Here is a 144179-nt window from a genome sequence, read left to right as displayed (position 1 = left end):
TATTCTTTAACATATATATTTCTTGAGACTTTGTGGAGATGTTACTCCACCGAGAAGGAGGATCTTTAGCCGGAATTTATTCGGGGTGCGATCTACCGAAGATCAAGGGGTCGTCCACCTTACGGACACGCCGAGGAGTAGGGGCAAGTTATCCCCGAACCTCGTAAATTCGTGTGTTAGTGTGCTTGTTTCCTCTTTGTTTTAGTTTCCTAATTCCGCTGTGCTAACAAGTTTCTTTGTAGAAATTTGTGTTTAAGTTTTTAAGAGGCTATTCACCCCCCCCTCTAGCCATCTAAGATCCTAACACTGCTCGCCAGGTCTATGTCCCGACCTGCTTCTATCTGTTATTATCCATGACTTGTGCGTCCCGACCTGCACGCCAGGTCTATGCCCAGTCCTGCTTGTATACCTGTAATCCTTGGCTTGTACGTTCCGACCTGCTCGCCAGGTCTATGTCCAGACCTGCTTGTATACTCGTAATCCTCGGCTTGTACGTTCCGACCTGCTCGCCAGGTCTGTGTCCCAACCTGCTTATGTTATTATCCATGGCTTGTGCGTCCCGACCGACACGCCAGGTCTATGCCCAGACCTGCCTCTGTCGACTGCTTTCCAGGGCTGGCACTTTCCAACCTGGCCCGTGGGCCCGCTCCTTGACCGCTGTCAGGGCTGGTCCTTGTCCGATTTATGATCCCCTCCTTTGATCACTACGTCAGCTGAGACTTTGACCCTGGCCACATAAGCTTGACTTTTGACCTCCCTGCTATCCACGTCAGCTTGACTGCTGACCGGTCACGGAGGCTTGACTTCTGACCTTCCTGACCTCCAGGTCTGCTTGACTTCTGACCCTCTTATGGTATTGACTTCCGACCCCACAAAACATGCACCGTGTCAACCACATTAAATGAATTACCTTGTCATAAACCTTAATCAATCTCAAATACCAATTAATCAAAATCAATTCATTAATCTGTAATTAATCAATCTATTATTCATTAAACATCATTTCTGTTAATAGTTGGTGTTAATCTTACGCAAATCAAACTCAATTAAGTCGTTACCCTAACGGTGGCTCACGTCCTCTTCTATGGCGGTGGCTCAGAGCGGAAGGTAGCTAGCAGTCGGTAGCACGTGCTGGTGACAGTGGCGCCGGCGACGACAATGGTGCCGGCGACGACAGTAAGGGGACTCAACTAGCATATGCTCGGTTCGGAAATCAGTTGAAGGAGCTCCAGCAGCACGACTTCGGGCGTCCAATTCTCACCATGCAGCTGCGGTCGTGACTGTGCAGATCTTGGCATAGCTCCGCCACAAGATCGAGTGCAATCAAGGTAGGGGCAAGTTAACCCGGTGAGGAAATGACCGCAAGCTGATCGGCAACAAGGATTTCCCCGACGGGGGTTCGAGGTGACACAGGATTGTGGGTAGCTGTGGAGGCCGTACGTGGATAGGGAGAAGAAGAAGGAGGAAGGCCGCCAATGGGGTGGCGACGCTGGTGGAGTTCCGTCGGCCAGCAGCAGCAGGAGATCGGCGTTGACAGAGGTGTGCAGCAGTCTTCATCGTCGCACGTCGCCGCGACATCCCCACATGAAGGGAGGGTGGTGGCCGAAGTTGTGGCCGAAGTTGTGGGCGGAGAGGAGAAAAATAAAACTTAGGGCTTAATTAATTAAAACTTAAGTTTATTTCAATAACTTCTACTTTTAATAGGATATTTCTAAACAAGCTTTATATACCCCTTTATCCCTATAAAAACTGATCCTGTCCGAACCAAGAGTCAGCGAACGCTGGGCACGTGGCGCTCTCTGCTGGATCTTCGAGTGCTCCGACGAACCTGCAACAAACCGGGCCGGGAGAGGTTCCCGGCGACGGTCCTCCGACGCTCAAGTCAGGTAGGCTGTGGAGAAAGTGGCTGCCAAATCTGTATCATGCGTACCTTTGGCGAAGTAATAGCCTCTTTATATAGGACGGAGAAAGAATTGATGCACGCCCATCGAGATGCGTACGTGTCAGCAACCCATACCACGGTATGCACTTGTCAGAGAGCTTACCTGATCCCATACTGCTACAGTGAGAGAATGTTCTTTGATGGGACGGCAGGACCCCCGTTGTCAGGCTAGTCGTATGGCATAGCCATACGACTTGACGGCTGTCAGAAAATGTTCCCATCTTTTACCCACCGCCTGTCTGGGGAGCCCGGCCCACCGGGCGGGCGGTGAAAGTCCGGACGCGGTGAAAGTCGTCCGGACGGCCCTGATTCTTTGCGCCGTCCGGGGGGGTGCTTCCTTCCGCTCGGTCATTGTGCACTGCTTCATTTGAGCGTCGGAACCCTGGTCCCTACCAGGGTGTCTTTTTACTATGGTCGGCTCGCCCCTTTCGGGTGAGCCACTGGACCCTTTGACCTCCCCTCAGCGTTGACTCCTTGTGGGGTTCCGGCTTTTTACCGCCGGATCACTTGCCTTCCTCTCGAGTCTAGTCGAAGGAGGCAAAGTCCGACTGACTGGACTGCCGATCTGCCGAACAATGATTATTGCATTAGGCCGCTCGGCGCGACATACGGCTGCTCATCCATGCGGCGATATCTGTCCGTTCGGCGATACTTTGTCCATGCCTCGTATTTTCTTGGAATCGACGTCCGTTGTTCTCCCACACCTCCCATCACATGCTCTGCGCACGGTAAGGGGAGTTCATTAAATGCGGCTAGTAACCGGCTGACACGTGGCGATCGTGCATTTGTCAGAGTATGGCGGTTGCGTCACTTCCGATGGGACAGCCGCCGTTTGAAACGGACGATCAGATGACAACCTCGATATCGACGACCTGGATCGGACGGTGGAGATCGCTTCCGGGCGGCGATATAAAGCCCTTGACTCCGTTTCCGCCGCCTTTCATCTTCTTCATTTCCAGATTCCTGTCGCTCCTCCTTTCGCCGGCGACCTTGTGCTCAGACTTCCCGACGATCACACGGCAACTTCCGATCATCTCCCTCGCTTGTAAGATCCTTTTTCTCGCTCGAGACGCGTTCTTCTTTCTGTTAATCATCCTCGTCAGTCGGTTTTCTTCCTTTGCTTGAACCATCCTCTTCTATCCCGCATTCTGGCCTTTCGATCATGACCAGTACCTCGCAGTCAACCGGCGGTGCTCCGGGTCTTTGGTACTCGAACATGGAAAGTCGGTTCGACGAGGAAGACGCCATGCGCCTTATTCGAGCATATGACCTACCGACCGATCACGAAATAGTGTTAGCCACGCCTTCCGATCGGCCTAACGATCCTCCGTCCGGCACTGTTGTCTTCTTCCGTGATCAATTCCTGGCCGGCCTACGTTTTCCTCACAAGTTTTTCTTAGAAGTTTGCAACTATTTCCGCATTCCGCTCGGCCAAGTAGTTCCCAATTCTATTAGATTGCTGAGCGGAGTGATAGTTTTGTTCAAACTGAACGGCATTCCCTTAAACCCGAAAATCTTCCACTACTTCTACTATCCCAAGCAAGCCGAGTGGGGTACCTTTGTTTTCCAATCTAGGATAGGCTTCGTCCTTTTCGATAATATGCCGAGCTCCAACAAACACTGGAAGGAGCATTTTTTCTATATTCGTTTTCCCGAGCGGCCTACTTTCCGCACTAAGTGGCAGACAGTTATGCCTGCGCAACCGGAACTCGGCAAGTTTAGAGGTGACGCAGACTATCTCCATGCAGCCGAACGGCTAGTAGGTCAGCGCTATCACATTGACAAGATGCTTCTCCCAGGAGTAATGCATATATTCGGCTTGTCTTCTACACCAGCCGATCTGCCTTGTAGCATGAGTAAGCTTCCCTATCTCCTATCACGGTTTCGGGAACGCGATCGACGTCATGTCGATCAAGCTCGCCGACGGCCACGTGATCACCGTCAAGGGCGGCTGGCGCGGCACGGAGGCCGAGCAGGGCTTCCTGCGCGAGATCTTCCTGGGCGCCTGCCAGAAGCCCCGGACGCCCCTGCCCCTCCTGATGAGGCCACGGGCAATATAGAACATGGAAGTGAAGCTGAAGTGGAGGCCCGTTCGGCCGATGATGCGCCGCTGCGCACTCGGAAACGCCGGCGACCGGAATCCGCACCTGCCTCTACACTTGATGAGCCACAACTTGAGCAGGGTGTAGGTGCGCCGGTGCTGTCCGGAACAGTTTCCGTCGAGAGTACCCCTACCCCTCAGGATTCTCCGAGGGCCAGCTCGGAAGTTCTGCCGTCCAGCCCTTCGAGGACTCGACGACGTCTCAAGCGTTTAGGCGAGCTACCCTCCTCTTCTGCTGGTGGGCCATCTCAGAGCGGGCCGAGCGGCCAGAATCTACCTGCGCCTCCCTTCGGAGGCGTACATGGCTGCCTCCGATCGGCCGGTATTTCCCGAGCAGATGATCACCCTGACGGGTCCTCTCGCACAAGCTTGGATAGATGCTCGGAGTCGTATAGCCAAATTGACTCCCGGGCAGCTCGGCGATAGCAACCTTCAATCAAATGCTCTGTTTCTTTGTTTGCGTATTTGAATTATGTTTTTAACCTATCCACATTTGCTAGCAGAACTGGGTGGAGCAGATCGCCATTAGCGATCGATTGGCGGAACTGGAGGACGAGTTGAAAAAACAAAAAGCTACGGGGGGTACTGGGCAGTCGACGGCCGCTCTGGAGAAGGCCAAAAAATCACTAGAAGCTGAGCGGAAACGAGCTGCTGATCTGGCGAGCAAGGTCGTTCGGCTTGAAACAATGATTAAACAACGAGACAAGGAGATCCAGACGGCGACCACTCGGAAGCAACAGGCCATCAATGATATGGACCACATGAAGGTGGAGATCCGGGGGCTGGAGCAACGCATTAAGGACCTGGATGCTCTGCTGGCCACCGAAAAAGAGAGCCGCTCGGCTGATCTCCAAAGATTCGATGGAGACTTGAAGGATCTCCAAGCCGCTAGCGACGCTGCCCATGCCGCGCTCAAGGAATATCAAGAGGGAGAGTCGGCCCGCTCGGAGGAAGTGAGGAAGGCGTTCCTCCGCTCGGAAGGCTTCGGAGAGAAGTTTACCGACAAGATATCCCTCACGTTCGAGGAGGCAATCAAGGCGGCGGTGGGCTACTTGAAGACCAAAGGTCACCTGTCTGCCGAGCTGACCATCCCCCCCGAGGACTTAGCGAGCGTGATGGATGCCATTCCCGACGCTCTTTTTGATTTTGATGTGTGAAGGGTGTTTTTGTAAGCTTTTTTGAATTCCCGCCGTTCGGCCCGGCTTATGTAATGACTTTTTTGACTTGCATATTAGATAATCTTCTGTTCCTCTCTATTTTAGCTTCTATTTTAGCTAGAAATCCTCGTCTCCAAAGGGTTTTATTGGACTTTCATAAGACCTCCAGCTCGAGGCGTTCATAGACGCGGAGCTCGGCCTTGATTTTATAGCCGGTCGTGGCGGCTCTCGATTTTAACACGGAGCTCGTCGGCGCGTCCGCTCGGATTATTTAAAGCGGGCTCGTCTCTCGATATTTATCGTCGGAGCTCGGCCGGTTTTATAGCCGGTCGGCGCGGCTCTTGATTTTAACAGCGGAGCTCGTCGCGTCCTTCGGATTATTTAAAGCGGCAGCTCGTCTCGCGATATTTATCGTCGGAGCTCGACGGGATTTTATAGCCGGTCGGCGCGGCTCTTGATTTTAACGACGGAGCTCGTCGGTCCTCGGATTTTTAAAAGGCGGCTCGTCTCGCGATATTTATCGTCGGAGCTCGGCGCAGTTTTATAGCCGGTCGTGCGGCTCTTGATTTTAACGGAGCTCGTCGTAGCGTCGCTTCGGATTATTTAAAACGGCTCGTCTCGATATTTATCGTCGGAGCTCGACTCGGTTTTATAGCCGGTCGGCGCGGCTCTTGATTTTTAACGACGCCGCTCGGCGGGTTTATTTAAGCCGGCTCGTCTCTCGATATTTATCGTCGGAGCTCGACGCGGTTTTATAGCCGGTCGGCGCGGCTCTTGATTTTAACGACGGAGCTCGTCGGCGCGTCGATGAGGCGCACACGGCGGAGCAATGCGGCCTTCGTCGTCGGCGCTTGGCATACATAATCATCCACGAGGTAGTCTCGGCTAAAATGTACCTAGCCGAGCGGCTCAGGCCTTCGCTCCAGGCAATAATCTCCCTCTATCATCCCGATCGGTAGCGGTTTTGGTTTCCTTCTGCCACACTAGTATCGGTGAGCGGCATTTCGGGGTCTTGAGTTCGAGCTCCGGTTGGACATAAACCTCCGGCCGATCGGCTCGGGGCCTTGGACACGACGATAATGCCTTATATTCGCTCTTTTGACTTTTCATCTATGCATTTCAAGTATTTAGTCGAAAAATGAAGTACACAGGGTGATTTACAGTGATACACCTTTCACCCCGCTCGGTAAGGCAGGAGGTGATTCGCGCTCCACGGCCTATCTAGCTGCCGTCCGTCCTCATCTTCCAAATAATACGCGCCCGAGCGGAGCTTTTCGATGACTTTGAAGGGGCCTTCAAGCTTGCCGACATCGCCGACCGGCTTCACTTTCTTCCAGACAAGATCGCCGACTTGGAACGATCTGGGAATTACGTGCCGGTTGTAGTTTTGCTTCATCCGCTGACGGTATGCCATCAGCCGAACGGACGCCTTTGCCCTCTCCTCTTCTACCAAGTCCAGCTCCATGTTTCTTCGTTCGGCGTTGTCATCATCGTAGCTCTGGATCCGGGCTGACTCAACGCCGACTTCGACCGGAATGACAGCCTCACCGCCATATACCAAATGGAGCGGTGTGACTCCTGTCCCTTCTTTTGGCGTCGTTCGGATGGCCCACAAGACGCTCGGCTTCATCCGCCAACTTCCTCCCATATGGTCGAGCCGAGCCCGAAGAATACGAAGAATTTCCCAACCGTTGCTCCGAGGATAGGCCACGGACGTGAAATGTTGCTCAATCGTAGCTTTTGCACCAATCCTCTAACATCTTCCCTATGAACTGCTCGTTGTCGGACACTAGTCGGCGAGGAATGCCGAACCGACAAATGATGTCTTGGATGAATTTTTTAACCATTTGTTCGGTGATCTTTGCCAGCGGCTCGGCCTCCACCCACTTGGAGAAATAGTCTGCCACTAGTAAAACTTTCTCTGCCCGTTCGCCATCGGAAATGGACCCACAATATCCATTCCCCATTGATCGAGCGGACATGAGATGGTTGATGCCTTCATCTCCTCTGCCGGTCGGTGGGAGAAGTTGTGATACTTCAGGTAGATACTGTCCGAGCGGCATCTGTTTGTAAAGTTGGCCAAAAGTATCCGGCCAAGAGAATCTTCTTGGCCAACGAGCGTCCGCCCGGATGACCCTCGCATGATCCTTGATGTACTTCCTGGAGGATGTAAGCTGAGTCCTCCGAGCTTACACATTTCAGACGCGAGAAAGCTTTCTTGTAAAGTTGATCTCGATTAGTGTAAACTGGCTCTTCTTCCGAGGAGCCGGGCTGCATATTCATTGGATGGTTGCCGAGCGGAGGAATTCTATAATAGGTGTCCTCCGGTCATTTGAAAACGGAGGCCTTGCATCCGGTCGACATGCGCCACCGGCGTTTTTTCAATTGGTTGTTTGAGCGACCGGCGTTATTGAGCTCGCGAGTTTGGCTAACTCATCGGCCTCCTGGTTCTCCGTTCGGATTTTGAATAAGCACCTCTCGGAAAGCGCTTTGAGTTTTCAAAAGCCTCGGCGTAGAGTTTGAGCCGAATTCTGATTTCAAAGGTCTTGGAAAGTTCTTTGTGCCAACGGCTGTGAATCGAATAGAGTGCCACCCACCGCTCCCACATGCGTCTTGCCTGCAATCCGGCTATGAGGGCCTCATACTCAGCTTCATTGTTAGTAGCTTTGTAGTCTAGCCTGGCGGATAGGTGCATCTTTTCTTCCGAGGTGAGAGTAGTAATATTCGATCCCACTTAGCCGAGTGGAGGATCCATCCACATATTCTCCACATAGCTTCCGGCTCTGGCTTTTGCACTTGGTCACAAAATCAGCCAAAGATTGGGCTTTAATCGCGAGCGGGGCTGATATTGGATGTCAAATTCACTTAATTCTGTCGTCCACTTGATAAGCCGTCCGGACGCTTCTGGATTCAACAGCACTCTTCCGAGTGGACTGTTCGTCCGGACAATGATGGTGTGAGCCAAGAAATACGGTCGAAGGCGCCGAGCGGCTAGAACCAAAGCAAAGGCCAACTTCTCGAGCCCGGTGTAACGAGATTCAGCATCTTTTAAAATGTGGCTTAGAAAATACACCGGCTGCTCTTCGCCGCTTGCCCTCACAAGTGCTGAGCCTACAGCATGCTCAGTTGACGACAGATACATATACAGTGACTCACCCCCGATCGGCTTGGCCAGCACAGGCAGAGAATTTAGATATGTCTTCAATTCTTCAAATGCTCGGTCACACTCTTCATCCCACTGGAACTTAGTAGCCTTGCGCAGGATCTTGAAGAATGGCAGGCTCCGGTCGGCGGTTCTGGAGATGAATCTGGATAAAGCAATTATCCGGTCGGTCAACCTTTGCACTTCTCTTGTATTTCTTGGGGGCGGCATGTCTTGCAGTGCTTTCACCTTGCTGGGATTTGCTTCGATTCCCCGCTCGGTCACTATATACCCCAAGAAACGCCCTCCTTTAGCTCCGAACAGGCACTTCTGGGGATTTAGCTTGACTCCATATTTGCGCAGCGTTCGGAAGGTTTCTTCCATATCCTTGAAAAGATCGGCCGCTCGGACAGATTTGATAAGAATGTCGTCCACATAAACTTCCAGATTCCGCCCGATCTGCTCTCTGAACACTTTGTTCATCAAGCGTTGATAGGTGGCCCCGGCATTCTTCAATCCGAACGGCATCACATTGTAGCAATATGTGCCGTCGGCCGTTACGAAGCTTACTTTTTCTTGATCTTCCCGGGCGAGCGGGACTTGATGATATCCTTGGTAGGCGTCAAGCATGCAAATTAATTCGCAGCCGGCCGTAGAGTCCACCAGCTGATCTATCCGGGGCAGAGGATAAAAATCCTTGGGGCATGCTTTGTTTAAGTCTCGAAAGTCGATGCAGACCCTCCACTTGCCGCCCGGCTTGGAGACCAAGACTACGTTGGCCAGCCAGCTTGGGAACTGCACCTCGCGTATGTGGCCGGCCTTCAGAAGTTTTTCTACTTCTGCCCGGATAATAGTATTCTGCTCGGCGCTGAAATCCCTTTTTCTCTGCTTCACCGGCCGAGCGTCCGGTCGGACATGCAATTCATGCTGCGCCAGGCTCGGCGAAATTCCAGGTAACTCATGTGTCGACCAGACGAAGACATCATAATTTCGTTGGAGGCACTGGATCAGCTTCTCCTTCTGTTCTTTCCCCAGATCAGAGGCGATAAAAGTCGTGGCCTCCGATCGGGTTAGATGGATCTGGACTTCCTCCTTTTCATCATAAATTAAAGCAGGAGGTTTCTCAGTTATGGCGTGTATCTCGATTCGGGGTGCCTTCCGGGCGGAACAGGCCTCCGCTCGGATCATCTCTATATAGCAGCGCCTAGCTGACTTCTCCCACCTCTTTGTCCTCCGGGAACTTTATCTTTTGGTGGAAGGTTGAGACAACCGCTCGGAATTTTGGGCCGGTGACCCAAAATGACGTTGTAGGATGATGGAGAGTCCACCACCACGAAGTTGATTGTCCTGGTCCTCTGACGGCTCTTCTCCAGCGAGGTGGCGGTGGTGCATGGCCGATCGACAACACTTGTTGCCGTGAACCCGTAGAGCGGGGTCGTCATGGGCGCAACTCGCTCGATCAATTTACAGCTGGTCGAACACCTTCTTGAATATAATATTCACCGAGCTCCCTGATCAACAAAGGTTCGGTGAATAGTATAATTAGCGATTATCACTTGGATGATCAGAGCGTCGTCGTGAGGGATCTCCACTCCCTCTAAGTATCGGGGGCCGAAGCTTATTCAGGTCCTTCAGACTTCTCCTTACTGCACCCCACAACGTGGATCTGCATTTGCCGACGCCTGCGATTTTCTCCTCGGTCGGTCCGCGGCAATAACGTTGATCTCGCCGGGAAGTATTGTTCGGTTTCCTCCTCGGCGAGGCCGGTCGTGACCGTTCTGGGCCCGGCGATTCTCACCCGGAGATCGGTGCCGTCGGTGTCTGCGATGTCGCCTCTCGGTGTGGATCCGGCAACTTCATGAGTCCTATGTCTCCTGCCGATGGGAGGAGACCGTCGTTCGACTTTCCTGGGAGCGGGATTGGACAACAAGGGAATGCTTGGCAATCCCTCGTGTTGTGCGTATCCGTCTGGTGGAAGGTGCAGAACATAGGGGTCCACCTCCTCTTTGGCTTGGGCCGAGCGGCACCACCTCTTGTACGTGAGATCGGCATGGGGGTCGGATTGCATCGGCCCTGGCTGCTGAGCGGCGTGCTGTTTCCGCTCGGCGTGAGTATGTGCCCGCTCGGCGGAGCTTCCTTTTTCCGAGCGGCTTGCGCTTCTTCCACATTTATATATTCGTTGGCTCGATGTAGCATGTGATCATAATCTCGGGGCGGCTTTCGGATGAGCGACCGGAAGAAGTCTCCATCCGCTAGGCCTTGCGTGAAGGCGTTCATCATCGTCTCCGAGGTGGCCGTTGGGATGTCCATCGCCACTTGGTTGAACCGCTGAATGTAAGCTCGAAGCGATTCTCTCGGCTCTTGCTTGATGGCGAACAAGCTGACACTTGTCTTTTGATAACGCCGACTACTGGCGAAGTGGTGGAGGAAGGCCGTTCGGAAGTCCTTGAAGCTGGTGACGGATCCGTCCGGCATCCTCCAGAACCACCGTTGAGCCGATCCGGAGAGAGTGGTAAGAAAGACTCGGCACTTCACTCCATCGGTGTATTGATGGAGCGTGGCTGTGTTATCAAACTTACCCAGATGATCATCCGGGTCCGTTGTTCCATTGTACTCGCCGATTGTCGGAGGCACGTAGTGCTTGGGCAGAGGGTCCCGTAGTATAGCCTCCGAGAATTGGCGATTGATCTGCTCGGGGGAGGAGTCCGCTCGGGGAGCTTTCCCCTTCCTGTCATCCCGCCTTGGCATTTCATCTGAGGAAGATCCTTCGGGCTGGCGTGGCTCCAGGGGTGCGAAATAAGGCCCTGTGGAATGCGACGGTGGCTGGAGGTGCTTCCGCTCGGCCCCCTGACGCGGATGTTGCTTGTTGCTCCGCCCGCTCGGCGGATGCTTTTTGTTTTTGCTCCACGAGTTTGGCGGCCCTTATCTCGACCAGAGCGTCGAGTTCCTCCCTTGAAAGCGTCACCGTGTGCTGTCGTCCAGCCTCGTCCATTGTCTCTGCTCGGATGCAGGAGCGTTCCCACAGACGGCGCCAATTTGATCCTGTCCGAACCAAGAGTCAGCGGACGCTGGGCACGTGGCGCTCTCTGCTGGATCCTCGGCGAACCTGCAACAAACCGGGCCGGGAGAGGTTCCCGGCGACGGTCCTCCGACGCTCAAGTCAGGTAGGCTGTGGAGAAAGTGGCTGCCAAATCTGTATCATGCGTACCTTTGGCGAAGTAATAGCCTCTTTATATAGGACGGAGAAAGAATTGATGCACGCCCATCGAGATGCGTACGTGTCAGCAACCCATACCACGGTATGCACTTGTCAGAGAGCTTACCTGATCCCATACTGCTACAGTGAGAGAATGTTCTTTGATGGGACGGCAGGACCCCCGTTGTCAGGCTAGTCGTATGGCATAGCCATACGACTTGACGGCTGTCAGAAAATGTTCCCATCTTTTACCCACCGCCTGTCTGGGGAGCCTGGCCCACCGGGCGGGCGGTGAAAGTCCGGACGCGGTGAAAGTCGTCCGGACGGCCCTGATTCTTTGCGCCGTCCGGGGGGTGCTTCCTTCCGCTCGGTCATTGTGCACTGCTTCATTTGAGCGTCGGAACCCTGGTCCCTACCAGGGTGTCTTTTTACTATCAGATCTCCCTTTTTTCCGAGTCCGGTCGGCTCGCCCCTTTCGGGTGAGCCACTGGACCCTTTGACCTCCCCTCAGCGTTGACTCCTTGTGGGGTTCCGGCTTTTTACCGCCGGATCAAAAACTAAAACGAATCATTGAAAATTTTAAAAAAATCCAGAAATTCCTATTAATTCACATAAACTTATTTACTTGTTAATTATCAATTATTATGTTATTATTTTCCTGGAATAAATTCATTTATATCAAATTTTTAATTGTTTTAAATCATTATCCTAGTTATAATGATATCCTGTGGACTATTCCCCTATGGAACAGTTCGCGATTACTTTTTTTATTTTTGGTCGATCAAAGCGCCTCGACTTTTTTTTTTAATTTTATTTTTATTTTTAAAAATAAAAAATTCCTTAAAACATTTGAAATACATATATTATACTCCATGAATACTTAAAATTATCTACCTTACATACTATAACTCAAGATGGAAGCCTGAAATCTAGAGTAAATTAATTTTATTAGCTTAAACTCATTATAATCCAACCCCTAAATTCTAAAATCTTAAACCCTAAATACTTATAATATAACCCGTGAGTATCTAAAATTTTTAATCTTGAACACTATAACCTAAGAGGGAGACCTGAACTCTAGGAGGAAAATTTTATTGACTCAAAGCTGTTATAATCCAACTCCTAAATCCTAAAATTTTGAATTCTAAATATATATAATATATCCTAAAATAAAATAAAAAAACTATTAAATGACTACAGGCGCTTGGACGGTGTCACCAGTGAGCAACTGGATCAATTCCAAGCGCCCTAAGTCCAGTCCAGACCAGTCCGCAACATATCAAACAAATATATATATATATATATATAATTTTTCTAGAATTAAGATGTCCATCGGGTATGCGGCGTGAGGTGTTCGGGATAACAAAACTCTATATAAGTGTCGATATCACGTGCATCGCACAATTTGAGATTATGCACACGCAACATATTTGCTGTGTTTTTTTTTTATTTTTTATTGTTTTAAAAACTTTGGGATAAAAATTTTTAAAAATTATGCACCCTAAATATTATACCCCAAACCTTAACCCTAAAAGAAATTAGGCACTCTAAATACTATACCCTAAATACTAAATCTTAAACTCTAAACCTAAAACTAAAAAAAATATTAAATTACGCACCCAAAATACTATACCCTAATTCTTAAACTTTAAAAAAAATTACAAACAATTAATGTTAAACTCTAAACCCTATACCCTAAACCTAAAACTAAAAAAATAAAGAAATTAAAGCTACACACCCAAAATACTTTACCCTAAATCTTAAACTTAAAAAAAAATAAAAACTATTAATGTTATATCTTATGCAATAAATCATAAACCCTAAACCCTATAAAAAAATAAAAGAAAAATACTTTTTTAGCTTTAAAAAATAAAAAAAAAACCAGCTCATATGCTACACACTATACGGTTATATATATATATATATATATATATATATATATATATATATATATATATATATTATTGGTGCAATATTCTCTAGGTCAAGGTTGACCTGATTGATTAAGCTTGAGAAGGCTCAAACTTGAGAAACTTGAGTCTTAATGTTTGAGTTTCGATGTTTGACAATACACTGATAATACATGGGGAGATTGTTGGTACAATTTTCCGTTGGTCAAGGTGGCCAATTAGATGTGAAGAAGACTCAAGTAAGTCAAGACTGACTGGAAAGTCCTGGTGAGTGAAGTCAGACAGATAGAAAGCCCTGATGAGTGAAGCCAGGCAGATGAAAAATCCTGGTGAGTGAAGATAGGTAGATAGAAAGTCCTGATGAGTGAAGCCAAGCAGATGGAAAGTCCTGCTGAGTGAAACCAAGCAGATAGAAAGTTCTGGTGAGTGAAGCTAGGCAGAGGAGAAGTCCTGATGAGTGAAGCCAGACAGTTGGAAAATCCTGGTGAGTGAAGTCAGGTGAAAGATCTAGTGAGTAAAGCTAGGCAGTATGAAAACCCTAGTGAGTGAAGCTAGGTGAAAGTCCTAGTGAGTGAAGCTAGACAGAAGGGAAGTCCTGGTGAGTGAACCCAGGCACGCGGAAATCCAAGTGGGTCAAGGTTGACCGGACACTCGGTATTGAGAAGTCCAAGTAGGTCAAAGGTTTGACCGAATACTTGGCACAAGGAGAAAAGTCCAAGTGGGTCAAAGTGATTGACTGGACACTTGGTGTGGAAGTCCTAGCAGGTCAAGGGTGACCAGATGCTAGGCATGATGTACCAACAGGTCATGGTTGACCAGATGTTGGTTTTAGGGGACTTTGGACTTGTTTGATCAAGAAATCATGAGCTGGATCGATCAACCGATCGATTGGATGAGTCCCCGCAAAAATCTCCTTCCCAATCGATCATTGGATCGATTGGGAAGCTGATGATGTCACACAGAAAGCCTCCAATCGATCAATGGATCGATTGGGAGCCTCCAATCGATCGATTGATCGATTGGAGTGCTGCAAAATCGTGGGACATAGTGAATCGATCGGGTCATCGATTCAAGTGAGTTTTAGAGAGCACAGAGACGCTCTGGATCGGTCATCCGATCGATCCAAATTCTCTCCAATCAATTGGGAGCAATCTAATCGATTGGGATCCGACCGTTGGCGCTAGATAAAGCCATTGCAAGCGTTCTTCAGACGACTTACATATACAACGCCCAATTCATCTTCGATCTTCACAGCGATCTCTCCACAGCTCATAGCCAGTTCTTGGAGGCTCTTGGAAACTAGTGTTGGTGCACTTCCAAGGTTCAAGATACAATAACAAGCAAGAAGAAAAGCAAGCTAGGGTTTCTACCGTGTAAATCTTGTAAGGTTTATTGTTTTATCAGCTTATAGTTTGTTCTTCTTGTGTATCTTTGTGTGTGAGTCCTATACATGCTTCTCCGCCTTCGGTAGTTACCATAGAGTAGTGTTTTCATAGTGGAGAGTGTGTGTCGTGTGTGAATCCTTGGATTAGTCACCTCTTCTTGAGGTGGATACCAAGTAAATTTTTTGTGTTAGCGTTGCATTTATGGTTCTTGTATTTTTCGCTGCATATCATCACCAAAAAACAAGTGACGAGAAGACGACGAGCACATGATGAGCTATTCACCCCCCCCCCCTTCCAGCTACATTTCAACCCTATCAAGTGGTATCAGAGCGAGGTCGCTCTTCACCGGAATCATCGTCGGAAGGGGCAACAAGGCTAGAGGGTGAAGAAGTTAGAGCAAAATCCATAAAGTTGAAGACTTTAACAAAAGCTCAACTTCAAATGGAATTTCGAGATGGACTCAGATTTGACACAAGGGTGCCTCCACCATTCACAATAACTAGCTTCGATTCTTGGAAATCAAGAATAAAAAATTTTTTGATGATGGAGATAGAGCAATGGTTTGCTCTAATGGAAGGTTTTCAAGCTCCAACAAATAGTAAAAGCAAAATTCTCAAGAAGAGCAAGTGGAGCCAAGAGCAAGTCCAAAGGTGGGTAATCAAATTATTGGTTAGTTTATTGCCTAACATAATTCTATGCAAAATTAGAGAATTTGAAGATGCAAAAGAATTGTGGAGCAAATTGGCCAAGCTTCATGAAGAACCCTCCACTACACCAAACCAAGAGAAATTAAAAGAGGGCAACTCATTGGAGCAAGACCAAAAGAAGAAGGACACCGAGGTTGAGAGATACTCAACATCGGAAGAAGAAGAAACTTCATCCTCAACGGAGTGCAATGAGAAGGGCAAGGAGGGAGCATATTCCTTGTTTCATGTACAAGAGGATGAAGAAGAAGAAGAAGCCTCCATCTCCGGAACAAGAAGGGATGAAGATGAAGAAGCTTCCACCTCCAAAAGTCAAGTCAAATCTATTAGAGGATCATCATTGTCGGATCAAGAGGAAGTCTCTTGATGTGCGTGGATTATATACACTTTTATGCATGCTTTGACACACATCTACTTATATTTCATTAGCATAATCTATGTTTATTGCACCCTATTTCATTGTAATGTCATACTTCCATTATATTCTTTTTGGAGATCCGCTCTTTGCTTGTTTTGATTGATAGGATGTGATTGAGAGCAAAAATGGAGCTTAAATGAAGTATAGAGCTTCCAGAGTGTCACGGGCATGCAAAAACTAAGTTCTTACAGGTTCTGGCCATGTGGAGACCACATGGCCGTGTGGAGGCCATGTGGGGGGCGTGTTGAGGCCGTGTGAATGTCACACGACCGTGTGAAAGTTGTGTGGAATTTTCAGCACTGCAAACTAAAAGTAAAATGACAATAACTTTGTGCTCGGTTGGATTTTTGGGTTGTTCTTTATACCAATTTGTAGATAACTTCAAGATTTACAACTTTAATGAAGACTTCAACGAGAGAAACCCCCATCTTGATGGTGTAAAAGACGTTGAAATTAAACATAGCCACTTAGAGCTATGCAAGGGCCATGCAAGGGGTGTACAAGGGTCATGCAAGGGTCGTGCAAGGGGTGTGTGAGAACCACATGCCCATGACATGTTAGAGTGTATACTAAAAGCCTAGCTTTTGGTATAAACATTTATCTAGAAATAAGAATCACATTGGTCAAATGTCTATATTTGTGATAAATGTAGTTGTTCAATTAATTTATATTGTAGATAACATGGTGTGTGGTGTCACACACAGAGGATCATGTTATCAGTACCTTATAAATTATAAACAGTAGCTCACGACCAAGATGGAAAGGAACAAACCATTTGAAGGTCGTAGTGTAATTAGGTATTAGTTTATCTTAACTATATAATTACACTAGTACACTTAGAGTGTATTGAGTAGGACCATTAGAGGTCGTTTCTTTTATACTGATTTTATAAAGAAACAAAGACCTCAGTTATTATGGAAGTGTGTGCTCTTAATTCTAATATAATAACAAGCACATATATTTGATATTTATTTCTTTAATTTGTCAATGGGTGAGATTTAGTTCGATGAATCAATAAGCCTGATAAGTTGGGAAATGATATCACTTATAGTGTGTGTTGTTGATTATAGAAGGAAACTGTGTCCTAGACATACTAGGTTGAGAATGTCCCCAAGAGGAGCTCAAAAGGATTGTCATGTTAAACCCTGCAGGTGGACTTAGTCCGACATGACGATGAAGTTGAGTGGTACTACTCTTGGAGCTAGATATTAATTAAGTGAGTTGTCAGTAACTTACTTAATTAGTGGACATTTGTTATCTTAAACACAGGGAGACTAACACACTCATAATAAGAAGGAGCCCAAAAATGTAATTTGGGATTGGTGCGGTAGTTCAATAATAATTCTCTAGTGGAATGAATTATTATTGATAAAATTAAGTTGTGTGTTCGGGGCGAACACGGGATGCTTAATTTTATCGGGAGACCAAAACCAATTCCTCCTCTCGGTCCCTATCGTAGCCTCTTAATTATAGATTACTATACCCACCTTCTTACCCATCCTATAGGGGGCCGGCCAAGCTAGCTTGGAGACCAAGCTAGGGCCGGTCATGTTTTGGTTCATGGGTGAATTCATGTGGCCGGCCCTAGCTTGAACTCAAGCTTAGGTGGCCGACCCTATTAAATTAAAAAGGAATTTTATTTTTAAAATTTTTCTCATGTGGATAACATGATTTAAAAGAGAGTTTAAAAATTTAAATCTTTCCTTTTATAAGATTCTACAAAAGATTAAGAGAAGAGTTAAATCTCTTTCCTTATTTGTAGATTAAAAGGTTGATTTTAATTTTGGTAAAAACTTTCCTTTTAATCATGTTCATGATTTAAAAGAGAGTTTAAAAATTAAATATCTCTTTTATAAAGCTTCTACAAGGATTAAAAAAAGATTAGATATCTTTCCTTATTTGTAGATTGGAAGAGATTTTAATTTTTAAAGATAACTTTCTTTTTATCCACATGTTTAAAAAAAATATTTTAATTTATAAAATTTCCTTTTTATTGACCATCATGAAGGGAAAATTATTAGAGAAATTTTTTATAAAATTTCTGGAAACAAATTAGGAAAGTTTTAATTCTTGATTGAATTAAATTTTCCTTGCTTGGTTTAAAGTGGCCGGCCACATTGTTGATGAGAAAAAAAATTATTTTTAATTAAATAAATTTTCCTTATCAATGGCAAAAGAATTAAGGAAATTTTTATTTAAATTTCCTTATTTGCCAAGGCCAAGGATTATAAAAGAAAGGGTAGAGGTGCCTTCATGGAGAACAACTCTATTATTTTTCCTCTCTCTTTTTCTTCCTTGGTGTGGCCGGCCATCCTCTCCTCTTTTCTTCTCTTTGATGGCCGAACCTCATCCTTCTTGTGGAGACTCATATGGTGGCCGGATCAAGTTTATAGAAGAAGAAGAAGAAGGAGAGAAAGAAAGCTTTGTTTCTAGCATCCCTTGGAGCATGGTGGTGGTGGCCGAACCTCTTCATCCTAGAAGAAGTTTTGATGGCCGAAACTTGCAAGGAAGAAGAAGGTGCTTGGTGGTTCTCATCTCGGAAGATCGTTGCCCACACAACGTCCGAGGTTAGAAGAGGAATACGATAGAAGATCAAGAGGTTTTTCTAAAAGGTATAACTAGTAATTTTTCTTTCCGCATCATACTAGTTATTTTTGGAAATAATACTAAATACAAGAGGCATACGATTCTAGAGTTTCGAATTTGTTTTCGATATAGTGTTCTTTTGTTTTTCTTTTCCTTGTGATTTGATTGTTCTTTTCGGTTAACCTAAAGTTATTTTAGGAAATTAAATATTAGCTTTCCATAAAAGGTTTTGTCTAGTCGGTGGTGGTTGCTCCCATATCCAAGAAGGCCATGTGCCTCGCCACGTCAGTACTGGGAACCAATTATGAAAATTAATATTTAATGGAATTAATAACTTAAGGTGATTTGGGTCGAACGTGTTAAGTTCCGCAGGAGACCCAAGTCAAAACCTAAAAGAACGAATAGATTAAGTTTTGGATCAAACGTGTTAAGTTCCGCAGGAGATCCAAAATTTAATTTAAAAGAACACATGGTAGGTAGGAAAAGGTTCAGACCTTTGTACAAAATTTTTATACAGTGGAACCTCTAGGTTTTCCGAGTAGCAACCAACATGACATGGCCATGTCACATTTGTAGAGCCAAAGCAGTACATGGTTGTATCCCAGACACGACCATGCAAGCCTACCAGAGCCAAAGAAGTACATGCCCGTGTAGATCTACACGACCGTGCAACATTTCCAGAAGCCAAGAAAGCCCTGGCCATGTCCCAGACATGACCGTGCAGGAGTTCCAGAGCCGGAGGCAGAGCAAGCCGTGTAGATCTACACGGGCGTGGAAGGGGGCAGTGGCAGAGCATGCCACGACCGTGTGAGCATTACACGACCGTGCCACCTGGGTAGTAAAGGGAATGGACCAGGCCATGTGAGCTTCACACGGCCGTGTCTTGGGGTCGTGTGACGCCCAAACCCCAGCTCTATATAAGGGTTTATTCCTCATTTGAAGGGGGATTCTCCCTTTTGGGAGAAAACAAGATTTGGGGCGTTCCTCCACCTTCTTGGAGGGATTTTCCGACAATCTAAGGGCAGATCTTCAACGAATCGACTCCGGGGAATGAGGATTGGATCCGAAGATGGTTCTTCATCGTAGATAAGCTTTTCATCCTTTATCTTCTTGGATTTAGGATCAAGATGCTTGTAATTTTTTTGCCTTTGGATTCCTCTTTTTGTTTTATGGATTATATCTCTTTGTTCTAGGATGGAGGGAGTATTTGTAATGTGAATTTGACGTAAACTCTTGTGGATTTGCCAATTTCCTATTTCTATGATTTTGCCCTGTTTGTATCTATTTGATCTTGTGTGGATTGTTGTGATTGAACTTAATTACCATACTTGATTGAATGTTTGGGTATCTTGTGAATCTTGTAAAGGTGATTCCTCACTCGATTATTCGAGGGACGTTCGTGACAGACAAGCTCGTGTAAGGACGTTTGAGGGATGATCTTGAGGGTGAAATAAGGGCATTCACGGGGGTAGGATAGATTGCATGCATTAATCTTTCATATCTTGATGAGGCTGAGAAGTAATGAATTTCTATGTTGATTTTTTGAGGGACGCACGTGACAGGCAAGCCCGTGTAAGGACAACATAGGAATCATTCCTAATTGATCGCATTTAGGTATAGATTTCAATCCTAGGTCGTTTGTCTATTGCAAGAGAAAACCGACAACCTTCTACAAATGTTGGACAATTGAAGAATATGATTTGGTAGATCACCTACATTGGATAACATTACAAAGAAACCAAAACTCCTAGAACATCCTTAATCATAGCCCTTTTTCTTGTTTCTATTCTTTTATCTCTATTCTTTACTTTTCATAGTTGTACTAGTTTTCATAAATCAATTGATTAGTTGTTTAGCTAATTTGTGTTGAGATATCTTTAGTGCTTATACCAGTCTCTGTGGATACGATATCTTTCTTTATTACTGACGACGTATCCGTACACTTGTTGATCGTTAACAAGTTTTTGGCGCCATTGCCGGGGGCTGCGCTATAACATTAGAGATTATCAATTGAGTTAGACTAAACATAACTTTTCTTTTCTTTTCATTAGCATAGTTGTAACTAATCTTTAGAATTCTGTTTTCATCTTACATATCTTTCTACTTCTTGACAATTTGTTTTGTTGTAATCCTAATTCTAATTTTAATTCTGCATTCTTGATTTCTAGCATTCTAGTCTAGTTTTTCTCTGTTTTTCTTTTGATCTAAATTTTTCTGTACTTTTCTTTTGTAAATATATCTTGCAATATAGTTCTTGTGTATGAGAAGATCAAACTTCCTAAAGGCATCAAGAATAATAATAACTTATAAATACATTAGTTGATTAGCATATGAATTATTCTAGACATTTTTCTTTTTTCTTTTGTCTTTTCTTTCTTGTTTTCATTATGCACTTTCTTTCTTGCAATTTAAATTTTGCATTTTCTTTCTTGCTTTTCATATTGCATTTTATTTCTTGTCTTTGATTCTTCAATTTTTTTTTCTTCTAATAATTTTTTCTTGAATATCCATGAGCACTAACATGTCAAGCAGGCCCATGAGAAATTTTTCTACACCATTTTCTACAAGATTTTTATCTCCCATTGTGCAACTTCAAATTGAAGCAGAAAGTTTCCAACTAGACCCAGAGTTAATTTTCATGATACAAGATCACAAATTTGGAGAAGAAGTATCAAAAAGTCCTTATCTACATCTTGAAACATTTTTAGAGATTTGTGATATGGTGAAATGTGAAGGAGTGTCAGCAGATGCAGTTCGATTGATGACATATCCTTTCAGTATCAAGGATAAAGCAAGGACTTGGTTATATTCTCTCCATCCTCAAAGTATCACAAGTTGGGAGCAATTGGAGAATAAATTTATTAATCATTTTTTCCCTCCAAACAGAACAGTGTATATGAGGAATTGCATAACAAGTTTTGCTCAGACATATGGAGAATCATTATTTGAAGCATGGGATAGATTCAAGAGTCTTCAAAGACAGTGCCCTCATTATGGTTTTGAAAAACAGTTGATTCTGCACATAATCTATGGGGGAATTTCTTTCTCAGACAAGAGTTTATTAGATTCATCAGCTGAAGGATCTTTTATGGACAAAAATGTAGATGAAGCATATATGTTAATTGATCAAGTCACATTGAACCTCCATGAATGATCGAACATAAGTTGGATGAAATTTCCCTCAAACATTCATGAAGTGCAAGCCATAAATACTATAGAGCCTGTCAAACAAATTGTAACTCAACCATCTATGAGTCTTGAGAATCACAAGTCACAGAACGGGGAGTTCAAATATTTGGGGGCAAAGATTGAAAGTATTATTTCAAAATGGTTTAAATAAAATCTCCCTCCTTCTCAGATAAGATCTAGTGAAAAGTGTGGCGATGTTGGGTTATTGATCACACCAACACTAGATAAGCAAGTTGGACCTCCTCCAAAAGATCAAAGGGGATTTGGGAAAAAGGAAGTTCAATCTTTCCCAGGACCTTCACTAAGGGTTCGTTTTCTACAAAGGTTAGTGGGGGTAAATGAAAATAAAGACTTCGGAAAATCCTGTGATACTAATATGGTTGAGTGCAGGTTTTTGAATGTATATGAAGATGAGGACTCTTCAGATGAGGATTTTATTGATAATGCAGTGGTAAATAAGTTTTCAGATTTGCCTTTAAATTTTATAGGGTGTTATAGTGACATTAAATTTTCAGATGATGAATATGATGTGGTAGATCAATTTAAAATTGTAAGTGAAGTTATTGATCCTCTTGTTATTGATTCTCCTATTGAGGATATAGATGTTGGTTTATTTTTTGATGTATGTGTTGATGATGATGATATGGAAAAATATGTAGAGAGCTGTGTTGTGGAAGCAACATCTCAAGGATCACCACCTTTGTCCATAAAACACTTAGAGGTTGTAAGAATTGATCATGTTGTGGAACAATGTGTAGGGACTTTTGCAGAGTTAGCAGAGTCTCAAGAATCACCATCATTGATATCATCAACACCTGAGCCAGAGTTAGAACCATCATTTGATTCATAGGAAGTCACATCTACATGTTTAGAAATTTCAGGTATCTCTCAGCAAAGTAAAGTTAGTATTTCTTGTGATCTTTTGGAAAATTTTATAGAGGTACTTATTATTGACTTTGTTGGATGTGATTCAGTTTTTATTTCTTATTCTGCTTATCTTAATATGGTTATGACTCTATCTTATCTAATATGTTTGTGGGAGATTTGTATTTTCTTTGCATGTGCATATTTCACTTGGGCTAATAATTGGAAGCTCACACTGAACTGTCTTCGACCACCTGAGAGAACTTCAAAGAAGACGAAGATGGAGAGAGCGATACTTCATTTTTTAACTCATATATTGAAAGTTCCCTCCATAATAAGAACCCTTAGTAGGTGGGTTCTAAAATATATTACCCCTCCAAGAGCGAGATTTTGATAAATCTAATGAGGTGGTCGGGCTAATGACCTTAAACAAGCGCTTCTTGGGAGGCAACCCAAGTTCTTCAATCTTGTTTTCATTCAGGTTTTTAGTTTCTTTCTAGTTTCATTTCTTTCTTTACGATAAATTTGTATCCTCTACTTAATTTTTGTTGTCTATTTTCTTTTATGGGACTCAAAGATTAGGAGGAGTGCAACTACATGATTGAGAAGTTCATGACATGGACATTTGGCACGCATCATTTGGTAACTTCTCTTCCTTTTAATCTCCTCCACATTATTTTTAGTTTCCATTGAGACAATGAAAAGTTTAAGTCTGGGGGGATGCATTAGATGCATTTGGGTTAGTTTGCTCATTTTTTTTGCCTAATAAAATTTGCTAGTTGCATCATTCATCACATCATGTTTGTTTGTCCTTATTGTAAAATATTAGCACGTTTATTCTAGATTCCATGTGGTTTATTGGTTACTTATGGTGCTATTATGTTTAGTAACCTATCTTTTTCTATCTATGATAGCATGAAGTAAGCAATGTTTTTACTATAAGAGTTTAAGTATTGGCCTTGTTTTAGGATCTCTATACACTATGCCTATTTTTGATGGTTGATAACTCTAAAATAGTCATGATTCATAGAATTGGACTAGTACTTGTACTGTTGGTTGCTACTCGGAAAGCCTAGAGGTTCCACTGTACAAAAATTTTGTACAAAGGTCTGAACCTTTTCCTAGCTACCATGTGTTCTTTTAAATTAAATTTTGGATCGCCTGCGGAACTTAACACGTTTGATCCAAAACTTAATCTATTCGTTCTTTTAGGTTTTGACTTGGGTCTCCTGCGGAACTTAACACGTTCGACCCAAATCACCTTAAGTTATTAATTCCATTAAATATTAATTTCCATAATTGGTTCCCAGTACTGACGTGGCGAGGCACACGGCCTTCTTGGATATGGGAGCAACCACCACCGACTAGACAAAACCTTTTATGGAAAGCTAATATTTAATTTCCTAAAATAACTTTAGGTTAACCGAAAAGAACAATCAAATCACAAGGGAAAGAAAAACAAAGAACACTATATCGAAAACAAATTCGAAACTCTAGAATCGTATGCCTCTTGTATTTAGTATTATTTCCAAAAATAACTAGTATGATGCGGAAAGAAAAATTACTAGTTATACCTTTTAGAAAGACCTCTTGATCTTCTACCGTATTCCTCTTCTAACCTCGGACGTTGTGTGGGCAACGATCTTCCGAGATGAGAAACCACCAACCACCTTCTGTTGGTGCAACATCCCTCAGGTCAAGGTTGACCTGGGTGACCAAGCTGAGTCTTGGTTTGAGTTTAGATGTTTGACAATAAGAAATTGATTGAAGAAGAGTCAAGTAGGTCAAGGTTGACCGGATACTTGACAAGGAAGTCCTGGTGAGTGAAGCCAGGCAGAAGGAAAACCCTAGTGAGTGAAGCTAGGTGAAAGTCCTAGTGAGTGAAGCTAGGTGAAAGTCCTGGTGAGTGAAACCAGGTGAAAACCCTAGTGAGTGAAGCTAGGTGAAAGTCCTGGTGAGTGAAGCCAGGCAGAAGGAAAACCCTAGTGAGTGAAGCTAGGTGAAAGTCCTGGTGAGTGAAGCCAGGTGAAAGCCCTAGTGAGTGAAGCTAGGCAGATGGAAAACCCTAGTGAGTGAAGCTAGGTGAAAGTCCTGGTGAGTGAAGCCAGGCAAGGGAAAATCCAGATGGATCAAGGATGATCGGACATCTGGTGTTGGGAAGTCCAAGTAGGTCAAGGGAGTGACCAGATACTTGGCATGAATAGAAAAGTCTAAGTGGGTCAAAGGGATTGACCAGACACTTGGTGGGAAGTCCTAACAGGTCAAAGGAGTGACCAGATGCTAGGCATGATGTACCAACAGGTCAAGGTTGACCGGATGTTGGTTTGAGAGGCTTGGAACTTGGTTTGGGCAAAACCAAGTGTTGGATCGACTGATCGATCCAGGAGTTGGATCGATCGGTGGATCGATCCGACTCTTCCAAGCGATGAGAGCCTGCGGATCGATCCGTGGATCGATCAGATGTTCAATCGATCGATGGATCGATTGGGACGCTCTTTCGAGCGAGGCGGGATCAATCCATGGATCGATCTAGGCGCTTTCCATAAGCGCTGGATTGATCCGTGGATCGATCCAAAGCCTCCCGATCGATTGGGGAACATTCGAATCGATCGGGATTCGACCGTTAGCGTCGATAAAGGCGTTCATTTCCTTCAACATCTCTTCTCCGATTCACTCCAGATCTCGCCAGCTCCTCCACAGCACTCACAAATCGGATCGCCGGTTCTTGAAGGATCTTGGAAGTTTTCCAAGTCAAGAGGCGGATCAAAGCCAAGAAGAGAAGCTAGGGTTAGGGTTTATACTCATTGTAAGCTTGTAAGCTTGTATTTCTTGTATCCTTTCCCTCTCTTCTTGTATTGAGTCTTGTAGGGCTTCTCCGCCCTTGGTAGTTACCATAAAGGAGAGTTTTATTTAGTGGAGGGTGTGTGTGTTGGTGTGGATCCTTGGATTAGTCACCTCTTGTGAGGTGGATACCAAGTAAACCAACCGTGTTAGCGTTGTGTGATTGTTTCTGTATTTTCCGCTGCACATCTTTGAAGGAACAAGCAACGCCGAGCACCGAGCGAACGCGACGAGCTATTCACCCCCCCTCTAGCTACTTTTGGTCCTAACACCTTCTTCTCCTCCTAGCTAGGTTCGACCACAAAAAATAAAGCTTCACCAAGGAAGAAGAAAAACACCAACCAAGCTCCAAGAGATGCAAGTTTTCTCTCCTTCTTCTTCTTCTTCTCCAAGTAGTATCCGGCCTCCACAAGAGCTCCAAGCAATAGAGAATTTCGGCCACCACAAAGAGGAAGAAAGGGAGAAGATATTGGCCGGCCACACCAAAGAATAGGAGAGGGAGAATAATAGAGGTTGTCTTTTGTGAAGGCACCCTCACCCCTTCTTTTATATTCCTTGGCCTAGGCAAATTAGGAAATTTAATTACAATAAAATTTCCTTAATTCCCTTGACATGATTTAATTGAGAAAAATAAAATAATATTTCCCCAATTAATCTCTAATGGCCGGCCACATCAAGAGGAAATAAATTAAACAAGTTTTAATCAACAAATTAAAACTTCCTAATTTGTTTCCGGAAATTTTAAAAATAAAATTTCTCTTTAAAAATCTCTTCATGGTTGATAAAAGAAAATTTCTATAATTTTAATTTTATCAACATGTGGATAATTTTAAAGAGAAAATAAAATATCTCACCAATCTACAAATAAGGAAAGAGATTTAATCTCTTTCTTTAATCTTTTGTAGATCTTTTACAAGAGAGATATTTTAATTTTAATTCTCTTTAATAAATTATTTCTTCCACATAATAAAAATTAAAATTAAAATCCTTTTTTAATTTAATTTGGCCGGCCCCCACTAGCTTGGGTTCAAGCTAGGGCCGGCCACCCAATTTTATACCTAGGCCAGCCCTAGCTTGGTTCCCAAGCTAGCTTGGCCGGCCCCTTATTGGTGGGTATAGAAGGTGGGTATAGGTGGGTATAGAACTCTATAAATAAGAGGCTACGATAGGGACCGAGAGGAGGAATTGGTTTTGGTCTCCCGATAAAATTAAGCATCCCGTGTTCGCCCCGAACACACAACTTAATTTTATCAATAATAATTCATTCCACTAGAGAACTATTATTGAACTACCGCACCAATCCCAAATTACATTTTGGGCTCCTTCTTATTATGAGTGTGTTAGTCTCCCTATGTTTAAGATATCGAATGTCCACTAATTAAGTGAGTTACTGACAACTCATTTAATTAATATCTTAGTCCAAGAGTAGTACCACTCAACCTTATTATCATGTCGGACTAAGTCCACCTGCAGGGTTTAACATGACAATCCTTATGAGCTCCTCTTGAGGACATTATCAACCTAGTATCTCTAGGACACAGTTTCCTTCTATAATCAACAACACACACTATAAGTGATACTATTTTCCAACTTATCGGGCTTATTGATTTATCGAACTAAATCTCACCCATTGATAAATTAAAGAAATAAATATCAAATATATGTGCTTGTTATTATATTAGGATTAAGAGCACACACTTCCATAATAACCGAGGTCTTTGTTTCTTTATAAAGTCAGTATAAAAAAATGACCTCAAATGGTCCTACTCAATACACTCTGAGTGTACTAGTGTAATTATACAGTCAAGATAAACTGATACCTAATTACACTACGACCTTCCAATGGTTTGTTCCTTTCCATTATGGTCGTGAGCTACTGTTTATAATTTATAAGACACTGATAACATGATCCTCTGTGTGTGACACCACACACCATGTTATCTACAATATAAATTAATTGAATAACTACATTTATCATAAATGTAGACATTTGACCAATGTGATTCTTATTTCTAGATAAATGTTTATACCAAAAGCTAGGCTTTTAGTATACACTCTAACAATCTCCCACTTATACTAAAAGACTAAGCTGCTATATCTGCTGCCATACATCTGATTCATAACCCTTCAACATGTCCATCAAAAGCTCTTGCCTTAAGGACCTCGGTGGAAGGATCTATAGGTCATCACCTGATGCAATCTAGGTAGCAACAACTTCTCCTCGTTTATACGATTTCTCGTATTGGGTGGTACTTGCGCTCTATTGTGTTTACTTGCCTTTATAGACTTATGATTTCTTCGAGTTTACCGCACCAATATTATTACAATAAATTGTAATAATCTTTGGACAAACCAGAAATCATATCTAAGTCTATCTTGAGATTATTGAGTCATTCAGCTTTTATAGCTACCTCAGAGGCTTGCCATATACTAAGCTTCTATGGTGCAGTCCAGAAAAACACCTATGTTTATCACTCTTCCATAGTTATGACTTTACCTCCTAAAGTAAACACAAAACCCCGAGGTTGACTTATTATTGTCCCTATCCGATTGGAAGTCAAAATCCATGCAACCCACAAGGACCAAATTAACTACCTTGTAAGCTAGCATATAATCTCTAGTGTCTCTAAGGCACTTCAATATATGCTTTACTGCAGTCCACTGTCCTTGTCTAGGGTTACTTTGATATCTGCTAACTATGCCCTTGGCAAAACAGATTTCTGATCTCGTGCATAGCATACATTAGGCTTCCAACACCCGTAGCATAAAAAACTGCCTTTATTTCCTTTATCTCCTTTGAAGTCTACAGAGACATATCTTTAGATAAAGTTACTCCATCCTGAAAAGGTAAGAAACCTTTCTTGGAGTTTTGTATGCTTAAAATGAGCAGGGATTTTTCCGATGTATGAAGCTTGGGATAAGTAAAATATTCTTTTCTCGCGATCCCTTATTACTTTGATCTCAAGAATATATACATTCTCCCAAGTCCTTTATATCGAATTGTTTGGACAACCATACCCTTACTTCTGACAACATTTTGATATTGTTTCCAACTACCAAAAATGTTATCTAAGTATAGTACAAGAAATACCACCACGTTTCCATCACATCTTTTGTATACACAAGACTTATCCGGTTACTAAATCCATAGATCTGGATTACTTTGATAAACCGGATGTTCCAAGACCTTGAAGCTTTGCCTCAGTCCATAGACTGATTGAGCTTACACACAAAATGCTCTTAGCTCTTTGCAATGAACCCTTCTGGTTGCTTTATATGGATGTTTTCTTCAAGACTTCCATTAAGGAATGCTGTCTTGACATCCACTTGCCAATTAGATAAAAGAATCCGGATAGACTTAAGCATGGCTACCAGTGAAAAAGTTTCCTTTTTCATCTAGCCTTGCTTTGAGAGTTTCTACCTTCCTATCTATCCCTCTTTTCCTAATATAGACCTTTTTACACCCAAAGACTTTTATACCATTTGGTGGTTCTATAAGCTTCCAGATTTTATTAGAATACATATATTCTAATTCTGTTATTCATTACTCTTTGCCAAGATATTGCATCTTTATCTTGGAGTGCTTCGTCATATGTCCGGAGATCAGATTCATGTCCTCCAGGGATCGAGTCCAAAAACTCTCCCAAAACATAAATCTTTTTAGGTTGCCTAACAACCCTCCCACTATGATGAGGCACTTTCTGCAATTGTGTATCATTTGTGATACGTGTTGCAGTTTCCTTGTGGTATCTCATCTTGTACAGTTGGTACTAGATTAGACATGTCTTTTATTATTTCCTTAAGAACAAATTTTCTTATGGGCATGAGGTTTATTACATAGTTCTTTTCTAAAAATCGATCATTGATGCTAATAATGACCTTCGATTTTAAGACTATAAACCTACTTTCATTTCTCTAGGATAACCCACAAACAAGTGAATTCTGTCCAACTTATCATTGTCTCTCTTCAGATATGTGCTGGACTACTGAATCCGAATATGCTTCAAAATAGGCTTACGCTATTCAACAATTCTATATGAGTAGAGAGTTATGAATTTGGAAGGTACTATGTTCACTTCGTTTCCAGAGTATATCCTTAAAATGAATTTGGTAATTTTCTAAATAACTCATCATCAATCTACTTATTTCCATAAGAGTCCTATACCTTCCTTTTCTACACCATTCATTTGGGATATACCTAGGTGTAGTTAGTTGGGATTGAATCCCTTCTGATAAGTGACTCCTAAATTCTCCCAAGAGGTACTTGCCACTACGATCTCACCGTAGTGTCTTGATACTTTACCTTGACATTTCTCCACATCGTCTTATACTCTTTGAACTAATCAAAGCACTTAGACTTGTGGCACATCAAGTAAATGTATCCATATATCAAATAGTTGTCTATAAAATAGACGAAATATTTGAAACAACCTCTTGCTTGGATAGTCATAGGATCACATAAATCGAATGAACCAATTTCAACATATCTTTGACTCCATACCCCTTAGACTTGAAAGCTTCTTAGTTATTTTTCCTTCCAAGTAAGACTCGCAGGTTGGAAAGATTTCCACTACTAATGAACCCAAAAGTTCATCAGCTACCAATGAATCATACTCAAGTTAATATAACCTAGCCTTAGATGCCAAAGATATAATTGGTTCATTTCCGAAGGTTACTTTCTCTTAAAGTTAGAAGATGTGTTACTAATTTCCATTTGTTGCATCGTGAGAGTTATTGGATTTATAAATTGCCAACCAACGTATCAGAACAGATAACTTCCCTCTTTTTCTTAATAACAACTTTGTTATTAAAAGAGGCAGAATATCATGTTCTTTGAATAGTTTAGAAACTGAAAACTAGTTCTTTCTAAACTTGGTGCGTAAAGACAATTACTCAAAAATCCATGTTTTATTTTTATCAAAAGATAAACATCTCCCACTGCAACAGCTGCCACTTTTACAGCAGTGCCCATGTGGACGGTGTTTTTATTTTCATTTAGTTGTCGGGTTTCCTGGAACCCTGCAATGAATTGCGGACATGATTAATGGCATCTGTATCTACACTCCAGGTTCTGGTAGATAACACCACTAAACATGTTTCAACTAATGAATAAAATACACCTATATTGTTCTTAGTTCTAAGAGGACAGTCTACCTTAATGTCCAAATCCTATTTCCAATCAATTATAATTGGGACCACTAAGTCTATCCTAAAGTATATCAGCTAGGGATTGACCATCATCCTAAGAATCACAAAAATATTTGGTTAAGACCAACTCCTTAAAAATCCCCATGAATTTTGTATGCCACGTTAGTGTGGACGTATACAAATTCAAAGAGGAAATTTTAATTTTATTATCTCGTCAACCTTACTTTATGACGAATAAAATTAATAGTTGGTCTATTTTTAATCAAATATTTGGTCAAGACTTCTAAATTTAAAATAATATTGATTCCTCTAACAATACTATTTAAATTTACCAACACCTCAAAACACCGTAAATTTTGCATGCCACGTTAGTGTGGACATATACAAAATCATCATTTGTAAGAGGAGGGTCTTACCCATTAACTATCTTGTCAACGTAACTTTATGACAAATAAAATTATCTCAAACACCGTTAATTTTGTATGCCACGTTAGTGTGGACGTATACAAAATCAATCATTTGTAAGAGGGGTTTTAACCCTTTAATTTTATTATCTTGTCAACATAGTTTTATGACAAATTAATAGTTGGTTTCATTTGGTCACACAAATAATAACAGTGACTCCGATGAGGAGGATACTATTAGATGTGTCTAAGTGTATACCATTACTTGACACTAAGTCCATTAATAAGATTATGCCCCTTCCGTTGGGGAAGATCACACGCTCTTAATTAACTTCCTATAGTCATCCAAAAATGGAAGTCTGTTCTAGTGATCTGCAAACTAGGCACTCAGAGCCAACGCGCAAGTTTGTTTGCATCACTTACAAACCAGTAATGGAGACCATGGGATTTACTTAAAAATCCCTCTCCCACTTAGTTATTTATTAATGAGGAATTTTAACTATGCTAGCCTACTAAACTTGTAAACTAACATGCACACACAGCACAATATAAAAGCAATAAATAGAAAATCTAATTTTCAACTATTATGGCTTTTATCTCTAGTTGTCCTCCGTGTGTTGTCATCCCAAGCTGCTGCCATATTTGGCCACCGCCATCGGGTCTAGCTGTCGCATCCATCTTGCTCCTTGTTCCGCTGCGCCTCTGGTCCTTAGAAGGTTCCACGCTTTGCAAGATTCGATCCGCGACATAAATAGAATTTTACAATTTTAATCCTATATTCCATAAAAGGAATGTACATGTATCTAGATCAAAACTAAAATCCTAATAAAACTAAATACAGCTCCTGCTGTATTTTATAATACAATCATGCACACACATATAAATGCCCTTGACATGTCCAAGGGTCCAATCACACACATAAAACTATAAGCCATAATAGTTGGATCCTGCATCTACAAAGTTAGCACATCCTACTATTATCCTGCGTAAATCATGTATGACATGTGCATAATTAAACTAATACCAAATACACAGAGGCAAAACCCTAGCTCTGATACCAATTGTTGGTTGCTACTCGGAAAGCCTAGAGGTTCCACTGTACAAAAATTTTGTACAAAGGTCTGAACCTTTTCCTAGCTACCATGTGTTCTTTTAAATTAAATTTTGGATCGCCCGCGGAACTTAACACGTTTGATCCAAAACTTAATCTATTCGTTCTTTTAGGTTTTGACTTGGGTCTCCTGCGGAACTTAACACGTTCGACCCAAATCACCTTAAGTTATTAATTCCATTAAATATTAATTTCCATAATTGGTTCCCAGTACTGACGTGGCGAGGCACACGACCTTCTTGGATATGGGAGCAACCACCACCGACTAGACAAAACCTTTTATGGAAAGCTAATATTTAATTTCCTAAAATAACTTTAGGTTAACCGAAAAGAACAATCAAATCACAAGGGAAAGAAAAACAAAAGAACACTATATCGAAAACAAATTCGAAACTCTAGAATCGTATGCCTCTTGTATTTAGTATTATTTCCAAAAATAACTAGTATGATGCGGAAAGAAAAATTACTAGTTATACCTTTTAGAAAGACCTCTTGATCTTCTACCGTATTCCTCTTCTAACCTCGGACGTTGTGTGGGCAACGATCTTCCGAGATGAGAAACCACCAACCACCTTCTTCTCCTCCTAGCTAGGTTCGGCCACAAAAAATAAAGCTTCACCAAGGAAGAAGTAAAACACCAACCAAGCTCCAAGAGATGCAAGCTTTCTCTCCTTCTTCTTCTTCTTCTCCAAGTAGTATCCGGCCTCCACAAGAGCTCCAAGCAATAGAGAATTTCGGCCACCACAAAGAGGAAGAAAGAGAGAAGATATTGGCCGGCCACACCAAAGAATAGGAGAGGGAGAATAATAGAGGTTGTCTTTTGTGAAGGCACCCTCACCCCTTCTTTTATATTCCTTGGCCTAGGCAAATTAGGAAATTTAATTACAATAAAATTTCCTTAATTCCCTTGACATGATTTAATTGAGAAAAATAAAATAATATTTTCCCAATTAATCTCTAATGGCCGGCCACATCAAGAGGAAATAAATTAGACAAGTTTTAATCAACAAATTAAAACTTCCTAATTTATTTCCGAAAATTTTAAAAATAAAATTTCTCTTTAAAAATCTCTTCATGGTTGATAAAAGGAAATTTCTATAATTTTAATTTTATCAACATGTGGATAATTTTAAAGAGAAAATAAAATATCTCACCAATCTACAAATAAGGAAAGAGATTTAATCTCTTTCTTTAATCTTTTGTAGATCTTTTACAAGAGAGATATTTTTATTTTAATTCTCTTTAATAAATTATTTCTTCCACATAATAAAAATTAAAATTAAAATCCCTTTTTAATTTAATTTGGCCGGCCCCCACTAGCTTGGGTTCAAGCTAGGGCCGACAATTTTATACCTAGGCGGCCCTAGCTTGGTTCCCAAGCTAGCTTGGCCGGCCCCTTATAGGTGGGTATAGAAGGTGGGTATAGGTGGGTATAGAACTCTATAAATAAGAGGCTACGATAGGGACCGAGAGGAGGAATTGGTTTTGGTCTCCCGATAAAATTAAGCATCCCGTGTTCGCCCCGAACACACAACTTAATTTTATCAATAATAATTCATTTCACTAGAGAACTATTATTGAACTACCGCACCAATCCCAAATTACATTTTTGGGCTCCTTCTTATTATGAGCATGTTAGTCTCCCTGTGTTTAAGATATCGAATGTCCACTAATTAAGTGAGTTACTGACAACTCATTTAATTAATATCTTAGTCCAAGAGTAGTACCACTCAACCTTATTATCATGTCGCACTAAGTCCACCTGCAGGGTTTAACATGACAATCCTTATGAGCTCCTCTTGAGGACATTATCAACCTAGTATCTCTAGGACACAGTTTCCTTCTATAATCAACAACACACACTATAAGTGATACTATTTTCCAACTTATCGGGCTTATTGATTTATCGAACTAAATCTCACCCATTGATAAATTAAAGAAATAAATATCAAATATATGTGCTTGTTATTATATTAGGATTAAGAGCACACACTTCCATAATAACCGAGGTCTTTGTTTCTTTATAAAGTCAGTATAAAAAAACGACCTCAAATGGTCCTACTCAATACACTCTGAGTGTACTAGTGTAATTATACAGTCAAGATAAACTGATACCTAATTACACTACGACCTTCCAATGGTTTGTTCCTTTCCATTATGGTCGTGAGCTACTGTTTATAATTTATAAGATACTGATAACATGATCCTCTGTGTGTGACACCACACACCATGTTATCTACAATATAAATTAATTGAATAACTACATTTATCATAAATGTAGACATTTGACCAATGTGATTCTTATTTCTAGATAAATGTTTATACCAAAAGCTAGGCTTTTAGTATACACTCTAACATGTACTTCTATGGTGACCTCTCAACTACATTTTGGTTACTGGATAAACTCAGATCATGTAAGCTCATTTGAAAAAATCAATCCCAAGAAGAAAAAAAATGAAAGTTTGTTCAAGTTTGATACTTTGAAAACATTCAAAGAGAAAAAATAAGGGATAAAAAATAGTTATCGTGAGTGGAAACTAGTAATTCACCCCTTTGAGACCGAGTTAGGTTACTGGGGAAATGAATGCTATGTTTCTCTTGATACTGAGTATTTCATTGAGACCTTGTGTAAGCGATACATAGTATTTTTGTGGGGAACGAACCTTGCGTGTGGCAAATAAGTGCCTATTCAAGTTAAAATATTAGAGTTAGGGGTTGTGTTATAATATTCAAGCTAAAAAAATTTAATATTAAAAAATTTTAGATGCTCATATGATATATATTTAGGCACCTAATAGTATTTTTTTTTTTTGTTTTTTGTTTAGCTTCGCCAGAGTTTAGTGGTTGAGTTATTATTTTTAAGCTAAAAAAAAAATAACACTAAAATATTTTAGATGCTCACCGGATATATTATATATATTTAGGGTTTAAGATTTAAGAAAACATTGATTTAAAAAAAAACTTTCCATCAACAAGAAAAAAACGATGAGGCACTTGGATCAATTCCAAGTGCCTTGAGTAGCTGTCGTGCACTGACACAGACAAAAAATTACGCAAGATAAAAAAACACTCGTCCGCACAACACCTCAATTCTTTTTTTTTTAAATCAACATTTCCTTAAATCTTAATCTTAAATACATATATTATACTCCGTGAGAATTTACAATTTTTTAGTTTTAATTTTTTTTTTTAGTTTGAACATTATAACTTAACCTCTAAACCTTAAGGATGTATTTGGTTGGAGGTTATTTTGATAACTTTGGTTATCTATTCAAGATTATCAACAAAAATCTTGTTTGACTTCGATGATTCCCGAGTAATGATCTATGTCTGACATGTTAGCAAAAGGAGCATTCAACCCGAAATCTAAGCCTCGGAAAGTGAGATTTTTCATCATTTTGGGGTTATCAAAGTTTTTTACTAAAAATATCCTCTGATATTTTTATTTTGGGATAAAATACCCCTAAAATTTTTATAATAAAATTTATATATATATATCAAAAACAAACCCTAAAGTTAAATAATAATAATAATATTTAATTTTGTACTAGTAATATAATAAAATATTAAACTATGTTATATATTAAAATCTTTATTACATTATAAGTTAACTAAATAGCATTATATTATATTATATTTCTTATAACCTTATTACGTGATTATTAGATAATCACATATCCAAAGTTATATATATATGATGATTTGAATCAAATACACCTTAAAAATAAAATTTAATTAGCTTAATCCGGAGCTAAAAAAAAACAAAACTAATAATAATAAAAATACTATTAGACATCATAAATATATAGATCCTGAGTACTTAATTTTTTTTATCTTAAACTCTTTAACCTTAATTTTTAAATTGCAAAAGTAAAATCTTAATTCCCGAGTAAAAAAAAAATCCACATTAGTAGCATATGCATTTAGGCTATATTTGGTAGGAAGGGATCCTCTGGTCCCAAATTTTTGGACCAATCCTAGTCCCTTGCTCATTCATTGGTTGGATGGGTTGAACCTCACCTGCCAGTCCACCCATCCAATGAATAAATAGGGCCTCTTCTGGTCTAGAAAATTCTGGACCAGAGGATCTGGCCTCACATTTGGTTGGGTTCTTAGATCCGGCCACCAAAGCTATCTCCACCATGAGAAGGTTTCGGCCACACAAAGGAGAGGAGAGGAAAGAAAGGGCCGGCCACACCCAAGGAGAAAAGAGGGAGAAAAATAATAGAGTTTATAATCGAGCTTGTAATATAATCAAATTTGTAATGTAATCTTGATTACATTACTATGTTTAGTAATATAATGTATGTAATATTTGATTACAAGGGTGATTATATTCTTTTGTTTGTTATACATTATTTTTTATAAGGAATGTAATTCATTTTATTATAAAATGATAAAAATATCCTGCGACTTCTATCGACGACCGCTGCGCACCTCTGTCGGAGCTTGCGGTCGTCGGCGGCGACGACCGACGGTGGCGGTGGGCGGGCAGCAGCCGACGGGCAATCGGCGGGCAACGACTGACTAGGAGTATATTCGACATTCAAATTTTGGTTAAACAGTGACCTCATAATATAATCGGATTACATAGTATTTGCTTTGTAATCCAGATTACAAAACTTCACTACTTTTTGTAATCGAGATTACATTACATTACAGATTTAAAGTTAAAACAAATAAAATAATCAACCTTATAATATAATCCTGATTATATTATAAGATAAATTATATCCTACCAAACGTAGTCTTAGTATTATCATATCCAAATCCCCGTACATGATGACAACATCTACTCATTGAAAAATCGAAGTGTCTGGATCAAATTAAAAGATCTGACTCATTTGCGGACGTCTAAACATTCCAACTCACTCAATTACGTAATCATTCAAGTTTTCAACTCTTTATATCAAATAATTTTGAAAGTTATCTATCTAACTCTAACCTTAAAATAAATTTTATCGATCATTGGCATAAATTCGAAAGTGCCAACAGTTCGTCATCAAGCCGTCAACGGCTTAGATTTTTTTATTCTAAAGGAAAATACATTACAATGACCGTAATTGAAATTCGAATCAATCGTGAGTATTTAATTTAAAAAATTAATTGAGTGCATTCTTCATTATGGCTTGAGGCCCCGGCTAATTTTTTATGCAAACCTTATCCATATACAATTGGTGGATCTTCCCACCCACAAGGATACATTTCTGTGTACATCTTGCAATGTGACAGTCTCCCTTACCAAAGAAGGTAATGTCAGCTCGAGCTGCTCGAGCACAACGATTAATCAAAATTATATTAATCTAATGTAATCTAGATTACAAAAATAGTTAAATTTTATAATCTGGATTACAAAATAAATATTATATAATCGAATTATATTATGAGGTCATCGTTTAACCAAAATTTAAATATCGAATATACCCTTAGTCCATCATGTTCGCCATCCACTGTCGTCGGTTACTGTTGTCCACCGTTGTCGGCCCCGCTTGTCGATCGTCGCCGGGGATCACTGCCCGTCATCGGCGATCACCGCCAACCACCGGCGACCTCCGCCAGCGGCCGGCGTGACCGCCGATGCTGGTTGTTGGTGGCGGGTGCCGGCAGAAGAGGTCAATGACGATGACCGTTAGTTGTCGCAAGCTCCAACAGCTATGCGACGACCATTGATAGATGTAGCAGGATATTTTTATCATTTTATAATAATACGAATTACATTTTTTATAAAAAATAATAAACACCAAACAAAATAATATAATCATCCTTATAATAAAAAATTACATATATTATATTAACAAACATAGTAATATAATCAAAATTACATTACAAATAAAATTACATCACACTTAATTAAACGTAACTTTATGTCTCGTTGACCGAACTCCATTCCTCTTCCATATAAAGTAATTCAAGGAGATAGCACTTCAACCGTCCGGCAAACAAGATTTCAAGGAATCGACAAAAGTCAATAGCAATTCAACGCAATATCTTTCTAATATTTACAGATTTGTACGTGCATGCTAAACAAACTGCTCTGAAGAGAGAGCCGAAGCCGTATTTTTTAAATCTAGCGTTATCTTTCATTTCATTATAGCCTTCCTCATCTGTCGACGTGACCCGGACTGGATCCGGCCCAGATTCAGCCTGAGCCCGTAACTGAGTCAACAGGTCAATTATCTGTTGACTCGGTCGCCGAGCAATCGGAACTATGGCTCCACTAGATTAGAGAGGACACCCAACTTTCCTTAAAATCGAGTTCAGATCCTTTATTCTAACGACCATATGTCCCCGTATTTCTTCGTCGATAGGACAAACTAGATCATATCTTAATGATACAGTGTACATCACGAAAATATCATATATATCTTAAGTATATTATGATCATCCGATTAATGAGAAAACACGGGACACATGTGGCAACAAGGATTGGTGCATTCTATTTTCTAAGTAATCACAAAACGACTCTGAGGGGGAGATGCATTCTATTTTTCAGATATCAACAAAGTGACTCTGCGGGCCAGGCATTGAGTTATTGGCGTAACTTTCAATTCAACTTTATCGACCGATACAAAAGATATGGTAAAATTTTGAGTTTTGAAGGGGGACTTCGTCTCCGTTCTATAATTACTCAACGAGAGGTGCTTTTCGCACCCCTATGACATGCCCCCTCCCAGCCCCATCTTTATTCTTCCATTTATACCCTTTCAATCTGACTTTTGTTCAAATTTTTTTTTGTTTTGTATTTTTTTTTAAGTTTTGTTTATTTTTTTTTATTGGTTTTGATTTATCAATTTTTTTTTAAAGATTGAAAGGGATAATTTAAAGAAATGAGAGGTTCTAATATGTCAAAAGTTAGATAGGGTAGTTTAAAAGGACAATAGTGTTTTGATATATATCAAAGATTGAAAGATGAGTAATTTAAGAGAGGTGTTTTTCGCACACATTCTGACACATTTTTTTCTGGATCCCACCCTAAATTTTAATTTTATTTATGTTTATACCCTTTTATTGGTTTAGTTTTATTTTTTTTAACTAGTTTTTTTTATTTTTTAATCAGTTTTATTTTTTTAATAATTCTTTTTTATTATATGTTTGTAATCTTTAGTTAAATTTTAGAATTTATTATTTGTAAAAATTTAAAAAATATAAAATATATAGATCAAAATAATATATATATATATATATATATATATATATATATATATATATATATATATATATAAACTAATAAAAAAATATTTATAGCTTATAAATAATTTTTTTTTCAAACAAAAAAATGATAATCCCAAGTAATCTTATTAACTATCCTTGGTAATCGGCCTAGTGCCATGGAAGTTTTCTACTAGTTACCAGGGTAAATCAAAAAGCGCATGCGACAGCTAGTCCAGAAGCCCAGCATCTTTTGGTTGCACCCCTCATTTGGAGGAAATTTTTTTGCAAATACGTCATAGTTGGAAATTGAACCGTCGGTGCCTGGGTAATAATCTGGATATCCTACCGCAGCATCATCACCCCGAGGACGGAGCCAGATCTCTTGGTCCACAAAAAAGTGGACCAGGGGATGAACCATTCTTAATTGTGGCTGGATCGTGACCACGATCCGACCATAATTGATTGCAATACCTTCCTAGGTTCACCGTCCCCTCCATATTATAGTTTGGGTCGGTGCGGACGGATGAAAGCCGCTTAAAAGCCGTCGGAGGTGAGCAAGTGGCCAGGCTGCTAGGCGCCTTTCGGACGACCTCTGACCGCCCACTCCGACCCAAACTATAACCTGGATGAGATGGTAAATCCAAAAAGGTATCACAATTAATTGCGACGAGATCGCGATCAATATCTGGCTGCAATTAAGGATGGTCTATCTCCTGGTCTACTTTTGTGGACTAGCAGATCTGCTCCTCCCAGAGGGGCGGATCTTCTGGTCTGCAAAGGCTGGACCAATTCATGGTCTAACCTTTGCATTGGTGGGGGCAATGGGCCCCCACCTATTAACAGGTGGGGGTCATTACCTCCCACCAATCCCCTTGTCCCGGTCCAAGAGCGGACCACGACAAGGAAACCAAAGGATCCGATCCCCCTCCTAGGGACATGTAATAATATACACAAAAAAACAAAAATATATAAAAATAAAAATTTTAATCAATATTGCCCTTAAATTTTACTCCAATATATTTGAAGATATACCTATTACTTCGTACCATAAATAAATATGGGTGATATAATGGGTGACATATGTTAAAAAATTATATAAAATAAAAAATTTTGACTAAAAAATTAATAAATAAAATTGATTTTAAAAAGAAAAGTAAATTAAAATTGAAAAAAAATACAAATAAAGGAGTTCAAATAACTTGTTTAAAGAAGGAAGATGGGTAGAAAGGTCATTTCAAAAAGAGACAAAAGGAGGAGTTGTGTCAGGGGAGGTGGGAAAAGCAATTTGCTTATTCAACCCTCGCCACTTCCTCTCGTTAGGATGGGTTTCCCGCTTCTCATCGAACTCTAGGGTGGGACTAATGGCACTCGGCACCTCCTTCCTCCCTCGCCAGCAGTCACTCCCCATCAACGGCACCTCCTTCCTGTCCCATCGCTCGTTCGCGTTGCTCAGCGGAAGGTCTCTTCCCGTCCGGTTTCCTCTGTCCACGAAGCGGAACCTGCCAAGAACAAGGATGCGGTCCTGGCTGCCAAGGACAAGTTCAGGAAATGGTCGACGGCGAGTTGGAGGACCAAGAAGGCACTCTAACTGCCGGATTACCCAAACAAGGTGGAGCTCGAGTCAGTTATGAAGAAAATCAACCATTTCCCTCCAATCGTGTTCGCTGGGGAGGTCTACCACCTAGAGGAGCGGCTAAAGGATACTGCGCTCGGAAAAGCGTTTCTCTTGATGGGAGGCGACTGCGCGGAAAGTTTCAAGGAGTTCAACCCCGACAACATTGGGGATACCTTCCGGATTCTCCACCAGATGGCCGTCGTTCTCATGTTCGGCGGCCAGATGCCCGTCCTCAGGGTAAGATCAATTGATCATATATAAATCATGCATGGTAATCGGTTTTCTTCATATCTTAGCCGATGCGGAGATCGAATGGGTTGCTGTTTGATCCCGTCCGGAAGCTGAGTCGGATGAAGGCGAGTCTTGTTGTGCAGAAAGTTGACACAGTCGCTAAAGCGCTGGATCTAACGGGTACCCTCCTGGAAAGGTTCACACGGGCGATTGACGGTGAGAAATGACCAGGACGATGACGCTGTTGCTCTGTGCACACTCATACGAATCCCCCAGACGTTAGAGATCAGAAACCAGGGAAAAAGTCCCCGGCCAGGTTGATAAGTGCTAGGTCCTGCAAGGTCGGGCCGAGATTGCCCAGCCTGTCCAGTTGTGCCCCTTTGTTCCTCCATCACCTTGATCAATTGAGGGGCTAGTTCGGGCGGAGGTAAACCCATCTCGGCAACCCGCTTGGAATATCGAGCAAACTGAAAACAATGATTAGTGTCATGCGTATAGGGGTGGGAAAAAATACCGAAATTTCGGTATATCGCACATATCGTACTAAAATTTACCGAACTATACTGATTTTACGGTATATCGAAAATTTCGATATGATAAAATACTGTACCGAAATGTTCGGTATCGATATCGGTATATGAATTTTAGTGAAATTTTCGGTATACCGTACCGATACCGAAAATTTACTCTAAACGGTATGAATACTAGAAATTCGGTATACCGAAATTCGGTATATCAAAATTTTGGTACGGTATCGATATAAAACAATTTTATACCGTATTTTTTGTTACGGTAACAGTATGGGAGTTGGTGGTTCGGTATACTGTACCGAACCACCCCTGCATGCGTACGTGACCGATGATAGGTACCCGATTATTCCATGGCCCTAGTCGGGGAGCATGCACAGCGGCAACTTGAGGTGCGGGTCTAACTTCCGGCCCGGGATGAAATGTAGGTCTGGCCTCCCGGGTGCGCGACAGAGGTTGAGGAGGTGGTAGAGGTACCCTTCTTTCTTGCTTGTTGGCGAAGGGAGATGGTCTTTCAGCCTTCCTTCGAGCTGCTTGTGCTTTTTCCACTTTGATATAAGAAGCAGTTTTTTCCACCATCTCATCAAAATTCCGAACTGGATTTTTGATGAGATCTCTGAAGAATTCTCCCTCTCCTCACTGTGCCGCTCCCTCTCTCTCGCCGCCACCCTCGCAACGCCGGCGATAGCCACTCCTTCCTCCTCCTTGCGACAGCCACTTCTTCCCTCTTCTCCTCGCGACGTCGGCCAGACCTTCGGGCACGCTGTTTCTGCATCGCACAATGCCTCCTTGGTCCACGCTGCCTCCACCAGGTAGCCTGCCACCACCCGTCTCCTCTGCTCTCTCTCCCATCTCCGATGACCGTCATCAAGCACAAGATGCTACCGTCCGATGCTGGCTGCCACCTCCCCCGCCTTACCTCACGCCAGAGCTGCCCCTCTTGTCCCCTCTTTATCATTGGAGACACACCACAGCCCAAGCACCATATGTGCAGCCCCGTCGGTCAACGGCAGTGCCGACTCCTCCTCTTCTCCCTGCTCACGCACGCCTCACGGTGTCGCCACCGGACCGACACCACCTTGACTGTCTTCCTCGTCGCAATGACCAGTCATCGTTGACCAGCATTAACAGTAGCCTCCAGCATCGCAGAGGGCTTCCGAGTAGTAGCCAAGTCCCATCGTCGCGGACGGTTTTCGTGCTGCAGTCATTCCCCATCGCCGTAGACGACCCCGATTGGCATTGGTGTACATTTCCGAGGTCGATCCGGTATCCAACCCATGTTGGCGAGTGTCTTCAGCAATATTCTGGCCATCGAGCCATTGTTGTGTTCTGCCCTTCAAGCCGCGATTGTGTTTTGGACTGTGTGATTTGTGTTTTACCTCCTTGCCGCCATTTTGTCCTAGCCTGGGTGCCACTATTATTTCCCGACCTGCGTGTCGAAGTTGTGTCCTGGCCTGCGTGCCGATCTCATTTCCCGGCCGGCGCTGGTTTCATGTCGCGGCCTACGTGTCGCTAGTACCTCACGGCCTACATGCCGGTGTCTTATCCCAGCTTGTGTGCCAGTGTCTTAGCCCAGCCTGCGTGCCGCTATTATCTCCCGACCTGCAGCTCGTCTCCCGGCTCCGTGCAGCATCCTGCTTCGCGTCGTCAGATCCCTCTCTCCAGCCTGATCAGAGTCATCTGCTCTTCCGAGTCATGACAGCTCAAGCCGCGTCCCATCCTAGGGCGCCCCCTGGGCTAGGGTACGTTCCTCGTTCATATTTCATATGCATTTTCATTATTTTATGGCTTAATCTGGTACTCATTTATTCGTTCGATTTGCCTTGAGCATCGGGGTACCGAGGGCCGGTTCAACCCGGTCACTGGCTGCAAGTAGCGTTGACCAGAGGACTTCCGAAGACTTGGTCAACACGGGAGCCATCTCAGCACACCCCCCTCTGGGACGTTGCAATTCAGTCAACATTCTCGCCACCTCACCCGACGATCCGTCTGACTCAGTTTCCGGACGGGATCACTGTTGATCTTTTTTAATTTTTGTGGTAATTGTGTTAGGTGGGGAGAATGGCCGGGCAGTTCGCCAAGCCTAGGTCGAATCCGTTCGAGGAGAAGAATGGCGTGAAGCTTCCGAGTTACCGAGGCGACATCATCAACGGCGCTTGATTCGACGAGAAATCGAGGATTCCAGACCCTCAAAGGATGATCCGAGCCTACTGTCAGTCCGCGGCGACGCTCAACCTTCTCCGGGAGTTTGCCGCCGGTGGCTATGCTGCCATGCAACGTGTAACCCAGTGGAACCTCGATTTCACTTAGCACAGCGGGCAGGGTGACAAGTGAGCGTTCATCAAATTAAATCCCTTTTGCAAATGGGATGGCTAGCTGCTTTTTGCTCATCCTGACTGAACAAGTCCAATTACAATCATGAATTGTTGTTTTGCTTCGAACAGGCATCAGGAATTGGCCCACCGGGTGGACGAGGCTTTGGGTTTCATGGCTGCCGCTGGGCTCACCATCTTGACCACAACCGAGTTCTGGACCTCCCACGAGTGCCTTCTCCTTCCCTACGAGCAGGCCCTCACTCGTGAGTACTCTACTTCAGGTCTCTTCTACGACTGCTCCGCCCACTTCCTCTGGGCGGGAGAACATACCCGACATCTCGATGGTGCACACGTTGAGTTCCTCTGTGGCGTTGCCAATCCCCTAGGCGTCAAGGTGAGCATGCATATATACTACGTACTCCTTTCTGCTTAATTAATCATTAATATACCATGTCTTTAAATTATATATAATTTAATTGTACTGGTAGGTGAGTGACAAGATGGACCCCAAAGAGCTAGTGAAGCTGATTGAGGTCATGAACCCCCAGAACAATCCCGGGAGGATCACCATTATAACAAGGATGGGAGCAGAAAAATTGAGGGTGAAGCTTCCTCATCTGATCCGGGCCGTCCGAGGAGCAGGTCAGATTGTCACTTGGGTCAGTGATCCCATGCACGGGAACACCATCAAGGCCCCTTGTGGACTCAAAACTCGACCTTTTGACTCAATTGTGGTATATGATTCTATGATTTGAACAGTGGCGCATTGCTGCCATTTCCAATTCCCACGCTGCGACCCGAGGCTGAATGCTTCTCAGTCTCTTGAGCTGGCCTTTATTGTTGCTGAGCGACTGCGAAAGAGAAGGATTGCCGCTAAGTCCTTCAAGCCGCGCCGGCAGTTGGACCCTCTGCCCAGCCTGTGACGCGCGCGGGACAACGTGCTTGTTGGAAGTATTGATTAGTAGTTGATGAGGGGACAATTAGTAGGTTGATGAGTTATAATTAGTGGTGATAGCTAATGTATTTGAAGTATGTAGTTGAGTTAGTATAACAATGTTGATGTTAGTGATTAATGAATGAGTTAGTGGTTAATTAGTAAATGAGGATGTTTTCTTTTATTTAAATCTAGGTACTTAACTTTTCGAACCAACTAATAATGAAGATGACCGATCCGATAATTCTTTAACCATCTCTCCGTTTATCTAGTGCCGCGTGTTTTGAAATATTCATCCTCTACACCTAATGAGAAGACCGGCATCATTACTGAGGGGTTAGTGTGGTTCAATCCTAGGTCGGATCAGGAATTGGCATCAATGTGTAGTAACTTTGATGATAGATGAAGTTGATGACCAAGGTCGAGATATGAGTGGTGCTTAGATTTGAGACTGAGGCCCAGGTGATGTTGGAATCTGACATTGATGTTAAAGGTATCGATAGCTGAGGCTGAGACAAGAGTGAGAATGAGATTCGAGACTGAGACTCGGACCAAGATGAAGTCGGGATCTGAGGCTGATGTTGAAGATTTCGACAACTACAATCGAGATAAGGGTGAGACTGGGATCCAACACTGAGACTGAGGCTTGGGTGATGCTGGATATGGGACTAATGCTGAGAGGGTCGGCAGTTGCGATCGAGACACATGTGAGGCTAAAACTGATACTAAGACTGCGACTCGGATGATGCTAGGATCTAACATTGATGCTGAAGATATTAGTAGTTGTGACCAAGACAAGGGTGATGTCGGGATCTAAGACTGGGATTAAGGCCCAAGTGATGCGAGGATCTAGGACTGATGCTGAAAGTGTCGATAGCTGCGACTGACATACATGTGAGGCCAGAATCCAAGATTGAGACTCAGGTGTCAGGATCCGAGGTTAAAGCAAAGGAGGTGTTAGTAGCTAAGGTTGAGATGTATATGATGGTTGACTTGTCCCGTTAGATTCGAATCTCATTTGGTGGGAACTAATTTTCTTTGAGTTATGTTTGACCTATTTAGATTTTGGTTAACAGCTCAGCACGACTTTCTACCATATGGAATATGTGGGAATTGTAAGTTCTCGCTACATCAATAGTGAAATTTTATACTTTCAAAAGTAAGTTTGAAGTCTTGCTCCCGAAAGGTAATGAAATATTGTAAAAGTTTTCTCATCTAAAGTACTTTTTAAGTGTTGATCAAACTAAAAAAAAAATATTATTGATGCAATTATTATTTTTAAAATTTTACGAAGTTTGACTTAAAAATAATTATATTGTAATTGCAGAGTTTAAAAATCTCTCTATATTATAATTAGTTCTTTGCCAAGTCATTCTTTACAAACTCATGAGGCAGATCAATTGAAAAGAATGAAAAAAAAATAAAGAGATTTCAAGTTTCTCGAATGATGGAGGAGAAAAAAAACTCTATAGAATGTGGAAGAGAAGGAGATTTTTGTGGTAGAAGATGTGATAGAGATACAGTAAGAAGTCATTTTGATGAACAAGAGAGACACTTCGCTGGGATAAAAAAGGAAAATACAAAAATTGTTCGGCATTATGGTTGTTTAATTTGGACATATAAAGATAAATTATAAGGATAACTCACAAGTAAATTATGTGAAAAAAAAAAGGAAAATAAGTTTTTTAATTATGTTTTTGTCACAGTAAAACAGCAATGTGTCATTTCGTTAATTTTCAGGGTTTATTATATTAATTTTCTCTCCGTTGTTTTCGCTCGTGTACTCATTTACCAATATATTTTCTTATCATTATTTATAGATTTTTTTTTTTAAAAAATAACCCTTTATTTTGGAAAAACCACGTCAATTAAGGATCTTTTATTGTGCAAAAAATGAAAAGGATGATTTTTTTAAAAACAAATTAAAAGACTCTCCATTATATTTTTTTATGAAAAATATCTTTATTTTAACGCTATTGTAAATTAATTTTTATTTAATTTGATAAAAAAAATATTATATATAAAATACTACTTTTATATATATAACTTTTTACCAATTTGATTATATTACATAGTCTTGATTAAAAGCACTTTAAAATATTAAAATCACAATGAAGAGTTTGATCATTTTTAAAAAAAAATAATTAAACTTAAAAAACTTTAACTAAAAATTAAATTCTATAATTAATTCTGTCTGAGATCGATGGAGATGGAAGGCTCCTCGCCATTAAAAGATAATCTCGAAGCACTCTTGTGTATCAAAAGGAGAGTTAGTGATCGGACCAAGGAAGGGGTCTCGACATAGGTCCTCCGACACTCAAGTCAGTGATCGATAAAAAATGATAAACAATAGTATGAATGAACAGTGGAAATTACATAGTTCCACGTAATGTGAGTGTATCTACGTTTATATATGGAGACTCATTTTTATAATGTTACTGTTTATATATGCACAAATCTCAAAGCATTTCCAGAAAAGAAAAATCATAGAGATGTTCTGACACATTTCTCAAAATAGACCTGCAATCTCTGTGTTTGGTAGAGAGAAAGTTTCTGATGTACAACTTGCATATAGAATATTCACTGTCCATCATGACATAACACGCCAAAAAAGAATATGAAAAACTACCCATGAACATGATATACCCATGAACGATGCTAAGAAGCTACCGCCGGCCAGATACACCAAGTAGATTACTATCTGGACAGAAAGTAGCTTAGAACGAACAGAGCAATAAAAAACTACTACCAGCCATGAATAGGAATAATTTGTACCTCGTTAACCGCTTCGATGGAACCCTGACCCATGTCGTTGAAGATGACACGGGCGAACATGAAAAAGACTGGTATTGCTAACCCATCGTTGACGGCGCTGACGAATCCCAAAATCATCAGCAGCGTGTCAACCATGTCCCCATGGCTAAATATGGACTGAAGGGAAGGAAAAGAAGTGAAGACTACCCATGAACGATGCTAAGAAGCTACCGCCGGCCAGATACACCAAGTAGATTACTATCTGGACAGAAAGTAGCTTAGAACGAACAAAGCAATAAAAAACTACTACCAGACATGAATAGGAATAATTTGTACCTCGTTAACCGCTTCGATGGAACCCTGACCCATGTCGTTGAAGATGACACGGGCGAACATGAAAAAGACTGGTATTGCTAACCCATCGTTGACGGCGCCGACGAATCCCAGAATCATCAGCAGAGTGTCAACCATGTCCCCATGGCTAAATATGGACTGAAGGGAAGGAAAAGAAGTGAAGACTGGAGAGCTCATTTTGACCGACGTAGAACAACAGGTACACTGAAACTGACAAGAACAAAAGCAGTACTGAGAAACTCATCGAGAAGAAGATAATGGACAATGGATACTAAAAACTTATCAGAAAAACTCACGGAGAAGGTACAGAGGAGAAGAAGAAGATCGATGGGAGATGTCGCAGCAGCTCGCAAGGAAGGCTCTAGATCGAGAGACGGTCGCCTTGGGAAGCATACCTTCCCAAAACATACCTTAACGAGCCCCTGTCAGAAAAGTACCTCTGGCGCCATTCCGCAATCGTTCGAGCATATCCCGGATGTGACGGTGGAAGCTTCCACTGTATGATCCTGTGTACGGCTCGGCCGCCAACCCTGCTGCCTGTCAGCGGCAGACGTCTCTAGGATGATGTTATCCCCTGTCTCCTTTGTTCTCTTGCGCTTCCTGTTTGTTCCAAGGCTGAGCGGTTCGACCGCTCGGCGGGCATATCACTTCTGCCTCGGTCGTATGCTCGGATGAGACTGCTCCTGCCTGTCTTTGTTGCCTTGTGCACCGGCCGAACGGACATCCCGCTCGGCCCTGAAACCTTTTTACCTTGAGCATCGGAAACCCGACCCCTAGTCGGGTTATCTTTCATTCGGCTCGGGGGATTCCCGGCTGGTCGGCCATCTCAGGCCGGTCGGTTGGGTAGCCGGTCGGCCATCTCAGTCAGGTCGATCGGGTCTCGGGGTTGAATCTCATAACCTTTGACCCCCACGTGTCGTTGACCTTCCGCCAGCGAGGGTCCCCCGTCCTTACCTCCGGATCAGTCAAGTAGATTGGATGCATAATCATAGATACAACACAGATTGGGTGCATATTCATAGACTCAATCATGATAAGGAGCATAAATACTTAGGTCAACTAAACTCGTAGATCCAAAATCTATATACCTTTCTATACTTGATTGGCTAAGCAACTTCTATGTGTGTGTTGCTGCACAAGACGCAATATTGACAGATGAAGTCTGGAACTCATTGTATGTGCCATAAAGATTCATGGGCAATCCTAAGTTCTAGGTGTTATGGAAGGAAACAAGCTGCCTCCTATATTAAGAAACATGTTCAAAATTAATAATATTGAAGAAATGTAGAAGATCAAAAAGATAAAAAGTAGAGATTGTATCAATGACAACAATAAGGTAGAAGAAATGCCTCACTTCATCAAGTGACACTTAACAAGCACAATAACCAATATATAGCATTACTTCTTAACTCAAACATTTCTGGCTATATGATGAAAGTGTACAGGGCAACTCAAATAAGTTCAAATTAAGTCAAGCTTTCTTAATTAGCTGATGATTATCATAGAAGGCATAGTTTGTTAGAATCATAAAATTAACGATTCACACAAAAAAAAAATGATATAGTTCTTATTTATGAATTGGAAGTGGAAAACTATGGCAATTTAATTTGATACAAATCTTCTTTATGTGATTCTAAAAATATGAAAGAGAACCCATTAAAAGTTAAATCTAACCGTCTACAAATTTAGCTCATTATCCACCTACTATCCACATTAATTTATACCTTTAGCATGCTTGAACTAGTTCGGCATGTTTTTTACATGTAATGCTGAAGAGGAAAGTGGTTTGGTGACAGGTGATCTCAAGATCAGAATAGTTTGGCATATATAGTTCTAGCTACTGAATAGCAACGTCGGCAAAGAAGGATTTGTAAAGCAGAAAAAGCCAGCCCACCTTCCTTGTCACAATCAAGGAAACAAGCCAGGGATCTACACTTGAAGAGCTGTCAGGCAAAGTTTCAAGACTAAAAATGTATTTAATAAGAAAGGAAACCTCTTCTGGCCAAAACCCATATGCATCTTGACCTTATTGGTTTAGTTGCTTCCTTTGACATACCAAACTACTCTTCATAGGATTTACAAGCAACCTGTCCATTGGATAAAATAGTAGCATCGCCATGAAAACTTTCCATTTTGTGTAGTACACAAGTGAAAACAATGACAAATTTATCAAAATAAAATTTACCCTGAAAGACGGTTTGGCAGTCTGAGCTTCATTCTACTCCAGATTTGCTTGGGAAGTGTATCAACTAACGCTAATCTTCCGAGCTTATTTTGTGGAGCTCCAGTAAGTATAGTTTTAAGACTTTCAGTCTCAGCTCTCCATGCTGTTTCAAGTGAACTTTCAGATCCAATAGATCCATTCCATGCTGCCTGTGCCGAAGCAATAGAAACAGATTGACCAATCAGAGCAACCCAAGGAATATCTGCAGTAGAGGTGGCCCTGAGACAAAAGAAGAGCTTGAACTGCTGCAAGACTTTTCTGGTCCCCAGCAGCTTGATCAATTTTGAAACTGAGATTAAATACAATTTCACAATTAGAAATAGGAATTTGCAATGGAATCATCCATTGATCTCTGGTCTTACACTTGGAAGATCGACTAATTTTAAAGATGGAGCTGGTGAGGAGATAAAAAATAGTGAGTATAACTAAAGCTTCATAAATAAGAACTACAAAACTGCAAACAAACAAGAAGAAAAGACAGGAAAAGAAAAAGGTAAAACCTGTACTAGTACGAAGTTTCAAATATATCTCATCTGCTCGGCCCTTTCCGGAACCTTGAACTCGAGCTATGCAAATTGTGATTGTAAATAAATCAAAAATGCTATTGCATAGATTTATGTTCTTACTTGCAGAGGCTGTTGGGATTTGCTGTCTATTTGCAAAACAATTGATTTAGTGCCAAGTGAACTATCTGTTTGCAGATCAATACTGATAGGGGCTCGAGTAGCACCATTCTCTCCAGTGGGCTGCAAGCAATTAAAACCAATTTAACTGGTATAAATCCAGAGAAAACATACAACATATTAGAAATGCAATTCCAAATTAGTTGATTTTTGTGCATTAAAATATAACTAATTTATACCATCGCATCTCTGTTATATATTACAGAAGCTGTAAATACGGCTAAAAACAAGCAACAGAAATAAACAGAAAAGCTATTGAATATGATCAAATGTCAATCCATATTGATAATCCTATGTTTTTGGTTTGGGAAATAAAATAGTATCGGATCACATAGGCGCGGCGCTGCCACTTTGCAAGGTGATTAGTCCGAAGTAGGCCCCAGCAGGCCCTTTGGACATGAGAGAGGCGTGGGTCCCATTCTCCACGACGGCGCCCTGGTCAAGAACGGTGATGAGGTGGCAGTGTCGGATAGTGCTGAGTCGGTGCGCCTCCACCACGCTGGTCCGCCCCACCATCAGACGCTCCAGAGCCGCCTGCACCGCCTCCTCCGACTGGCTGTCCAACGCGCTCGTCGCTTCGTCCAGCAGCAGGATCGCTGGGTCCTTCAGGATCGCCCGCGCGATGGCGATCCGCTGCTTCTGACCGCCAGAGAGCTGCAATCCCCGGTCGCCGCACTGCATCTCGTACCCATCCATCAGCGAGCTGATGAACTCGTGTGCGTTCGCCGCCCGTGCTGCCGCCTCGATCTCTGTCGGTGTCTTTTCGCCATTGCTCCCGTACGTGATGTTCTCACGGATGCTTCCGGCGAACAACGTCGGCTCTTGGCCCACCATGCCAATGTACTTTCTTAACGCTCGGAGGTTATACGACTTGAGGACCCTGCCGTCGATCTTGATTGTCCCTCTGACCAGATCGTAGAACCTATGGATGAGCCCAATGATGGTCGACTTCCCGGAGCCACTCTGCCCGACGAGCGTCGTTGACTTACCGTCCTCGATTCTGAGCGAGAAGTCTCATAAGATGACCACGTCGGGGCGCGCCGGGTAGGCGAAGTCGACTCCGTGGATTTCGATGTCACCGACAATCTGCTCGGGACAGTGGTCGTCTGAGTCATTGGGCTCAATGGCTGTGACACGGTCGAGCACGGCAAAAACGGAGGCAATGGCGTTGGCACCCTTAGCGAGGTCGGTGATCATGCTGCCGGCTTCACCGATGATGCAGCTGGTGGAGACGAGGATAATGAAGGTCTGAAGTAAAGCTTTGGCGGATATGAATCCGCCAGCGATCAATTTGCCTCCGTACCAAAAATCTAGAGCCCATGTGCAAATCATGAGATTTTGGGAGAAAGCCATTCTGGCGCCGGCAAACCACGACTGTCAGACGCACTCCGGCTTGCGCCTCCTCTAACATGTGTAAAATGCGTTCTTGTGGGGAGAAGGCGGTGATGGTGAGGAGATTGGCGACGACATCCGCCGCAAGCTTGCTGCTGTCGATCTGGCTTTTGATGGCCTTGGAGGAGAGACGCTTGAGGAGGACACGGCGGGAGTAGAAGCAGAGTATGATGATGGGTTGGATGGCGATCATGACGAGGGCCAGTCTCCATGGTGAAGGAGATGACCACGACAGAAGCGGTCTGGATTATGAGGGCCATTCGATTGCTGACGAGGGAGCGGACGACGTTGACGTCGTTGGCGCACAGATGGTGCCGGTGGAGTTCTCCTCCTGATCAAACCAGCCAACCTCAAAAGTGAGGATCTTGGACAGCATCCGCAAGCGGATGCGCTTGGTGAGATACTCGCCCATCGCGCCGAAGTTATAGTGCTGCCCAATGTTGAGGATAAATGAGAGCAAGGAGAGGGCAAGGAAGACGAAGGCATAGGTCCTCGTCTTGTTCTTGATCTCCTCATGGTCCTCAAGGTAAAAAACCAGATATCATATTGCCCAAGGTGTAGGAATAGATAGGCTGGATAGCGCTGAACACGATGGTGTTGCCACTGCCTAGCAGCGCCTGCCGCCACTCCGGCGCGTTCAGCTGCAGTAGCCGCAGGAAGGATGGCACCGATAGCCTCGGCATCCCGGTGCTATCATCGGCGTTCTCTTCCGGCGATGCCAACGCTATGGAGCGGTCGGAGCTGTTGGGACTGGCGGCGGAGAAGCAGGAGTTCACGTTGCTGCTGATGCCCAATTGCATGGTGCCGGAGCCGGTCTCTCCTTCGAGGAGGTGGGCGGTGGTAGGGATGGAAAAAAATACCGAAATTTTGGTATACCGCACATATCATACCGAAATTTACCGAACTATATCAATTTTACGGTATATCAAAAATTTCGGTATGGTAAAATATCATATCAAAATTTTCGATATCGGTATCGGTATATGATTTTTAGTGAAATTTTCGGTATACCGTACCGATACCGAAAATTTATTCTAAACAGTATGAATATTAGAAATTCGATATACTGAAATTCGGTATACCGAAATTTTTGTACGGTATAGGTATAAAAATTTTTTATACCGTATTTTTTTGTACGATAACAATATGGGAGTTGGTGGTTCGGTATACCGTACCGAACCACTCCTGGGTGGTCCGCTGGAGGCGGACGAGTGAGGAGTAGAGGCCGTCGGAGCGGTTAACGAGGTGATCATGAGAGTCGATCTCCGAGACACGGTCGTCCTGCACGACAGCGATGACATCAGCGTGGCGAATGGTGGAGAGGCGGTGGGCGACGACGATCGTGGTGCGGCCGACAGAGGCGAGGTCGAGGGCCTCCTGGACGATGCGCTCCGACTCGGAGTCGAGGGCGCTGGTGGCCTCGTCGAGCAGGAGGATTTAGGCGACTTCAACACCGCCCTGGCGATGGCGATTCTCTGTTTCTGGCCACTAGACATCTGCGCTCCTCTTTCTCCCACCTGCACACACCATTCTTTCCAGCATCACCTGTCTTGACCAAATAAAAAACACACATCTTACCTTCGTGTCGTATCCCTGAGGAAGTAGCGAGATGAAACTATGGGCATTGGCAGCCATGGCGGCGGCCACCACCTCCTCCATAGTGACGTCTTCCTTCCGAAAGAGTATATTCTCTTTAATAGAGGTGACAAACAAAGCGGGCTCTTGGCTGACCAGCCCTATCTGCGATCTTAACCATTTCAGCTGCAGCCTCTTGATGTCTGTCCCGTCGAGCAGAATCTCGTCGGTGAACCGCTCTAGCAGCGCAATCACCGTCGACTTTCCTGACCTGCTGCCTCCCACCAATGCCACAGTTCGCCCTGCTGGCACATTGAGGTTGAAGTCCCGGAATATGTAGTTGTCCGGCCTGGAAGGGTATGTGAACTCCACATTTCTGAACTTCATGTCCCTGGACAAGTTCTCTAGAACTTCTCCATTCGAGCTGCCAGAGTCTATCTTCGGCACTCGCCGAATCACCTCCAAGATGCATTCACCGACGGAGATCGCCTCAGAGAAATACTTCAAATTGGAGAGCCCCGAACCGAGTGCCCTGTCCCAATAAACTTTGTTAGAGGAAAGGAGAGGAGAGGAGAGGAGAGAAGGGAAGAAGAAGAAAATTGGGAATTTACAAGCCGCCGAAGATGATTGAGTTGTTGACAGCGAAGACGGTGCCGCCCTTGCCGCCGTTTTACATGACGATGCGACTGCCGAACCAAACCAAGAAAGCCATAATGGCAAAGATGATGCCATTGCTGTCGACAGCCAGTCCCTTCGTGAGGCCCTGGCAGAGACCGAGCTTGACGGAGTCATCAAGCGTGGCAGTAAACTTGGCTATGGTGCGCTCCTCCTACACAAAAGAGTAAACGGTGCGGATGGAGGAAACACACTGCTCCACCACCGTGCCAGCCTTCTGGTACTCCCTCCGCATCTTCCGAGCTAGCTCCATGAGGATGCGGCCGTACAGGATGCCGGGGATGGCGAGTAGCACCGCTGTAGGCGATCCCACCAGCGTCAGCCGCCATATCATGGAAAATCCTCTCGCGTAGCATCTGACGAAGGTGGTGCAATTCATTATGAAGTTGGCCACCTTCTCGCTTAGGCAGTCTTGTATGACGAGGTTGTCACTGGTGATGCTAGTAATGACTTCACTGTTGGTGCCAGTGTTGAGGTCGAAATATTCAACATCATGCCGGAGAACCGCTGTAAGATACCGCACTCGCATCCGGATCGCCTGCTGCTCCCCTGTTCTCGACCAACAGTAACCCTCTACACAATGATCCAATCAATTAAAATCAACAATAAATTTAATTAAATAATCAATTCTATCAAATCAATAAATCTTACCCATGAACGATGCTAAGAAGCTACTGCCGGCCAGATACACCAAGTAGATTACGTTCTGGATAGAAAGTAGCTTAGAACCAAAGAGCACTAAAAAACTACTATTGAATAGAAATAATTTGTACCTTGTTAACCGCTTCGATGGAACCCTGACCCATGTCATTGAAGATGACACGGGCGAACATGAAAAAGGCTGGTATTGCAAACCCATCGCCGACGGCGCCGACGAATCCCAGAATCATCAGTAGCGTGTCAACCATGTCCCCATGGCTGAATATGGACTGAAGGGAAGGAAAAAAAGTGAAGACTGGAGAGCTCATTTTGACCGGCGTAGAACAACAGGTACTCTGAAACTGACAAGAACAAAAGCGGTACTGAGAAACTCACGAGAAGAAGCTAATGAACAATGTTATCAGAAAAACTCACGGAGATGTCGCAACTCGCGAGGAAGGCTCTAGATCGAGAGACGGTCGCCTTGGGAAGCAGAGAACTCTCTCAACCTAAGGGAAGAAGAAGATCGAGAGACGGTCGCCTTGGGGAAGCAGCTCGGAGAACTCTCTCAAGAAAAGAAGATCGATGGTCGCGCTTGCGAAGCAGCGAGGAGGCGGAAGAGAAATGGAGGGCGCGGTGAAATATAAAAATGGAAGTCACAGCCTATTCATGTGACGGGCTCGAGTAGGGGTGGGAAAAAATACCGAAATTTCGGTATACCGCACATATCATACCGAAATTTACCGAACTATACCGATTACGGTATATCAAAAATTTCGGTATGGTAAAATATCGTACTGAAATTTTCGATATCGGTATCGGTATATGATTTTTAGTGAAATTTTCGGTATACCGTACCGATACCGAAAATTTACTTTAAACGGTATGAATACTAGAAATTCAGTATACCGAAATTTTTGTACGGTATTGGTATAAAAAATTTTTATACCGTATTTTTTGGTACGGTAACGGTATGGGAGTTGGTGATTTGGTATATCGTACCGAACCACCCCTGGGCTCGAGCTCAGAACGGAAATCGGGTGCAAGGGGCAACTGCGCAAGGATGCGTTAAGAATATTTTAAGCGGAGGGGGTAAAGAGTTAGAGAATAAGGTGATTTGTATAAATAAATTATATTTCAAACATATAACTAAATGTATATTCAAAAAAAACATTAGTATTTAAGAAGGCTGCATATGTTTTTAAAAATATTTTTTCTATTAAAAATACATATAACAAATTATCGAGTATAAAATTAACATAAATGATCATGCCTATGATCTCCTAGGTGATTATTATCTTTTGCCGCATAAAATCTAGCCGCACAATTAACAACTATTTTTTAATAAATCAATTAATTTTTATTAACAGGTTTTACTTGTTTTTTTTTAAAAAAGTTCGAGTAATTTGATTATTCTTCAACTTTTAGACGAGCTTCAAATTTTAAATATTTTATCTACATTTCTGAATACTTAAAAAAAAACAAAATTTTATATTTTTTTAAAGGGACGTGCTTATTTTCGATTATGCCCCTCCCTTTTTAATTTTAAATTAAAGAAAAAAATAGAATTCTTTATTTAAACTTAACTGAATAAATAAAAAAAATTAATAACTTAATTATTTATCAAATAATTTTATACAAAAGTTGATGATCCGAAAAAAAAAACTTTTTTAAAATTTATGTCATTAAACTCAGGATCATCTCTTAAAATTATCAATATTTTTTAATTTATTTTTTTAATAAAAATATAAATACAAAATAAGATTAATAAAATTATAAAATTAAAGGAATGCTAATAAAAATAAAAAAATTATTATTATTATTATTTTAAAAAATAATAGTTATAAAAAGAATAATAATAATAATAATTAAATAACCACAAATATTAAAATTATATGATGTTGATTTCCAAGGATTTGTTATTCAAGAACAAAACATCTCGAAACTATATAAACCTTTTCAGCACTATAAAAAATTCTATCAACTTTGAAATGATTTTAATTAGATTTTACTAGATCAATGAAATCCATTGATGAACGTGAAATAATTGGAATTAATAAAAAAAGAGAGAGAGAACATGTACATGTACCGACATGGTTTGTAAAATCATAATCTGAATCTTAAGATCATATGATCCTATCATCCGAAAGTACTAAATCGATGAGTAATCAATTGACATCGAGTTTTGTAGTGAAATTGAAATAAGATCATTGTAACGGTGGAATCTTACAAATGATTCTATTTCAACGGATAACATCCTCATTGGCAGAACTATAGACAAGAAAGATCAAGGGGTCGAGAAAAGGAGCCATATTTCTTTTTTCCATAAAGGAAGAGGGAGGATCGGAGGAGAGGTCGTGGGTAGAGATTTGTGAGATCCATCGCGCAACAGAAAAGAGGAGGCAGCAACCCTTCAGTGAAAGGAGAAGTGAACTTTAGACTTTTAATTGAAAAATAAAGGTTTAATTAATTCATCCAATCAACTTCTAATTATTTTTCTAATTTAAATAAGACAGTTTAAATAAACTTACTCAACTCCTAATCTAATTACCCCATTAAAATATATATACATTTATTTTGAATTATAAAATTTTTAAATTTATATATAAATCAACTTATTATTGTCATTAATATGATTAATATTATTATTAATTTGATTTAATTTATTTTAAAAAATTAATTACATATGTTGATTCAATTTTCATTGATCAAATTAATCTTCCTATTAAATATTAAATTAAGTTTTTTTTTAAAAAAAAATATAGGATCATACTATGCTATTCTAGTATCTGATCCTGACCCATCTAATTCTATCCCCAAATTAATCCAGCATAGGATTAACAAATAATTATTGATATAATTCACCTGTTAAATCCAATGGATAAGACTAGCTCTTCAAACTCAATCGATTCACCCAACCCGTCTAGTCTAGCTGCCCTTCGACATGGACTCACCCAATTCATCTGACTTGATCAGTCAAGCACAAAGTTAGTTGAGCTAACTAGGCAAGCCGGACAACCATTCTCGGTAAGCAAAGAATGAATACAAATTCTAGCAAACTCGAAATTTCAAAAACAAAACTGCGACTAAACAGAGGAATATTATTCTATACATGACTCAAGAATAATGTTCCAAACGTGCTGACCATAGAATACCTCAACTCGATCGAAGAAATAGGTTTATACTTGGACAAGATCGTCAAATCCTCTGCAATCATAGCATGAATATTTACAGGGAAGTCACTTGAAAGGTTCAAACACATTATATTTAGCATGATTGATAAAGAGAGCAATAAGGTCTCCTCATGTAGAGACAGATTGAACGCAATCAGTACTGGTGTCCTTTGTCGAATACGTTTAACAAAGGTCGAGATTGATTGATTGATTGAAATAAGTTTCGACAAACAAATATATATTTTTTCTCTTTCCATCACAATATTGCAAGTGAGAACATCATAAGTTTCTCTTTCCACCACAATGTTGCAAATGAGATCATAAGTTTCTCTTTCCATCACAATAGATTTAGCATGATTGATAAAGAGCGCAATAAGGTCTCCTCATGTAGAGACAGATTGAACGCAATCGGTACTGGTGTCCTTTGTCGAATACGTTTAACAAAGGTCCGGATTGATTGATTGATTGAAATAAGTTTCGACAAACAAATATATATTTTTTCTCTTTTCATCACAATATTGCAAGTGAGAACATCATAAGTTTCTCTTTCCATCACAATAGACGCACTATACCCTTAAGGAAAATTTTAGTGTTCCTGTAAAAGTTTGGTGCTACTCTCATTTTGGCTTAAGCACTCTTGATCTACTCAAGATGATCATTACCTTCCAGCTTAAGTTTATCCCTTTACTCTCAAAATCACTAAAATTGGAAATTCTTGTTGAAACCGATAGATTGATATTCTCAATTTTTTCCCCACTAATTAGAGACATGCAAGCATTTTGATTTGAAAATATGATAATCTCAAATAGTCTCATTGCTATCCTTATGATGACCGGCCCGATGTTACGGAAATTTTCCACCGACCACCATGGTAAATCAGAAAACACACGCGACAACCAATCTAGAAGCCCAACATCTTTTGATTACGCCCTCCATTTGAAGAAAAAATTCCTAAAAATACGCCATAGCTAGGATTCGAACTATATATATCTAAGTGACAACTTGGATATCCTACCGCGACACCATGGCACCGGAGACACATTTTGATTTGAAAATGCACAAAGAGGTGGAGGGTGAATCAGAGATGATGGAACATTAGTCAAAAGAAAGTTTGATAGTGGAACAAAGAATTCACCTTTTCCTAACTGAATAAATATTTAAAATTAAATGACTTCTAGATAAATTACTCTAGCACTAAAATATTTATATATATTGTTATATGTTGGTTACAAGGGATCACACTACAATGATCAACAAAGATCAATAGTGTAAACTAGAGAAAAAAAAGGGGTACACTGTTAGAAAGGAAAAAAAAGGAAAAGGCAGTTGATCTCTCCATTGTACACTAAACAAATGGACAATTGAGAAAATTTACAATTCAAAAGGGAAAAAAAATGGAACGAACAATGGAATTTTGTTATCACTTCTGTCCAGGAAAATGATGTAGAAATTAATGGTCCTATTAACCACTCGCCAGCGTAAATTCATATCAAACTAAAGAGCTTAATAGTTTACAGAAAACTTTCACAAAAATATGATCTAGAAGAAAATACAATTTGTTAACCAGCTTATCTGATTAACTTTTCTTGCTTCCTTGATCATATGTAGTATCAGATAAACCAAATTCGAATTCAAGTTGTCGATGATAAACTGCTACCTTCCTATCTATTACTTCAGCACTACGGAGACCTTGTTCCTCAAGAGATTCACGGTACTCCCAAACTGCAAACTACACTTGTCTACGATTCTGCTGTATGGATATTGTTCCTTCATTGAACATGATGCAAAGCTATATCTATTATTTAGTAATATTCAAATCTCTTAGCTCGCCCTTTTTACATTATCTGGGTTTGCTTTTATCTCCCTTAAGCCCATACAAGTTCAACTCTAATCAATTTATTAAGCCTAACTATAGAATCTATTTACCGTTGAACAGGTTTGTACCATTTTAAACTATTTTCTCTCATTTACATCACAGCTTACACCTAATCTTTTAAGGATATTAGTATCAGTAATTGGGGAAAAGCCCAATCAAGACCTTTGTTGTTCAGAAACACCCAAGCATAACCCTCCATTTTAAAAATTCTATAATATGGCTCCAACACAATAAAATGCTTCCAGACCAAGATTCTAACTGAAAATTTGGTGTATATGATTTCCATACAAAAATGTTTTCATTCATGTACAAGATTTTTTTTATCCACTCATTTTTCTTGTGTGAAATTGGAATTATCTTTTTCATGGGTCCTTAGTAATGAGCTTTTCAAAAACAAGCCTTGTAGAATATATTCACATAATAGTATCTTAGTAGCTTTTTCCCTTTGATTTTTTTTCATTTTTAGTAAATCCACATCCATTTTAGCATGCTGGCTGATAACGATGTGATTAAATTATTAACACACACTTAACCTAAGATTGAAATAGCAAATATCAAATTAAATTTGATCTTAAGCAAGATGTAAACCCTAACTTAGAACTTAAACACTAAACACTTAACCAAGCATCAAATTAAACACAAATTAAACTTAAACAAGGAAATGAAATGCTAGATTACTTGTTAAAACATAACAAACATTAAAATGAATATGTTCTAAGTTGTAAAAAACAGTAACAAAATGAAATAAACCCTAACCGATCAAACTCACAACCAATCCATACAAACTTCACACTCTTGCCGTCACACAAGAATGCCAAAGTTGAGAGCACCCAACTCTGGACCTCAGTGGAGCATCTCAGCTGCGTCTCAGTTCAAGGAGTGCTCAACAGTGCCGACGGACCACCCCCGACACGCTGGAAACAACCCTAAACCCAATAATGGCCGAAAATCTGGATTTCTGCAACCTCAAACTCTGAATCTGGAATGACGCTGTGGATGGTGGTGTGATGTCGGATGGAGCTCAGGAACACCGGAAGACCACCTCCAAATGTTGCTGATGGGAATCGGAGTCGCCGATTGGAAGACCACCTCCAAATCGGCGCTGGAATAGAGAAGGCCGGGAGAGAAATTCCGCCAGAGGAACCACCCAACGACGGGTCCAGATGATCGGAATGAAGCCGCCGAGAAGCTCACCGCCGAGGTCGAAGCTTGAAAGAGTTGATCGGAGAAGGAAAGGGGCCAGAATCCGGAAGAAGCCACGCACCGGGACGAAGCTGCGCGCTGTGGAGGATTGACGAAGCCTGGAAGCTACTATAGCTTCTGTTTTGTATCTGTTCCAGATCTGAACGGACGGCTGTGATTGATTTGGAGCTTGATCAACGGTGAAAAGTCACCTAAAGTCCAATCCGGAGTTACTGATCTTGATCTAGGGTCTGGATCTACTCTCCCTTAGGTCGGATCGACCAGATCTTCACTGGATGGTCTAGATCTGTCCAATATTCGATGAACGGTCCAGAATGTTTCGGGCTGGATCAACGGCTGGATGAACTCAGATCTGGATCAAAACTTCTGGATTTTCATCAATGGCTCAGATCTGCTCCTAATTAGGTCGGATGGATCAAATTCTCAACGGATAGCTCAGATCTCTCCAATCTTCAACGAACGATCCAAATCGACCCAAAGCTTGATCTTCTCGTTTAAACTCCGATTCGAGCCCAATTTCGATTCGAATAGATCCAAATCCAAGATCCTTTGATGCCTACAAAATAATAATCAAATATTAGCATCAAATAATACAAAAAATAAGATAATTTATAATTAAGTCCAAAAATAGAGACAATGCATAAAATGTGATGTAACCATGATTTAAACCTATGAAATCAATATCAAACCATGCATTTATGAATCAAAATAATACAGTAAAATCATGTTTATCAAATCCCTCACACTGAGTCTTGAACGTCCCGTGCAAGTAAAAAAAACTAAACATCATCTCCACAATAAATTCCCTAGCAATAATTAGAAGATAGTAAAAAGGAATTTAACTAAGACCATCTAAAGATTACAAACAATCATGAATACAATCCAAACAATAATCAATAGGTATGATAGTTTCAATCCAATTGAAAAATTAAGCAAGTTGCATCTCACAAGGAATTTACCTATTCTAGCTCTCACACTCAATCATGCATATAAGTGGAGCTCACTCAATGCAACTCACAACATTTCACTACCATAAGCTTGCTTATTTTCTAATTCTCCACCACTATAAACATAGCAAACATGAATAAAAAGAATTTATCAACAAAAATTGAAATGGAATCAAAAAGAACAAGTGAAGTGAATGTAGTAGGCAAAAGAAAAGAATTTAATGAAAAATTGAGAAGATGAGAGTATTGGAGGAATATACTTGATGAGTTGACCAATTTGATGTGTAAAGAGATGAATACCATTTGTTGTTACCAATTCAAAATATCAAGCTAACCTCCCCTTCAATTTGATGGCAAACAAAGAATCTTGATACTCTATCTTCCACTTGATACTCTCTTGATGTGCAAAAAAAAAAAAATTCTCACTGTTTTTGCTCTTTTTCCACTTTAATTCCAGCATTTGAACTCAAATCATCTCAAATCAACTAATGGATAAGGAATCCCTCCCCCACACTTAAAACATTGTCCGTCTCAGACAAAGGAATACATCATGCATTTGCAACTCTTTAACTATTGTTTCTTGTCTCCAATCTGCAGCTTTTCCCTTCTTTACTTTCTCTTTTTCTGTTCTTCTATTCTTTCGGAACTTAAGTTGTCAAGAGATATGATTCCAAACCTTAACTCCGGCAAAAGCTCAGATCATATCAGCAAGAAGTAGAATATCAGAACTAAACAACATTAAACAGGATTCAGAAAGTTTCAGAATTCAGATTCTGATCTGATGAAAACTGCTATAGCTGTCTCCATTTTTTTCATTTACAGCTCTTATCAGCTGAATCCAAATCCTTGAGTTTCATTGGTTCTTGTGTCTTCACTGCTGGAAAACTAGACAAACAAATTTCTGCATCTAACTGCTAAATTAAGCTGCCTCAGGTTCAGAATTTTCATCCATTGAAATTGCAGACTTCAAACCATACAAGAGTTAAACTTTAATCCTTCAATTTCAGACATCTCACCAAGCATTCAATAGATAAAAGACCAACTGTATCCTTATGTTCCAACAGCATATGATTAATTCAAATGGTTCAACAATCAAAAGTTGTGCTTATACTTCCTGCTGATAAGGAAATTGCATCCACTATTTAGCACACAAAACTGATACATAATTGCATGTTCTTCATTCAGACTTAACATTTCTGCATTTCCTGGATTCTGCAATTCCATCTTCTTCAGATATCAGAGGCTGTTCTGTGAACTCAAAAGTTTGTGTTTCTTTCTGTGTGAAATTAGTCAGAATTCTGCACATGACTTCTGATCTTCAATACAGATTTTATAATTCAAGGAAATCTCAATTTATCTCAAGAAGAATTTAGTTCTGTCAAGACTTTCATTTAAGTGCTGCAACCTTTAAGAGATGGTGTTGGAAATGGGGATAGTGGGGAACGTGGCCCATGTTCCCCACTACACATAATGGAAAGGTCCATTATACCACTAGTGGATTTCCCTATATAAAGGGGGTACGTCCAAGGCTCTCGGGGCGTGAAATCGCGAGCGTGCGACGAGAGTAAGAGGAGTACATCCAAGGCGATGGGATTTGGTTTGTGGAATTGCGGAGGGCTTTCCGACATTGTGATCGCTCTTCCGACAGCGAGTCTTCGCCACTGCCGATAGTGGATCTGCGGGAGATCGCTGTAAGTATTTACCGCATTTAATTAATTCGTCTATCATGCATTTAGAAAACATATTTACTACATTGGTATCAGAGCACGTAGTTATTTCTAAATGCTTAGAGATGAATTATAAAATCGTTGTACGGATGTTTTCTTGCTTTGTTATTGCACGTCGCTATTTTGCACGACTAAAGTGTCGTAGCATACACGCTATGCCAAATTTGTAAAATCTAGACCGCTGGATTTGCCGGTGATGACAGTTCATGGCCGTCGTTGGTATCCTGGCTGACCGGCTATGTGTTGGTGGCTAGGACAGGCAGAACCACTGTCGGCGATCTCGTCGAGCCTAAAATTGATTAGATTTTGGTACCGGAAAGGATCGACTGGCACCGGCAGAAGGTAGACATGACCGGCGACCGTGTCCGTCGCGGCGTGGGCGGTTTACGCGGTTTGATTGAAGAAGGCGGCGTGGTAACGTGTGTGGCGTGCGCAATGTGCACGATGTGCACAACGTGGGACGTGGGTGTTGCAGAGAAAACAGAGGCACAAAGTTCGGTTTTTTTTTTTTTAGGATAAGTTCTATTAAAAAAAAAAAATGAAAACGAAATTTTTTGATTTCGATCCGAACAGGTAACATGCATAGATTTTAAAGATAATTTTTTTTAAGCTTACGTGTTTAAAAAAAAAAGGATTATTTATATTATATAAATAATGCATGTTAAAATTAATTAAAATTATGATTGTTGGTCTAATTTTAATTAATTAGGTGGGTTTAAATTGGTTGGTTTATTTAGACCCGGTTCAAGTATAAATCATTAGTTGATTTAACCGAACCAATTTGATCTAAACCCGAAATCAATTTGGGTTGATTAATTGGACTTGGACCAAATATGATCAAATGACCAGATTTGTTCTATTAGGTCAGATTTGATCAAAACAATTAGATTTGTTCTAATTGGTCGGACTTAAACCAATGGACATTGGTTTGATCAAACGGACCTGAGTTTGATCAATAAGTCTGAAATTGGTAGAAATGGCCTTAGAGAAAAAGTAAAAGAACATAGGTATAAAAATCCCTGTCCAATTAGATTAGTTCTAATTAAGGACAATGGACTGAGCTTAGGATCTGGATCCCTAATCAACCGATCCAATGGGTTTGACCAATTAGATTAGTTCTAATTGTCGACTTAACTCCTGAAAATCGAGAAGATTTATTTTTTCTTGATTTATTATGTTGGTACTATGCCTGTATAAATTGAAATAAGCCGGTTTTGTACTGGTTAGTCGATTTTGTACTGACTTATTTATTTTCAATTTTTCAGATGGCTAGTCGTGATTTTCGACAACATGAGCTTTGGGAGGAGATTAAGGAGCTTGATTTCGACCCTGTTCAAGGACTCGGATGGCTTATTGGTCGGCTCGATCGGTTGTTCTGGAAACTCGAGCGAGAAGAATTTCCAGTAGAAGACACACACAGAAGATTTGCTCTAGTCTATTCACTGCCAGAAAACCTTAGGCAGATAGCATTCCAACTTTGGGATGATTATGATGGACACATCTCGTATTCAGAGATGTGTCTCTATTGGGGTCCTGAAGACCCAGAGGAGGATCCAGATGAATCTGAAGAGGATTCAGAAGATCCTGAAGATCCTCCAGGGGAGGATCCAGAAGAATCTGAAGAGCATTCAGAAGAGCCTGAAGATCCAGAGGAAGATCCAGAGGATCTGGGAGAGTGTGTGTGGGAACCAATTGAAAATCATGAAGCTGTCCTGCCTGGGATTACTCCAAAAGAGTCCAGGCTGAGAGGGATTATTTTGGTCACTGCACTAGTGTCTGTCATAGTGGGAGTGGTAGTTGCCTATCTAGTTTATTAGAGTTCTGTTATTTTTATTGTCATTTTGTATGAACAATAGTTAGTCCATTTCATTCATGTCAGTTGGTTATATGTTAACAATTTACAGCATAATTTTATATTAATGATATGTTCATTTATTTATGCTGTTTGCTTGACATGATGCATGATTAGTTCATGATGTATTAAATGATTAGTTCATTTAATTAAAAAAATATGATATATTAAATGATTAGTTCATTTAATTAATGAATTCATGATATTAAATGATTAGTTCATTTAATTAATGAATTCATGATATTATAAATGATTAGTTCATTTGTTGGGATGTATGTAATAGAATTGATTAATATTAATTTGATTGGTCATACGGATGATGAGTGAAAACATAGTTATCACTTGATTTTGTAAACCAACTCAAAGTAATATTAAGTCAATCATAAATTGCATACATATGATATACACTAAATTCTAAATAATTTGTTTATTTATGCTAGATTATGGCAACCAAAAACATAATAGCTGAACTCAACAAAGGTGAAAAACTTAATGGGGATAACTACAAGATCTGGCACCTCAAGATACAATATGTACTTGAGGAACAAGAAGTTCTAGAGGCAGTAAATCAGGTTATGGAAGTACCTGTAGATGGTCCCACTGCACAACACAGACGAGATCTTGATGCCTATAAGGCATGGAAGAAAAAGGACTCCACTGCAAAGGGTATATTGATTAGTTCAATGGTAGACGACCTAGCTTTTGAATATGAGTCATATCTTACGGCTCATGAAGTATGGGTTGCCCTTAAAGAAAAATACAGTGGAGTAAGTCTGAGCAAGCTTCGACAGCTGACAATTAAATTTGACAGCTACAAAAAGCGTCCGAATATGTCAATGGTTCAACACCTCAGGGAGATGTCGAACATGATTCGGGAGCTTAAAACTGCTGGTCATGAGTTGACTGATGAACAACAAGTTCAAGCAGTTATTCGTTCACTTCCAGATTCTTGGGAGACCATGAAGCAGACCTTAACTCACAGTGAGAGTATCAAAACTTTCATTGATGTCTCACATCATGTAGAATTGGAAGCGGAGAGAGTTGAATCCACAAGGATTTCTGGACAAGCCTATGTGGCTGTAGGCTCTGCAGGATCATATGGATCCAAGAAAAAGAAATGGTTCAAGAAAGGGAAGGGAAAGAAGAAGGAAGCTGCTGGTGTGGGACAGGGCCCAATCAAGAAGATAGTCAAGAAGACTGGAAATAAACCTAAAAACAAGTTGACTTGTTTTAACTGTGGCAAAAAGGGCCACTTTGTTCGGGAATGCACTGAGCCGAAAAAGGTAAATCCAAGTGTGTCTTCTTTTCAAGAGTATTTTGTTGCTAGTTCAGTGTTGTTAGCTGATTCTTATCCTTTGTGGATTATAGATTCGGGAGCAACCAACCATGTAGCTCGGGAACGAGTTACATTTGTTGAATAAATGGATCTATGTGGGAAATAATGCAAGAGTTGAAGTCAAGAGTTGGCGCTTGCAAACTCAACCTACGTGGTGGTAGAGTTTTATTTCTACATGATGTTCATTATGCTCTCGAAATTCGACGGAATCTTGTTTCAGTTACGTGTCTTCTTGATTTAGGGTATTGTATTAATTTTTACGGTAGATGCGTTGAACTTAAGATTAACTCACTGTCAATCGAATATGGTGTTTTAACAAATGGTTTTATGGTTCTTGATGTAGAACCGTATGTCAATTATGCTATTGATGGTTGTTTTTCAAACATTGCTTTAACTAGTGATGCAGATATAACTAATGAGGTTTGGCATGCTAGATTAGGACACATAGGACAAGAACGTATGAATCGATTAGCTAAAGAGGGTCTATTGGGCACTCGAGCTAAGATTCAATTGTCTATATGTGAGCATTGTCTTGTTGGAAAAGCAACTAGGAAACCATTTGGTAAGGCTATTAGATCTGAATCAACATTGCAGTTAATTCATTCGGACATTTGTGGTCCAATGAATGTGAAGGCTAGACATGGAGCTTCCTATTTCATTACATTTATTGATGATTTCTCTAGGTTCGGTCATGTGTATTTGATTTCTCACAAATCCGAAGCATTAGATTGCTTCATTCGTTATATGAACGAAGTTGAGAATCAAACGGAACGTAAAGTTAAGACTTTACGCACTGACCGTGGTGGGGAGTATTTGTCAGATATGTTCAAGACAATATGTAATGATAGAGGGATTATTAGACAGCTGACAATCCCTGGAACTCCACAGCAAAATGGGGTAGTTGAAAGAAGAAATAGGACTCTTCTTATGGTTAGGTCTATGATGACGCAAGCTAATTTGCCAATTTCCTATTGGGGAGATGCATTATTAACTGCAGCCTATATACTTAACAAAGTGCCTTCAAAGTCAGTTCCATCTACCCCATATGAACGTTGGACAGGCAGAAAACCAGATTTGAGTAATCTGAGACCCTGGGGGTCAGCTGCTTATGTTCATGATAATTCTCACAAGTATGGAAAACTGGGGCCTAGAGGTAAGAAATGTATCTTTATAAGATATCATAAGACCTCCAAAGGTTATGTTTTCATAGGTGAGCAACTAGATGGAACCATCTCCGAAATAGACTCGAGAGATGCGACTTTTCTCGAAACAGAGTTCCCAATCAGAGGTAATGTTGATAAAAATGTTCCTCTATTTGAGGAGGATGAAATATTATCAACAAGAGAGGTGTCAAAAGGGATACCTGAGTCTAGTCAACCGAGTGGGAGTGATATGCCGAGTCATGAGTTGACTTCTCAACAGCCCAACTTACGGAGAAGTGTTCGTAAGATCAAACCTAAGAAGAGGTTTGATATTGAGAATGAGGCATTGGTTACACTTCCAATTGACGACGACGAGCCTCAATCCATTGAGGAAGCATTGGGATGTAGAGTTAGAGAAAAATGGAAAGCTGCAATGGTTGAAGAGATGGAGTCCATGATTCAAAATCATGTTTGGGACTTAGTCGATCTTCCTCCGGGCCGAAGGGCTATTGGGAATAAATGGATTCTCAAAATAAAGAGGAAAGCAGATGGATCGATTAACAGATACAAAGCTCGTTTAGTTGCAAAAGGATATACCCAAATGGAGGGTATTGACTTTGAAGAGACATTTTCTCCCGTAGTGAAATTTGTATCAATAAGAGTTATTTTGGCCTTTGTGGCACATTATGACTTAGAATTACATCAAATGGATGTAAAAACCGCTTTCCTTAACGGTGATCTTGACGAAGAAATCTATATGGTTCAACCAGAAGGTTTCATTGCTGAAGGCCAAGAGCAAAAAGTATGTAGACTTAGAAAGTCTATATATGGGCTAAAGCAAGCGTCAAGACAATGGAACATAAGATTTAACGAAGTCGTTTTATCTTATGGTTTCGAGATGATCAATGAGGATCATTGTGTTTTCTTGAAAAGGGAAAAAGGAAAATATGTCATTTATCATTATATGTTGATGATATCTTGATGGAAATGACATAGGATATGTGAATGAAGTCAAGAAGTGGTGTCATCACAATTTGATACAATGGATATGGGAGAATGAATACATCTTAGGGTGAAGATCATGAGAGATCGTCCTAAAAGACTTTTCACACGCTACAAGAGTCTTATATAAATAAGATGTTACATCATTTCGGATGTCTAATTGCAACATATAACATACACCTATTGTGAAAGGTCTGTGTTGAGCAAGAGTATGTGTCCTAAAACTCGGAGGAAATAGCTGAGATGAATAAAAACCATATGCCAGTGTTATTGGTAGTTTGATGTACACTATGTTGTGTACACGTCCGATATCGCTATGTTGTGGGCTTGGTTAGTCGCTTCCAGTCAAACCCATGACCGAGACACTGGAAGGCGATAAAAGGATATTCAGATATCAAGTCGACAATGATTATTGTCTCTTTTCAAGGATCGATATGAGTCCGAGAGGTTATTCGGACGCAGTTAGGCGGGAGACGGATGATAGAAAATCCACATCGCTATGCATTCTTGCTAAATGGTGGTGCCATCTCATAACAGCAAGAAATAAGCTTGTGTAGCTTTTATGGGCGAATATGTGGCATGTTCGGTGCAAGAAGCAACTGGTTGAGGAGGTTTCAAGCATCGAAAATTCGAGGATAGTGGAAGTCCAAGAATCGCTCATCGTGATCAGTGCAATAGCTTTTTCAAGGATCCCAAATATCATAGCAAAGGCAAGCATATAGAAATTAAATATAATTTTGTAAGGGATATTGTGGCTAAAAGAAAAGTCATTCTTGAGTATGTCCCTACACGTGTTATGCTTGCAGATCCTTTTACTAAGCCAATGACTAAAGAGTCATTTAAAGAACATGTAAAGTCTTTGGGACTTCGTAGAATGTAACAATATTGAAATAACAATCAGACTTTGTGTTATGATTGTGTCATTTGCCATAATTTATTCAGTGTATATGTTGTATTTGTTACATTCATGTAAGATCTCGGTGAGCATGTTGGCAGGTGGAGATTGGTCCACTCACATGGACAATCATCTCTGTTTGTTAAGTACAAATAGGGATAAGACCGTTACTTATGAAACAACTTACGTAGCTGAAATTATGAAATTAGAGACAGATTCATAAGTTGAGGTCGCCTTGATAATTGTGTCGAGATGAGATCATTTATGTGTAAATAATGATCGAAGTAAATGAACCCACCATTTACTAAACCTGTTGAAAGCCAGATTAGAATTCATATGTTGAATTCAGGATTAGACGTTAGGTATGTCTAGATCGAAATCTGTACGATGTTAAATTTGAAGACAACATGCACTCTTTTTAGTAAAGAGAATAACATCGTAGCATGTGATTCATACCACATGTGCTATTGCGACAATAAAGGTAGTAGGAGAATGAATCCCTATTTCTCTACTATGTGAGACCTTTGAGATTATATGTTAATCTCAATTTTTTGCCTTAGTGACTATTTAGCTGTCTACTTGAAGTTTTAATCAGTGTCTGCTACTTTAGCGTGTATCCTATGGCTATGTATGATTCGGTCTATGGAGCATAACTAGGAAAGCGACTGATTAAAATGAATTGATTCTAGCTAAAAAGGAAGATTAAATATATTTACATCTTTTGTTGTTATTCACTGGTCGACCCATTTCTGTTATGTACGGAAATGAATGTGAATATTGGATATGGAATATGCTCATGACATAATGGTCATTATAAGGGATTAGAGATGTTCATATCGATGTAAATGAAAATTATTTAATCTGGGTAAATAGCAAGACATGGATATCTTCAAGATAATGGCTATGTGTCACTTGAAGATTGGATGGATCCTGGATAAAGGCTATGTGCCACCAGGAAAGTGGCTAAGTGTCATAAAGAGTGTGTCTCTAATTTATTTGAGTAGCTAAGTAAAGTGTAACAACTTTATTAGCATTGATTACTCAAAGAGCGGCTAAGTCAAGGTGTAACAATCTTCTTAGCAACTATCGCTCAGTGTGCTTGCTGTCGCACGAACCATTTTCTCTAAGTATGGATTGGATGTTCTCATATGGTATATGTGACCAAACTCTCTAATAGTCTATGTGACTTATTAAGTCTTTGTGACTTACCTGAATGAACTAGTCTTAGTGACTTACCTTGGACGAGTGGGAGATGTTGGAAATGGGGATAGTGGGGAACGTGGCCCATGTTCCCCACTACACATAATGGAAAGGTCCATTATACCCCTAGTGGATTTCCCTATATAAAGGGGGTACGTCCAAGGCTCTCGGGGCGTGAAATCGCGAGCGTGCGACAAGAGTAAGAGGAGTACATCCAAGGCGACGGGATTTGGTTTGTGGAATTGCGGAGGGCTTTCCGACATTGTGATCGGTCTTCCGACAGCGAGTCTTCGCCACTGCCGATAGTGGATCTGCGGGAGATCGCTGTAAGTATTTACCGCATTTAATTAATTCGTCTATCATGCATTTAGAAAACATATTTACTACAGATGGAATCCTGATTGCTGCAAAATCAACATGAAAAATTGGCACTAAACAGGGTTCCAACTTCAGCATTCCAGAAATCCAAATTTCAAATGAGTTTCAAATTAAATCATTAAGAGTTCAGCTTTAATTTAGTTTGCTACTGATCAGGAAAAGCTTGAAGATTTGGCACGAGCAGTATTTATAGTTCCTTCATGTTCTGCAGGGTTTTTTTTTTTGTTCTCTCTTCTGCTTCGTTTCTTCTCACAATTCAATATCCAGAAGTCAGCCAATTCCAAACTTAGCTCTTCTCCAACCAACTCTCCCTATCGCCATCTTGCACTTCTCTGAGAATTTTCAGAATTTAATTGACAAACAGATTTTTTTTTTCTGCATCAAGAATCCAGAATTCAGCTTCACAGAGTTAATGCTTCCAAAGAAAGTTTCAGAATTAGCAATCTGAAAGTCTTTCAGCATAAGACTTGTAAGGTTAAGCCTATTCGAGAATCTCATTTAACACTAAATAAACAAGATATTAAACTCCAAACCAAGCCGAGCAGACACATCTGTTGGGGTTGCAAGGTTACAAACATAGTCCCATATTGGAAACACATGGGAAAGATCATGGGTTTATAAGAGAAAAGATATCTCCATTGGAATGAGGCCTTTTGGGTAGAGCCCAAGAGCAAAACCATGATGGCTTAGGCCCAAAGTGGACAATATCATGTTATTGTGGAGATATCTAAATTCTTTTCGATCCAACAAGTGGTATCAGAGCCCGGACTGCCAGAAGGTTTAACCGCCGACTGTGCACAAGAGCTATGGTCTGATTGAACCATGTGGGTACAATATTGACCTCAAACAAAGGAAGTGGAGGCTCCTATGTTCGGATCAAGAGGACCAGACACCAGGCAGGAAGTCCTAGTTGCGACTAGGCAAGGAAGTCCTAGTAGGTCGGGTGGACCGAGGGGCAGGAAGACCTGGTGGGTCGAGGATCGGACGTGGGAAGCCTATGGTCCTTTGTTTGAGGGGGGGATTATTGGGGTTGCAAGGTTGCAAACATAGTCCCATATTGGAAACACATGGGAAAGATCATGGGTTTATAAGAGAAAAGATATCTCCATTGGAATGAGGCATTTTGGGTAGAGCCCAAGAGCAAAACCATGAGGGCTTAGGCCCAAAGTGGACAATATCATGTTATTGTGGAGATATCTAAATTCTTTTCGATCCAACAACATCAACCATAATCGGCACAACACTTGTTTCAAACAAATCACACCAATTCTGAATTCAGATTCAACTACAGTTTAAGAATCTGCTAGACTTTTAATTTCAATTCTGCAACTCATGAAATTATATCTGATTTGCTTGAGGTGTACAATGGGCAGTAAATAAAGGCAGGATTCTATATCAGACATTTAGATCTGCATTTTCTGGATAAACATCAAATTCAGACAGCAAGAACTTGATGGGTTTAATTCATCACTCTTTTCCTTTTCTAATCTCCTCCAGTCCTGCAATTCAGAACAAAAATCAGACTGAAAACAGAAACAATTGAACTAGGCTGATTCTGAATTTTTTTTCCTTGCACCATGCACTAGGCTGATCAGTTCATTTCTGACGTGCTAGATTCTTCCATACATATTAAGCTTTACAGCAGCAACATCTGAAATCGACAGTGGCATCAACACCTTGCCCTTTCCTTTCCTCTATAGCTTCTGGATTTGTAGTTCAAGTGCAATCTATTTAGAATTAACCAGGATTCAACCAAAGTAGCAAGAGATTAAACTCATGAATTCAGATTCATGATTCAATTCTGAAAATCTGCACTCACAATTTCTCAGAGTTTGCCTACTGTCCAAATTCAGCACTGCCCAGATTCAGCAATTCATTTCTGCTTCTACAATTGAAAATTTTCTGCTTCATTTCATTGTCTCTGCATTTCTTCTGAAATAGCAACAGCAATTGCAGAAAACAATCAACCCAAATGTAAGCATCACCCTAGTGCGATCTCATGGCAATTTCATCCACTAAGTGAATTAAGCAAACACCAGCAGATGATTACAGGTTGCTAGGAGGAAACCACCTACAACACAAAGCTTTCTATGATTATTACCACTGCCCTCCCTGTTTCAGAATAGCTTCAAGCTATACAGAATTATAGAAACAATACAAAAGGCAAAGGAAGGAGCATAGTAGCAAACAAGAACTACCAAAAGTTTGGATCTTCATACAAAAACTAGCACACACAAACAAGAAAACTGCAGCTCCTATTCCAGCAATCCAATTTCAGAATTCAAAATTCAAAATCAGAATTTCAGATTTAAAGCTTAAGTTTCAACAGCTCAGAAATCAATTCCAGCAATACGAATTCAGGTTCTTTTTCCTACTGATTCATTTTCCTGAATTCATTGGCATGGTCTCACTTGTAGTCTGTTGCAGATGGAAGCTTACTTTTGCACCCGAATGGAAAATACTAAGATTCATTTAGCAATCCAGCTACTCCTGAATCTTCAGTTTCAAAAATTAGGGAATGCATAATTATCATCAAGTTTCTGCATAATTATCAGATGTGCAGTGAAGTAATGAATTCAGCTCAGTAATTTCAGAATTTAGCTTCAATCAGAAAACTGGAAATTAAATTCCAGTTCAGAATTCTAAAAATCCAGTGTATAAGAAATACTAATCCAGTAAATTAGTGCAGACTTTTGGTTCACAATTTGCTACCTTTTGATGTCTTGAAATTTTGATATTTTGGACAAACTACCAATATTCATAACATATCAATGCTCAGCTAACCAGAAATCCCTCTCTGCATTTCTGAACTGACTACTTCAGTTAGACATTTCAACCACTTCTAGATTTAGCATTACAATTCCAAGATTCAAATTGCATTTCTTAAATCTGTTGCTCGAGACTTCTTCACTAATTAACCACCGTTTGTTACTGGAAATACAAGATCTTCACTTAAGTACTGCAATGATTTGAAGTTTGTTGACAAAATTTTGGCACACACTTGATACACAATTAAAACTGAATTATGTTTTGTTTCTTGCTGCCCTTACTGGATTCTGCATTTAACTCCCAATTACAGCCTCTAAAACTTGTTTCTTCATTGCATTAACTCCTGCTCCTTGAAAAATGGTTTCTTTTTGTGTAATTCAGAAAACATTACTTTCATTTCCATTTCCATCAACAGATTCCTAACCTTCAGCTTCCTATTTCCACTTTTCAACAGCAGATTTTTTTAGAAATCTGTTGCTTCAATTTGTAGAAGACATAGAAATACAAGAATACCATTTCATATTGTACTACTTTATTTGAAAATGAAATTTATAACAATTGGTTTACAAAGGTTGAATAAATGATAGAAGAGGGGCTTTTTCTTTATCTAGTTGAAGATATTAAAAGCCTTAGAAGTTGGAACAAAATAACACTCTCCCTAATAATCTATTAGTAATTTCGTTTAGGCTACCTACCCCCAAAGCATAAACTGAAGGATAGAGCCTAATCTATACACTCTATACCAAGTATAGTCTGACCCCAAAACATATAGCAACTTAACTTAGGGTATATTTCTTTACATTATTTTACACTGGCCAACTTCAGCATCATTTTTTTGATTAGGATAGCACTTACCTCTGAAGTTGAAACTATTGGGTATATTTCTTTACATTTCCAAATGATTCCATATGCCAAATAGGAAGTTCTAAGATCTCAGTATGTTTCAGTAATAGTATCAAGCCAGAATGATACATTAAAGTATTGACTAGTCTGGTGTACCCTGAGATACTTCAGTGTTACCAACAGTCTTGCTTGACACAGAGGAAGTGGAGGATAAGAGGAAGGAAAAGATTAAGCTGAGAGCAGATGGAAAAGAAGAAGAGGGGCAGCAAAGGCACTTGGTAGGATAAGAATCATTTATTTATCAAATTAATAATACTGGATTATATTAATGAATTTTCATGTTACAACTATTCTTAATTTATTTATATTCACTAAAAATATTTATTAATAAAATTAATAAATAAAACAATGATCATTAATAAAATCATATATACTAACATAGGCTTACTAAGATTATTAAAAGTCCTGAATAAAATAAGATTATTGATTATATTAATGTTATAGGCTTTAGTTGGATTCTCAACTACATCAAAATCAATTTTATCTGAAGGAAGTAGGGGTTGCAATCCCTGCTGATCCAAGTAAGGATTTTTATCTTCTCACTTGATGAATAGTAACTCAGAGAGAGAGAGAGAGAGAGAGTGGCAGATTGGGAGTGATAGCAAGGATAACAGCAAGCTGCAGCAAGGATGAGTAATTCAAACTTCGCCTAGCACAGCAGCCCTTTGCATGGGGCAAGGGTTCAAGTCACTAGCAAGGCACTATGTACACGCTAGGGCTCAACCCGTGACCTATTGCTGCAGCTTGTTGATATTGATTGCATTTCAGGTAGAGGACACACACCAAAGCAATTTACAAATGGATTCTACCAGATTTAGTTAATCAAGCGAAGAGGACTTCAAACAAAGTTGTAGAGCAAGTTAGTGTAGGATCTCTTCTTCCACCAAAAACATACTCATCCAACTACTATGTCGGGATAATTTAGCTAAGTATATAATCAAAATCTGGCTAGCCAAAGAGTAGGGAAAATATAAACCTGGGCAAAGGAGTAAAGTCTCCAGACATAGTATGTGTGTTCCTTTAATCGAAGATCAAAGAGTCAAAAAGTGCATTACCACGGCCCTGCTCCATTACAGCTTGTTCAAAAGCACATCCACCGTCAAGAACATACAATGCCATTGTGTCGATCAGGAGTCACAACCACAATGTCTGGAATATTTGGGGTAAGAACCTAGAATGAAAAAAATAAATAAATATAATTACAAGGTTTCTTTCTGAAGGGAAAGCTAATAGTTTTAAGTAAGACAAGCATACTTTGATCCAACAAAAAATATTGCCAGAAAAATAATATTATCTACACATGAACTGATAAAACAATCTGGAACATGATTAAAAACGTATCTAGAGGTTGTGAACCTACAAACTAGTATGTGTAATTGTACAGGTCATTCTCCATCGTCAATAGTATAATTGTACACCTTCACATCCTTTAAGAATTTAATATGTTTCATCAGAAAGGTAACATAGAGAGTATAGATGGATACTCAGGCAAAGCTATATGAAGTAAGAAACGTCGGTAATTTAGTAAGTGCTTTAAAGTTCTTATCTAAGTTCTTATCCTTTTACTTCAATCCATCTTTTCCTTCCGCTACGATAATTTTTGGTATCAGAGCAAGGTTGTTTAGGCTTTATTAAGAAGTTGGTATTACGCAAACCAAATTAGCAAAAGAATAAGTCTTACCCTGAGAGATCATAGCGAGAGGCTTGTGAAAATCAGGCAAACACTTATGTGAACTAAGATGGTAAGGAACTGCCCTTCTTAATAATTGTTATGAACAATTTTGCTATAACCAGAAACACGACCCCCTATCGAGAAGCTTTCCAAGCAACAGATCCAATAGAATCACCAGCTGTAGGGTTTGCAAAACCGAGTGACTATCAGGGAGCCAATTCCTCGTTAGCCACTATTATCAAGCAAAATAATACCCAAATACAATTGCTAGTCCAAATCTCTGAAAAATTAGAAGAAATTCAAACTAGCCTCTCTACTCTTGAGCGATCAAAACAAAAATCTCAACAACCTTTACCTGAAGACATTATCACAAAACTTCAAAACCTTTCTTTAGGAAGTTCGAGTAAGCCAAAAGAAACGGTGGGAAAACTAAGGGTTTTTAAAGACCCTTATTCTATATTAAAGCAGGAACAGGCTAAACTAAAGAAATAATGGCTCAATAGCAAACAGGAGTTAGTACTTCTCAGAGTGGCTCTATAATACAAGCGCCTTTATTTGAAGATCAAATAAGGGAATATAGACAAACCCAACGAAGGTTACACAACACCAAGAGAGCCGTACAACGCATGGGACGAAGGATTACAAGGAGACCTTCCCTTGTTTATACAATTGAACAACCGTTAGATCCACAAGCAGAATTGCAATCATCAATGACGGAGCGGACTTCCATAGTTCCAGCAAAAGTATTATATCATTCAAGAAGGGACGATGAGCATCATCGTGTGTATATGCACAGATCTGAAGAACCCCTTTTAGTAATCAACAATAATCAAGTTGACCAGAATTTTATACAGGAAGACAGTTTCCGACAACTTCAAAGAAGTCATACGCAGTACATACACTTAGGAATCCTTCAAGTACGTATTCAAACACTCCATCGACAGGAAGGAGTACTGGCACTAATTATTTTTCGAGACAACCGATGGATGGGAGACCAATCCATACTGGCTACTATGGAGGTGGACTTAACCAGAGGAAGCCAAATGGTATCTATTATTCCTGACATTATGATGACAATTAATGATTTCTACAGGAATATACAGCTATCCATCCTTACAAGAGGTTATGATAAAGGCAAGGAGGAGAGGAAAATCTTTTTATCACAAGAAGAATGGTGGGTCGCCTCTCTAATACCCCAAATACAGGTTTCGCTTATGAAATCCAAGGGGTAGTTGATTATCTCACTAGCCATGGTGTCAGGGCATTACCTGGAAGGCGCTATTCTACTACCCCATTACTGGGGCTGGACTGGTTAATACGACCAATGCAAATATGTATTCCCATGCAACCAATGGAGGTAAACAGTCGAAATTTAGTGGATGGCAGAATATCTGTTAGTTTTTCTAACTATGCTACAGCTCTAGAACAAAATGATGAAATTGAGCACGAACTTCTGGCAGTACTGAAAGAAAAAGCTATCAAAGTTAATATTGATTATGAGGATGATCCAACACAATATCCTAAAGCTTCAAATCAAGAAAGTTTTCCTTATATACTAGTTCATAAGTTAACTAGTACAGCAGTGATGATGAAAAATAAAACATCTGGAGCAGCAGGTTTTGACCTTGTCGCTGACCAAAGCATTATTATAGAACCCAGAGGACGAGCCCTAATTCCAACAGGGCTTAGCTTGGAAATTCCATGGGGAACATATGGAAGAATTGTAGCTCGATCCAGCATAGCTTGGAAACTCGGGATCGACATTGGAGCTGGAGTAATAGACTCTGATTACCGAGGTGAAATATTTGTTTTACTTTTTAATCATTCTGATGAAAGGGTTTTTATCCCACAGGGTATGGCAATAGCACAAATAATCTTTGAACAAATCATTCACCCGAATATCTATGAAGTTACTCAGCTGTCAACCACTAATAGAGGAACTGGTGGGTTCGGATCTACAGATGCTCAATCATCTGCAGGAAGGAATTCTAAAAAATCAAAATCAAAGTCTAAATATGCTACAAGACGATGGGATACCTTGGGTCAACCAAGTGGGAAATTTGACTATTATGTTAATTATGATATTCCCAAAGCTTTTCCAGATTTGGAACTACCCCCACCTTCATGGGATGACGAAGTGGTTGAGGAATCTAAACCAGATTGGAATGTGCTACTACCAAAAGAGAGACATGCGTTATCTACATTCTTGGAAGAAGAAGCTCTATCACCAAAGGAAGCATCTAAAGATCTTGCAGGGACTACAAGCCTATGGGCCTCTATACCCCGCGCCAAGGACCCTTTTGATGATTTTCCAGAGGAAGATAGTGATTTTTCATATATCCAATATTTGGCACAATTATCTCAACCAAAGGACGTAATATGAGATTCTTATGAAGACATTGGAGAATTTAGTAATCCTTTTGCCTCTGAATCTTCTCAACTTCTAGCAGCAGGCTATGAAATGGAATATCCGATATTACGGGACTTAATAAATTCCATACCAAGGGAAGAAGCAAACCAACAAATATACTCAACAAGTACAGTAGTTTCACCCTATCAACCACCTGCTGATACAGCTATGGGGTTACCTGGATATCCTCCAATAGTACAAGATGCAGGCCCAGCTACACAGCAGGCAGCCACACAGCAGCCAGCCACACAGCCCATATTTCGAAACCCAAAATTCCAGAGAAATCAAAATACTGAGATGTGGACTCTTCCTTCCGCACAACAAGGAGGGGCAATATTTGTTATACCAGAGCAGCTGGGCTTATTTCAAGATGTTTTCTCAAGATGGGAATCAATAACTTTAAATCATGTTGTTGCTCAAGGCTTTACTGATCCAGCAGAAAAGATTGAATATATGGAGAGCCTGCTAGGAGAAATGGAAAAATTAGTCTGGGTACAATGGCGAATGACATACCCTAATGAATATGATGCCCTTATTCAAGCAGCAGACGGAAGGCGAGGAACTCAAAATATACTATCCCAAATGAGAAGGGTTTTTTCATCAGAAGACCTTACACAAGGGTCAACTGTGATTCAGGATGAAGCCTACCGAGATTTAGAAAAACTCTCATGCGACAATATGAAGAATATTCTCCAATACATGAACGACTATATGCGTCTTGCATCAAAGAATGGTCGCTTATATACAGGGCCGGAATTATCAGAAAAATTATGGTTCAAAATGCCCGGAGATCTTGGTAAGCGAATTAAGGAAGCCTTTGACGAAAAATATAAGGGACTAATAGTTGGTGTTATTCTTAGGGTATTATTTGCATATAAATTTTTGTAATAGGAATGCAAAGATGCTGCTTTCAAAAGATCATTAAAAGATCTTTCCTTCTGCAGTCAAATACCCATCCTAGGGTATTATAAGGGATCAGGAGGATCAGGATTGAAGAAGTATGGCCTCCGAATGAGCAGGACTTATAAAGGAAAACCACACGATACCCATGCGCAGGTAGAAAAACGTAAGCATTTATTAAAAAAATAAGAAATGCAAATGTTATCTTTGTGGACAGGAAGGTCATTTTGCAAGGGATTGCCCAAATGATAAAAGCAGTAAAAGAGTTGCCATGTTTGAGCAACTTGATATCCCGGATGATTGTGAAATACTGTCAGTACAAGAAGGTGAAAACTTAAGTGATGCCATTTATAGTATTTCAAAAGGGGAAGAAACAAATGATCTACAAAAATCAATACAAACGACGTAGTACTCTCTGAAAATATTTTTATGCTAGGGCAAATAGATGGAGGTTACAGGCCACAATCAAAGTAACAGATCAGCAGTATGAATGTGTTGATCAATGGATAGCCAACGGGGACACTTATCCCCCACAAACAGCAAAAAGCACGGGATGCCAACCGGAAACACAAAAGAGGGCACGAATTCATTGCCCAAATTGTTTGATTACCTCATGCAATCTATGCGGTCTATATTATTTTGGACAAAAGGTACCTATATTACCTCCCTCCTCTACGCCTTTCTTCCCTAACAAATTGTTACAGGAACAACAAAAATACATTTTATGGTGTGAAATTGAGATGGAAAGGCTACAACAAGAGGTAATCTACTATAAAAAGCTTTGAGGAGCTGGTTCTGGAACATGATCTGCAGCAAGACTGTATAATCTTGCAAGCACTCATATTGAGGAAGATGATGAAGATAATATACAGCTTGCACATGTTCTCTTTACTGAAGCAACGGAAAAGATCTCGACAGTGCAAGGAGGTAAAAATCCTCGATTAGTTAAAAATCTATTGTATAATCTGCAAGTGGAAATTGATATTCCAGGAATTCCTAAGTTCACCCTAAAAGCAATCCTAGACACTGGTGCTACAACTTGCTGTGTTGATCAGCATTCAGTACCAAGAAATGCTCTTGAAGAAAATTCCTTTTTGGTACATTTTTCTGGAATTAATTCTCAACAAATAGCAAGATTGAAGCTAAAGCAAGGGAGGATGATGATCGGTGATAACAATTTCTGAATACCATACACATACAGTTTTCCTATGGTATTTGGAGACAAAATCCAAATGATTATTGGCTGCAACTTTATTCGAGCAATGAATGGGGGAGTTAGAATAGAAGGTAACATTGTTACTTTTTATAAAAATCTCACTATTGTCAATACTCTTCCAGAAGTAGATACGCAAGCAGCAGCTATTCAGGAACTAAATCTTGATGAAGAAGAATATTTACAAATAAAGGAAGTGGTTTTCTATTCTCTTGGTCAATCGTCACAAGCCTTTTCAGAACAGTTCAGACCTCTATTACAGGAGTTAAAACAACAGGGCTATATTGGAGAAAATCCATTACAGCACTGGGCCAAAAATTAGATTTTGTGCAGATTAGACATCAAAAACCCAGATTTCATTATTGAAGACCAACCTATTAAGCATCTAACGCCGACACAGAAATCTGCTTTCACCAAGCATGTAGATGCATTATTAAAACTTGGAGTTATACGACCAAGCAAAAGTCGGCATCGAACCATAGCAATTATTGTCAACTCTGGCACAACCATTGACCCAGTTACTAGAAAGGAAAAGAAAGGCAAGGAACGACTGGTCTTTAACTATAAGCGTCTTAATGATTTAACTAACAAAGACCAATATAGTTTGCCAGGAATTAACATGATTCTCCAAAAGGTTGGTACAAGTTCAATTTATTCAAAATTTGATTTGAAAAGTGATTTTCATCAGGTTGCAATGCACCCAGACTCTATAGAATCGACGACCTTTTGGATACCAAATGGGCTTTTTGAATGGCTCGTAATGCCTTTTGGCCTGAAAAATGCTCCTGCAGTTTTTCAAAGAAAAATGGACGAGTGTTTTAAAGGTACTGAAGATTTTATTGCGGTTTATATTGATGACATATTGATTTTCTCAAAATCAGAACAAGATCATGCAAAACACCTGAAGATTATGCTCTCTATATGCCAAGATAACGGGCTAATTCTTAGCCCTACCAAATTAAAAATAGCACTTCCTGAGATTGAATTCCTAGGTGCCATACTAGGAAATCAACGTATAAAACTTCAGCCTCATATTCTTACAAAAATCACGGAATTCCAAGAAGAGGACTTGATGAACAAGAAGGGGATGCGATCATGGCTGGGGATTCTTAATTACGCAAGAAATTATATTCCCAATCTGGGCAAGTTACTAAGCCCCCTTTATGCTAAAATAAGTCCCACTGGGGATAAACGCATGAATTCCCATGATTGGTTATTAGTACAGCAGATCAAAAATATAGTCAGAAATCTTCCTAATCTGGAAATTCCCCCAGAAGAAAGCTTTATTATTCTTGAAACTGATGGCTACTCTGATGGTTGGGGAGGGGTTTGTAAATGGAAACACTGTAAGTATGATCCTCAATCCTCTGAAAAGATATGTGCTTATGCAAGTGGCAAATTTTCACCCCCAAAATTAGCCATAGACGCAGAAATCTATGCTGTTATGAACTCCCTTGAGGCATTAAAGATTTATTATCTTGATAAAAAAGAGCTAGTAATCCGAACAGATTGTCATGCAATCAATTAGCTTCTTCGGAAAAACAACAACAAATAAACCTTCAAGGATCCGATGGCTTGCATTTACGGATTATATAACGGGCACCGGCATTCCCATTAAATTTGAACACATTGAAGGCAAGGATAATTTACTCGCGGATTCTTTATCTAGACTAATTACTTGCCTTACTATTTCAGAATGGCCGGAAGCAATTCTCAATGGTCTGGAATTAATCCCCCAGGCTATCCAGGAAGTCCAACAAGCACCAACACCGAAAGCAGAAATGAGTCTTTTGGAGGCAATCAACAACCACACTCACTGGTTGAACAATACCAGCAAAAACTCAAGACAAAAACATACCCTATCAGTCTTGAGGAAGATAACAGAAGACGAGAAGAATTACATCAAATACAGCAACAAATCGCGGTACAAGCACAACATGCACTGCAACAATTACGTATAATACATATGCTCAAAGTACGTGAATGTCAGTCTCTCAATACAAAAGACAATTGGTGGCATGATTGGTTACCTGTTACAAAACAAATTGATAAACAACTGGAGCAAACGGCGTATTTGCTTAGTGATGCAACACGACGCATGTCCAACTTCAAAGTTTAGAATGACTTTAAGTCGTGTCAACTTTATGTGCTGTAAAAGAGGGAATATATTCCTTCTTTAAGTCCTGTCAACTTTATGTGCTGTAAAAGAGGGAATATATTCCCTCTTTATGTCGTGTCATGTTTATAAAGTGTGCCGTATAGTATGAAGGAATATATTCCTTCTTTAGTCAGGTCAGTCAGGTCATGACACCTCATGTTATTCGTTCTTATCAGATAAGGATGATAGCCTGTCGATAGGGCCCCCACTGAGCACCCGAGGCTTTCTTCCCTGTCTATATAAGACGAAGAGAGGAGCCTTTGCAAAGCATTCAAGCCTAACTTGAGCTTTACTCAGGCAAAGCTATTTGAAGTAAGAAGCGTCTGTAATTTAGTAAGTGCTTTAAAGTTCTTATCTAAGTTCTTATCCTTTTACTTCAATCCATCTTTTCCTTCCGCTACGACAATTTTTACGGATATTTTGTTTTACAAAATTTTATTTTTTAAGTAATTTCAAGGCAGATATATGTCCCACCAACACTGATCAGTGCTTACCTTCTTCTATCATAGTGATCTTGGAACAATCAGAATACTTGAAAACAACAGTCCTGAGTACTTAAGTGTTTTTTTTTTATGACAAGAAGATCATATAGAACCTTCAACTCAAATACATCTATTAGCATTGAGTTAGATGAGGCCAATAAGTCGAATTTTCACACCCATCAGGATCAGAAAATAGCCAGAAATAGTGTTGAAATTAACTGCTAGTGCTGTAAAAGGATCAAAGTACTTAAAAACTTCTCAAGGATATATTGGTGAAATTTAACTTCTAGAGATCGTGGTTGTATCTGCAGGTTGACTTTTATTGGATGAAAATGACAGAAGATGATCAGAAGTAATATGAAAATATCAAAGAAAAAAAATCTCCACAATGTAAAAGTGAAATTTTTCTAGATATTGTGATTGTAACAGTAAGAAGCCTTGTTGCATGAAAATGACAAAGAAGAAGCGTTAGAAGTTTTGTCAGTTAGTCTTTGCGTCTAGATGCAATTAGAATGGATTGCATAGGAAAAGAATATCTGGTGTGTCCTACAAGAATAAATAATCTCACAGAGATCAGTCTTGCACAGAGAGCAAACCTCACAAAGAGGAAATTTATTAAGCGGAGATGAGATAAAATGATGAAATTGAATCTTTTTAAAAAACGAACCCCAAAAAACCATGAAATAGATCAAATTACATAAGAAAAGAAACCCAACCAGATTAATCTTCTACCAAAATTACCCTACACATCTAAACAAACCAATTACCAATTTAAGAATTACCTCAAATAACATAACATCCTAAACAAGAGAAAGTACCAAACCATTACACATCTAAAACTTAATAAATACAATAAATTCCTTAATTCACATTACTGAAGATTTTGAAGACTTTCACAATTTAGTTGTAATTTTTATAAACAGAATAAGGGATTGTTTTTTAAATGGAAAATTTATGGCTTGGTTGATCAGTAAGGAACTTTTACGAGCAGGTTAAAAGAGTTCAGCTCAAGTAGGAAATGAAGATCCAAATATAGATTACTCCAGAAATCAAAATTCAGTTAACTTCTGCATTAACTGCAACCATAGTGTTCATAAAGCACTTAAATGACAATGAAAGCAGGATCTGATACTAAGTTCCTAAAAAAAGTGAAATTGTTAGTTTAAAGTAATAGGGTAGGTTACCTACCAACTCAGAGCTTTGACTAGTAACTGGTGCACCATCAGGTCCAGATATTATAACAGTGTTGCCCTGACAATGACATAGTTAGTGATCAAGAAAGCTGATTCCAGCACAAGATGCAGCTTCCTAACTGGAAGCATTACATATAAACCTTTAAGTAAAACAACCTCCTTATTTCTGATAGCCATGTAACCAGGTGGAGGAGCAGGCAGTGCCTGCGCTGGAAGAGCTACTGATTTACCCCAGCCAATCTTCAATTCATATTCATAAACCACCACTCCTGAATCACATAATTAATAGAAATGTGAAGGAGAACAAGAAAAAATGTCTTCTACTAATTAAATTTCAGTTTTGTTATGATGAGAATAGAGCATAAATGAGTTCTGATTTTTTTTTAAAAAAATCATGATGCAAAATGTCTCAGTTGTATAAAATACAATACAAAAAAGACCATTACAAAACTGCATTTTCTAATTTAGACTATTTGATATCATATTTTTTAAATAAGTGCAAAAGAATTTTACAATACATTAAGTTTGCAAAAAAGTTGAGTGTCAAAACATGCGGCAGATAAACATGGAAACAACTAGGAACGAAATTTTATTGTTGATGATTAAAGATCGTAAAACCTTGCATTTCATCTTTGGCAGCTTGTCCATCAGCTCTATTCATGAAAGCAACAAAGCCACAATTTCTCTTCCGTCTCCGTTCTTCTGTTCGTGGCCTCATTATTTTCACACTGGCAATGTGTCCAAACCTCCCAAATGTTGTCAAAAGAAAGTTCTCGTCCACCTAACAACATAAGCAGAGTGACAACATGAAAATATATGTAATATTACTATTTGAAGACAGAAAAAGGATACCAACCTTGGGAGAGAGATTCCCAACATATAAATTTGTTGTTTGTGGATCTCCATCATCAAATGAACCTGGAAACTTGCCGCTAGGATCAAAATCTTCTGGCAACTCATCAAAATGGCTAACAGGCTGAAGAAAATAGTCAACCCAATCAAGCATGATACCCATATACACAACACAATGTAACATGTAATATGAACTATACAAATATATGTCCAATATTCATAATGAATCCTCCACTAGACCAACTCGCCCTGTATTTATTGCTTTCTTTATATTAATCTTGACCTACACATGTTTGTGATTAATAAAACAAAAAAGAAAATTTTGTTTTTTTTATATATTAATCTTGACCTACACATGTTTGTGATTAATATAGAGGAAAATAGACTGTGCTAGAGTTCCTTTAGCACGACGCTTGCAGTTAACAGTGGAATAAACCCCTTTCCCTTGTTACATTCTTTATAGCAAATAAGAGAAATTTGGCTGCTTTCCTCTGCCTCCATTTTTCATTCCTCCCATTTCGCATCTCAACAATTTATGATTCTATACATAATTCACAAGAAACACAAGAGAATAATTCTCTAGATATTTATCAAAATTAAATAAAATGTTTACAAAAAATACTGTTATATACCAAACAACATTATACAATTTGGCAGACACATGACTACATGAGGGAATTCCAAAGGATTTATATTTGGCACAAGTCAGAAAGTTAAGAGAATTGTTTTGCATCAATAAACATTGGAATCATTTTGGCATGAGTTTGGTAGGAACTGGATTTGGCTTGTGAATTAAGATGAGCAGGTGCCTTCAAACTTGTAGTGACACATCATAATCTTTGAAATTAGGAATAAATGCAGTTTGTAAAATTTAGTATCGCTTGAACTTTTAAATAGACCATCAAGATTTAAGCAGGAGTATGTCTGTTGCTGAAGAACTGAGTCCGCACAAGCAGTCGATCAATAAGTGAAAGTTTGACGTCGCCATTATGCTACTCCATGAATAAATATATTTGTGATATCCCACTAAAAAAACTTTTTCTTTGTTCAGAACTCCACACATGATGGAATCCAATGAACTAAATGGCAAAATCCAACATGTTGATCATTAAAATTTCCAGTATAATCTCTCTAACCACTTGTTTTCAAGATAATAAGTGAAAGATATGATGTTCCTCACAGAAGCTACAATCTTATCGGTAAAACCATGCATTGTAAAAAGTGTCATTAAGAAATGGCAAAAGAATTTGGAGATTCATTGTCCTGAAACTATGACTGCCAACTCATACTAACCTTTTCCTCAAGTTCTCTTCCATGAGATGGAGGTGGCAGAAAAGATGGCACATACCTGTCAAAGAATAATGACATCAAGAATACATTTGATACACAACTATAGGTCCTTGTACAATGTGATGACAAGAACTTAGCAATGCCACACAATAAACGTACATACAATGTCATCTTTTAAAGTAGTAAACGCTAAAGACAGTAGATAATCATTAGTTTAGAAAGGTTTGTGGCCATTAGTGTCGTATTCATCTATTTCTGATGTGTCATGAAAAGGAAGCAGTTGGAATCAAAGAGAGGAAGACAAAGTGATGATGGATACCTTTTTCTCTTGTATCTTCTGACGTAAACTTTCCCTTATGCTTTTATATTTCTATAAACCTAACTTATTTTTTAATCTTAATGGGCACCCAATTGGTGGTCTAGCTGCTGGGTACATCTATTTCCAAAGCAGGGCCGGCACAAGGCATAGGCTTTAATGGCCTATGCCTAAGGCATTTATTATATTAGGGCCCATCAGATTTCATATATATATATATATATATATATATATATATATATATATATATTAATTTAAAAATATATGAAGTTGTATATTAAATATTTAAACTTATGGCTAAAGTAAATTTAGTTGAGATTTATTTTCATTGGTAATTTTAATTTTTTTACTCGTCAAATTATATTTAGTGAGTAATTTTAAATTTTTTAGATTTAATCAATAATTTTAAATTTTTAATAGATTAAAGTCTAGATCGTTTTTATTATTTTATTCTTGTTAAATTTAATTGATAATTTTAATTTCTTATAATTAAAATTAGATTTGGTTGATAATTTATTTTTATTTTTTTATTAAAATTTAATTAGTAATTATTAATTTTTTACTGGTAAAAATTTAATTTACTAATCAAAATTAAGTTTTGTTAGTAAATTAAAAATATTTATTAGTTATACTTAATTGATATATTTTTTATAAAAATTTAATATTACACTATTATTTTTTTCTAATTTTTTTCTATCTACTCCTTCCTTATCATTTTTTAAAATTTTTATTTTTCTTTCAATTTGTTAATAATTCGTCGTTGATGTTTATTAGCAAACTATTTTTGGTTAAATAAATTTTCTTAATAATTTATCAAAGTTAAAATTGATAAAAAAGTTGTTTGGTTTACAAAGCGCCCTTCAATACGGGATTCCAAGAAAGAGTCTATTTTATGTAGTAACTATATCTAGTACTTGAACCTATTTCTCTAGGTTATACACAATAATTACTATTGTGTTAAGATTTTCTTTCCTCAAAGTTAAAATTGATTGATAATTTTTTTTAAATAGCAATTAAAATATATATCAATAATATTATAATAATTTATTACTCGTTTCCAAATTAGTAATAACAGGCAAAGGTACTCTGAAACTGACGAGAACAAAAGCGGTAACTTGGGAGAAGAAACTTATCAAGAAGAAGAAGATAATGAACAATGGATACTAAAAACTTATCAAAGAAACTCACGGAGAAAGTACAGAGGAGAAGAAGAAGATCGATGGGAGATGTCGGGTGAGCATTCGGTTAATTCGGTTAATTTGATATTAATTTTGTATAAATTCTTTTTATTGTTATTTTAAACAAATTTAGTTAATTCGGTGTTAACTGAAATAACTAATTCGGTTAATTCAATTTTAGTAAAACTTTGATTTGATTCGGTTAGCCAACACTAAATCGATTTTTGATTAATTCGGTTAATTTATGGACCGAATTAACCGAATGCTCACTCCTTCACAGCAACTCACGAGGAAGGCTCTAGATCGAGAGACGGTCGTCTTGGGAAGCAGAGAACTCTCTCAACCGAAGGGAAGAAGAAGATCGAGAGACGGTCGCCTTGGGGAAGCAGCTCGGAGAACTCTCTCGAGAAAAGAAGATCGATGGTCGCGCTTGGGAAGCAGGGAGGATGCGGAAGAGAAATGGAGGATGCGATGAAATATAAAAATGGAAGTCACAACCTATTCATGTGACGGACTCGAGCTCAGAACGAAAATCGGGTGCAAGGGGCAACAACGCGAGGGTTTGCGTTAAGAATATCTTAAGTGGAGTGGGTAAAAAGTTAGAGAATAAGGTTATTTGTATAAATCAAATATGAAATAAATTATATTTCAAAAATATAACTAAATGCATATTTAAAAAAAACATTAATATTTAAGAAGGCTGCATATGTTTTTTAAAATATTTTTTCTATTAAAAATACATATAAAAAATTATCTAGTATAAAATTGACATAAATGAACATGCCTATGATCTCCTAAGTAATTGTTGTCTTTGCAGCATGAAATCTAGCCATACAATTAACAACTATTTTTTAATAAATAAGTAATTTTTATTAAAAAGTTTTACTTGTTTTTTTTCAAAAAAAAAAATCGAGTAATTTGATTACTCTTCAACTTAAAGACAAGCTTCAAATTTTAGATATTTTATCAACATTTCTGAATACTTAAAAAAAACAAAAATTTATATTTTTTTAAAGGGACGTGCTTATTTTCGATTATGCCCCTCCCTTTTTAACTTTAAATTAAAGAAAAAAATAGAAATCTAAACTTAACTGAATAAATAAAAAAAATTAATAACTTAAATATTTATCAAATAATTTTATACAAAAGTTGATGATTTGAAAAAAAAAACTTTTTTAAAATTAATTTTGTATTGTCGAATAGTGATCACTGCCCTTTTTTATATATTATATGTAATATATATAACTTCTGCATGATGGTATTTTACTGATACCGTATCGATATTTCGGTATACCGAAATTTTGATATACCAAAATTTCGGTATACCGAAATGTCGGTATAGTATCGATATCATTTCTTAGAATACTGATTTTTTCAGTACGATATATGGTATTCGATTTTGGGTACGGTATACCGTACCGACCCAGGCCTAGTCAAATCCTCTGCAATCATATCAAGAATAATTACAGGGAAGTCACTTGAAAGGTTCAAAGACATTATATTTAGCATGATTGATAAAGAGCGCAATAAGGTCTCCTCATGTAAAGACAGATTGAACGCAATTAGTATTTGTGTTCTTTGTCGAATACATTTAACAAAGGTCCATATTGATTGATTGAAATAAGTTTCGACAAATAAATATATATTTTTTTCTCTTTCCATCACAATATTGCAAGTGAGAACATCATAAGTTTCTCTTTCCACCACAATGTTACAAGTGAGAACATCATAAGTTTCTCTTTCCATCACAATAGATGCACTATACCCTTCAGGAAAATTTTAGTGTTCCTGTAAAAGTTTGGTGCTACTCTCAATTTGGCTTAAGCACTTGTGATCTTCTCAAGATAATCATTACCTTCCAGCTTAAGTTTATCCCTTTACTCTCAAAATCACTAAAATTGGAAATTCTTGGTGAACCCGATAGATTCATATTCTCAATTTTTTTCCCACCAATTAGAGACATGCAGACATTTTGATTTGAAAATATGATAATCTCAATTAGTCTCATCGCTATCCCTAGAAGAAAATACAATTTGTTAACCAGCTTATCTGATTAACTTTTCTTGCTTCCTTGATCATATGTAGTATCAGATAAACCAAATTCGAATTCAAATTGTCAATGATAAATTGCTACCTTCCTATCTATTACTTCAGCACTACGGAGACCTTGTTCCTCAAGAGATTCACGATACTCCCAAACTGAAAACTACACTTGTCTACGATTCTACTGTATGGTTATTGTTCCTTCATTGAACATGATGCAAAGCTATATCTATTATTTATTAATATTCAAATCTCTTAGCTCGCCCTTTTTACATTATCTGGGTTTGCTTTTATCTCCCTTAAGCCCAAACAAGTTCAACTCTAATCAATTTATTAAGCCTAACTATAGAATCTATTTACCGTTGAACAGGTTTGTACCATTTTAAACTATTTTCTCTCATTTACATCACAGCTTACACCTAATCTTTTAAGGATATTAGTATCAGTAATTGGGGAAAAGCCCAATCAAGACCTTTGTTGTTCAGAAACACCCAAGCATAACCCTCCATTTTAAAAATTCTATAATATGGCTCCAACACAATAAAATGCTTCCAGACCAAGATTCTAACTGAAAATTTGGTGTATATGATTTCCATACAAAAATGTTTTCATTCATGTACAAGATTTTTTTTATCCACTCATTTTTCTTGTGTGAAATTGGAATTATCTTTTTCATGGGTCCTTAATAATGAGCTTTTCAAAAACAAGCCTTGTAGAATATATTCACATAATAGAATCTTAGTAGCTTTTTCCCTTTGATTTTTTTTCATTTTTAGTAAATTCACACATCCATTTTAGCATGCTCACTGATAACGATGTATGTCACACTCGAAAATTAAATTAACAATGAATATTCACTGAACCCCTTAATTTCACAATAATGTTATAGTAACGAGCCCAGGATCGAACCTCGAGGAACCAACGGTAGGATGTAATCTAGGATTGTATTTTATTCCTATTTTTGGGATTTCTAATATAAAGATGGGGGTTTAAACTTGAATCTAAATCTAACAAAAGTGAAGCACAGCAATAAAGAAATTAATCTAATGCATAAATGAAATCTACTTGTGTGCCAACAATCAAACCCAAACGCATTGTCACTCTACGTTGTGATTAAATTATTAACACACACTTAACCTAAGATTGATATAGCAAATATCAAATTAAATCTGATCTTAAGCAAGATGTAAACCCTAACTTAGAACTTAAACATTAAACACTTAACCAAGCATCAAATTAAACACAAATTAAATTTAAACAAGGAAATGAAATGTTAGATTACTTGCTAAAACATAACAAACATTAAAATGAATATGTTCTAAGCTGTAAAAAACAGTAACAAAATGAAATAAACCCTAACCGATCCAACTCACAACCAATCCATACAAACTTCACACTCTTGCCGTCACACAAGAATGTCAAAGTCGAGAACACCCAACTCTGGACCTCAGTGAAGCATCTCAGCTGCGTCTCAGTCAAGGAGTGCTCAACAGTGCCGACGGACCACCCCCGACACGCTGGAAACAACCCTAAACCCAATAATGGCCGAAAATCTGGATTTCTGAAACCTCCAAACTCTGAATTTGGAATGACGCTGTGGATGGCGGTGTGATGTCGGATGGAGCTCAGGAACACCGGAAGACCACCTCCAAATATTGCTGATGGGAATCGGAGTCGTCGATTGGAAGACCACCTCCAAATCGGCGCTGGAATAGAGAAGGTCGAGAGAGAAATTCCGCCAGAGGAACCACCCAATGAAGGGTCCAGATGATCGGAATGCAGCCGCCGAGAAGCTCACCACCGAGGTCGAAGCTTGAAAGAGTTGATCGGAGAAGGAAAGGGGCCGGAATCTGGAAGAAACCGCGCACCGGGACGAAGCTGCGCGCTGTGGAGGATCGACAAAGCTTGGAAGCTATTGTAGCTTCTGTTTTGAATCTGTTTCAGATCTGAACGGACGGCTGTGATTGATTTGGAGCTTGATCAACGGTGAAAAGTCGCCTAAAATCCGATCCGGAGGTACTGAACTTGATATAGGGTCAGGATCTACTCTCCCTTAGGTCGGATCGACCAGATCTTCGAACGGTCCAAAATGTTTCAGGCTGGATCAACGGCTGGATGTACTCAGATCTGGATCAAAACTTCCGGATCTTCATCAATGGCTCAGATCTGCTCCTCATTAAGTCGGATGGACCAAATTCTCAACGGATGACTCAGATCTCTCCAATCTTCAACGAACAATCCAAATCGACTCAAAGCTTGATCTTCTCGTTTAAACTCCGATTCGAGCCCAATTTCGGTTCGAATAGATCCAAATCCAAGATCCTTTGATGCTTACAAAATAAGAATCAAATATTAACATCAAATAATACAAAAAATAAGATAATTTACAATTAAGTCCAAAAATAAAGACAATGCATGAAATGTGATGTAACCATGATTTAAACCTATGAAATCAACATCAAACCATGCATATATGAATCAAAATAATACAGTAAAATCATGGTTATCAAATCCCCCACACTGAGTCTTGAACGTCCCGTGCATGTAAAGAAAACTAAACATCATCTCTACAAAAAATTCCCTAACAATAATTAGAAGATAGTAAAAAGGAATTTAACTAAGACCATCTAAAGATCACAAACAATCATGAATACAATCCAAACAATAATCAGTGGGTATGGTAGTTTCAATCCAATTGAAAAATTAAGCAAGTTGCATCTCACAAGGAATTTACCTATTCTAGCTCTCACACTCAATCATGCATATAAGTGGAGCTCACTCAATGCAACTCACAACATTTAACTATCATAAGCTTGCTTATTTTCTAATTCTCCACCACTATAAACACAACATACATGAATAAAAAGGATTTATCAACAAAAATTGAAATAGAATAAAAAAGAACAAGTGAAGTGAATGTAGTAGGCAAAAGAAAAGAATTTAATGAAAAATTGAGAAGATGAGAGTATTGGAGGAATATACTTGATGAGTTAACCAATTTGATGTGTAAAGAGATGAATACCATTTGTTGTTACCAATTCAAAATATCAAGCTAGCCTCCCCTTCAATTTGATGGCAAACAAAGAATCTTGATACTCTATCTTCCACTTGATACTATCTTGATGTGCCAAAAAAAAAAAATTCTCACTGTTTTTGCTCTTTTTCCACTTCAATTCCAGCATTTGAACTCAAATCATCTCAAATCAACTAATGGATAAGGAATCTCTCCCCCACACTTAAAACATTGTCCGTCTCGGACAAAGAAATACATCATGCATTTGCAACTCTTTAACTATTGTTTCTTGTCTCCAATCTGCAGCTTTTCCCTTCTTTACTTTTTCTTTTTCTGTTCTTCTATTCTTTCGGAACTTAAGTAGTCAAGAGATATGATTCCAAACCTTAACTCCGACAAAAGCTCAGATCATATCAGCAAGAAGTAGAATATTAGAACTAAACAGTATTAAATAGGATTCAGAAAGTTTCAAAATTCAGATTCTGATCTGATGAAAACTGCTATAACTGTCTCCATTTTTTCATTTACAGTTCTTATCAGCTGAATCCAAATCCTTGAGTTTCATTGGTTCTTGTGTCTTCACTGCTGGAAAATTAGACAAACAAATTTCTGCATCTAACTGCTAAATTAAGCTGCCTCAGGTTCAGAATTTTCATCCATTGAAATTGCAGACTTCAAATCATACAAGAGTTAAACTTTAATCCTTCAATTTCATACATCTCACCATGCAGTCAATAGATAAAAGACCAACTGTATCCTTATGTTCCAGCAGCATATGCTTAATTCAAATGGTTCGACAATCAAAAGTTGTGCTTATACTTCCTGCTGATAAGGAAATTGTTGGAGGATCTTGCGGCCGGCTAGAAGGGGGGTTGAATGGACGGCGCCCCCAAATCCTTGCTTCCTACGATGTTAGCGCAGCAGAATACAAACGAACACAAATAGAAAGCTAAACACCAAATACAAGAATGGAAATGCAAACCGCTAACACGTTCGTTTACGTGGTTCGGAGATAACTTGCTCCTACTCCACGGCGTCTCCGTAAGGTGGACGATCCCTCAATCCGTCGATGGATTAGTCCCCGGCAAACCTCCGGCTAGCTCAAACCTCCTTGTGGGTGGATAAATCTCACCACAACTCTCACCAAAAATACTGGGACACAAGGGAACCTTTGAGCACTTAGTGACTACTAATTAGGCTTTAACCAAGTCTAATTTCGTCACCTTGGTCGGCCATACCAAGCTCCTTCTTATAGAGCTTGGAACAAATCAGCAACCTGATTTGCCTGTTACCTGTCGACAGGTCCTTGCACCAATCGACTGGTGCCAACCCAACGACTCTCTGCTACAGTGCATCAGTCGATTGGTTCATGCACCAGTCGACTGCTACAGTAACGCTACAGTGCCTACTACAGTGTCTCTATAGTAAAACCCTAAAACTAGGATTTTACTCCGAGTACAATCTCTCATGCACTCGTACCCTCACGACTCATTTGACTCTTCTTTGCAACCTTGACCTTTTGCCTTCAAGCCTACTTCCTTTGGCTCTCGTCCCTCGGATGCATCCAAGCCCGCGGCTTGTCCCCAATGTCATCCTTCGCGTATGCCTCGAAGTCGCTTCCCTCGGCCATTGTCCTTGCTGCCTTGTCCACGGTCCCTCGGATGCTCCATCCTTCACCGGACCCAAAGCCGTCAACCTGAGTCACATGTGTATCCTGCAAACCTGCACACTCACTGTTAGAGTGTATACTAAAAGCCTAGCTTTTGGTATAAACATTTATCTAGAAATAAGAATCACATTGGTCAAATGTCTACATTTATGATAAATGTAGTTGTTCAATTAATTTATATTGTAGATAACATGGTGTGTGGTGTCACACACAGAAGATCATGTTATCGGTTTCCTTATAAATTATTAACAGTAGCTCACGACTAAGATGGAAAGGAACAAACCATTGGAAAGTCGTAGTGTAATTAGGTATTAGTTTATCTTAACTATATAATTACACTAATACACTTAGAGTGTATTGAGTAGGACCATTTGAGGTCGTTCCTTTTATACTGACTTTATGAAGGAACAAAAACCTCAGTTATTATGGAAGTGTGTGCTCTTAATCCTAATATAATAACAAGCACATATATTTGATATTTATTTCTTTAATTTATCAATGGGTGAGATTTAGTTCGATAAATCAATAAGCCTGATAAGTTGGAAAATGATATCACTTATAGTGTGTGTTGTTGATTATAGAAGGAAACTGTGTCCTAGTGATCTAGGTTGAGAATGTCCCCAAGAGGAGCTCATAAGGATTGTTATGTTAAACCCTGCAGGTGGACTTAGTCCAACATCACGATGAAGTTGAGTGGTACTACTCTTGGAGCTAGATATTAATTAAGTGAGTTGTCAGTAACTTACTTAATTAATGGACATTTTTTATCTTAAACACAGGGAGACTAACACACTCATAATAAGAAGGAGCCCAAAATGTAATTTGGGATTGGTGCGGTAGTTCAATAATAGTTTTTTAGTGGAATGAATTATTATTGATGAAATTACGTTGTGTGTTCGGGGCGAACACGGGATGCTTAATTTCATCAGGAGACCAAAACCAATTCCTCCACTCGGTCCCTATCGTAGCCTCTAGTATATAGAGATTTATACCCACCGCATACCCACCTTCTTACCCATCCAATGGAGCCGACCAAGCAAGCTTGGAACCCAAGCTAGGGTCGGCCAAGACCAAGTGGATGAGTCATGTTGGTGGCCAAAGCTTGGGTCCCAAGCTAGTGACCGACCACTAGAATATTAAAAGGATTTTTATTAAAATTATTTCTTATGGATATCATGATTTTAAAGAGAGTTTAAAATTAAAATTTCCTTTTATAACTTTCTACAAAAGATTAAGAGAAGAGATTAATCTCTTTCCTGATTTGGAGTTTAAAAGGATGGTTTTGATTTGTGGTAGAAGCTTTCCTTATTTGTAAATCATCTACATGTTTAAAAGAGAGTTTAAAATTTGAAATCTTTCCTTGTTTGTGGATTACAGGAGGATTTTGAAGTTTAAGAAAACTTTTCTTTTTAATCATGTTCATGATTTAAAAGAGAGTTTAAAATTAAATATTCTCTTTTATAAGTTTCTACAAAAGATTAAGAAAAGATTTGATATCTTTCCTTATTTGTAGATTAAAAGAGATTTTAATTTTTAGAGATAACTTTCTTTTTATCCACATGTTTAAAAGAAATATTTTAATTTATAAAATTTCCTTTTTATTAACCACCATGAAGGGAAAAATTATTTGAGAAATTTTTATAAATTTCCGGAAGCAAATTAGGAAGTTTTAATTCTTGTGTGAATTAAAATTTCCTTGATTAAAGGGATTAAGGTGGCCGGCCATTAACATGATGAAAAGAAAATTATTTTTAATTAAATAAATTTTCCTTTTCAATGGCAAAAGAATTAAGGAAGTTTTTATTTAAATTTCCTTATTTGCCAAGACCAAGGATTATAAAAGAGGGGGTAGAGGTGCCTTCATGGGTGAACAACTCTATTATTTTTCTCCCTCTTTTCTTCCTTGGGTGTGGCCGGCCCTTTCTTTCCTCTCCTCTCCTTTGTGTGGCCGAAATTTTCTCATGGTGGAGATAGCTTTGGTGGCCGGAACTAAGAAGGAGAAGAAGGAGAGAAAAGAAGCCTCTTTTCTAGCATCCCTTGGAGCATGGTGGTGGTGGCCGAACCTCTTCATCCTAGGAGAAGTTTTGATGGCCGAAACTTGCAAGGAAGAAGAAGGTGCTTGGTGGTTCTCATCTTGGAAGATTGTTGCCCACACAACGTCCGAGGTTAGAAGAGGAATACGGTAGAAGATCAAGAGGTCTTTCTAGAAGGTATAACTAGTAATTTTTCATTCCGCATCATGCTAGTTATTTATGGAAATAATACCAAATACAAGAGGCATGCGATTCTAGTATTTCGAATATGTTTTTCGATGTTGTGTTCTTTTGTTTTTTTTTCCTTGTGATTTGATTGTTCTTTTCGGTTAACCTAAAGTTATTTTAGGAAATTAAATATTAGCTTTCCATAAAAGGTTTTGTCTAGTTGGTGGTGGTTGCTCCCATATCCAAGAAGGTCATGTGCCTCGCCACGTCAGTACTGGGAACCAATTATGGAAATTAATATTTAATGGAATTAATAACTGAAGGTGATTTGGGTCGAACGTGTTAAGTTCCGCAGGAGACCCAAGTCAAAACCTAAAAGAACGAATAGATTAAGTTTTGGATCAAACGTGTTAAGTTCCGCAGGCGATCCAAAATTTAATTTAAAAGAACACATGGTAGCTAGGAAAAGGTTCAGACCTTTGTACAAAATTTTTGTACAGTGAAACCTCTAGGTTTTCCGAGTAGCAACCAACACTCACATACACATATCAAATAACGAGGGTAATCCTAACTTAAATCCTTTGCCCAAACACCAAAACACATGGTCCCACAGACCATTGGGATTGCTCCAACAGAAATTGCATCCACAATTTAGCACACAAAACTGATACATAATTGCATGTTCTTCATTCAGACTTAACATTTCTGCATTTTCTGGATTCTGCAATTCCATCTTCTTCAGATATCAGAGGCTGTTCTGTGAACTCAAAAATATGTGTTTCTTACTATGTGAAATTAGTAAGAATTGCATGTTCTTCATTCAGACTTAACATTTCTGCATTTTCTGGATTCTGCAATTCCATCTTCTTCAGATATCAGAGGCTGTTCTGTGAACTCAAAAATATGTGTTTCTTACTATGTGAAATTAGTAAGAATTCTGCACATGACTTCTGATCTTCAATACAGATTTTATAATTCAAGGAAATCTCAATTTATCTCAAGAAGAATTTAGTTTTGTCAAGACTTTCATTTAAGTGCTGCAACCTTTAGGAGATGGAATCCTGATTGCTGCAAAATCAACATGAAAAATTGGCACTAAACAGGGTTCCAACTTCAGCATTCCAGAAATCCAAATTTCAAATGAGTTTCAAATTAAATCATTAAGAGTTCATCTTTAATTTAGTTTGCTACTGATCAGGAAAAGCTTGAAGATTTGGCACGAGCAGTATTTATAGTTCCTTCATGTTCTGCAGGGTTTTTTTTTCTCTCTTCTGCTTCGTTTCTTCTCACAATTCAATATCCAGAAGTTAGCCAATTCCAAACTTAGCTCTTCTCCAACCAACTCTCCCTATCACCATCTTGCACTTCTCTGAGAATTTTCAGAATTTAATTGACAAACAGATTTTTTTTTTTCTGCATCTAGAATCCAGAATTCAACTTCACAGAGTTAATGCTTCCAAAGAAAGTTTCAGAATTAGCAATCTGAAAGTCTTTCAGCATAAGACTTGTAAGGTTAAGCCTATTCGAGAATCTCATTTAACACTAAATAAACAGGATATTAAACTCCAAACCAAGCTGACCAGACACATCAACCATAAGTGGCACAACACTTGTTTCAAACAAATCACACCAATTCTGAATTCAGATTCAACTACAGTTTAAGAATCTGCTAGACTTTTAATTTCAATTCTGCAACTCATGAAATTATATCTGATTTGCTTGAGGTGTACAATGGGCCGTAAATAAAGGCAGGATTCTGTATCAGACATTTAGATCTGCATTTGCTGGATAAACATCAAAATTTAGACAGCAAGAACTTGATGGGTTTAATTCATCACTCTTTTCCTTTTCTAATCTCCTCCAGTCCTGCAATTCAGAACAAAAATCAGACTGAAAACAGAAACAACAACTGAACTAGGCTGATTCTGAAATTTTTTTCCTTGCACCATGCACTAGGCTGATCAGTTCATTTCTGACGTGCTAGATTCTTCCATACATATTAAGTTTTACAGCAGCAACATCTGAAATCGACAGTGACATCAACACCTTGCCCTTTCCTTTCCTCTATAGCTTCTGGATTTGTAGTTCAAGTGCAATCTATTTAGAATTAACCAGGATTCAACCAAAGTAGCAAGAGATTAAACTCATGAATTCAGATTCATGATTCAATTCTGAAAATCTGCACTCACAATTTCTCAGAGTTTGCCTACTGTCCAAATTCAGCACTGCCCAGATTCAGCAATTCATTTCTGCTTCTACAATTGAAGATTTTCTGCTTCATTTCATTGTTTCTACATTTCTTCTGAATTAGCAACAGCAATTGCAGAAAACAGTCAACCCAAATGTAAGCATCACCCTAGTGCGATCTCATGGCAATTTCATCCACTAAGTGAATTAAGCAAACACCAGCAGATGATTACAGGTTGCTAGGAGGAAACCACCTACAACACAAAGCTTTCTATGATTATTACCACTGCCCTCCCTGTTTCAGAATAGCTTCAAGCTATACAGAATTATAGAAACAATACAAAAGGCAAAGGAAGGAGCATAGTAGCAAACAAGAACTACCAAAAGTTTGGATCTTCATACAAAAACTAGCACACACAAACAAGAAAACTGCAGCTCCTATTCCAGCAATCCAATTTCAGAATTCAAAATTCAAAATCAGAATTTCAGATTTAAAGCTTAAGTTTCAGCAGCTCAGAAATCAATTCCAGCAATATGAATTCAGGTTCTTTTTCCTACTGATTCATTTTCCTGAATTCATTGGCATGGTCTCACTTGTAGTTTGTTGCAGATGGAAGCTTACTTTTGCACCCCGAATGGAAAATACTAAGATTCATTTAGCAATCCAACTACTCCTGAATCTTCAGTTTCAAAAATTAGGGAATGCATAATTATCATCAAGTTTCTGCATAATTATGAGATGTGCAGTGAAGTAATGAATTCAGCTCAGTAATTTCAGAATTTAGCTTCAATCAGAAAACTGGAAATTAAATTCCAGTGTAGAATTCTAAAAATCCAGTGTATAAGAAATACTAATCCAGTAAATTAGTGCAGACTTTTGGTTCACAATTTGCTACCTTTTGATGTCTTGAAATTTTGATATTTTGGACAAACTACCAATATTCATAACATATCAATGCTCAACTAACCAGAAATCCCTCTCTGCATTTCTGAACTGACTACTTCAGTTAGACATTTCAACCACTTCTAGATTTAGCATTACAATTCCAATATTCAAATTGCATTTCTTAAATCTGTTGCTCGAGACTTCTTCACTAATTAACCACCATTTGTTATTGGAAATACAAGATCTTCACTTAAGTTCTTCAATGATTTGAAGTTTGCTGACAAAATTTTGGCACACACTTGATACACAATTAAAACAGAATTATGTTTTGTTTCTTGTTGCCCTTACTGGATTCTGCATTTAACTCCCAATTACAGTCTCTAAAACTTGTTTCTTCATTGCATTTAACTCCTGCTCCTTGAAAAATGGTTTCTTTTTGTGTAATTCAGAAAACATTACTTTCATTTCCATTTCCAGCAACAAATTCCTAACCTTCAGCTTCCTATTTCCACTTTTCAGCAGCAGATTTTTTTAGAAATATGTTGCTTCAATTTGTAGAAGACATAGAAATACAAGAATACCATTTGTGTCTGAATTAGCAAAGCTTCACTTAAATTTCTCACTTGTTTAATTGTTGTCCCTAATATTTGATACACTTTTGGCACAAAATCTTGTATTTCCAAACAAATTTCTACATATTTCTGCATCTGTTTGTATAATTATTCTGCAGGTTCTCTTCTTTTTATCTGTCTCTGTTCCGTTGCTTTCCTGCTTCCTGCTTCCAATGATATCTGATTTCTGCTTCCAATGGTTGCACAACTTCCACCTCTTTTTACTGATTCCTTCCACTACAATGAAATTGGACAATTCAAAAAATCAGCACCATTAAATTAACATGCATCCATGATTCACTGCCACACTTTTGTTTTTCCTACACTTCCAAACTCTTATCACGAATTCTCAGCAAGTCAAGTCTACCTTTGATTCACAACAGATGCTAATCAAAACCAAACTCAGCAATAGCAATATCAGAAATCAGATCTGTTATGTTGTTGTCACTGCTCCTGAAAATAAATGAACCAGTAGTGTGAGCTCGATATAAAATTGGTATACACACTGAATTCACTGTTTCATCTTTCAGTAATTGGAACCAAAATTTGTAGAAGTCATTTATGCAAGAATACCATTTGCTACTCCACTATTGCCACACTAGCAGAATTTGTTTCCCTTTTATTTCTGCACTTCTTTAACTTTCCATTCTGAAAAGCATGAATAATCTGATTGAAGCATAATGCACCCATATAGTATAAGTGGAAATTCATGCAGCCTCCTAACAATTAGCTAACCAAGTCTCCGCAACTGTTGAAATCAGCACATCAATTTTGATACAATAGCTTGAATTCTCTTTCAAGATTAAGGTTCATGTATTACTCAACACCAAGCTTCAATCCAATCTATTGGTTATTGATTGAAACTCCAGTAAATCCAAAATTGTAGCAATAGAATCTTCAAACTATAACAAGCCCAAAAATAGACTATGCTTTAAAAATAGAATTTAGTACTCCTTAAACCCTCCAAAGCCTTTATGATCTTTGATTTCATGCAAATCCTCCCCCACACTTAATTCTTTGCTCATCTAGTCAAGCTAACTCATCAAGCAATTAATCCAAAACTCTCAACGAAATAAAAGAAATATGACAAGCAAAGAGAATTAAGAATTAGAATGCTAGATGAGAATGTTACAAGAAGATTGTGGGAAAAGGAATTAGAAATTATGATAGAACAAGAATGACAAATATCCTTTATTTCCATGCATACATATGCAATTGTGACTTTGAAAAGAAACTAAGCAAGTTCTAGAGTTCAATTACTATGAGTACATGCCATACAAAGAAAATAATAGAGTTTAGGCTTTAAGTGGTCCTCTCTAGGTATTGTAATGCAATCAAGCTTGATTAATCAAAAAGGAATCCACCACCATTTAAACCAATATCATGTAAGTAAAGCATCCAATCATGTCACATGACCTAAAATTGATGATCAAATTTAAGAGACTTTTACCATCTTAAAAGTATTACTAAAACAATTCTATGGAGAATTTATTAAAAATGAAAATGCTATGATACCAAACTAAATGTAAAGTATGGAAGCAAATGTGGAAATAAAATGCAAAATGTAAAAACAAAGTGTAAATGCAAAGTATAGAACCAAAGAAACGTATAACGAATTTATTAACCAAGCATGAATTAAAATGCAAAAGAAAACAAAATTAGAACCAACTCCCCTTTAATTCCCGGTGGTTGAAGAAGATCTAACAATACAAGTCACCCCGGAAGTGGAGTAATCATGGTTCTACTCAAATTCTTCTTATTACTCATTTTTCCTTTCAAAATTCTTTCTGGAGGTCTAAGTCGGTTCAGTTTAAGCACCCACTCCGGAAGCTTATGTTCTCCTACAACATCAATCAAAGAAAACACCTCCCACAAGCATGTGGGATTAAAAGAAAATAGGAGAATATTAGTGTGGGTAGAATATAAGAAATGCATCACATCTAATAAAATCAATAAATAGTACCTCTATGAAATTTTCTGATGTATCACAAACAATACTTACCTTATCGTGTTGAAAGGTACCTGGAGTGGTGATTATTACCTCCTTTTCATCAAGAAATGACTCAAGCTCTTGTTCTGATGAACGTACAACTTCATGTAGTGATTCTTGGGTGCTTGGCTCCATAGCACAAGTCCCTACACTTACATCCTCTATCCTTGGTGATTCTTAAGGTAATGCTTCCAGTAAGCATTCCCCTACACTTAAATCTTCAAAAACAATACTTGCATCATTCACAACATCTAGAGCAACATTGTTAGTAGAATCAAAAATTTGAACAACTACATCATCATCACAAATAATTCTAGAAAAATCTTGAAAAGAAATGGAAGTAGGGTCAGACCTGACAAGATCTCCATAATCCACCTCTTCACTGGCGTTTTGTATTTGTAACTGATTGATGGATGATGCAATCTGATCTGACTCTGAATATTCTGTATCCTTGCAAATTGTTGCTCTTGATGTTCACTCATTTGTTGCATAATTTCATTGAATCTCCATATTGATTCTTCAATTTGTTCTTGTGCATCCTCATACTGATATTCAGGCGCATAAATCCCAGTCTGAGGCTGATAATAATGACTCTGACTCCAATATTCAAAATGCTAAATAATATGAATCCATGGTAAAAAAGAATTTCCTGTTCTTACACTGAAAACTAGCAAATAAATTCAGAAGACTCAGGAACAAATAAAATCAACACATGGATATATAATCATGAAAGCAATCAAACAACAATCCTAAAATTACCAAACATTGCATATTAACGTTTTCCCCGGCAACGACACCAAAATTTGATAACGATGTTTGTCACACTCGTAAATCAAATTAACAATGAATATTCACTGAACCCCTTAATTTTGCAATAATGTTGTAGTAACGAGCCCAGGATCGAACCTCGAGGAACCAACGGTAGGATGTAATCTAGGATTGTATTTTATTCCTATTTTTGGAATTTCTAATGTAAAGATGGAGGTTTAAACTTGAATCTAAATCTAACAAAAGTGAAGCACAGCAATAAAGAAATTAATCTAATGCATAAATGAAATCTACTTGTGTGCCAACAATCAAACCCAAACGCATTGTCACTCTACGTTGTGATTAAATTATTAACACACACTTAACCTAAGATTGAAATAGCAAATATCAAATTAAATCTGATCTTAATCAAGATGTAAACCCTAACTTAGAACTTAAACACTAAACACTTAACCAAACATCAAATTAAACAAAAATTAAACTTAAACAAGGAAATGAAATGCTAGATTACTTGCTAAAACATAACAAACATTAAAATGAATCTGTTCTAAGCTGTAAAAAACAGTAACAAAATGAAATAAACCCTAACCGATCCAACTCACAACCAATCCATACAAACTTCACATTCTTGCTGTCACACAAGAATGTCAAAGTCAAGAACACCCAACTCTGGACCTCAGTGAAGCATCTCAGCTGCGTCTCAGTTCAAGGAGTGCTCAACAGTGCCTACGGACCACCCCCGACACGCTGGAAACAACCCTAAACCCAATAATGGCCGAAAATCTGGATTTCTGCAACCTCCAAACTCTGAATCTGGAATGACGCTGTGGATGGTGGTGTGATGTCGGATGGAGCTCTGGAACACCGGAAGACCACCTCCAAATGTTTCTGATGGGAATCGGAGTCACCGATTGGAAGACCACCTCCAAATCGGCGCTGGAATAGAGAAGGCCGGGAGAGAAATTCCGCCAGAGGAACCACCCAACGACGGGTCCAGATGATCAGAATGAAGCTGCCGAGATGCTCACCACCGAGGTCGAAACTTGAAAGAGTTGATCAGAGAAGGAAAGGGGCCGAAATCCGGAAGAAGCCGTGCACCGGGACGAAGCTGCGTGTTGTGGAGGATCGACGAAGCCGGGAAGCTACTGTAGCTTCTGTTTTGCATCTGTTTCAATCTGAACGGACGGCTGTGATTGATTCGGAGCTTGATCAACGGTGAAAAGTCGCCTAAAATCCGATCTGGAGTTACTGATCTTGATCTAGGGTCTGGATCTACTCTCCCTTAGGTCGGATCGACCAAATCTTAACTGGATGGTCCAGATCTGTCCAATCTTCGATGAACGCTCCAGAATGTTTCTGGCTGGATCAACGGATGGATGAACTCAGATCTGAATCAAAACTTCCGGATCTTCATCAATGGCTCAGATCTGCTCCTCATTAGGTCGGATGGACCAAATTCTCAACGGATGGCTCAGATCTCTCCAATCTTCAACGAACGATCCAAATCGACTCAAAGCTTGATCTTCTTGTTTAAACTCCGATTCGAGCCCAATTTTGGTTCGAATAGATGCATAAAATGCATAAAATAATACAAAAAATAAGATAATTTGTAATTAAGTCCAAAAATAAAGACAATGCATAAAATGTGATGTAATCAGTATTTAAACATATGAAATCAACATCAAATCATGCATATATGAATCAAAATAATACAGTAAAATCATAGTTATCACTGGCCCTTTGTTACATTTTTTTTTTTTGTTTTTATTAACTGTCCAGGGCTTGAATCCATGGAGTATGCTGAATCCTACGACTGTGCTAAATTATTCGCACCTGTAACACCATGTATAGAGACTAATGTCACATAGGCATCCATGGGCAACTAAAACATCATGATAAGCAGATGTAAAGCCACATTATAGATTAATTGTTTTGATTAAAAGAAATTTTATCACCTTCAAGCTTCAGCAGTGATTCTTCCAGTAATACTGTGATATAAGTCAGTAAAGCTCTCAATTATATCAGGAAGGGTAGCTTCAAATTTTGTATGATATGCAGAAGCATTCTTAATTGGAGCGCTGCTGTTATGGAGAATATCAGACACCAACATAAGCCTTGCAACTTTTGTTGGTACAGGTGTTTCTTTTAAAGTCACTGATTCTGTGAGAACTTCAACTACCTGTGCTTATATACAATATATGTTAATAATTTGGTGCTTCTGATTGCTTATTAAGACGTGTATTAGAGAGGATATATATGTTACCTCAGCAGCAACATCAGCATCAGCATCAGCATCAGCATCAGGATATGTTACCTCTCCAGCAGCATCAGCATCAACATTAGAGAGGATATGTTACAGTTTTCACATATCTAAACAATCTTTTCCAGATAATTACTATCCACTTACAAAAGATATTCCACTAATATTGCTTAATATTCACTATCAACATTAACAACAATTTCATATTGTACTACTTTATTTGAAAATGATATTTATAACAATTGGTTTACAAAGGTTGAATAAATGATAGAAGAGGGGCTTTTCTTTATCTAGTTGAAGATATTAAAAGCCTTAGAAGTTGGAACAAAATAACACTCTCCCTAATAATCTATTAGTAATTTTGTTTAGGCTACCTACCCCCAAAGCATAAAACTGAAGGATAGAGCCTAATCTATACACTCTATACCAAGTATAGTCTGACCCCAAAACATATAGCAACTTAACTTAGGGTATATTTCTTTACATTATTTTACACTGGCCGACTTCAGCATCATTTTTTTGATTAGGATAGCACTTACCTCTGAAGTTGAAACTATTGGGTATATTTCTTTACATTTCCAAATGATTCCATATGCCAAATAGAAAGTTGTAAGATCTCAGAATGTTTCAATAATAGTATCAAGCCAGAATGATACATTAAAGTATTGACTAGTCTGGTGTACCCTCAGATACTTCAGTGTTACCAACAGTATTGCTTGACACAGAGGAAGTGGAGGATAAGAGGAAGGAAAAGATTAAGCTGAGAGCAGATGGAAAAGAAGAAGAGGGGCAGCAAAGGCACTTGGTAGGATAAGAATCATTTATTTATCAAATTAATAATACTGGATTATATTAATTAATTTTCATGTTACAGCTATTCTTAAATTATTTATATTCACTAAAAATATTTATTAATAAAATTAATAAATAAAATAATGATCATTAATAAAATCATATATACTAACATAGGCTTACTAAGATTATTAAAAGTCCTGAATAAAATAAGATTATTGATTATATTAATGTTATAGGGTTTAGTTGGATTCTCAACTACATCAAAATCAATTTTATCTAAAGGAAGTAGGGGTTGCAATCCCTGCTGATCCAAGTAAGGATTTTTATCTTCTCACTTGATGAATAGTAACTCAGAGAGAGAGAGAGAGAGAGAGAGAGAGAGAGTGGCAACTAAAACAATTTCATAAATCATCAGAAATCAAATTGGACATGATTGATAAAAAAAACAGAGCGGTTTTTAATGTATCTAAAGAACTTTGATTGCATCTATAAGATTATCTTTATACTCCAAGCATTCCCCTCAGCCTTTCCATGTATAAATTCCGCCTTTGTTCCCATCATTAACTTTTGGCAATAACTTTTTTTTATGGATCTAGAGAGCATATATAAAACCCAAAAGGTCACGTACCTTATTACATTTACAATCCCAAATTATCATCACCCTTGCATACATATTGTCCTTAGATTTGTGAAGAGTGGCAGTATGTGGTAGGGTGGTGACCACATATCACCTCGGCCACCTTGGCCGCTAGGCGGTTAATCTTTTTTAGTATTTTTTATATATAATATTATAAAGAGTCATAATTCTTCATGAGGTTTATGCATAAATAAGTTTCACACAATACAATACAATTTATATAAGATAGAAACAAATACAATTTTTCATGAATTGAGTTGCTGATAGCGAATACGGTGCCGCCCTTGCCGCCGTTATACATGATGATGTGGCTGCCGAACCAAACCAAGAAGGCCATAATGGCAAAGATGATGCCATTGCTGCCGACGGCCAGTCCCTTCGTGAGGCCCTGGTGGAGACCGAGCTTGACGGAGTCATCAAGCGTGGCAGAAAACTTGGCTATGGTGCGCTCCTCCTCCACAAAAGAGTAAACGGTGTTGATGGAGGAAACACACTGCTCCACGACTGTGTCAGCCTTCTGGTACTCCCTCCGCACCTTCCGAGCAAGCTCCATGAGGATGTGGCCGTACAGGATGCCGGGGATGACGAGCAGCACCGCTGTAGGCGATCCCACCAGCGCCAGCCGCCACATCATGGAAAATCCTCCCGCGTAGCATCCGACCAAAGTGGCGCGGTTCATTATGAAGTTGGGCACCTTCTTGCTTAGGCAGTCTTCTATGACGAGGCTGTCACTGGTGATGCTGGTAATGACTTCACTGCTGGTGCCAGCGTTCAGGTCGAAATATTCAACATCCTGCCGGAGAACCGCCGTAAGATACTGCGCTTGCATCCGCGACGCCTGCCGCTCCCCTGTTCTCGACCAACAGTAACCCTCTGCCCAATGATCCAATCAATTAAAATCAACAATAAATAAAATAAAATAAATTATATCAAATCAATAAAGCTTACCCATGAACGATGCTAAGAAGCTACCGCCTGCCAGATACACCAAGTAGATTACGTTCTGGATAGAAAGCAGCTTAGAACCAAAGAGCAATGAAAAACTACTATCAGACATGAATAGGAATAATTTGTACCTAGTTAACCGCTTCGATGGAACCCTGACCTATGTCGTTGAAGATGACACGGGTGAACATGAAAAAGGCTGGTATTGCTAACCCATCGCCAACAGCGCCGACGAATCCCAGAATCATCAACAGCGTGTCAACCATGTCCCCATGACTGAATATGGACTGAAAGGAAAGAAAAGAAGTGAAGACTAGAGAGCTCATTTTGACCGGCGTAGAACAACAGGTACTCTGAAACTGACAAGAACAAAAGCGGTACTGAGAAACTCACGGAGAAAAAGATAATGGACAATGAATACTAAAAACTTATCAGAAAAACTCACGGAGATGTCGCAGCAGCTCGCGAGGAAGGCTATAGATCGAGAGATGGTCGCCTTGGGAAGCAGAGAACTCTCTCAACCGAAGGAAAGAAGAAGATCGAGAGACAGTCGCCTTGGGAAGCAGAGAACTCTCTCAACCGAAGGGAAGAAGATGATCGAGAGACAGTCGACCGCCTTGGGGAAGCAGCTCGGAGAACTCTCTCGAGAAAAGAAGATCGATGGTTGTGCTTGGGAAGCAACGAGGAGGCGGAAGAGAAATGGAGGACGCGGTGAAATATAAAAATGGAAGTCACAACATATTCATGTGACGAGCTCGAGCTCAGAACAGAAAATCAGGTGCAAGTGGGGGTGGGAATCGGCCGGTTTGGTCCGGTTTTACCCTACTATGGTTTTATTTTTTCGGTTTCGGTTTTAAAGATTTTTGATCCAAAACCAAACCATTTTATTATGGTTCGGTCCAGTTTTTATTGTAATACGGTCTGATTTATACGGTCGGTTATATACGGTTTATACAATGAATTAAATTGATTTTGTGCTACTACAAATATTAGTTTAGAGGCAAAGAAATAGTATCAATTTATTAAAATAATTATGAATTTAAAGTAATACTAAAATTTTGTTATCCGGTAACAATAAATAAATATAAATATATAATTTGATTATGCTATTATATTATAAATGATTAGAAACTAATCCACTTGTATGATCCAATATCCATAAAAATAATATTTTAAGAATAATACGGTCGGTTCGGTTTTTTTGATTTTTTGGGAGTCAAAACCGTAAACCGAACCGTATAACCGAAATTTAGAAAACATAAACCGAAACCGGCCGAAACACCGAAAAAACCGAACAAAAAAAAAAGAAAATTTTCGGTTCGGTCGATTTTTCCGGTTTGAACCGAATTATGCCCACCCCTAGGTGCAAGGGGCAACAACGCGAGGGTGCGTTAAGAATATTTTAAGTGGAGGGGGTAAAGAGTTAGAGAATAAGGTGATTTGTATAAATGGGAAATAAATTATATTTCAAAAATATAACTAAATGCATATTTTTAAAAAAAAAAACATTAGTATTTAAGAAGGCTACATATGTTTTTTAAAATATTTTTTCTATTTAAAATACATATAAAAAATTATCGAGTATAAAATTAAATCATGCCTATGATCTCCTAGGTGATTGTTGTCTTTGCTGCATGAAATCTAGCCGCACAATTAACAACTATTTTTTAATAAATCAATTAATTTTTAATAAAAAGTTTTACTTGTTTTTTTCAAAAAAAAATCGAGTAATTTGATTACTCTTCAACTTAACATAATTAGACGAGCTTCAAATTTTAGATAATTTATCTACATTTCTGAATACTTAAAAAAGAAAAATTTTATATTTTTTAAAAGGATGTGCTTATTTTCGATTATACCCCTCCCTTTTTAACTTTAAATTAAAGGAAAAAATAGAATTCTTTATTTAAACTTAACTGAATAAATAAAAAAAACATAATTATTTATCAAATAATTTTATACAAAAGTTGATGATCCGAAAAAAAAACTTTTTTAAAATTTATGTCAATAAACTCAGGATCATCTCTTAAAATTATCCATAGTTTTTAATTTAATTTTTAATAAAAATATAAATACAAAATAAGATAAATAAAATTATAAAAATAAAGGAATGCTAATAAAAATAAAAAATAGTATTATTATTATTTTTAAAATAATAATAGTTAGAATAAAATAAAAATTAAATAACTGCAAATAAAATAGTCTAAATAAAATAGTTTAAATAAACTTCTAATTCAAATAAAATAGTTTAAATAAACTTACTCAAATCCTAATCTAATTATCCCATTAAAATATATATTAATGTCATTAATATAAGTAATAATATTATTAATGTGATTTAATTTAATTTTAAAAAATAATTAAATATCAAATTAATTTAGTTTGCATTAATCAAATTAATCATCCTATCATATACTAAATTAAAATTAAATTTTTTTTTATAGGATCATACTATACTATTCAAAGATCTAATTGACTTATCTGATTCTGTCCCCAAATTAATCCTGCATAGGATTAACAAATACTTATTGATAAAATTCACCCATTAAATCCAATCGATAAGACTAGCTCTTCAAACTCAATTGATTCGCCCAACCCGTCCAGTCTAGCTGCCCTTCTAACACACGGGCTCACCCAATTCATCTGACCTGATCAATCAAGCACAAAGTTAGTTGAGCGATTTAGGCAAACCAGACAACCATTCTTGGTAAGCAAAGAATGAATACAAATTCTAGCAAACTCGAAATTTCAAAAACATAATTGCGACTAAATAGAGGAATATTATTCTATACAAGACTCATAAGAATAATGTTCCAAACGTGCTAACTGACCATAGAATACTTCAGCTTGATCGAAGAAATAGGTTTATACTTGGACAAGATCGGCAAATCCTCTGCAATCACAACAAGAATATTTACAGAGAAGCCACTTGAAAAGGTTCAAAGACATTATAATTTAGCATGATTGAGCACAATAAGGTCAATTGGAGAATTCTTATGCAGCCTCTTGATGTCTGTCCCGTCGAGCAGAATCTTGCCGGCGAGCAGGTCGTAGAACCGCTCCAGCAGCGCAATCACCGTCGACTTTCCTGACCTGCTACCTCCCACTAATGCCACACTCCGCCCTGCTGGCACATTGAGGTTGAAGTCCGAAATATGTAGTTGTCCTGGAAGGGTATGCGAACTCCACGTTTCTGAACTCCATGCCCCCGGACAAGTTCTCTAGAGCTTCTCCATTCGAGCTGCCAGAGTCTATCTTTGGCACTCGCCGGATCACCTCCAAGATGCGTTCACCGGCGGAGATCGCCTCAGAGATACTTCAAATTGAAGAGCCCCGATCCGAGTGCCCTGTCCCAATAAACTTAAACTTTGTTAGAGGAGAGGAGAGAAGGGAAGAAGAAGAAAATTGGGAATTTACAAGCCGTCGAAGATGATTGAGTTGCTGACGGCGAAGACGGTGCCACCCTTGCCGCCGTTATACATGCGGCTGCCGAACCAAACAAAGAAGGCCATAATGGCAAAGATGATGCCATTGCTGCCGACGGCCAATCCCTTTGCGAAGCCCTAGCGGAGACCGAGCTTGACGGAATCATCAAGCGTGGCAGAAAACTTGGCTATGGTGCACTCCTCCTCCACAAAAGAGTAAACGGTGCGGATGGAGGAAACACACTGCTCCACCACCGTGCCAGCCTTCTGGTACTCCCTCCGCATCTTCTGAGCGAGCTCAATTAGGATGCGACCATGCATGATGCTGGGGATGACGAGTAGCATCGCTGTAGGCGATCCCACCAGCGCCAGCCGCCACATCATGGAAAACCCTCCTGCGTAGCATCCGACGAAGGTGGCGTAGTTCATTATGAAGTTGGGCACCTTCTCGCTTAGGCGGTCTTGTATGACGAGGCTGTTGCTAGTGATGCTGGTAATGACTTCACTGCTGGTGCCGACGTTGAGGTCAAATATTCAACATCCTGATGGAGAACCGCTGTAATCTACCGTGCTTGCATCCGCGACGCCTGCCGCTCCCCTGTTCTCGACCAACAGTAGCCCTCTGCCCAATGATCCAATCAATTAAAATCAACAATAAATTAAATAGAATAATCAATTCTCTCAAATCAATAAACCTTACCCATGAACGATGCTAAGAAGCTACAGCCGGCCAGATACACTAAGTAGATTACGTTCTGGACAGAAAGCAGCTTAGAACCGAACAGAGCAATGAAAAACTACTACCATACATGAATAGGAATAATTTGTACCTCATTAACCACTTCAATGGAACCTTGACCCATGTCGTTGAAGATGACACAGGGGAACATGAAAAAGGTTGGTATCGCTAACCCATCGCCGACGGTGCCGACGAAGCCCAGAATCATCAACAGTGTGTCAACCATGTCCCCATGGCTGAATATGAATTGAAGGGAAGGAAAAGAAGTGAAGACTGGAGAGCTCATTTTGACCGGCGTAGAATATCAGGTACTTTGAAATTGACGGAGAACAAAAGCGGTACTAAAAAACTTAGGAGCAAGAAACTTATCAAGAAGAAGAAGATCAATGGACAATGGGTACTTGAAATTTGGCAGAGAAACTCACAGAGAAGGTACAGAGAAGAAGAAGATCGATGGGAGATGTCGCCTTGGAAGCAGCACACGAGGAGGGCTCTCTCAACCGGAGAGAAGAAGAAGATGGAGAGACGGTAGCCTTGGGAAGCATCTCGCTAGGAGAACTCTCTCAACCGAAGAGAATAAATAAGATCGATGGTCACTTGGGATGTAAAATATGGTGCCCAAAATAATAATTAAATAATAAGGTTATTTGGAAAATAATCTTATTAGAATTTTTCTGAAATTTAGGAAATTTTCTGGGATTTAAATGGATACTGTGTGACATGTTTACGGGGATCCATTATTGGGCTGTAAGGAAGCCTATTTAGAATAATCATTAAGTTGGGAGTTGATTTGGACTCAACTTAAGTGTCAATAGAAATAGACCTAAGAACATAATCCCCTAACCCGATTTCTTTACTCTCATCCCCGATTCTTGTCGCCGAACCCATCCCTCTCCCGTCGCACCGCTCCTTCGTCGCCGCTCGACGCTATGCCACCCGTCGGCGGTTAAGCCCATAGCATCGGTCGACCCCGCAACTTCAGGGTCGGCCAGTCATGCCCTAGCTCCGGATCGCCAGAGCTCTCATTTCCTCCCGAGCCTTTTTCTTACGATTCTCCCTCGGTAGTTAGAAATTGATTATGTGGAAGAATTATGCATGCTCGATTCATGATGTTTAGTTGTTGATGGAATTAAATTGGACTGGATAAGTTGGATTGTTAGTCCATGCCTTTCTTTAATTAAATTGAAGTATGTGAAGGAAGAGTTTGAATCAGTTTAGGTTGGTTGATAGTTGACACATTGACTATAGATCCTTAGTTTTGTCGCGTATCTTGTATTTGTAGGATTCGAGTTGGATGTGATCTTCTGGATTTGTTGAAGACGGTTGACACGATCTACAGTTAAAGGCGAGTACTTCTTGCTTTATCTCTTTAGTACATTGCTCTTAGTGCATGAGCTATACCTTCGGATAGTTCCTGTATTTATCTTGACTCCACTCATATTTTTCCCACGTTTGATACTTCCACTCTATCTTTGTGCTACTCATATCGGTATCTATACAGTCTCTCGTTGTTATCTCTGATATTTAGTAGATACCAGACACCAGATACTAGATACTAGACATTGGATATATATAGATACCAGATACCATGTTTACATGTTTGGCTATTATTTATTTATGCTTCGTATTGAGCATGCAACTTCATGTAGCATACCTGGTTTCTGTTATATATATATGATGATTGTTGCATTATTCACATCTTGTCATTGCATGCATTGCCGGCGACGATGGCTCCCTTGTGGTTAAGACGGTCGTTGGCTAGGGCCGCACGCTCAACCACTCATGGGTAGTGGTAGTTGGAGCGGCCGCTTGTCCTGTCGTGCCCCCCACTCGAACACTCATGGGTAGTAATAGCAGGAGTCGCGGGCAGCAGGGACCCCCGTCGCAGATGCAGCTATTCAGCTACTATACAACTGCCCCCTCGGTCACTCGAGAGTAGTGGTAGCTGGAGTGGTGTACAATCTGTCATTGTTTCGGCCTCTCGACCATACATGGGTGGTGGTGCAGAGAGGTGGACGGGATGATCATCCGTGCATACGCTGCTATTATTATACTTGTTGTTACTGTTGTTTATTTATGCTGCTGCTTGTTAGCTTATGCTGTTGTTGTTTATGTATACTGATATGCTTACGTAGGTTGAGATATATACCTGAGATATGTGTTTAGACACTGGCTTACTTACAGTTGGCATGTATATACCTCACATGATACCATGTAGTTATGAGCTATACTGTAGCAGGACTTTGCTACTCCTGACCTTCTATACTAGCCTAGGATATGGTTTCAGGTATGGACATTTACTATGATATCACTTTAGTATCTGTTATATTCCCTACGAGATTGTATACCTTTGTATCTCTAGTTCTTTACTATACTCATGCACTATCTGTCTATTACCCGCTGAGTCTTTATACACACCATCCCGTAAATTGGTAATTTTGTCAGGTAGCAGGTAAAGGATTTATGAAGTCGCCTGGAGATCCTGTCCGCCAACCTCACATCACATTCGAGGATGATCTTATGATTTTGGTATTCCTTATGCTATTTGTAGTTTGGTTTGTACTTATTCTTGTATTTGTATATTCTGTTATTTGGAGTATCGTTTGTGGTATCTTGTATTTGGTTTGTTATTATTGTGTCAAGTCGAGCCGACTCGCATTTAGTTGTTCTGTTGTTTTATGTTTCTTATCTTGTGATTTCCACTGTGTTATGTTTCAGCCGTGTGGGCTGCTATTAAAACTGCGTGGATGTATTATTTATCCAACCGTGTGGGCTGTTGTATACTGCTGATGAGTATGTCTATGGGTATATGTACTTATGCTTCATATTGTCACCGGTACAGGGGAGACGTTGCTGAAATTTTGTCGGTAGGGACTCCTCTGGGGGCGTGACAATTTATTGGTATCAGAGCCACATATTTACGAGACCTATTTTCTATGTTTTGGATTTTCATGATTTGGTTTTCGATGTGACTTTTCAAATTTTGGGACCAGGCAACGAGAGGAATCTCCAAGCTATAGGAGGTATGTTAGTTTACTGTTATTATATATTTCTGTTAGTACATGCATAGTTGTTCTGATAGTTATGTCATGTATTAGTACTCATTTGTTAGTACCTGTATAGTTGTTTGTAGCATACATCACATGTGTTGGGTTAATCACTAATCACGGTTGACCCTACTAGAGATCAAGGATTACAGTCTCATGGGATTTCTTTTACCATACCAGCAGTATTAGTAGCTTCTGTTAACACTAGTTTGGTAGTGGATAGTATCTGCTAAAAATCATGTTGTTCTAGTTAGTAGAGGACCGATGTATGGTGTCGGCCTTTTTGCATGTCACAAGGATCACCAAATTAATAAAGATTGGAACTCAAGTAAACTAAATGAAACACGTGTCGTAGTAAGGAGTCTCAAGTCGTATTTTTCCAAAGAGCACTAGTAAGTGTGTATGAATTCTAGAATTGGTTCCAATCAAAATCTAATTCCAACTAGGTCAAGAATAGCATCAAAGAGAATTCATTCTCATCTAAACATGATCCATTTCCTCCTCATCAAATAGGCCACAATTAAATTCAGATTTAACACATCATTTAGTCAAATGAATCAATCACCATATATCCAATTAACAATCACAGAACTTAAGATACAATAACTGAAATAAGAAATCAACATTTAAAGCTTGAAAACAAACAATTCTTGCATGAATCGAGCTAACATTCAACTCCGAATCACACTCATAGATCAATAATTCATTCACTCCTCAAATTTGCATCATTGAAACTAATCCATTAATTAGCAAAACTTCAATTCACAACCTCAATCAAGAAGGTTAACAGAGGTATCAATGTTAAGACTAAGTGGTTCTTTCATCATTTTAACTCAATCACTATCACAACAAATCCAAACATAGAACAAAGATTTTCTGAATTGAAGACTAAAAACTAAACACAGAAATACCAAATTCAAATCAAAAGTCAGATTGCAAACTCAGTTAGAAGTTAAACAGGACTAGGATTGCAGCAAGAAAAATAGAAATGGAATTGCAGTAAACTGAAACAAGGAAGAAATGGTAAAGAAACTATCAGATTTGATGATCTGAGCAATTCAAACACAATTCAAATACTAAAACAAAGAAATCTAAACCCTAAGCATTCCTCAAACCGGATCCAAGCCCAAACTTCTCCAATCTGCGGTAACACAAACAGAAATGTTCTCGGAACCCCTATAAGCATTCAACAACAATCCCTAAGCTGCCTTCTATTACCAAGGGATGCTCACAGCTCTTGGAAACCTCCATTTGAGCTCACATTCAACTGGTAATCCCATCAACCGAAGAACAAAGCTCATGTTTTGGTAAATTGCAATCTAGATCGAACGGCCAATTCGACCCAAGGTTGCTGCGGAATGTAGATCGGAAATCGTCCAGAAGCATCTGAGAAACCTCTCTTCAAGCTCTGGTGGAAGCGAATAACGCTGATCGGGAGACCTCCTCAACCGGGTATGCGGCGATGAAGCAGAACCCAAAACGCCATCTGGAAACCTCCCTCAAGCTCTCTGATCAACGGAAGTTGGACGCCGGAAGCTCGGATATCGTCGTCGGTGAAGAAGCCAGCTCTCAGATCTGGAATTAAGGAACGGGAGCATCGGCGTCGCGCGAAGAAGAAGATGGCACTGTAGCAAGAATCGCGAAGCCCAGCCCGTCTTCTGCACTGTAGCTTCTCAGATTTAAATCAGATCTGGATCTGATCGGACGGCTGAGATAGATGATTCCGGGCTAAATCAACTGTGAAAAGTCATCCAAAATATGATCTGAAGGTACTGATGTTGATCTAGGGTCTGGATCTACTCTCCTGTAGGTCGGATCGATCAGATCATCACTGGATGGTCCAGATCCGACCAGTCTTCAATGAACGGTCCAGATTAATCCGGCTGGATCAATGGCTGGATGAACTCAGATCTGGATCAAAACTTCTGGATCTTCATAAATAGCTCAGATCTGCTTCCCCATTAAGTTGGATCGGCCATATCTTCAACGGATGGCTCAGATCTGCTCAATCTTGGATGAACGGCCTATAATGCTCCGAGGCTTGATCGACTTGATTAGCCCTTGATTTGAGCCCAAATGCAGCCTGATCTGATCGGGTCCATGACCCTTTTGATGCCTACAAAATAAGGATCAAATATTAGTATCAAATTAAGCCATAATAACATAATTTGTAATTTAGTCCAAAATTGATACAATGTATAAAAATGTAATGTAAATATGGGTTATATATATGAAAACTACATCAAACCATGATTATATGAATGAGAATAGTATAGTAAAATCATGGTTATCAAATTCCCCCACACTTACTCTTGAACGTCCCGTGAAAGTAAAGAAAACTAAAAATCATCTCCATAGAAAATTCCCTAGCAATACCTAAAAGATAGTAAAAAGAATTTAACTAAGACCATATTAAAGATCACAATAATCATGAATACAATCCAAACAATAATCAGTAGGTACGGTAGTTTCAATCCAATTGAAAAATTAAGCAAGTTGCAATCTCACAAGGTATTCACCTATTCTAGCCCTCGCACTCAAAAATGCATATTAGTGGAGCTCACTCAATGTCACTCACAACATTTCACTACCATAAGCTTGCTTAGTTTCTAATTCTCCACCACCATAAAACATAACATACATGAATCAAAAGGATTTTATCAACAAGAATTGAAATGGAAACAAAAAGAACAATGAAAATGGATGAAATAGGCAAAAGAAAATAATTTAATGGAGAAAATGAGAAGATAAGAGTATTGGAGGAATATACTTGATGAGTTGACCATTTTGATGTAAAAAGAGATGAATACCATTTGTTGTTACCAATTCAAAATATCAAGCTAACCTCCCCTTCAATTTGATGACCAACAAAGAATCTTGATACTCTTTCTTCACCTTTGATACATTCTTGATGTGCCATTTTTCAAAAAAAATTTCTGTTTTCCACTTCAATTCTAGCATTTTGAAACAAAAACAATCTCACATCCCCTTATGGAGAAGAGCTCCCTCCCCCACATTTAAACTTTGGCCATCTCGGACAATTCAAAACATCATACATCAGCTCCTGCACAACAAATTTAGTCTCTAGCTCAAAGAATTAAGGAGTTTCTGAAAATTTTCAGAGTTTGCACACAAGGAACCGAGAAGAGTAACCTAACATCCTGCTCTTTCCAAAATCTGCAGCTTCGATTTATACTCTTGTATGAAAATGACAAACAACTAAATTGATTCATTTGTCCAGCAAACCCTGGGAATCAGTAACCTCAGCCCTTCACAAATTGGCACAAAAATGTCAGCTTCATTCCTACAGAATCGACATTTCCAGGTTGCTGTTTCTCTGCCAATTTCTGTCATTTCAGTAGTCATCCTCTTAGTTCCCATTTGTTCCATTGTAAAGCTTAAATTATAATCCTTGAATGAATATCACTTCACACTTGGAATCTATTTCTGTCTTCTTTATTCTTCTGATTTTTTTTTCTGCAGCTTGCACAGAATTCCAGCAATTAATTTAATTGCAATTTTCAGATTTCAGAATTTACTGTCAATTCAAACTTAAATCTGAAGAACACTTGAACAATTAGAAACATTGTTACTTCAATCTTCAGTGTCAAAATTTGGAAAGCAAGGAAATTCTGGCTCAAATCACCAAAAATTCACTTATCAACTGGATATGAAATACAGGAATTCACTGATTCTGCCATTGCAAAAAAAAAATCAGAAATGCAGGTTTGCTTTTCTGCATTCCTTAGTGCACAGAATTTTCATGCATAACTTATCAAGGTAGTACTCAATTCCCAAAATCCTACAAAAATGCCAAATTGCAGAAATCTGCATTTCCTGTATCTTTACTCAACTAAATTTCAGAATCCTGCTCACTTAAGCTTTTACTGTCCTTAAGTTTGCAAAAGAAAGCTTGGCACAAACATCTTCACATCAGTAGCAATTTCTCTGCATCTAATTTAGCATAAAACTGATATTCAGATATCTGGATTCTTCCTCAGCAGTGGCACATCGTTGCATGGTTAAAAGAGTACAACAAATTCTAAAGAAATCACTGATTCATTGTTCACCAACAAAATTTATTAACAAAAATCAGCTTCAAGTTTCAAGAATTGTAGCTTGGTAGCTAATTCTTAAGTTCAGTGTATCAACTTTAAAGGTGCCATTTCATTCAAGAGTTTATAGGAGAGAACATTCTAAATGAATAGGACCAGTGATAATTGTTCAATTCCTTGGTGGTTCCATTTACTTCCTCAAATAGCATCCACCATTTCATTCTAATTTATCAATCCGAAACTTAGTTCCAATCCAGCAACTTCCCAAAATTCATCACAAACTTCATTTCTGAAAATTGCTTACCAGAAAAATTGTCACAACTTAGCTCTTGTTTAAATCCAATTCAATTTACAGAGTTACAAAATTCCCAGTTTGATCCTTCATTTAATAAGCAAACTGTCCAGATTTCAGCAATTTCAGCAATTTGCATTCCCCAAATTGTGCAGAAATCACACTGTTTCAGAACTGCAATTTAAAGATAACTTCAACTTAAATCATATAGAATTCTGTCTATCAAAGAATACATTCAATATTAGTCTAACAATTCATTTCCAAATTAACTCAATCCAATCCAAGTTGATACATCATAGTTTCAGAAATCTGAAATCTGTTGAAACTTAATCTGTTGTTCAACTGAATTGAAATCTTGAAATCAATGTCATCAGCATCTCTTAATTCAGTATCCAGAACTTGCATTGCAGAATCTCAGAATTCTGTTTCTTAAATCCAGAACTGTTAATTCAATTAGTTTGCTCAATATGCTTGGATTCTAAAATCACTGCACATATGTAAGAATCAAAGCAAAATTTATGTCACAACTTAGCTCCGAAAATCAAAGTTCTGCATTCACCAACTGTCACTCTCAGAATTCCAGAACCTCTTCTTCAGTTTCAGAGTTCAGATCATGCGTTTAGCAGCTCTTGAATAATATAGAACTCAGTAAGCAAAGAACAACAATTTACCATTAGGATAAAAACTTCATTTATAAACAAAACTATATAAAGACTTGGCATGTTCTGGAATTTTCAAAATTATACAACAACAAAAATTGCTATGTAATGCAGGAATTCAAGTTCAAATCATAACTAGCTTGAGACAGCAAATTCGACTACAGCTTATTCTTTCCAATTCCAGAAGTTTGACTTTCTCATTGATTTGCTGCATAACTCTTTATCCAGTTACTTCATTCCTCAAAAGATTGACTCCAGCAGCAACCCTTTGTGTGATTTCAAACCCAAACAGAATCTATGCCCAGAAGCAACAGACTTCAGTTCAGACTAAGCTTCAGAATTTAATTCCAGAAACTGCAGATTACGAATTCTGATTTCCAACACTATATATTACTGATCTGGCTCTACAGAATAACTCCCTTACTTGATGTCATTTTTGAATTCTTGATACTCCATTTGTACATCAACAACAACATTTCAGATAGAAGTTCTGCCATTCCAACAGATTCAAAAGTAACACTGATTACTGAACAATTTAGGTTGCTTGGAAATACAGCATCAAAATCCAAATTCAGCCATGCTTCATTTCTGAAAATACAGAATTTCATTCCTATAGATTTTCTTCCTGCATTTCCTAGCTTCTGCCCTCTTTCATTTCTGACATCAGATTCTGAAACTGAGTTTCAGCAATTAAATTCAATGTAATTCCATTGAAGGCATGAAGAAATCAGCTCATATTAATGTATCACTTCAGGTTTTCTTCAAAATGTAAGTGTTCTCTTCCAGCAGGTTCATTTCTGTTTTCCAGCTTTCACCTCTCTGTTTCGAGTATCAAGTACTGCCCTTCCCATTCTTCATTTACAGAATTTATGATAACATCTTGAAGTGCTACATGAGTAGAATGATACCTACCAAATGAATTTCGAATCCTACTTCCCAATGTCAGATTCCAGTAGCTACAAGCCCACACTGTTTCAGTTCTGTTACTGAATTTTCTTGCATTATTTCAGTACTTCTTAGCTCCGAAATTCTGATATAGAGTTATGAGAAGTCATGGAAGCAAGAATACCATTTGTTTCAGCAACTACAGAACTTTAATTTGAGCTTCTCATAGTCTAAAAAAAACTGTACCTGATTTCCAGCTCAAAATCTGTAAATTTCTGTTCTTCTCAATCAACTTCTTATTCATCAAATTTCATAACCTTGCAGACACCAGCAATGTTAATATGCAATCATATCCATTATCATTCCTTCAGTCTTCCATTACTCTATAATTTCAGTGTCTATTTCTGCAGAATTCAGAACAGCGACATCTTCCTTGCACCAGATCAGAACTGGATTGAAAAGTTGGCACAAATCAGGCTTCATTAATCAGTTTTCCTTCAACAGATCCAGTTCTGTTTCAGAAATCATCTCATTACAGAAATGCTACATTCCTTTTTCTGTAAAATTCTGCACTCTCTTTCACTTCTGTTCCTGCGGAATTATTGCAGAACTTCAAATGTCCAGATCCAGCCTTGTTAAGCAATCCAACTTCCAGAAATTCACAGTAGATTTTTTTTTTTTAACTTTAGCATTCCACATGTCACTCCTTAAATGACTGCTAAAAACAATGCAGCACGTGCAAATTCCAGTTTCATTCTCATTTCTACAGGATCCAACACATCAACTTCTTCTTCCAACAATTGTCTCCTAGAGTTTGAATGTCTCATCATAGTTTCAAATCTCAAAATCCAAATCAATTATAGCTCGCTCTTGACATGACAAAACTCAAGATAATGATACATTTAGCATACAATCTTAAGAGCACTTCATTCATGACAATATTTCAGCATTTTCTTCTTCAAAACAGTGGAAACTCCATCATTGGCTTGATTTTGAATCCCGTTCATTAACAAATGAATCCAAGCATTCAAAAGCTCTATACATCTCCCCCACACTTAAACTTTGTCATCTTGCATAATCTAACTCATCAAGAATTCAACCAAAACTCCCAATAAAATGAAGGCATAACAAAGTGATTAAGAATTAGAATGCTTGATGAAATTATTTTAAGAAAATTGTGGGAAAGAAATTAGAAATTAGGATGGCACAAGAATAACAAAATCCTTCATCTCCATGCATACAAATGTTATTGTGACTTTGAAAAGAAGCAAAGCAAGTTCTAGAGTTTTAATTGCTATGACTGCATGCCACACAAAAATAAAATAGCGTATAGGCTTAAAGTGGTCCTCTCTAGGTATTTTTTTATGCAAACAAGCTTAATCAATCAAATTGGACTCCACTACCATTTTAACCAATATCATGTAAGAAAAACATCCAATCATGTCACATGATCTAAATTGATGATCAAATTTAAGAAGCTTTTACCATCTTAAAAATATTACTAGAAAATTCCATGGAGGATTTATTCAAAATAAAATGCTATGTATTAAACAAAATGCAAAATATGGAAATAAAATGCAATTGCTAAGTATAAAACTAGAGGAACGTATAAAGCAAGAATTTATTAACTAAGCATGAATTAAAATGCAAAAGAAAGTAAAATTAGAACCAACTCCCCTAGATTCCGGTGGTCGAAGAAGATTAAGCAAAAGAAGCCACCCCTGTAGTGGAGTATCCTTGGTTGTAGTCAAATCCTTTTTATTGATCATTTTTCCATTGCACATTCTTTCTGGAAGACGGAGGCGGTTCAGTTCAAGCATCCACTCCGGGAGCTTGTATTCTCCTACAACATCATTAAAAGACAACACCTCCCACACACATGTGGGGTAAGAAAATAAGAGAATATTAGTGTGGGTAGAAAATTTAGCAAGGAATGAATCACAACTAATGAAATCAACAAATGGTACCTCTATTGAATTTTCCGATGAATCACAAAAAATACTCACCTTGTCGTTTTGAATGGTACCTGGAGTGGTGACTGTTACCTCCATCTCATCATGTAAATGCTCAAGTTCTTGTTCTGGTGATTGTACAACCTCATGTGGTGATCCTTGGGTGCTTGGCTCCATAGCACAAGTCCCTACACTAACATCTTCAGTTCTTGGTGATTCTTGAGGTAATGCTTCCAGTAAGCAATCCCCTACACTTAAATCATCTTCAAAAATATGTTCAGAACCTGAATCACTAACAACATCTTCAACAACAAAATCATTAGGATCAGAAATTTGCATAATGACATAATCATCACAAAAATTACTAGAAAAATCATGTGAAGTAATGGGAGTAGGGTCAGGCCTGACAGAATCGCTACTTTCCATCTCTTCACTGGGGTTTTGTGCTTGCGGCTGATTAATAGATGATGTAATTTGATCTAATTGAATCTGTATGTTTTGAATCCTTGAAAATTGTTGCTCTTGATGTTCGATCATTTGTTGCATCATCTCCCTGAGTTTCCATGTTGATTCATCCATCTGAGGGTCATTCTGTTGAAAAGATTGTGGCATAAAATTTGTTGAAACTTCTTGGAACCCATATGAACTCTGGTAAGCTGGATATGGCTCAATAAATTGTCCTCGTGCACTTTCATACCTGAAACATGAATTATCCACCCAATTAGCATTAAAACCATTTGAAAATGACTCATACCTATTTCGTTGATCCATGCTTGGGTAAAACTGATACTCAGGTTGAAAGCACTGATTCTCCATTCCACCTCCAAAATTCTGAAAATATGGATCCATGCTAAAGAAATCTCCTGTTCTTCACTACAACACTAGCAAACAAAATTAGAAGATTCTAAAGCATAAAGTTTCAATCTCATGAAAACATGAACAGTAAAAGCACTTAATAATTCAAGAACAAACCAACATGAAATTACAAAGAGAAATAAGCAATCAAATCAATCAAGATGTTAACAAAATAAACTCACTCAATGATCAATCTAAAATAAACACACACTACTAGTTAGTTGCTCCCCGGCAACGGCGCCAAGATTTGGTGTCGGCCTTTTTGCATGTCACAAGGCTCACCAAATTAATAAAGATTGGAACTCAACTAAACTAAATGAAACACATGTCGTAGTAAGGAGTCTCAAGTCGTATTTTTCCAAAGAGCACTAGTAAGTGTGTATGAATTCTAGAATTGGTTCCAATCAAAATCTAATTCCAACTAGGTCAAGAATAGCATCAAAGAGAATTCATTCTCATCTAAACATGATCCATTTCCTCCTCATCAAATAGGCCACAATTAAATTCAGATTTAACACATCATTTAGTCAAATGAATCAATCACCATATATCCAATTAACAATCACAGAACTTAAGATACAATAACTGAAATAAGAAATCAACATTTAAAGCTTGAAACCAAACAATTCTTGCATGAATCGAGCTAACATTCAACTCCAAATCACACTCATAGATCAATAATTCATTCACTCCTCAAATTTGCATCATTGGAACTAATCCATTAATTAGCAAAACTTCAATTCACAACCTCAATCAAGAAGGTTAACAGAGGTATCAATGTTAAGACTAAGTGGTTCTTTCATCATTTTAACTCAATCACTATCACAACAAATCCAAACATAGAACAAAGATTTTCTGAATTGAAGACTAAAAACTAAACACAGAAATACCAAATTCAAATCAAAAGTCAGATTGCAAACTCAGTTAGAAGTTAAACAGGACTAGGATTGCAGCAAGAAAAATAGAAATGGAATTGCAGTAAACTGAAACAAGGAAGAAATGGTAAAGAAATTATCAGATCTGATGATCTGAGCAATTCAAACACAATTCAAATACTAAAACAAAGAAATCTAAACCCTAAGCATTCCTCAAACCGGATCCAAGCCCAAACTTCTCCAATCTGCTGTAACACAAACAGAAATGCTCTCGGGACCCCTATAAGCATTCAACAACAATCCCTAAGCTGCCTTCTATTACCAAGGGATGCTCACAGCTCTTGGAAACCTCCATTTGAGCTCACATTCATCTGGTAATCCCATCAACCGAAGAACAAAGCTCAGGTTCTGGTAAATTGCAATCTAGATCGAACGGCCAATTCGACCCAAGGTTGCTGCGGAATGTAGATCGGAAATCGTCCAGAAGCATCTGAGAAACCTCTCTTCAAGCTCTGGTGGAAGCGAATAACGCCGATCGGGAGACCTCCTCAACCGGGTATGCGGCGATGAAGCAGAACCCAAAACGCCATCTGGAAACCTCCCTCAAGCTCTCTGATCAACGGAAGTTGGACGCCGGAAGCTCGGATATCGTCGTCGGTGAAGAAGCCAGCTCTCAGATCTGGAATTAAGGAACGGGAGCATCGGCGTCGCGCGAAGAAGAAGACGGCACTGTAGCAAGAATCGCGAAGCCCAGCCCGTCTTATGCACTGTAGCTTCTCAGATTTAAATCAGATCTGGATCTGATCGGACGGCTGAGATGATTCCGGGCTAAATCAACTGTGAAAAGTCATCCAAAATATGATCTGAAGGTAGTGATGTTGATCTAGGGTCTGGATCTACTCTCCTGTAGGTCGGATCGATCAGATCATCACTGGATGGTCCAGATCCGACCAGTCTTCAATGAACGGTCCAGATTAATCTAGCTGGATCAATGGCTGGATGAACTCAGATATGATCAAAACTTCTGGATCTTCATAAATAGCTCAGATCTGCTCCCCCATTAAGTTGGATCGGCTATATCTTCAACGGATGGCTCAGATCTGCTCAATCTTGGATGAACGGCCTATAATGCTCCGAGGCTTGATCGACTTGATTAGCCCTTGATTTGAGCCCAAATGCAGCCTGATCTGATTGGGTCCATGACCCTTTTGATGCCTACAAAATAAGGATCAAATATTAGCATCAAATTAAGCCATAATAACATAATTTGCAATTTAGTCCAAAATTGATACAATATATAAAAATGTAATGTAAATATGGGTTATATATATGAAAACTACATCAAACCATGATTATATGAATGAGAATAGTATAGTAAAATCATGGTTATCAAGGTATCATTGTTGACTTGCTTAGTAGAGTATTGATTACTCTAGTTGATTTGGTCTGTAGAGGATCGATTTATTCTTGTTGTTTCGGTTATTAGAGGACCGATTTACCTTTGTTGACTTGGTCAGGAGAAGATTGATCCATTCTTGTCGGTGTACTTAGTAGAGTACTGACTACTTTTATTAGTTCGGTCAGAAGGGGTCGAATTACACTATTTCATGAAGATTCTGACCTTCGGGTTGTTTGAGTCTGGTTAGATAACCTTGAAGACATGTATGAGTATATGATTTTTACAGACCTAGAATGGACCGTAGAGGATCGATTTATTCTTGTTGTTTCGGTTAGTAGAGGACCGATTTACCTTTGTTGACTTGGTCAGGAGAAGATTGATCCATTCTTGTCGGTGTACTTAGTAGAGTACTTACTACTTTTATTAGTTCGGTCAGTAGGGGATTGAATTACACTATTTCATGAAGATTCTGACATTTGGGTTGTTTGAGTTTGGTTAGATAACCTAGAAGGCACGTATGAGTATATGATTTTACAGACCTAGAATGGACTAAATTAGTCACATATCATTGTTGGCTTGACTAGTCTGTAAAGGATCGATATATCCTATTTGATGGGACTTTGACCATGGATTGTATGTACCTGGTTGAGTAACCTAGAAGGTACATTCAGTTGGATGACTCCACCGATGTGGAAAAGTGTAGAGCTAACTGCTTAACACTTACGAGATATAACCGTTATTTCGTTGTATAACTTGGTAAGTAAATTTAGATATGTGATTGGTACTGGTGAAGAAAATATGATGTTAGTTGCGTATCCTTTACGTGACCAGGCACCACGTGAAGGAAGATGCAGAAGATGAATTTTGGGAACAAAACATACCTTGGTGAATATTTAAGGTGTTTAAGAGAGTACTTTACTGCCTCTTTTAGTAGTGTAATGGTTTATAAGGCGATGATCAGTCGATTCTCCTAAAGCTATTCCATGGAGGATCCTGACTCATGGACCGATTGCGGATATCCTCGATGTTACTTAGGGGTTTAGGACCGCAGTGATACAAAGGTGGGGTTAGTTGATTAATGTTGGTGCAATATCCCTCAAGTCAAGGTTGACCTGGGTAACCAAGCTGAGTCTTGGTTTGAGTTTAGATGTTTGACAATAAGATATTGATTGAAGAAGAGTCAAGTAGGTCAAGGTTGACTGGATACTTGACTGGGAAGTCCTAACTGGGATGTTAGGCAAAATGAAAGACCTAGTGAGTGAAGCTAGGCAGTATGAAAGTCCTGGTGAGTGAAGCCAGGCAGAAGAAAAGTCCTGGTGAGTGAAGCCAGGCAGAAGGAAGTCCTAGTGAGTGAAGCTAGGCAGATGGAAATCCTGGTGAGTGAAGCCAGGTGAAAGTCCTAGTGAGTGAAGCTAGGCAGATGGAAATCCTGGTGAGTGAAGCCAGGTGAAAGTCCTAGTGAGTGAGGCTAGGCAGATGGAAATCCTGGTGAGTGAAGCCAGGTGAAAGTCCTAGTGAGTGAAGCTAGGCAGGTGAAAGTCCTAGTGAGTGAAGCTAGGCAGATGGAAAACCCTAGTGAGTGAAGCTAGGTGAAAGTCCTGGTGAGTGAAGCCAGGCAAGGGAAAATCCAGATGGATCAAGGATGATCGGACATCTGGTGCTGGGAAGTCCAAGTAGGTCAAAGGATTGACTGGATACTTGGCATGAAAGAAAAGTCCAAGTAGGTCAAAGGGATTGACCGGATACTTGGCACAGAGAAAAGTCCAAGTGGGTCAAAGGGATTGACCGGACACTTGGTAAGGGAGTCCTAGCAGGTCAAGGGAGTGACTAGATGCTAGGCATGACATACCAACAGGTCAAGGTTGACCGGATGTTGGTTTGGGAGGTTTGGGACTTGGTTTTGGACAAAAATCAAGTGCTGGATCGATCAGTGGATCGATCCAGACCTGTCCCAGCGGGTCAGTCCAAGCGAACAGAGAGCCTCTGGATCGATCCGTGGATCGATCCAGAGGTCCCAATCGATCAGTGGATCGATTGGGACGCGGCTGCTTCGCGCGATAAGCGCTGGATCGATCCAGGCGTTTTCCCAGAGCACAGAGGCGCTCTGGATCGATCCGTGGATCGATCCAAAGCCTCCCCGATTGATTGGGAACATTCGAATCGATCGGGATCCGACCGTTGGCGTCGTTTATAGCTGCAGGCGTGTGATGGCTGCGACAATCTCTTCTACGATATCATCTCAGATCTTCGCCAGCTCCTCTACAGCGCTCACAAAGCTCAGATCGCCAGTTCTTGAAGGATCTTGGAAGTTTTCCAAGTCAAGAGGCGGATCAAAGCCAAGAAGAGAAGCTAGGGTTAGGGTTTATACTCATTGTAAGCTTGTAAGCTTGTATTTCTTGTATCCTTTCCCTCTCTTCTTGTATTGAGTCTTGTAGGGCTTCTCCGCCCTTGGTAGTTACCATAAAGGAGAGTTTTATTTAGTGGAGGGTGTGTGTGTTGGTGTGGATCCTTGGATTAGTCACCTCTTGTGAGGTGGATACCAAGTAAACCAACCGTGTTAGCGTTGTTGTATTTGTTTCTGTATTTTCCACTGTACATCTTTGAAGGAACAAGCAACGCCGAGCACCGAGCGAACGCGACGAGCTATTCACCCCCCCCCCCCTCTAGCTACTTTTGGTCCTAACAATTAACACCTATGAAGTTCCACCGTTACCGAGTGGAAATATCAAATGATGAACTTCAAGGAGCAGAGCGTTGATTGACAGTTATGCCGGTTAGCCATTTGATAGAACTCCTCTACCCTTGCAGGCATTGCTCGTCATTAGAGGTTACTGAACCTCAGGAGGAGCAATCGTAGTATAATGTGTTGCAAGACGATGTTTAGTCGATTCAACTATCATTGTCTCTATAAGTAGCTCAAGACCTTGATCACCTGATCATTTACTGAAAGTCTTGAAGTCTATATGTTGGATCAGGGTGTTCAACCTTATGTCAATAGTTGATGGAGGATATTTGCGGCACGCCTATGAGAGTTGTGGAGATACTCTCTTGGTGGGTAAACTTTTAGTCAAGAGGTGGAGTGACCCTTTGAATTTTGGATCATCATGTCCCTTATGGTGGATTTTTTAGTATTTGAATGAATGAAATTAGACATATTCTTTGGATATTTTTGGATAAGAATAGTAGAGTTTTGTATACTCTTATCACATGGATTGACCATTTCTCTACCATTTGGAGAGTTGTTGGTCATCGATCAAGGAATCATGAGACGCCTTGGATTTCGGTGGTGCTACACCATTGGTAGGATGGTGATATAATTTTACATCTTGATTGTAGCTCATGATGAGAGCAGATCACTGAGAAATTAGATTGGTGAGTACATGACTGGTCTGTCTCACTAAAGATATACGTGAATGGATTTTTCCAACTAGATATAATTCTTGTAGTGGAACAACACGAACATGCAAAGTTGAACCATGACGGATATTATGAGTCTTGGGTTTTACCATTTTGGCTTACATTGCTCTAGATGTTTTCATGGACTCGATAAATTTGGTATTCTTAGGATATTTGGATCAGTGATGTTGTCTTTAGTAACAATATTGTGATCTATTCCAGATCCGAGGTGGATCATGTACATCATCTTCGTCTTCGCATAGTTCTAGAGTTGTTTCGATGGGAACATCTATATGCGAAGTTCAGTAGTGTGTATTTTGATTGTCTTCTGTGAGATTTCTGGAACACATGGTCACCAGTAGGGGTACACATATAGATCCACAGAAGATAGAAGCGATTACCAGTTGGGAGTAGTCGTAATCTGTATAGGAGACACGTAGTTTCCTTGGTCTGGTTGGATATTACTGGAGATTGGTTGAGGGTTTCTCCAGTATTGTTATGTCATTGACTGGACTGTCTAGGAAGGGTATAGACAGATGCTTGCAAGACCAGTTGCAGTTATTTCACCTGTGTTAGTTTTATCTTCTCGTGTAGACGGATTTATACTTTATACAGAGGTATCGTACCAGGAGTTAGTTGTAGTTTTGTAGTAGCACGGTTGAGTGGTTCCATATGCTTTCCTACGACTGAAAGATCATAAGAAGAATTATCTGACTTATGATTTTGAAGATAGTAGTTACCATTTTCACGAGGAAAATGTGGTGACATTATTTATACGGGATTCATTATTTCCATGAGAGATTATGTGTGTTCTTGAGTTAGATCCGGTCCGGGAGGAGTTACTTTAGGAAGCACACCGATCCGGGTTTATGATACATGCGGATGATACCCGATATATCGAGTCTTGTGACGTTCCTGTTGGTGGAGCGACATGGAGAAAGACATCGCAGATTTTGTAGCTCGATGTCTAGTATGTCGGCAAGCGGAGGCCGAACAGCGATGACTAACAAGATTATCCCAGTAGATTCGGATACTTGAATGGAAATGAGAGCTTGTTACGATGAACTTTATTGTGTGATTACCCAGGACATGGAGAGGATATGATGCTTTGGGTAATCATTGTTGGGTTGGCGAATTTGTTTCCTTTCTATCGATTTGTAGGGCGGATTCTTTGGATCGAGTAGCAGGGTTACTTTAGAGAGTTTACCGGACCTCATGGTATATCTCTGAGTATTGTATCGGATGGAGATCCATGATTCACATCACAGCAATAGCAGATTTTATAGTAGACTTTGGGTTCGGAACCTCACTTTAGTACAACTTTCTATCCTCAGACAGATGGACAGTTGAAGCACATTATATGGGCGTTAGAGGTTTGCTGATAGTGTGTGTTATGAATTTTCGAGGTAGTTGATTTACTCACAGTTGGCTAGATAAAAGTGTGAGAGTAGCGGAAGCGGGGTGAGTTCATAACCCACAGAGTCATCCCTTACTGTTGGAGATTTGTTATGATCTTGGATGGAGGGGTATATGAGTATGTTGTTTGGTGGTTACCCTCGATGAGGATCCCTGAGTTGAGCAGTAAATTTGGAGACCAAATTTTTATTAGTGGGGGAGAATATAAAATATGATGCCCAAAATAATAATTAAATAATAAGGCTATTTGACAAATAATCTTATTAGAATTTTTAGAAATTTTAGAAAATTTTCTGGGATTTAAACGGATACTGTGTGACATGTTTACGGGGATCCATTATTGGGTTGTAAGGATGCCTGTTTGGAATAATCATTAAGTTGGGAGTTGATTTGGACTCAACTTAAGTGTCAATGGAATTAGACCTAAGAACATAATCCCCTAACCCGATTTTTTTTCTCTCATCCCCGATTCTTGTCACCGAACCCATCCCTCTCCCATCGCACCGCTCCTTTGCCGTCGCCTGATGCTATGCCACTCGTCGGCGTTGAAGCCCACAGCATCGGTCGACCCCGCAACTTCAAGGTCGACCAGTCATACCCTAGCTCCCGATCGCCAGCTCTCTCATTTCCTCCCGAGCCTTTTTCTTACGATTCTCCCTTGGAAGATCGTCGACCCAACGAAGCAGTCACCGACGCCGATCGACTCTCCGTCTGCTGAGCAACCCATTTTCTTCATCAATCGAGCACAGATCCGAGCCCTGGCGTCGATTTTCCCTCATCACACTTGCGCTCCACAACTTCTACCGCCGGAACTCTTTGTCCCAGCCAACCACCGCCGGAGACTGAACACTCTCACTCCAAGCCTTCTCCTCGATTGGGTGCTCGATTCCGATTGGGTCTTGGGTCACTGATGGCAAGCTTCAGCTTTCAGATCCTCCCTTCTGATTGATACTGGACTACCCGATTCAAGTTGCTTCTCTGATTACCCTCTGGTTAGTACCGTAGTGTTATTGTCTCTTGTCTTTTGGTCGGCTCATCATCACAGCGGTGGATCTCCGACATAAACAAGGGTTGGATCAACCCTTGTAGCTTCATCTTTGGTTCCATCAGCAGCTCCACTGATCACCTTTTCCAGCACTAGGTCTTCGGCTATGAGATCACAAGGGAGCAACTATATGAAGGTAAGATGTTTATAGAATTGGAGAAGGGGTTGTCAACATGGGAATTGGGTTTAATGCTTAGATGACTGTAATGATTGTTATGTAGGGTGTTGGATTTGGAAATCAACAACTCCATCTTGCTCTGACCGCGATCCTCGGTAGCGAGCACTTCTCCGGTTGTGAATTAACAAAGAGGTCTCCAATTCGGGTGAGTTGATAGAACTAAATTATGTTTAGCCTTAATCAAATGTGATTATAGCATGTTTAATCTAAGGTAGTTGTGATTGGATATGGATGAGTAACTAGTTGTGTTGGTTGGATTATTAGATGCGGTAGTTAGAAATTGATTATGTGGAAGAATTATGCATGTTCGATTCATGATGTTTAGTTGTTGATGGAATTAAATTGGACAGGATAAGTTGGATTGTTAGTCCATGCCTTTCTTAGATTAAATTGAAGTATGTGAAGGAAGAGTTTGAATCAGTTTAGGTTGGTTGATAGTTGACACATTGACTATAGATCCTTAGTTTTGTCTCGTATCTTGTATTTGTAGGATTCAAGTTGGATGTGATCTTCTGGATTTGTTGAAGACGGTTGAGACGATCTACAGTTAAAGGCGGGTACTTCTTGCTTTATCTCTTTAGTACATTGCTCTTAGTGCATGTGCTATACCGTCAGATAGTTCTTGTATTTATCTTGACTCCACTCATATTTTTTCTGCGTTTGATACTTCCACTCAATCTTTGAGCTACTCGTATCTGTATCTATACAGTCTCTCGTTGCTATCTATGATATTTAGCTGATACCAGACACCAGATACTAGATACTAGACACTGGATATATATAGATACAAGATACCATGTTTACATGTTTGACTATTGTTTATTTATGCTTCGTATTGAGCATGCGGCTTCATGTAGCATACCTGGTTTCTGTCATATATATATGATGACTGTTGCATTATTCACATCATGTCATTGCATGCATTGCCGACGACCTTGGCTCACTTGTGGTTGAGACGGTCGTTGACCAGGGTCGCACGCTCGACCACTCATGGGTAGTGGTAGCTGGAGCGTGCCACTTATCTTGTCGTGCCCCCCACTCGCACACTCATGGGTAGTGATAGCTGCAGTCGCGGGCAGCAGGGACCCCCGTCGCAGATGTAGCTATTCAGCTACTATGCAACTGTCCCCTCGACCACTCGAGAGTAGTGGTAGCTGGAGTGGTGTATAGTCTGTCATTGGTTCGACCTCTCGACCATACAGGGGTCGTGGTGCAGAGAGGTGGGCAGGGTGACCATCCGTGCATACGCTGTTATTATTATACTTGTTGTTACTGTTGTTTATTTATGCTGCTGCTTGTTAGCTTATGCTGTTGTTGCTTATGTATACTGATATGCTTACGTACGTTGAGATATATACCTGAGGTATGTGTTTAGACACTGGCTTACTTACTGTTGTATTGTATATACCTCACATGATACCATGTAGTTATGAGCTATACTGTAGCAGGACTTTGCTACTCCTGACCTTCTATACTAGTCTAGGATATGGTTTCAGGTATGAACATTTACTATGATATCACTTTAGTATCTGTTATATTCCCTACGAGACTGTATACCTTTGTATTTCTAGTTCTTTACTATACTCATGCACTATCTGTCTATTACCCGCTGAGTCTTTATACTCACCACCCCGTAAACTGGTAATTTCATCTGGTAGTAGGTAAAGGATTTATGGAGTCGCTTGGAGATCCTGTCCGCCAGTCCCACATCACATTCGAGGATGATCTTATGATTTTGGTATTCCTTATGCTATTTGTAGTTTGCTTTGTACTTGTTCTTGTATTTGTATATTCTGTTATTTGGAGTATCGTTTGTGGTATCTTGTATTTGGTTTGTTATTATTGTGTTAAGTCGAGCCGGCTCGCATTTAGTTGTTCTGTTGTTTTATGTTTCTTATCTTGTGATTTCCGCTGTGTTATGTTTCATCCGTGTGGGCTGCTATTAAAACTGCGTGGTTGTGTTATTTATCCAACCGTGTGGGCTGTTGTATACTGCTGATGAGTATGTCTGTGGTTATATGTACTTATGCTTCATATTGTCACCGGTATAGGGGAGATGTTGTCGAAATTTTGTTGGTAGGGACTCCTCTGGGGGCGTGACATGGGAAGCAGCTCGCGAGGAGGCGGAGGGGAAATGGAGGACGCGGTGAAATATAAAAATGGAAGTCACAACCTATTCATGTGATGGGCTCGAGCTAAGAATGGAAATTGGGTGCAAGGGGCAACAACGCGAGGGTCTGGGTTAAGAATATCTTAAGTGGAGGGGGTAAAAGAGTTAGAGAATAAGGTGATCCTTATAAAATTTGTATAAATCAAATACGAAATAAATTATATTTAAAAAATATAACTAAATGCATATTTAAAAAAAACATTAGTATTTAAGAAGGTTGCATATGTTTTTTAAAATAGTTTTCCTATTAAAAATACATTTAAAAAATTATCGAGTATAAAATTAACACAAATGATCATGCCTATGATCTCTCACCGCATGATTGTGGCTTTGGTCACAATTGATCTAGCCGTATGGCAAGGACGATTGCTACCTAAGCCATCATAAACTTAGTCATGTCCTAGGTGATTGATCCGCGACGCTTGCCGCTCCCTAGTTCTCGACCAACAGTAGCCCTCTGCCCAATGATCCAATCAATTAAAATCAACAATAAATTAAATTAAATAATCAATTCTATCACATCAATAAACCTTACCCATGAACGATGCTAAGAAGTTACCGTCGGCCAGATACACCAAATAGATTACTATCTGGATAGAAAGTAGTTTAGAACGAACAGAGCAATGAAAAACTACTACTAGACATGAATAGGAATAATTTGTACCTCGTTAACCGCTTCGATGGAACCCTGACCCATGTCGTTGAAGATGACACGGGTGAACATGAAAAAGATTGGTATTGCTAACCCGTCACGGACGGCGCCGACGAATCCCAGAATCATCAGCAGCGTGTCAACCATGTCCCCATGGCTAAATATGGACTGAAGGGAAGGAAAAGAAGTGAAGACTAGAGAGCTCATTTTGACCGGCGTAGAACAACAGGTACTCTGAAACTGACAAGAACAAAAGCGGTATTGAGAAACTCACGGAGAAGAAGATAATGGACAAAGGATACTAAAATCTTATCAGAAAAACTCATGGAGATGTCGCAGCAGCTCGCGAGGAAGGCTCTAGATCGAGAGACGGTCGCCTTGGGAAGCAGAGAACTCTCTCAACCGAAGGGAAGAAGAAGATCGAGAGACAGTCTCCTTGGGAAGCAGAGAACTCTCTCCACTGAAGGGAAGAAGATCGAGAGACGGTCAACCGCCTTGGGGAAGTAGCTCGGAGAACTCTCTCGAGAAAAGAAGATCGATGGTCGCGCTTGGGAAGCAGCGAGGAGTCGGAAGAGAAATGGAGGACGCAGTGAAATATAAAAATGGAAGTCACAACCTATTCATGTGACGGGCTCGAGCTCAGAACATAAATCGGGTGCAAGGGCAACAACGCGAGGGTGCGTTAAGAATATTTTAAGTGGAGGGGTAAAGAGTTAGAGAATAAGGTGATTTGTATAAATCAAATGCGAAATAAATTATATTTCAAAAATATAACTAAATGCATATTTTAAAAAATAAACATTAGTATTTAAGAAGACTGCATATGTTTTTTAAAATAGTTTTCTTATTAAAAATACATATAAAAAATTATTGAGTATAAAATTAACACAAATGATCATGCCTATGATCTCTCACCGTATGATTGTGGCTTTGGTCGCAATTGATCTAGCCGTATGGCAAGGACGATTGCAATCTAAGCTGTCATAAACTTAGTCGTGTCCTAGGTGATTGTTGTCTTTGCCGCATGAAATCTAGCCGCACAATTAACAACTATTTTTTAATAAATCAATTAATTTTTATTAAAAAGTTTTACTTGTTTTTTTTTCAAAAAAAAAAATATCGAGTAATTTGATTACTCTTCAACTTAACATAATTAGACAAGCTTCAAATTTTAGATAATTTATCTACATTTCTGAATACTTAAAAAAACAAGTTTTTATATTTTTTTTAAAGGGGCGAGCTTATTTTCGATTATGCCCCTCCCTTTTTAACTTTAAATTAAAGAAAAAAATAGAAATCTTTATTTAAACTTAACTGAATAAATAAAATAATTAATAACTTAATTATTTATCAAATAATTAATAACTTAATTATTTATCAAATAATTTTATACAAAAGTTGATGATCCGAAAAAAAAAATCGTTTTTAAAATTTATGTCATTAAACTCAGGTTCATCTCTTAAAATTATATATATATTTTTTAATTTAATTTTTTAATAAAAATATAAATACAAAATAAGATTAATAAAATTATAAAATTAAAGGAATGCTAATAAAAATAAAAAAATATTATTATTATTATTTTAAAAAATAATAGTTATAAAAAAATAAAAAATAAAAAATAATGAAAATTAAATAACCACTAATATTAAAATTATTTGATGTTGATTTTCAAATATTTGTTATTCGAGAATAAAATATCTTGAAACTTTATAAACCTTTTCAGCACTATAAAAAAAATCTATCAGCCTTGAAATGATTTTAATCAGATTTACTAGATCAATGGAATCCATTGATGAACGTGAAATAATTGGAATTAAAAAAAAAAAAAAAAGAGAGAGAACATGTACATGTACAGACATGGTTTGTAAAATCACATTCTGAATCTTTAGATCATACAATCCTACCATCCGAAAATACTAAATCGATGATTAATCAATTAGCATTGTGTTTTGTAGTGAAATTGAAATAAGATCATTGTAACGGTGGAATCTTACAAATTAGAAACTTGTCAGAGAAACTCACGGAGAAGGTACAGAGAAGCAGGAGATTGATGGGAGATGTCGCTTTGGAAGCAGCTCACGAGGAGGACTCTCTCAACCGGAGAAAACAACTCTAAGATACCGCGCTCGCATTCGCGATGCCTGTCGCTCCCCTATTCTCATCCAACAATAGCCCTCTACCAAATGATCCCAATCAATTCAAATCAACAACAAATTAAACTGAATAATTAATTCAATCAAATCAATCAACTTTACCCATAAACGATGCTAAGAAGCTACCGCCGACCAAATACATCAAGTAGATAACGTTCTGAACATAAAGCAGTTTAGAACCGAACAGAGCAATGAAAAACAATTACCAGACATGAATACAAATAACTTGTACCTCGTTAACCGCTTCGATGGAACCTTGACCCATGTCGTTGAAGATGATACGGGCGAACATGAAAAAGGCTGGTATCGCTAACCCATCGCCGACGGCACCGACAAAGCCCAGAATCATCATCAGCATGTCAACCATGTCCCCGTGGTTGAATATGGATTGAAGGGAAGGAAAAGAAGTGGAGGATGGAGAGCTCATTTTGACCAGCGACATGGAACAACTTGACGGGTACACCGAAACTGACGTAGAACAAAAACAGTACTCAGAAACATGGGAGAAAGAAACTTATCAAGAAGAAGATCAATGCACAATGTGTACTAGAAACTTGTGAGAGGTACTCACAGGGAAGGTACAGAGAAGAAGAACGATGGGAGATGTCACCTTGGAAGCAGCTCGTGAGGAGGACTCTCTCAACCGGAGAGAACAGCTCTAAGATACCGCGCTCGCATTCGCAATGCCTGTCGCTCCCCTATTCTCGTCCAACAATTGCCCTCTGCCAAATGATCCCAATCAATTCAAATCAACAACAAATTAAACTGAATAATTAATTCAATCAAATCAATCAACCTTACCCATAAACGATGCTAAGAAGCTACCGCCGACCAAATACATCAAGTAGATAATGTTGTGAACATAAAGTAGTTTAGAACCAAACAGAGCAATGAAAAACAATTACCAGACATGAATACGAATAACTTGTACCTCGTTAACCGCTTCGATGGAACATTGACCCATGTCGTTGAAGATGATACGGGCGAACATGAAAAAGGATGGTATCGCTAACCCATCGCCGACGGCACCGACGAAGCCCAGAATCATCAGCAGTGTGTCTACCATGTCCCCATGTCTGAATATGGATTGAAGGGAAGGAAAAGAAGTCGAGGATGGCGAGCTCATTTTGACCAGCGACGTGGAACAACTTGACGGGTACACTGAAAATGACGGAGAACAAAAACGGTACTCGGAAACTTGGGAGAAAGAAACTTATCAAGAAGAAGATCAATGGACAATGGGTACTAGAAACTTGTCAGAGAAGCTCACGGAGAAGGTACATAGAAGAAGAAGATCGATGGGAGATGTCGCCTTGGAAGCAGCTCGCGAGAAGGACTCTCTCAACCGGAGAGAACAGCTCTAAGATACCGTGCTCGCATTCGCAATGCCTGCCGCACCCCTATTCTCGTACAACAATTGCCCTCTGCGAAATGATCTCAATCAATTCAAATCAACAACAAATTAAACTGAATAATTAATTCAATCAAATCAATCAACCTTACCCATAAACGATGCTAAGAAGCTACCGTTGACCAAAAACATCAAGTAGATAACGTTCTGAACATAAAGCAGTTTAGAACCAAACAGAGAAATGAAAAACAACTACCAGACATGAATAGGAATAATTTGAACCTCGTTAACCACATCGATGGAACCTTGACCCTGTCGTTGAACATGATACGGGCGAACATGAAAAAGGCTGGTATCGCTAACCCATCACCGACGAACCCCAGAATCATCAGCAACGTGTCAACCATGTTCGCATGGCTGAATATGGATTGAAGGGAAGGAAAATAAGTGGAGGATGGCGAGCTCATTTTGACCAGCAGCGTGGAACAAATTGACAGGTACATTGAAACTGACGGAAAACAAAAACGGTACTCAGAAACTTGGGAGAAAGAAACCTATCAAGAAGAAGATCAATGGACAATGGGTACTAGAAACTTGTCAGAGAAACTCACGGGGAAGGTACAGAGAAGAAGATCGATGGGAGATGTCGCCTTGGAAGCAACTCGCGAGGAGGACTATCTCTACAGGAGAGAACAACTGTAAGATACCGCGCTGGCATTCGCGACGCCTGCCGCTTGCCCTATTCTCGTCCAATAATAGCCCTCTACTAAATGATCCCAATCAATTCAAATCAACAATAAATTAAACTAAATAATTAATTCAATCAAATCAATGAACCATACCCATAAACGATGCTAAGAAGCTACCGCTGACCAAATACACCAAGTAGATAACGTTCTGAACATAAAGCAGCTTAGAACCGAACAGAGCAATAAAAAACTACTACCAGACATGAATAGGAATAATATGTACCTCGTTAACCACTTCGATGGAACCTTGACCCATGTCGTTGAAGATGATACGGGCGAACATGAAAAAGGCTGGTATCGCTAACCCATTGCCAAAGGCACCAACGAAGCCCAGATTCATCGGCAGCGTGTCAACGATGTCCCCATGGCTGAATATGGATTGAAGGGAAGGAAAATAAGTGGAGGATGGAGAGCTCATTTTGACCAGCGGCGTGGAACAACTTGACGGGTACACCGAAACTGACGGAGAGCAAAAACGGTACTCAGAAACTTGGGAGAAAGAAACTTATCAAGAAGAAGATCAATGGACAATGGGTACTAGAAACTTGTGAGAGAAACTCACGGGGATGGTACAGAGAAGAAGAAGATCGATGGGAGATGTCGCCTTGGAAGCAACTCGCGAGGAGGACTCTGTCAACCGGAGAGAACAGCTGTAAGATACCGCGCTCGCATTCACGATGCCTGTCGCTCCCCTATTCTCGTCCAACAATAGCCCTGTGTCAAATGATCCCAATCAATTCAATTCAACAATAAATTAAACTAAATAATTAATTCAATCAAATCAATCAACCTTACCCATAAACGATGCTAAGAAGCTACCGCCGGCCAAATGCACCAAGTAGATAACGTTCTGAACATAAAGCAGCTTAGAACTGAACAGAGCAATGAAAAACTACAACCAGACATGAATAGGAATAATTTGTACCCCGTTAACCACTTCGATGGAACCTTGACCCATGTCGTTGAAGATGATACGGGCGAACATGAAAAAGGCTGGTATCGCTAACCCATCGTCGAAGGCACCAACGAAGCCCAGAATCATCGGCAGCGTGTCAACCATGTCCCCATGGCTGAATATGGATTGAAGGGAAGGAAAAGAAGTGGAGGATGGAGAGCTCATTTTGACCAGCAGCGTGGAACAACTTGTCGGGTACACTGAAATTGATGGAGAACAAAAATGGTACTCAGAAACTTGGGAGAAAGAAACTTATCAAGAAGAAGATCAATGGACAATGGGTACTAGAAACTTGTGAGAGAAACTCACGGGGATGGTACAGAGAAGAAAAGATCGATGGGAGATGTCGCCTTGGAAGCAACTCGCGAGGAGGACTCTCTCAACCGGAGAGAACAACTGTAAGATACCGCGCTTGCATTCGCGATGCCTGCCGCTCCCCTATTCTTGTCCAACAATAGCCCTGTGTCAAATGATCCCTATCAATTAAATTCAACAATAAATTAAACTAAATAATTAATTCAATCAAATCAATCAACCTTACCCATAAACGATGCTAAGAAGCTACCGCCAGCCAAATACACCAAGTAGATAACGTTCTGAACATAAAGAAGCTTAGAACCGAACAGAGCAATGAAAAACTACTACCAGACATGAATAGGAATAATTCGTACCTCGTTAACCACTTCGATGGAACCTTGACACATGTCGTTGAAGTTGATACGGGGGAACATGAAAAAGGCTGGTATCGCTAACCTATTGCCGACGACACCGACGAAGCCTAGAATCATCAGTAGTGTGCCAACCATGTCCCTATGGCTGAATATGGATTGAAGGGAAGGCAAAGAAGTGGAGGATGGAGAGTTCATTTTGACTAGCGGCGTGGAACAACTTGACGGGTACACTGAAACTGACGGAAAACAAAAATGGTACTCAGAAACTTGGGAGAAAGAAACTTATCAAGAAGAAGATCAATGGACAATGGGTACTAGAAACTTGTCAGAGAAATTCACGAAGAAGGTATAGATAAGAAGAAGATCGATGGGAGATGTCGCCTTGGAAACAGCTCGCGAGGAGGACTCTCTCAACCGGAGAGAACAACTGTAAGATACCGCGCTTGCATTCGCGACGCCTGCCGCTCCGCTATTCACGTCCAACAATAGCCCTGTGTCAAATGATCGCTATCAATTCAATTCAACAATAAATTAAACTAAATAATTAATTTCAATCAAATCAATCAACCTTACCCATAAACGATGCTAAGAAGCTATCGCCAGCCAAATACACCAAGTAGATAACGTTCTGAACATAAAGCAGCTTAGAACCGAACAGAGCAATGAAAAACTACTACCAGACATGAATAAGAATAATTCGTACCTCGTTAACCACTTCGATGGAACCTTGACACATGTCATTGAAGTTGATACGGGTGAACATGAAAAAGGCTGGTATCGCTAACCTATTGCCGACGACACTGACGAAGCCTAGAATCATCAGTAGTGTGTCAACCATGTCCCTATGGCTGAATATGGATTGAAGAGAAGGAAAAGAAGTGGAGGATGGAGAGCTCATTTTGACTAGTGATGTGGAACAACTTGACGGGTACACTGAAACTGACGGAAAACAAAAAGGGTACTCAGAAACTTGGGAGAAAGAAACTTATCAAGAAGAAGATCAATGGACAATGGGTACTAGAAACTTGTCTGAGAAACTCACGAAGAAGGTATAGAGAAGAAGATCGATGGGAGATGTCGCCTTGGAAGCAACTCGCGAGGAGGACTCTCTCAACCGGAGAGAATAAGAAGATCACCTTGGGAAGCAGCTCGCGAGGGGGCGGAGGAGAACTGGAGAAGGTGGTGAAGTATAAAAGAGGAAGTCACATCCTCCTCATGTAATGGCCTAGAGTGTGTTAAGAATATCGGAAGTTGAGGGGGTAAAATGGATGCCGGTGGATTAGAGAAATCCTCCTCATATAACGGACTAGAGCGTGTTAAGAATATCGGAAGTTGAGGGGGAAAGTGGATGACGGTGGATTAGAGAATAAGGTGATGCTTATAAAATTTGTATAAATCATATATAAAATAAATTATATTTCAAAAATATAACTAAATGCATATTTTTTTAAAAAAAAATCATTGGTATTTAAGAAAAGATTCACATGTTTTTTAAAATATCTTTTCATTAAAAATATATATAAAAAATTATCCAGTATAAAATTAACACAAATGACCGTGCCTATGATCTCGATTGTGGCCTTGGTCGCTATTGATTTAGCCATATGGTAGGAACTATTGCTATCCCGGTGTTATCATCGGGGTTATCTTCCGGCGATGCCAACGCGATGGAGCGGCCAAAGCTGTTGGGACTAGTAGGGGATAAGCGACGACTCATGATGCCGCTGCTACCCAATGCAGCCCCGGAGGTCTCTCCTTCGGGGAGGTGGGCGGTGGTCCGTTGGAGGCGGACGAGTGAGGAGTAGAGGCCATCGGAGCGGTAAATTAGGTGATCATGAGAGTCGATCTCCAAGACTCGGCTGTCCTGCACGACTGCTATGACATCGGTGTGGCGGATGGTGGAGAGGCGGTGGGCGACAACGATGGCAGTGCGGCCGATGGAGGAGAGGTCGAGGGCCTCCTGGACGATTCGCTCCGACTCGAAGTCGAGGGCGCTAGTGGCCTCGTCGAGAAGGAG

The 144179-nt window shown here is 39.2% G+C and overlaps 2 protein-coding genes, 2 long non-coding RNA genes, 1 other non-coding gene and 4 pseudogenes across 11 annotated transcripts; 2 read left to right on the top strand and 7 right to left on the bottom strand.

Moving 5' to 3' along the window:
- The first annotated feature begins 3846 nt into the window (after positions 1 to 3846).
- LOC122029288 lies at positions 3847 to 44861 on the top strand (annotated as a pseudogene).
- On the bottom strand, positions 21436 to 21541 carry LOC122030762. The gene has a single exon (XR_006125601.1). It is a non-coding gene; the product is annotated as a small nucleolar RNA R71 (small nucleolar RNA).
- Positions 44862 to 49673: 4812 nt separating the features above from the next.
- LOC122029287 lies at positions 49674 to 51074 on the bottom strand (annotated as a pseudogene).
- Positions 51075 to 51214: 140 nt separating this feature from the next.
- On the bottom strand, positions 51215 to 55497 carry LOC122029286 (annotated as a pseudogene).
- A 5369-nt stretch (positions 55498 to 60866) lies between these two features.
- On the bottom strand, positions 60867 to 88229 carry LOC122029395 (protein RRC1-like). Of its 6 annotated transcripts, none has more exons than XR_006125042.1 (8): positions 87745 to 88229; positions 86456 to 86575; positions 86218 to 86380; positions 85756 to 85868; positions 85595 to 85657; positions 76548 to 76742; positions 73476 to 73970; positions 73139 to 73398 (listed from the first exon to the last, which is right to left on the bottom strand). XR_006125042.1 is itself a non-coding variant. In XM_042588362.1 (7 exons), the coding sequence occupies exons 1-6, from the start codon at positions 87910 to 87912 to the stop codon at positions 76671 to 76673; spliced, it is 699 nt and encodes a 232-aa protein (XP_042444296.1). In that variant the 5' UTR covers positions 87913 to 88229; the 3' UTR covers positions 60867 to 61976; positions 76627 to 76670. The 6 variants fall into 6 exon arrangements, 2 of the variants coding, with proteins under 2 accessions (XP_042444296.1, XP_042444295.1); XR_006125043.1 differs by having other exon boundaries at positions 73139 to 73626; positions 73719 to 73970; XR_006125044.1 differs by having other exon boundaries at positions 73139 to 73602; positions 73719 to 73970.
- Positions 84194 to 86785, top strand: LOC122029400. The gene is made up of 2 exons (XR_006125053.1): positions 84194 to 84257; positions 86239 to 86785. It is a non-coding gene; the product is annotated as an uncharacterized LOC122029400 (long non-coding RNA).
- Positions 88230 to 98714: 10485 nt separating the features above from the next.
- On the bottom strand, positions 98715 to 103460 carry LOC122029399. 2 transcript variants are annotated; one of them, XR_006125052.1, is made up of 3 exons: positions 102419 to 103460; positions 102213 to 102298; positions 98715 to 102082 (listed from the first exon to the last, which is right to left on the bottom strand). It is a non-coding gene; the product is annotated as an uncharacterized LOC122029399 (long non-coding RNA). The 2 variants fall into 2 exon arrangements; XR_006125051.1 differs by having other exon boundaries at positions 98715 to 102298.
- A 3100-nt stretch (positions 103461 to 106560) lies between these two features.
- On the bottom strand, positions 106561 to 109506 carry LOC122029285 (putative multidrug resistance protein). Its single transcript, XM_042588219.1, has 5 exons — positions 109381 to 109506; positions 109244 to 109298; positions 108570 to 109168; positions 106867 to 106917; positions 106561 to 106782 (listed from the first exon to the last, which is right to left on the bottom strand). The coding sequence occupies exons 1-5, from the start codon at positions 109504 to 109506 to the stop codon at positions 106561 to 106563; spliced, it is 1053 nt and encodes a 350-aa protein (XP_042444153.1).
- Positions 109507 to 112188: 2682 nt separating this feature from the next.
- LOC122029284 lies at positions 112189 to 113630 on the bottom strand (annotated as a pseudogene).
- Between the last annotated feature and the right edge of the window lie 30549 nt (positions 113631 to 144179).

Source organism: Zingiber officinale, chromosome 10B (genome assembly GCF_018446385.1).
Source record: "Zingiber officinale cultivar Zhangliang chromosome 10B, Zo_v1.1, whole genome shotgun sequence".
Classification (NCBI taxonomy): Eukaryota; Viridiplantae; Streptophyta; class Magnoliopsida; order Zingiberales; family Zingiberaceae; genus Zingiber; species Zingiber officinale.
The sequence above is the reverse complement of the archived record's forward strand: the minus strand, read 5'-3'. Positions and strand labels throughout refer to the sequence as shown.

What these genes read in the sequence shown, in the direction of transcription:
- LOC122029395 (XM_042588362.1), bottom strand. Translation starts at nt 87,912, where the DNA reads ATGACATTGTATGTACGTTTATTGTGTGGCATTGCTAAGTTCTTGTCA. An exon ending in GAAGAGAACTTGAGGAAAAG is followed by an intron (nt 86,576 to 87,744) that starts GTTAGTATGAGT and finishes TATTTTCTTCAG; the next exon opens with CCTGTTAGCCATTTTGATGA. An exon ending in TTGGGAATCTCTCTCCCAAG is followed by an intron (nt 86,381 to 86,455) that starts GTTGGTATCCTT and finishes TTATGTTGTTAG; the next exon opens with GTGGACGAGAACTTTCTTTT.
- LOC122029285 (XM_042588219.1), bottom strand. Translation starts at nt 109,506, where the DNA reads ATGGTTGACACGCTGTTGATGATTCTGGGATTCGTCGGCGCTGTTGGC. An exon ending in GTCAGGGTTCCATCGAAGCG is followed by an intron (nt 109,299 to 109,380) that starts GTTAACTAGGTA and finishes CTTTCTATCCAG; the next exon opens with AACGTAATCTACTTGGTGTA. An exon ending in ACGGCGGCAAGGGCGGCACC is followed by an intron (nt 106,918 to 108,569) that starts GTATTCGCTATC and finishes GCTGCTGGAGAG; the next exon opens with GTAACATATCCTGATGCTGA.